The sequence below is a fragment of the Cupressus sempervirens genome, chromosome 1 (assembly GCF_028749045.1).
Source record: "Cupressus sempervirens isolate cs-2001-9-10 chromosome 1, ASM2874904v1, whole genome shotgun sequence".
Classification (NCBI taxonomy): domain Eukaryota; kingdom Viridiplantae; phylum Streptophyta; class Pinopsida; order Cupressales; family Cupressaceae; genus Cupressus; species Cupressus sempervirens.
Window position 1 is genome coordinate 403,576,778 of NC_143118.1, and position 144,179 is coordinate 403,720,956.

At 34.9% G+C, this 144,179-nt stretch overlaps 1 protein-coding gene across 8 annotated transcripts; it reads left to right on the forward strand.

Moving 5' to 3' along the window:
• The first annotated feature begins 40,736 nt into the window (after positions 1-40,736).
• Positions 40,737-95,317, forward strand: LOC149578001 (DNA replication complex GINS protein PSF3-like). Of its 8 annotated transcripts, none has more exons than XM_089827213.1 (8): positions 40,737-41,481; positions 44,406-44,516; positions 44,703-44,854; positions 44,946-45,017; positions 45,099-45,199; positions 93,457-93,549; positions 94,088-94,227; positions 94,984-95,317. In XM_089827213.1, the coding sequence occupies exons 3-8, from the start codon at positions 44,810-44,812 to the stop codon at positions 95,106-95,108; spliced, it is 576 nt and encodes a 191-aa protein (XP_089683339.1). In that variant the 5' UTR covers positions 40,737-41,481; positions 44,406-44,516; positions 44,703-44,809; the 3' UTR covers positions 95,109-95,317. The 8 variants fall into 8 exon arrangements, with proteins under 8 accessions (XP_089683339.1, XP_089683331.1, XP_089683344.1 ...); XM_089827234.1 differs by lacking the exon at positions 40,737-41,481 and adding an exon at positions 41,527-41,821; XM_089827205.1 differs by lacking the exon at positions 44,406-44,516.
• The last annotated feature ends 48,862 nt before the right edge of the window (positions 95,318-144,179 follow it).

Consider the following 144,179-nt stretch of genomic DNA (forward strand, 5'->3'; position numbering starts at 1 on the left):
AGCATCAAGAAATATGTCTTTGATTTCCATAAGTGCTTGCTTCTGCCTATACTCATTTTTGAGTATCTCTTATCTCTTCCTTCTCTCTAGTGCCTCTTGCACTGCATTTATTTGTGCTAAATTCATTGTCCTTGAGTCATAACTGGGTATGACTATTTCTTCATCAAGTGCAAGGTCTCCATAGTGAAGTACCCTTGCAACCTTGGTGGAGCTCGAGCCTGGTGTTGAAATCTACAATGGTATTGCATCAGTGCTCGGCTTCTTAGTAGGAGTCCCCGAGGTAGGCAAGTTTGCCAATGTTTGTATTGCCTCCTGCTCCTTTTCTTTAGGAGTTCTCTCCTCTTCTTTCTCCTCTTCTCTACTACCTTGATCAATAATGATAATTTGAGGAGGTGTACCTTGTCTTTGTGCAATAGGAACATCTTGTCATGTTTGTTCCTTTGTTGGCTCCTTGGCAATTTTTGTTGCTATGATAGTAACTGTATTATCAACCTTAGCAATTTTATCCTATTCTTCTTGCTCTTTAGGTTGATCTATTGTAGCTTTGGGAGGCTATGTAGGTGGTTCTTGTGTGTTCTCCTTCTCCCTTATTATCTCTGCTACAACCTTTTGTAATTCATCCACACTCACCAAAACTAGATAAGTACATAGTTGTGATTGCATTGTAGTTTGATGAAGGATCTTTTTGAGATCCTCTACAGTCGATGGGTTGATGTTCTGAGCTAAAGTTTCAGGAACATCCTTTACAATAACTGTCTCTACAAGTGTTGCATGTGGAGGATTTGGTGGTGGCAGTTGGGTGTCTTGGACACTCTGTTCTGTCTACTGCTCTTTAGTTGTTGCCTCTTCACTATGTGTTTTCTCCACTGTTTCTTCTTCTTTATCTTTCTCTCCTTCTTCCTCTTTCTCATTTTCTTCTTCTTCATCATTTCTCCCTTCAAATGGGTCTTCCTACCCTTCTTTGACTATTGTTAATCCATATATTAGTTTCCAAATTTGTGTGGACTTCTACACAACATCTTTAATCTAATTTTGCAAAATTTTGAAGGCTCTATATTTGGGTGCAAATTTGCTCCCATGTTTCTTGATAGCCTTTGTTATTTGACCTTTAGTAAGGTTTGGCATTACTCAAGCCAAAGTAGACTCTCTTATTTCTTTCTCCATTTTGAGACAGTAATGCCATTTATTTTCAACTAATGAGATTAGCTCTTTAGGCATTGAATTGTCTAGTTCAAGTAGGGTGATCTTGAACTTAGCCATCAGTGTAGATGGACTCTTCCACTATGTTCTATTGTTCCTTTGGCAACTTATTAAAATCTATGGTCTTTAGACCAGTTAGATCTGCATTGCCTCTAATATTATTACAAATGCTTTCCAATTTAGATGTGGTAGAATGTCTTACCAATCTGAATTGCTCTTCATCAGACTTTGTCCTTTCTTCATTTGATTCAAGAGGTGCAACATACTTTCTTCTCTTCTTCTTCTCTACAGGTCCTCCTTTTTCTCTTGCCTTCTACTTCTCTTGTTCCTTAGCCACTTGAGTTGTAGCCCTAGTATCAACCCTTGTCGTTGGCTTGGCTGGACTTGGCTTTGTAGCCTTCTTCTTTCCCTTGGGCTGTGTAGCTAACTTTTTTTGAGCTTTCCTTTTCTTTGTCTTAGTCTTGGGTGCTTCTTTCTTGACACCTTCCTCCTCTTCAGCATCCTCCCCCATACCTTGGGTTAAGGCAAGTGGTCCTTAACCTTTTTCTTCTTCATCATCCTCGGCTTCTTCACCTTCTTCCTCTGCTACATCTGTAGTGCCTTCCCCAAATTTTGCTTTTAATTTCTTAACAAGTTTATCCTTCTTTTTTAGTGTGGAGGTCATCTTCATCTCCATATCCACTTTAAATCTTACCATGTCATAGGTTCCAAAATGTGGTGCATCCTTGTCTATTTCCTCTACTAATAATGTAGTTATTGTTGTTGATGCTTCATCTATGTTTATTTCATATCAAGAGGTCTTAACCATCTCACTCTTGGTGTGATAGCCTGAATTTATGTATAATCTATATCTACAAGAAAACATACATCATTTACATGTTTCTTTACTAAGGAAATTGGAATTCTTAGCCTTTGCTTCATTGACTTCTCGAAGTCTTCAAAATACCTAGTCATTAAGGTCTCAAAATTAGCTCCCATCTGCTCTATGTATTCATTAACTTGAGCTATTATTGACCTATTAGTTTTCCATGCAACTTTGGCAAAGGAAGGAAATTCATTCTGACCATAAAAGAATATACAAATCAAAATAGCACCAAATTTGCATTGTGCTCCCTTGGTTCATCTGATTGCTACTAGATTCTCATTAATTTGTTACAGTTGCAGTTCTGCAAGATCATATGTATGATCCTTCTTCACCAATTTATAACCAACATCCACTGTAATGCAAGGTACATTGTTGAGTCTGCTGGATTGGTAGAACTTGTGTGCAATGACTCTGACAATAAAATCAATAAGAGGGTCTTGAATGGTATCAATTTTCATCCCTCTCTTGTTCTATTTAGAAGCTGTGTTTTTCTCAATTGCCTCCTTAGAATCACTCCTAAAGGTCTTTGGCCAATCTAGGGTTAGATACCCTATCACTTTATGAACAATTCTCTTTGTGATTTTTATTAGGTCATCCTCCAACCATAAGCTTCCATCGTGTATTCAGCTTAGCACTAGTTTGATCCATTTAGTCTTGAAAATGGTGGGGAATTCTAGGGCTCACGTTAAACCCTTCTTCTCAACAATCTAATATTCATCTTTTAACACTCCATTTTCACACAACCTCTCATAGACTTCCTTCATTTCCATGTCACCTATGGCTCCAATCTTGCAATTATAGCATTTCCTAACATCTTGAACCATAACTACCTTAGGGGGTATGATGGATAGGGCTCCAGCTAGGTCATTCTTATATGATATCTTTGGTATTGGGCAAAAATCAGGTTGTTTGACCTCATTGGACACTAGCTGGACTTCAAATGGTTCCTTGTCCTAAATCTTCCTAGAGCTAGAAGCCATTTTTGCAATCTAGGGTTTGTACATGAAGAAAATATTAAACTATGTAACTCGGCACAAACGTAAATACCTCAAGATCAATGAAATCTTGCTGAAATGCTATTGAAATATGCTTAATCACTGGATTCTCTACTTTGAACTCGCTCTGCGCTCTTTCTTGTCTTTGCTCTTTGTTCGTGATGAGGAAAAATGATTGAAAATGTGATCATATACCCTATTTTCATTACATTTAATGCTTAGTGTGGTTACAACTTTCCACTTGGCTTCTAAAGGATATTTGCATTACTCGGCTTCCATTAGCTTTTTAATGCTCAACTTCAACTGAGATTTCTTCTTCACTCGGCTTCCTCTACCAACTCAGCTCCAACTAATCATTCGGTTCCTTTTATTTTGACAATCAACTCGACATGTACTAAATTTTACTCAGCATCTGAGGACAACTCAGTAACACTTGCAAAATTTTGAAATTTTAACTCTATATCTCTAATCATGCTAATCTCTCCTTTTCAGTTCTTGCTTGTCTAGGAACTAATGTATGATAAGACTTTGTAAATCAATTCTTCATGCCTTTTCTTTGCTTAGTTTGATGAAGTTTGACCACTTGACCTATTAGGTGAAGTGATCCCTTCATTTGATGTGCTACACCCATCTTTCTTCTTCCATGTCTTATTCATTTCTCCTTTGATGTGTTCAACATCTACCTTCTCTTTACCTTTGTCATTCTTTGAGTTGGGTGCCTTTGACCTTGTTGGGCAATTCTTGCTAATATGACTAGTCTTTAAGCAACTGAAACATGTGGTTTGGCTCAACCATCTACTATAGTTCCCTCTAAAATGTGTCCTTATGCAATTTTCAGGAATGTGTCCATATTCCTTACAATAATGACAACTATATCTGGTGTTGTAGTCCCAATTATAGTGATGTCCATTGTTACCTTCCCTTGTTGCTTGATTTGGTGTCCACATAGGCTTTGATCTGCACTCAAAAGCTCTATGTCCATACTTCTTGCAATTGTAGCAGTGACCTTCAAATTTTGGTGTTCTGATAGTCCTAGTCCTGCAGTTGTGTGCTTGATGTCCTTGCTTTTTGCACTTATGACAATGACTTGCATTCTTAGGTTTGTCATGCTGATGGGCATTCTTGCTCCTACATACAATGGAGGTATGTCCCTTTTTACCACAAAAATGACAAGTAGGTTTAGTGTTCTTAACTTTGTTACTCCTTTCTTCTACAGTCTTGGATGACTCTCCTTGTTTAGTGCTGGTGTATCCTAGTCCTAAAGTATCATTATTAGCCCTTGGTGATTTTAGTAGCTGCTCAAAGTACTTGATGGCCTCATTAGGTTTGTTGAAGTTTTCTACAATCTCCTTTTCTCTTTTTAGGTCATTTTGCAGTTGTTCATTTTGCATCTTCAATGTAGAGATCTCAATATCCTTGACATTTAGTTCATGATGTGCATTCATCATCTAGCTCAGGGTATTTAGCTGCATATTTAAAATTCTTGCAAACTCAATCAACTTTTCTTCCAGTCTGTTGGCAAGGTTTATCTTGTCCTTTTCTAGCATAGCCTTGTCTTCAATGACTCTTTTCTTCTGTTCAGTCACTTCACAAAGCATCATGGCTTGTGATTCTTGTTCAAGCTTGAGTGTTCTGATTTCTTTTGCATGAGCTCTATTCTTCTCCATCAATTCTATTATTGATGCATCAAACTCTTTGGAATCTCCATTTGAAAATAGGTTTGAGGTGTCAATCTCCTTGTATTGTGTATCATTCTCAGCTATGGCAATCTCTCTTCTTCTCTTTAAGGATTTTCTCAGCTCTTCTCTAGCTTCTTCCAAAGCATGTAAAGCAAGTTGTATATTAATTGCCTAATTCTCTATGATCTTCCCAAGTTTGTAGACTTCCATTTTTAGATCTTTTCTCCAAGTTGTAAGGCTCCTCCTTGTGAGAACTTGGCTCTAATACCAATTGTTGGAATTTACTAGTGGGAAGATTTACTTCTGAGGGGCAGGGGGGCGGGGGGTGGGGGTGAATCAGAAGTAACTAATTTTAACCTTTTCAGATCCTTTTAACTAATATCATCCACATGCATCTAATTCATCTAATAAACATGAAAGTAAAACATGCATGAAAATAGATAACACACAAAATTTGGTAACCTAGAAACCCTCCAAAATGAGAAGGTAAAAATGGGGTGGGATGACACCCACAAAGTATCACTGCAGCAATATGTAACTATTCAAGGTTACAAAGTTTGACCACTTCCAATGGTCTGCCCTATGAAAGGCCTGTCCTGTTAAAGACTTTACACCTTGATAACAGTGACTTGGTTAAAGGATTTAACTACCTTGCTAAAAGTAGGCCTGGTTAAAGGACTTTAGTACATTCACTTGGAATTCCACCCTATCAAAGGATTTACAAATGGCTACTAGCCCAACCTAAGTCCATAGGATTTCCATATCTAATACAATTGCTAGAGAGTATTAGAAAGTCTTGACCTGATGACTTGCAATCCTCAATTGTTGATTCCAGATCCTTGTTCTGCTTTGTCTACTCGATCCTTGCTTGATCTGATATGTCACTCTTCAAAGTTTTTATACTCTGTTATTTATCAATTGGATTCTACAATGTTGCTCTATTCTTCACTAAGTCTATACACCCTTTTGCACTTCACTATAATTCACCCATACACTTCTCTCTCACACATTCTCTCTTACATAATGGGGTATCGTTCTCCTTTTAAAGATTTTGAAGACTTAGGGTTAGGTATGAATCTACCATCAATATTAAATCTTCATTTCCTACTCATTTCTTGCACTTTTCCTATTGGTTGCATGCCTTCTCCATTTTTCTTATTGGTTGCATGTTGATTACATAGATAATGCAAAAGATTCGATTTTATCTTCAAGATCCTTTGAGATTCATCCTATGTTGGCTCCAAAAATGGTTTGCATCTAAGTTTGTGAAGATACAAACTCGTATGCTAATTTTGTGTTACTCGACACTTACTAGTTTTTGATGCTCGACACATATAGGAAAACTAGCTCACTCAACTCCTATAGTAATTATGTTTCACTCAACATCTATACTATGCTCGACACCTATAGTGACATGACATCTATAGTGACTCGGCACTTGAACTCCACTCAGCACCTAAAGATCACTCGGCACCTATTGAATTTTTGGCTTGACACACACTGTAGCTTGACTTCTATATTATACTAGGCATCATCTTGAGAATTGGTTAAGTGTGTTGACACTCAATTGTCAAAACCAATATGAGACTAACATAGGGTGCCTATTTTCTCACTTTCTTTGAAATATTTCACTCCTTTGATTATGATATTAGCCACTTTTCCCTACTTGTCCTGCTCTTATTCTATTTGCATTTTGACTTGTTGTTCAATAATCTCCTTTTTTTACTATTGATCCATTAACCACTTGAGACCAAGATCTTGTTTCTTCACTTTGCACTTTCAGTTGAGACTCTTTAGCTTCTATATCCATCATGGCTACTTGAATTTCCTTGATTTGAGTTATATCTACTACATTCATTAGAATCGACCCCTTATTTCTGACTAATCATGGTCAAGTTCATGTTTTATGGTTTCTAAATTTTGTTTTCCTACCTCCATTTTCATCTGCATGCTTGCAAGTTTCTCCTTTGGAGTTTTGTTTTCCTATCCTATCTTACTTGTGTACTCTATTGCTTCGTAGACTTTTCTCTCTTCTTCCCAATTCTTCTTTTCTACAAACTCAAGCCTCTTGTTCAAGTCCATGAGTTTCTACATGTATAGTTCTAGGTACCATGTTAGAGGTGTAGTAGTTGGGTTGTAGTACATATTATCATCTAGTGATTCCTCTGTGTTGCCCGCTTTAACCATTGTGATTGTTTCAACCTACTATTTAAACAAACTAGTGGGTTCACCTGATATTACCTGATGTTGTAACCTTTCAACTCCCTTCCCCTCCATCATAGTTGCTTCCATGTTGGATTTTTTAATACTGTGTAAAAATCCTTTCATATGTAGTAAAATCATTGCGAGACGCCTCTTAGACAGTTGTTTGATCTTCTTAATATGTCTATGCCTTAAAATACCTTTGTATTGTTTTGTATTAACCAATATCAACCCTTTGTTTGTAATGATTGTCTTCTTTTGGAGAAACTCCTACATGACAGCCTCCCACACATCTGTTAAACCATTTATGTTGTCTATAGGAAATGGAGTTGTGTGCTTGGTTATTTATCCTCTCATAAATTTGTTGCACCCTTCCTGATAAAAGACATTAAAAATTGGGCCTAGCAGATGAGAGTTTTTGTTGAAACTAGTTCCACCTATTGGGTGAAACAAATGTTGACATTAAGGTCAAATTGTCTATTAGTGACTTAATACTTAGTTGGTTTCATTTCTACCAAGCTCTACAGTTGTTACTGAGCTTATCATTCATCTAATAGTGATAACCAAGTGTTTCAGTTGCTACCAAGATAAATAGTCAAATTGCAGTGCTTGTTGAGTTCTACAATGTCTACCAAGCTTCAAAGGCTAAGCATAATGTTACCTAAGTGTAGCAGAGTCTACTGAGCTTTCCAGTAGAAGTGATGAAGATCTTAGTGTTAATTGAGGTCTATAGTGTTAACCAAGTATATCAATGTCTACCAAGCTCACAATGTTAATGAAGAGAATCTAGTGTTTACTGAGTCATGCAATGTCAATTGAATAATTCAGTATCTACCAAATTTCTTAGTGTTCACCGAGTCATATAGTGTTGATCTAGTTCATACTACTCAAAGTGATTAGTACAGACTAAGCTTCAACTTCAACCAAGTGCCAAAGTTTGTCGAGTGTTGATAGTATTTGTCAAGTGTCAAAAAATCACCAAGTTGTAGATGTAGATGTTACTACTATGGTGAGTTTGGGCACATTGGAGCAATTTGTGTTAAACATCACATAAGGAAGAGAGACACCACAAATAGACTTTTTTTATGTACAGAATCTTGACATCTTTCCAAGGACTATATGAACCATTGAAGAGTTGAAGATGAAAAGAAAGCCAAAGCTGACAACATAAAAAAAAAAAAAAAGAGAGCTAGGAATGGGTGTAGAAGTCTCTAGAGAATACAAGCCAAAGCCATGAAGTTGGTGACATCTAAGTCAATGAGTTGGGTGGCACAATCACTTCAACTTAGTTCCCTATTGAGATCACTAGAATTATGATTTAGAAGAAGTCATCTAACATCAGCTCTAACCAACAAGAAAAAAGATCCATCTCAGTATTTAAGGTGCACAAGGATCACCAAGTGATGATGGAAGTTCAAGGTCAGGTCACAAGACCTTACTGAGCAAGGTTGAGTTGCATACCTTTACCTAGTTTTGGATGTATATGCTGAGTTGGTGACCCTACTGAGTACCAAGTTTAGATCAAGCGATGGTAACCTTACTGAGTTCAAGGTTCATATCATGTTGAAGTTTCTACTAAGTTGAAGGTGTCTTCCAAGCAATAAAGATCAAGCTGAGTGGAGGAAAGCCTGTCACTGAGCAAACATTTGTACAAAGCATTAATGGCAATTGTAAAGATAATTTTTTGTTTAAAGGAGAAAATTCATCAAATCATTTCACCATGAACTTCTAGAGATAATTAGTGAAGAGTGATTTCATAGCCCATGAACAATTTGAAGTAGTAATTGCTGAAGGTTATTTTTGTGTTGAAGGATTTACCAAGCAAATGGTGTCTTTAAGCGACAAAGTGAAAAAGGGTTTGAAGATGTTGATTCATGGAATGGATTGCAAGGCTCTTGCATTCAAATTGGCACCAACAATTGTAGAGGTACTTGACCCAATTGGAGTGTAGTCTCAAATCCCTCCAAAGGTACTTCTTATACATGATATCAGGTCATTCTATCATTGTTCAATTCAAGAACTTGGAAACCTAGAAATGAACCAGGCATTCGATGAACTTTGTGTGGATGGTGTTTTGAAACTCGAGCATACACATTTGGAGACAAAGGGTTTAACACACATTATGTATATATCACAAGATTTTCAAGGGAAATAGATCAGATACATTTTAAGCAGAGTTCACAAAATACATTTGTTGTTGGATCACCCTATCCAGATCACAAAGAAGATGATACATAGGACTACCGGGTTGTCGATGTTGAATAAAGCTAAGAGCATGAAAACCCTAGGTCGGGTTGAAATAACAAAGAGAACTCTTGTTGAGTGGGATGGTAGAGAAATGAAGCTTAATGGAGTGATAGACATGGAAATCAAGTTTGGGATACATGTTATTGTTCACAAGTTATATAGCTCAAGTAGATAGAACAATGTTCCCTGTGAAGCAGTTGACCTAGTGCTAAAGTTAGTGAAAAATAACTTATCTTTTGACCTAGTCGGGCTACTGTTGATTCAATTGGTCAAAAATATGGAGAGTATCTAAGTCTCCAAGAACAATCTGTGTAAGTTTGGTTCTCTTTTAACATGTTTATTCTTCTATGTTCAAAAGTTTTTCCTTCTAAAGGAACTATAGTATGGAGGAAAGACACACCTATATTATATGAAATTAATGAGTTCATAGCTAAAATGGGAGAAAACTTTGAAATTATAATGGATGCCTACTTTGAAACATTCAAAGAGAAGTTGTAGAGTAGATATAGGATTCATAAGAAGTTAGTAGAAGACTATGAGCAGGATATCTATTTTCTTTTTTACTATGACAAAGTTTACATCCAAGCAGTTAGGCCAAAAAGTGACATGGGTAAAACCTTTGGATTATGAGGTAAACATTGATGACACCAAAGACATTATTGAGGATCTCCTTAATGAGCCTGTGGATCCCAAGGCTACATACTTTGGAACATATGATGAGGCAAAGGCCAAGATTGAACTTGGGATCAAGCTACCCTAGGCAATAAACAAAGGAAGAAAGAGGATAGAGAAAATCATGAAGAACATCAAGTCATCAAGCTCTCCTCTCATGCTCATTGAAGGTAAAGGAGATGACGTAGATGATGATGAATAAAAAATAGAACCTAAAGAAGAGGAGCCTCCCAAGAAGAAAGGGAAGGTTATAATAACAAAACCTACAAAGTCTTCCCCTGTTGTGTTCACAAGGAGATCCACCAAATCTAAAAGGAAACTAAAGTTGGGTGATGAAGAGGATGAAGTTGAATAGATCATATTTTAGAAGATTTCTCCTGCTTTTGAAGAGAGGCTAAATAGAATAAAAGAAGGAGGAGGTGTGTCATCCTTCAAAACACTTAAGTATGACACCAGGAGTGCAGCAAAGAAGAAACATATTGAAGATGCCTTGGTGGAACAGATGGCAAAATAGAAGTATTCCCTGATGAACTAGTCAAAAAAGTTCTTAAAAACATTATAAAAGTAGTTACACTAGTTTGGGAGAATGAACTCAATGTTGTTGAGGACATTAAAGAATGGACCTTGAGGCAACTTATGCCTAATCTGTTAGATAAGGAATTTAGGGAATCATTGAAGAAAAATGAGAAAAAGCTTACTCTAAAATTCAATGCATTGTTGATCCTATCAAAGGACATAAAATCTGCGGTGAAATCTAATACTATTACATGGAAAAACATCTATGGGCTAAACAAGCCTCTTGTGGCTTCACAACGCATGCCCCATTTCTCCTAGAAATGGGGACCCCCTAGTAATTTTTTTTGTTTTCCTAGACCCCTAGTTAGGGGCCTAAGTCATTTTGGGGACTCTACCCATTTTTTTGGGTCCTGACTAGTCCTCTAACTAAGAAATCTAGTTGCCAAAATTGAGAAATTTGGAGGAAAAGTGTATTTTAAGTGCTTAAGAGCCCACATGCGCACCTATCCAAGGTGCGCAAGTGCACTAGATCTGCATGTCTGCACTATCTCCCTTTAGAGATGTGCACCTGCACAGGTGTGCACCTCCAAAGGGTGTGCATTATCTTAGGTCTATAAATACTTGAGACCCCTCCTCTCCTTCTATCATTATTCTCCTCACTGCTCCTGGGACCATATATAAACATCTCCAAAGGTGTAACACTCTGCCAGCCTGCACACACACACAAACAACACAAGTCATCAAAGGTGCACACATGTGCACCTTCATTTGTTTTGAAAAAACTAAAAAACAAACTTAAACTCAACAAGGAAAGGTGCACACATGTGCACCTTTCTCACACAAGCAAAGAATACCTAAGTAATGGTGTTCAAATGCGCAACTTGTCAAGGTGCATTTCTGTGTACCATTTTCAATTTGAAGCAACCTAAGTGCACATAGGGTGTACACATATGCACCCAACTAAGGTGTCTAGGTGCACACCCTTATCACTTTTAAATCATATGAAAAATCCCCTTATGCACATTACAATGAATGTGCGCAGTAGCGCACATACGCATGTGCACACCCCATCAAGGTGTGCACCTGTGTAGGTGTGTAACTACACACAAAATGACCATGTAAGGGTCATTAAGCACACCTAGTGCACCTATCAAGGTTTGCAAGGTGCACTAAATTGCTTTCCAGAGCTCTTAAGGGGGATTTTAACTGGTTTTACTAGGTTTTGGTGTCCTAGGTATGATCGTTTGGAAATTAGGGTTTAATTTTCACTTCTCCAGACTAATGATTTATTTTTTTGTGTGCAGATAAAATGGCTTCCTCATCATCCTCACTTGCTAAAAAGATCACTAAAAAACCCATTGTCTTAAAGTTTCAAGGTGCACCAAGAAATCACATTTTTAGGATGGACATTTAGAGATCAATGATACTAAGTGGGACACATAGACTAGAAAAAATTCCTTATACTCTATAATAAGCCTAAAGAGAGGTCCCCGATGGTGTTGGTACTTATCATATCAGGTTTGGTGATTTTCGCCTCACGTCCCACATCAGTTCAGTCTTCTTAGCTCATTATGACTTTGGTCAAAAACTATGTGTCTAAAGAAAGAGTTGTTAAAAGTAGCATAAGGGAGATAGTCCCGGACCTTAGATATAGGAATATTGATAAAGTATTCCATCTCCCTAGAACTGATTAGTATGTGAATATAGCTTTTCATCAAGCAAAAGGATGGTATAGGGAGAATGACAAGAAGGCCACAAAGATTATACAATCATCATTTTTTATTAATAGAACACCAATGGGATGCAAATCTAGAAAGGTCGATATGACTAGAGGATATATGAAGGATGACATTGGTTATGCCATTGTACTTTTGAGCAGAATCATGGGTCTACCGACAATAGGACATTTTCATATCTGGATGGTCCATTTCATAGAGACCATCTTAACAACCAAAATGCCAATTGATTGGGCCACAATATTGAGTGAAAACTTAGATGAAAAACTAGTAGGAGTTAAATTTGACCCCAAACTTTACATACCATCATATTTGGTGTACTTATTGGTGGCAAGGACTTGTTAGAAATAGAGAATACTGAGAGGGGGGTGAATCAATATTCTACAAACTTTTGTCACCAACTAGATATTATTAATTACTTTGAACCATGCATAAAAAAGTAAACAAGTAATGTTGAATAGTAATAATAACCATGCATAAAGAGAACTCATAACACCATTTTTTTTAACTGGGGAAACCCTGGTAGGGATGATACCCACTAGATGATATACTAATATATATGTTCCTTGTTAAAGGATGGACCTTGTTAGGAGTCAATGAGAAAATTCAGTATATAGAGTCCCTGTTAGGAGACTTTGAATCCCTATTAGGAGATTCTAACCCTATTAGGAGTTGTAGTACAATGGATGCAAGAAGAGCTCACTACCCAAACATGCACTTCCAATTACAAGAAGAGCTCATTGCTCAACTTGATCCTAAATATCTTCGAAAAGGGGCTCAGGCTAATCAAAGCTTACGAAAGGATTATCATCAATGTTGATTGTGACACTTGTTTGATCAATTTGCATAGTATCACCACTTATTCATACTTCCAAAGTTTTCTCTGTAGTGGTAGGAGCTACCTCTACCTCCATTATCATTTTATTTATAGTTGTAACAACTTCACTTCTTATTACATTCTTATCATCACCCATAAATAGAAAAGGCATCATTTTGTTTCGTAGATAGGGTGCTAGTTTATCTATCAATTTCTTTACTTCTTCATCATCTTCAGTCTTGCACATATTTCTTATCATTGATTTCTGAAGTTCCATATCTTCTTCCCAAACTAGTGCCTTCTTTTCTATAAGTCTGTCATAGACTTTATGATTGAAAAAATCTTTAATATGTTCAAGTTTTGAGTTATTAAGAATCACATATCTCATAGTAGAGATATCAATCTATTCTTTGTCAACATCACTATACAAATCATAAAAATTATTCATCTACACAAAATTTCCTTCGTTAACAATGGTTGTGTTAACCTTCTTTATCTTTGGTTTCTAGGGTTTCCTTGTTTTACCCACTAGTACTTGGAAACAATGACTTTCTCTGCTTGTTTTTCTTCTTGTTCCTCTTCTTCATCTTCATCACTAGAGTATTCAATTGTCAACAATGTCTTCTTTCTTTTCTCTGGTCCAGTAGCTTGTTGTTTAACTCTTTTAGACTGCCTTTTAGATCCACTTGGTTGCTCGAATGATATAATAGTATAAGGGATGCTCTTTTTTGTAGGAGTTTATGCAATAGATACACTAGATTCTTGGCCAACTAATAGAGGTGTCACATACATTACACCTTGTTCACCAATCTTGTTTAGCCCAGAGATTGTCTGTCTAACTGCCTGTGATTCTTCATCTGATATACAAGCCTCAAATAATGCTTTCTTCATTATAGATGCAATATTCTTATGAGATACCTTTTCTAATGATGTTTGGTAGGTTGATTGGGTTATCTCCTCATACGTTCCAAATCTGTATGATGCTTGATCTATTTCAGATTTCAATAATAAATCAATATAACCAATAGCTATATCATCACTCAATTCATAACCTAGGGGCCCAATAAATGTTTCCCAAGGTTCTACTACTTCAATATAGGTTAGGTTAATATCCACCATAAAACATATATCATTCTTAAATCTATCAACAATTGTAGGGGTAATTTTGAATCTTTATTTCATCTCATTTTGAAATGTCCTCACAATCAAATTTTCATTGTCCAAGATTTTCTCTACAGGATGCCTTCTGCACACATCTATTATCTTGTCCATAGTGCATCTTTCACCACTCATAATATCAGTAACTGATAAAAATGGAAATCTCTTAAGTAAATGAAAGAAAACATGATTAATCATAGATTGGAATTTGAATACGCCATTATGAGTTCTCTTAATCTTTTCTAAATTCTCAAGAAGTTGTACTCTCTGAATCTTAGTCAAATTTACTTGTTCCTTTTCAATGCAAATCTTATAATTTGCATAGATAAAACTTGCTGACAACTCATCATTTTTAGAACTTGCACAAATAGAATATGCAATGATTATGCTCAAGAATCTCACATCGTGTTGTCTAATGGTGCTAATCACCATTGATTTACCATTATAAATTGCTTTAGTGTAACTTTCAACCTTTTCCTTAACTATTTTCTCACCAATAGGTACATTGCCTTATTTTCTATGACCAGTGACCTCATGAATAAGGTTGGTAGAGATGTCAACTACATTTTCTCCCATCCAAATCTTTCCATTTTGAATTCTGCTCAATATGATTTGAGTCCACTCTTCAATATCAAGTTCATGATAAAAATGATATCTGACTAAGCCTAGGTCTTTCAAATGCTCATATCCGGGCTTAATAGTCATATCATGATTGAAAACAATTTCCATATCTTTGTTCATAAACTCACTTCCAATGGTTTCAAACTTACTGCACTTCCTACATCTTCCAAGTAAACTACGTTGTCTGGAGTAATTGATAAAGCTGAATTAGGGTTTTCCTCTAGGAGTTTCATAAGAACAACCTTTAATTCGGGTCTCTCAACATTCTGAACAATTCACATATCCATGATTACACTGAATATAAATTTATCAAAGAACTTTTGTACAGAAATTGATAAAATACCTTATTTTCATAGTAGGGCTTTGCTTGAAATCTCTTTTCCAATTTTCTTCTAGGTGCTCTAAGCTTCTAAGATGATCACAATGTAGAAATGATCAAGTTCATACTCTTTTTATTTAGCTAGAACTTGTATTAATTACTTACTTTGCCAAATCAAAAAAGTTGTTAATTTCATTATGAAATCAAATATCTGCTCAAGATCTTCTATCTAATCTTCTAATGCTATCTAACCAGAGCTTCCTTTCATCATGACAATGCTCCACAAAACTTTGCTCCACGATTTTTTTTTTCTGTAGAAACATAAATTTCATCTTCACTTTCTTGTTATGACACTCTTATTTCCTTCGTAACTTGTTTTAATAAGCTCCAAATTGTGAGCGAGCTTAGATACAATCCAAACTCATCAAGATGCATCTTCTCTCAGCCTCGCTACTCATAGATCTATCTCTAAATGAAGTTTCAAATTCTAGTGTTGTGAACAAGCTTAATTCAACTTGGTTGAATCAAACTCGATTACTGACTTCAATTTTCCTGTCTCAACATCATCTAATTTTCCCTTTGAAATATCTAATCCTTTTACAAATACCTCATTAAGTTCTTCTCAAAGGTCACTTACTACATTTGTTTGATTTTCATTATCTTTCTTAGTTCCAGAGTTACTTTCATGATTCCTTCTATCATTTTTGAAGTTTCTTCCATTGTTGCTTCTATTTCCAAAGTTTCTTTCATGATTCCTTCTATCATTTCCAAGGTTTCTTCCATTGTTGATTCTATTTTTGAAGTTCCTTCATGATTCCTTACATCCATTTTGTAGGACTTTGTTGTATGTTCGAAGTTGTTACATAACTGACATACTGGGGTTCTGCTTCTAGGATTTTGTTGATCAATAGGTGCTTGACAATTCTGGGCATCCAAAATTGTTACACTTATAACACACGTTTTGTTTTCTTTCTTCATAAGGTCTACTTTCTCTTAATGCCCTCTCATTAGACATTCTTCTATCTGCAAGGTTAGTGTTTCCAGACATTCTACTATTTCTTTTATTAGTATCATATTTAGGTTTCCTACAGTCAATTGCATTATGACCAATACCATGACAATTATGACAGTAAAATTTTGTAACATGATTAAATGACTTATTTGTACAACCTCTTTTCATATGACCTATTTCATTACATAAAAAAACACTTACCTTGAAATTCATACCTAGTTTCCTTAGGAGATCCCACTTGCTTAGGTTCATTCAATTTCTCAATTTCCTTCTCTTGTCCAACTTCTTTCAATTTATCAGAAGATTGAATAGATTCAACCTTATCATCATTTATCTTTCTCTTTTACATATGTTTTGCTTTTAGGTATCTTTGTAGACATGTTAAATAAATAACCAAGGCTAGCCTTATTATAGGTAGGTCTTTGTATTGACATTGATTCATCAAGCTTTTCTCTGCTAGTATAAAGTTTTTCAAGTTGTTCCTTGCACTGAGTTAGTTCATCTTTCACAATAATGTTGTATTTATGAAGTTCTTCATGATCTTCTTTTAATGTTTCAAACTCAGATTTTTTTTCACTAGACTCGCTCTAAGATCTAAATTTTCAATCTTCAAATCATATTCAACTTTGCTAGGATCATTCTTCAAACTCAACTTCAGATTGGTAATCTTTAATTCATGCTTCAAGATCTTGTACTATGTTTTTAGTTTTTAATATTCATCATCGCCAGTTTAAGATTCAGTAAATTTAGGCTTGGATTTGAGATGTTCAATCTTGTCCTTCAATTGTCCAATGTATATTTTGGAGTCTTCTTATCTATCTTTCATCTTATCTCTTTCTCCAGTAAGGAGATCAATTTGTTCAAGTGCCTCTTCAAGGTTCTTCATCAACTGTTCCATATCCATAGGGATCTTACTCAATTTGTTAAGCCTCTTCTGAGTAACTGTACTCTGATACCAATTGTTAGAAACAGGGAATATTGAAAGGGGGGTGAATCAATATCCTACAATTTTTTTTTGGCAACTAGATATTATTAATTACTTTGAACCATGCATAAGAAAGTAAACAAGTAATGTTGAACAGTAACAATAACCATGCATAATGAGAACTCATAACACCATATTTTGTTAATTGGGGAAACTTTGGCGAAGGGAAAACCCCGGTGGGGATGATACCCACTAGATAATATACTGATATATATGTTCCTTGTTAGAGGATGGACCCTATTAGGAGTCAATGAGAAAAATTAGTAGATAGAGTCCCTATTAGGAGTTGTAGTACAATGGATGCAAGAAGAGCTTAGTACCCAAACATGCACTTCCAACTATAAGAAGAGCTCACTGCCCAAACAAGTAACTAAACTTTAAGTTCCCCAAATTCAGATGTATAGATGTTGTTACTTCTTCTCGACTAATCTCTAACCTCAACTCGATCTCGGATCACAAAATCAAGTTCTCAAAAACTTCACATATATCACTTCACAAAAATTTTGCATATCACTTTTCACATAAAAAAATGCACACTTAATTTTGCAAGATATCCTTTGCATAAATGCCATTCTTTTTCACAAATTATTGATAGGTCAGCTAATATCACAATATACTTTTTCAACTTAGAGAAAACATCTAGAATGTCAGCCCTAATTGGTCAAGTAATTATTTTGTAAAAGAAAAAATTCCTTTACCTTTAATTTCACTATTTTATTTACTGTTAAATCATGAATGTCTCTTTTTCTATACTATTCATACTGATGTCTGAGGTTATACACATAATCATCAACATGTATATTGTCTTCATCTATCCTTGCTAGTCATAATATGATGTGAGAAATATTTTACATATAAAATAATGTACTGTTGTAAACCATTTTCATACTTAGACAATTTTATGAGTACCAAAAGCTAAGTATCTTTATTTTTGAGGTTTTCTACAAGTATGTACATCATGTGTTGCCATCAATGACAATAATCACATCACTACATATAGCCAGTTGTCAACACAACTAACTATCTAGGACTGTACAAGAAGGGAAGTATGCAAGATGCCAATGCTTGGCCCTATGTGATATATTGTCATTTGGTAAAGAAGAAGCTCTTAGATCAGAGCAGGGAGTTATGGATAGTGAATGATGCTTTCATATTTGCAATCATCTAATTCATAGAGGGTGATTATGCTAAGAGGATGTCGGTAGAGGTGGTAGCAAGGATCACAGAGATTGGTACCTATTACATCCAGTTTAAAACATTCACTTACCTAAGGGTAGTTGGTACGATGGTGAATCCAAAGAAACTCTTGAGATATCCATCAGATAGGCTCATCTTATTGGAGATTGCAAGACAACTCACATATACATATGATAGAGTGAGAAAACAACATAAGAAGACATGGGTATGGCCTATTACTATAGGTGCATTTGAGGTAAAGAAGAAGCAAGATATTATGGCTTTTGATTCGGAGTGGGATCAATATCCCTTCAAAGATTACAACTCCCCTCACCCTTATTTTGATAATATTGTAAGAGTTCAACATTTGGCAAGGAAAAAATTTAAACACAAAGATGCCATAAAAAATCACTGGATGAACACAATAGATGACTATGATATTCAGGTAAGGGATTATTATAGGATGATTCTATATATGGTAGGAAGCACCTTAAAGATAAAGGTCTCACTCAAGGCTATTCAACAAGACACTCAAGATGTCTCAGATCCCTTGTATAACTGTAACAAGATATATGATAGGCCAATTATGAGTGCAGAGATTAACAGGGATGATAATGCATAAATAAATCATAGGGCAAGGCACATAATTCAGTTGACAAGGGACTGAATCAAGAAGCCTTTTAACCTCGACCTAGTTCCACACACTATTACCTTTCAAGCCACAACATGTCCAATTAAGGGTAAAGGTGCAAAAGTTATAGTACCAACTTTCCCTGCCCAATCTCTAGTCAAGCTAGAAATGGTCTATCAACATCATAGGGATGTTGGGTACTTTAGAGTAGACAAAGGCAAGAATAAGAGGAAAAGAGATTCCCAAAAGAAAACTGAGCCCAAAATTAAAGAGCCTTAAGATGAATGGGTTGCTCAAGCCTAAGAGATTGCACAAGTGCCCCCACAGGAATAGGAATAGGAACAAAAATTAGAGCAGGAAGCACAAGAGGAAGAGGCCACTCCTTCAGCTACTAAGAAGGCTAAGGTTGGGCTTACTATGAAAAGAACATGAAGGGGGAGATTACAAAAGAAAGCATTCACATTCCTTTAGTTCCTGAAACCATCCTTGAGGCGGAAAATGAAGAAGATGAAGAAGATAATCTCCCCTTGAGTTAGAGGACTTGTTTAGCGAGGGCTAAGAGAGAAGAAGAAGCTCGACCATAACACTGCCATCCATTCCCAAGGAACCTATTCAGGTTATCATTTTTGAAGATGGGCAGTTGCAATGGATTGATGCTTAGGAAGGGCAAGAAACAAATATTTTCAACATTTTTTATTTCAGTTTTATGCCCATGGGAACTGAAATGGTGGGTGACAAGATACAAGATACACCCACAAACCAATCTTTGGGAGAAGATTATAACCAAATGCCACCTCTATCATAAGGGTCTTTGGGTACATCACCACCATCATTTCAAGACTTGTCTTTCTTGGACAAAGTTTTAGTCACTATGCTCCCTCCTATCACTAAAGAACAAGAACAAGTAGTGCATCAAGAAGAGTCAGAATAGAGGCTAGCCAATGAAGTATCAGAGGAGGGACAGTTACCTAAAGAACCTCAGCAATCTTCTCAAGATATAGAGGCAAGGAATTTTGCTACAACAGATACAAGGACTCCTAATATAGATCTCTCTCTAAAGGAGAAGAATCCAGAAAGGAGTGATAAGGGTAAAGGGCCAATAGTGCAAACCTCCTCTTTAGCTAAATATATGTCTCCCATGGGCACTACACCAATATGGTTGAAGAGGGAAGTTATGATTCGATAAAAGAGGCAGATGGATATGACTCTAGAGGAGAGTATGGATGAGTTGATAAAAGTAATCAAGAAGCCTGAGCCACCTACGAGTAATGCACAAAAATTAACCTTCATAATGAAGAATAAAGACTAAGACTTACTTTCCCATATAGCCATCCCTCCTCCCATATACCAAAGATTTGACTCCTAAGGACTATCAATAAAGATGTCCTGTTAGGAAAGCCCATGGTAGACATAGCTAAAGTAATTATTACTACGGGTGTTAAGGAGGTTTTTAGGAAATTAGATGGAAAGGAGTCTAAATTGGTGATGTTGCACAAATAGAATAAGCTTCTAAGAGGCTATCTGCATGAAATTATAGGCCCTTTGGACCAAGATCACCCAGAACTTACTCTTTTTACGACATTGGAGAAAAAGGATAAAGTGAATGTACAAGTTGATTCATTTTTGGAATCATGTCAACAATGGCGTAATAGTTTTGAGTAGAAAGGCCTATAGATAATACAGGGTAATCTGAACCTATTACATTACATTCAGTCTAGTGTGGAGAAGCTGGTATCTATAGTGAACTAGGATTTTGGTTTGATGGATGAAGTGCAGAATTGGGCCAAGGACCTTAAAGTTTTGACACCAATAAAGGGTCAAAGATATTTCATTCTCATGGATGTATATACAATGGAAGAGTTGGATAAACTAAAAAATTGGATTGAGAAGATAGATGCTTGAAATAAGGTTATGGAAGGACTTCATGAAGATATTCAGAAGTTAAAAGACTAGACTCGAGAGACAATTTTGGAAGCAAAGAGATATTATGATGCTATTGCCCTTGAGATTTTTGAAGATAAGTCAAAAATAAAGCTTAAGTCAGTGGAATCAATGGTTGAACAAATATAAAGGATTTTAAGGATACTTCGTCTGATGAAGATATTAGGAAAGCATTTAAGACTGAAGAGGTATTGCTAAAACTGAACACTAGACTTGATGGTTTTGCAAAGACTTGAATGGATGTTAGTAATTATCGACAAATGGTCAAGCATAAATATGAGGCTCTATATTTTTCATATGTTACCCAAGTGATGGAGATTATAGAGAAATTCAAGAGCAAATGTCTAGACATAGCTCTAGCATAAAGGGGAAAAAACCCAGAAGCTAGAATTTCAGTTTTGACACTTGGGAAAATTTTCGATTTTTTGAACTTTCCACCAAGGTGTGCACCTAGGTGTACTATTCTAGAGGTGCACTGACAATTTTGAAGAAGTGACAGTGCGCTGACAGTTAACTGCCAGTTGCTAATTTAGAGCTTTCTTGGACCAGAAACACATGCTAACAGTAATTTTAACTCCTACAAACACTTGGAGAAGGCTGAGCTTCTATTTTTAGAGCTGCCAATGACTCTTAGATCTTCTTATAGCTCACTTCTTCTTATCTACTTCTTCTTTCATTATTTTTAAGTCATGTAAATGATCACACACCCATTAATTGATATAAACAAGGGTGGAGTCCTTCTTGGCACCATTTAGAGAGTCTATTTGTATATAATTAGATTTCTTTTATTAGTTTAGAAGCATATGTTTTCATTAAGGGATCTCTCACTCTCAACACAAATTGAGGAGATCATTTCTTATAGATTCAGGGATGTAACATGTATTTCAAGCCATCATTTTGATGCAATAATATATGTTATTGATTCTCATTCTAAGTGTAGTTATTCTTGTCAGATTGTGTTATTTTTGTGGATTCTTGTTCATGATAATAATGGAGCCAATGATGTTGTGTTGATTTTATTGTGCAATCTTTTAGTTTGGTGTTTATCGTGTGTTGACAAATTTTGCTGACATATCAAATTGGAGAAAAAATCACCCTATTGTTCCTACATAGCTTCTCATCTTGCATGAGCACACTTTCTGTGGCCTTGTGATTTGATAAAAGTGAAACATCTTTCAATTTTTACTAAGTTTCCATTGACGATTACATCAATGGATTTGAGGAAGCATTCCTCTTATCTTCATTGGTTTCCTACCTGATTCTTTTCAGTGATTTAGCTCGCAGACATGTTGTTATCGTGGTTTATGTCTATTAGGAATTTCCCTTTCATTCTATTTTCTTTCATCTCTCATTACCTTATCTTCGTTATTTGATTTGCTAGAACTTAGTTAAATTAGGAATTTATATAGTTGCATTGTTAAATTGCATTCATTATAAAATATAAAATACCAAAAACATATATCTTTTGTGGTTACCTTTTGAAACAGTAAGCAAATTGAACATCTTATCCAAAATTGGTTAGAATCAGCAAAGGCCTCCCTATTAATAAACACATTTATCTTCAACTGAGTGGATTTTAGTAGGTCACAAGATTGCCCAAAACTTTGGAGTTTATCCTAGATTAGCTATTCAAGAGATGAATTTGAAAGGATTCTTGTCATTAAGCATCGTGCAAAATGACAGCTCAACAAAGCCTAGTGAAAATGTTTTGCAAATAGATGATAAGGATGGTGAAGAAGAAGATGTGGCAAAAGATAATGAAGAGGGAGAAATAAAAGATGAGGAAATAAAAAATGTTGATATTGATGATGCTAATGAGGAAGAAGAACAAGAAGCTATAGGAGGAGGTCTTCCAAAAATTCAAAGTACTGAGGATTTTGATGCAGAAAAACAATAGAGATTATGACTTCCCTTCCTCATTCTCCGAGTGAAGCCTTAGTGAAATATAGCTTAGAGAAGGTTTCTACCGAGTTGGTTGAGGTTAAAATTGGATTACCAAGCACCCAATCAATCTCTAGAGTTTCTTTACTGAGTACTTCAATGAGTGAATTGTCTAACATTTCATATGCTGAGAAATAGGCTCATATTTTTTAGCATCGGGACTGACTGAGCCACATCAAGGTATTCCTGTTGTTAGTATTATTTCTATTGTTCCTAAATTTGTTTCTATTTCTACTATTTCCACTATTGTTTCCACCATGGTTAGTGCAGTGATAGTTGATACTCAGTCTCAACTGAGCACTAAAGTTTTGAATAAGGGAAAAGTAATTGATTCATCTATTATTAATAAGGATAAGGGTAAAGATGAAGAAATTGATCTAGATGAGGAAATTGTTATTCCAATTTGGGATACCTCTAACCTCACTCCTGAAGAGATGGATACCCTTGGAGAACTTTGGAAGAAGAGAGCAAGGTAGCAAAATCTCAGAGAGGAAAGGAAAAAGGAAAATCAAGTCCTTGAATATATATAGAGCATATTTGTTGATACTTTGAGCATTGAGGTTGATGAGAAACAACCTATTTTGGATCAATTGGTTGAAATTGTCCATAAATACAATGAAGAGTTGAATGGACAAAAAAAACATTTAAGGAAGGCAGAGAGAAAATTTGACAATTTTTTTTTGGATCAAGTAGCATAGAAGATAGTTATTGATCAAGTAGAATTGTCTACTATTTTTGCAACATATGTCAATAATGTTGTTTCTTTATTTGTCGAGTGACACATCTATCTTTACTAAAGAAATCGAGGATAAATTATCCAAGATAGATGAGGACTTGAAGGCAAGTGCACAACAATTATCACTTGATCCTAGTTGTAGTTCTACTTATTTTATAAAGATCAAGTACTTGACAGATCTCCGGGTAGAATTACTAATGGAAGAAGCCATGATTAGGGCCACACTTGTAGAAATTCAAGGCATGATTATTCCAAACATGGATGCATTGCAAAAGCACATTGCACATGCTAAGACACTCATCCATGATAATAACTTCTCCATAGTTGTTCACATGATGGAAATTTTAGCAAAAGTACAGATAACATTACATGCATCTAAGGTATTGCAACATAATTGGGACAAGACCATGACAATCATTTTGAATGTACATAGTGATTTCTTATCACATTTTGGTATCAACTTGTAAATATTTTGCACCTTTGGCATTTATGTCAAAAAGAGGGATAATATTATTGATAAAGGGGGAGAAGATCACCATACCCCATATATATGTATGGGGAAGTAGTAATATGGAGATATAGGTAAAAATTAGCAGAAAATACGTTAACAAAAACAATTTTGAGGAATAAAAATAAAACGGAGTAAGAGGTACCTGAGCTACAACTAGTAAACAATAGTCAAAACCAAGTTGAGGATCTAGATTGTTGACTAAGGAAGTTTTGACTTATAATTTTGAGAATTTATATTTTTGGTATGATAAGTGTTTTTGTCACTAATGCCAAAGGCGAAAATTGTTGACATTAAGGTCAATTTATTTATTAGTGACTTAACACTTAGTCAGTTGGTTTCATTGTTACCAAGCTCTACAGTTGTTACCGAGCTTATCATTCATCTAGTAGTGATAACCAAGTGTTTCAGTTGTTGCCGAGCTAAACAATCAGATTGTAGTGCTTGCTAAGTTCTACATTGTCTACCAAGCTTCAGAGGCTAAGCATAGTGTTACATGAGCATAGAAGAGTCTACTGAGCTTTTCAGTAGAAGTGATGAAGATCTTAGTGTTAACCGAGCTTTGTAGTATTAACCAAGTGTATAGGGTAAAATATGGTTAATGAATAAGGTTTAGAATAATGCATATGAAAGAGACCTTAAACCCATATTTTACACATACATATAGATTTTTATGATATGAAAGTAACTATAAGAGGCTAATATTGAAATGAAGAAATAAAGGTACTCACCTTCGAAAAAGAATCGACTGAAAACCTTGTCAAACAGTCTAAAAAACTGTTGATTTTCATGATCTTGAACCAAAACTATGAGATCTTCAAAACCCATAAATCATTTTCTTTTCTAAGGGTAGATCGACCTTGACTTAGCTAGCAGGGCATAATTGTACCCTTCGGCACAATTGTGCCCCAAAAAGTTGACCTTGACCTACACTGCTTTGATGAAATTTCTGCTCGCGGATCCTACAAGTTCAACAAAAAGGGTATCCAGATCTGCACTTCAATTCATTGTTCCACACTTGTACCTGCAATAATTTATTTTTTTGGTTAGATGGGGAGTTTTCCTTAGTCAAACTCCAGTTTGGAATTAACCTTGAAATGTAATTGAAATTGAAATAAGAATAAACAAAGTAAATGGAACTATTCACCTTGCTTATGTAGAAATCCTTGTGAAGGATTCAAATCCTTGAATCCACAAGTATAGATGCTCCAAATGAATGTAGAATTGTGTATAGGATATCTCAAATCAATGGCATTAGATCTTCAACAATAATCTTGAACTGATATTGGATTAGGAGGAGGCATGAATGGAAATGGACGAATCTTCAACAAGAGGGCTCCATAGAAAATGAATCCTTCAATGACTACTAATGGATCTCCTTGATAAATTGAATGCTTAAACTCTTGAAGGATTGAATGCTTGAATTCTCGATAATGGATTGTCTGATATAATATGTCCTCAAAGCTTCATAGTGAGTGAATGCATAAGATAATGGTTAGATAAAATGAGAGAGGAAGACTTCCTTATATAGAGATCTAGGGCGCAAACTTCTGGAGAAGGCCGACATAGGAGCATTAAATCCCAATTAACCTTAACCCTTAGAAATGGACCTAGATTAAATGTAATTTAAGAGTTTACCATTTTGGAGACCAAAACAACTAACACGTGGGAAAAAAATCATTTTTGAAACTCGACATTCAAAAATTATGGAACCTTGAAATTTGGACCTGGGTCATGGACAGGGTCAACCCTGCCTTAGGTCAGGGTCGACTAGTCAACCTTGATCCAAAAGGTCATCCTTGACCCTAAGGTTGTCCTTGACCCAAAAGTCAAGAATCTTAGGATTTCAATCCAGAATGCCAGAAAAGTGCAGAAAGAAAGTGGAAAAGGGGGAAAACTAGGGGAAAAAGCCCGATCCAAGTCAAAGACCTGTTGAAGGTGCTAGACATTACCCTAGACCACTTACTCAGAGGGCTAAACACTCTTAACATGGAAGTGCTTCCATTTTAATATGATACACCAAGTATATCAGTGTCTACCAAGCTCGTAGTGTTAATGAAGAGAATCCAGTGTTGACCGAATCATGTAGTGTCAACCAAACAATTCAATATCTACCGAGTGTCTCAGTATTCACTAAGTCATGTAATGTTGACCACGTTCGTGCTACTTGAAGTGATTAGTATGGACCGAGCTTCAACTTCAACCAAGTGCTAGAGTTTTTGAGTGTTGACAGTGTTTGCCGAGTGTCAAAACATCACCAATTTGTCTTCAAAACCTGAGTTACAACAATGGGCCAACTTTGTGAATTATGATGAATTTGGCATTGTAGCCGACTCCAAAAGATAATCAATTGGATTGATAAATATGTAATACATTATATAATATCCAAATGTGGATAAGCAAAATGTATGAGAACAAGTAAGAAGCAAATGAGTGTGAATTGAAGAAGTCTACAAGTAGTATATGGTATAGCATAGACTTATCTATCATAGTAAGGTGATCATTACAATTCAAGGAATCTCACTCACCAAATCAAAGTTGTAGATCAGAGATCAGCCACTGATTCATTCTAACAAGTGCATCAGTCAAATCCTTTAACTAGGTGGACTTAACAGTCTTTTACTAAATCTCCTAATAGGGTGCATACTTCATTGTATGTTTATAAATCCTTTAACAAGGTGGACCTAATAGTCCTTATTGCTCCTAATAGGACAGATCACCAAAAATGGTCAATTGTAAGCCCTAACAGGCCAACTCTATATTGTAGTACTAAAGCTTGTGGGTATCATCCCCACCCCAGTTTTACTTTTGATTTGGAAGGTTTCTAGGTCACCATATCTTATGTCAAAGTGTTATGAATGTTATTGCTTTCATTCTTTCATGCATGCAATTAGATTAGAATAATAATTGGAGGATTAATTGGTGAAGTAAGTTTAAAGTTTTATCAATTCCTAATTTACCCCTCCCCTCTCAGTAACCTAGCCTACCTTATATTTCCAACAACAAAATCTTATTCCTTGTCTCCCAGTGAGAATATGCAGTGTTGGGTTCATGACAAGTCACTGTCATCTTACCCTTTGACTCGTCTTGACTAAGTCCCATGCCAAAGATTGTTAGGTGACAGTTACACTAAAAGAAGTTTTTGCATTTGGTTCAGAGTGTTTTTTGCAACATTGACACATAAATATAATAAATGAAAAGGGATAACATAAGTTGTAGGTTAAAAGAAAAATATGACACAACCATTGGGAAGGTAGATTTGTGCTCCATGCTTTTCCTTTAGGCCTAAAAAATTGTTGAAATGGGTCCCAACTAAGAGGTTATGTGTGCCCTGCTTTCCTTGATAGTCAGAAACCCATGCTAAATCCTAGAAACTGTTGCTTGATTGCCACTGCTTGAAAGGAAAGGAAAGCTTCCTACTTGAACCATTCTATAAATGACTTCCCATATCCCTACTGACAAGCAATGGTGATAAACTAGGTTATTTCAACTATTATAAATGTTTAATCACTTCATTGCAGACAAATCATACATGGGCTTTCACATGGTTTTAGGCTCTCATTTCTTTTCTTTTTTTACCCTCTTCACATTTTTCATGGACTGACATTGTAGGGTTGCATACATTGTAGTTTCTCGATGATTTTCCTTAGACATGACATAGATTTTATTGTTGGTTTCTTCTCACCAATTTTTTTTACATTGGACAATGATGTTTTTATGGTCATTTCTCAAGCTATCAGCTAAAAATATTAAAGATCTTTCATGCATAGGGAAAGAATATTATTTTATCTCTCTGTGGAGTCATTCAATTGTTTGAGAAGATGATGAATTCCCAACAAGGAGATGTAGTAGAATGCCTATAAATTTCTTAAAATACAACTCCCATGGAAAAATCCCCAATTGTAACCCACTATTTTCAACTTGAACATGTCTCCCATATGTTGAGCATTCACTCTCCAATCCCTCCCCTATTCTTCACCTATCACCATCCTCACCACTCCACAAATCTCTTCTCTACAAATTAACCCATCTTACGTTCTTCCCACATAAAACCCCACTCACATCTCTCACAAACAAGGTGAGCATTGATGGCTTGATCCAACATAATCGGCAATGCAATGAAATACAGTCCACATCTCAAGCCCTCTATTACAAAATTTTACCCATAGCGACTCTAAAATGCCCCTATCAAGGATGGGATAAAATCTCCCTCTGTGACATCCATTCCCCTATCACAAACCCTCGTCCTTTAATCTATTCCCTCAATCCCTCTAGAAGAACATCTGTAAGAAGCATTTACAAAAACTAATTTATGCTGTTCTCCAATACTAATGCAATTTCCTTCACCTCACCTGGTGACAGGAAACTTTAACTACTGAAAGCCACATAACTAATTGAGCAAAATTGTATAGTGCCACAAAAATTAGAGAAATTTATTTCCAGCAAGTTCTCTTACATATGACAATGACAAACTCTAGCGATTTTTAATCCACAATAGCCTATTGAATAACGAAGAAATGAGTTTAAGTCTTGTTTTAAATTGGAATTTTTATAAATATATTGAAGCAAGTAAAAGAGAGATCAAATTTGTTGAAAAACAAGAAAACAAATAATTTTTTAGAAAAATTTTATATTTGTTAAATTTTAATTTTTTTTGTAATGATAGTTATAAAGTAATTATAAATATTATTTTAATAGTTACTTCTAAAATGTAAATAGTTTTTAAAAATAATTTAAAATAAATATAAAAACTAAGTTATAATTTATTTTTTGGAAAAAAGAATAAACAACAAAGTTCTCTTGGTCAAGACTCAAAATAATAATATTTGGCATAAAATTTCGTATGCTACCACATTTGGCATACATGTCTACTAGGGTAGTCACCACCACATACGAAAAAACACTTCATGTCCCTTTTGTGCACTTCCACATTTTAACTCTTCATCTTGGAGAATATTAGATTGACTTTTGAACATCCTCAGAAGAAGAATTGAAGTTAAAATCTGATTTCATAGTAAGAAGTAGAGTTAGTTGATAATGATGTCAGAGAATAGAAGCCTCATTCGACAGTGCTAGTTATCCTATATTTTGCCTTTAAAAAAAAATTAAAGTTTGAGTATGATTTCACAATGACTTTGAAGAACACTAGTCATTTTGCAATGACTTTTTCCGAATGAGACTCCTCTTTATTTTCCTCCCTTTCTTATAACGGTTTCTTATTTGCCTCTCTTGCATATTATTTCATGCATCATTTGTCTTATTTTAGACTAGAACAACATATGGTTTTTAACAAAATAAAGGAAATGAATTGACCAAATAGTGAAAACAAAATTGTGCCTGTACAACTAATAATGTACAACTATAATTGTACATTGGTTTCTTAACTATACATGTGATTGAAAGCAAATACAAGTCTTCTATTGAAAATCCAGGGGACCATGGTACTGATCCACTTGGTTTGATGATGACTTTCAATACAGAGGGAAGGGGAAAGGCTCAAAACAAACATGAGCATGACCACATATGAAATAATTGCTAATTACAAGAACTCCAATGTAGCTAGTCAAGAAACCATGACAATCCTCTTGACATGGATGATGCTATTGCTAGGAATGCATCCAAAATGACAAAAGAGAGAACAAAAGGAGGACCTAGAAAAAAATTGGGAAAGATGATTTTCCAACACAAAGATTGTCATGGTTTAAAAATTGTAAGGAAGAAGAATCTAAGTTTTAAAATTTTCTTAAATTCGTTTTTCCAATAGTGGTCCTAAATTATGTCTTTTTACACATGTTTCTACTTGGAGTTTAAACTACACACAAAGTATATTTTGAACAAAATTCAAAGATTATGCAAATATGCCTAGGTTTCATTTTTCTGATTTTTCAATTAGGAATGAATGTCCTTGAGACTTTATCCACCTCTAGTGTTAATGACATGATAGAAAACAAAGCTAATGATGCTTGGAAGGCTCTCAATTGCTAAAAGAACTGAACTTGAGATTCCTATTGTTTAAATCGATCACATCCAAATGTTGTTGGAAAATAGTGTAACCGTCAAAGAATAGAAGTCTAAGAGATCTAGAGTTATGGCATGGTCATTAAGGTGTTCCAATTTCAGTTTCATGGGAAGCCCTACAAAGAAAGAAAGATACAACTAGGTAACGATTTGATATTACTCTTTCTATGAAGGGTACATATTGTCATTTCCCACTAGTAAAATAAATTTATCTAGGTTTGGTGGACACTCAATGTTGCCCCAGTAGAAATGATTGATAGAGCTTTGTGTGCTATACCAACTACCTTTTGCATAAGGGAATGCTTTGATCAAAGTATATATGAGCTTATTAAAAAATAGAGAAAAGAAGCCAGAATTTGAGTCCCCTGGTTCAACTTTCTTTACTTTCACTTTCCATTTAGAAACAACACATTCATATGGAAGCAAAAAGAATATCATAATAACAACATACAATTGGAATTTGTTGCATAGAAAATAAGCTACATTTTCCCCTAAATTATCAAATCCAAAAAGGCAAATGCATCGCTCCCTTTTCTAACCCAATTAATGATGCTTCAATATAAGAATTCTGTGAACATCATCCTTGTCAAATTATTTTCATCAATTTAGTTGGCTTCAAGCTTCAAGCTATAGAAAAAGCATTGAAGACTAATGATTTTATACAACTGGCTAGAGGAGGAAATGACAATCTGTTGCACATCTGGGACTAAAGGTGGAGTATGCCCACTCACTATTTAGATGCCCACCATGCTACAACAATGGCATTGGCCTAGTGCCCATTCTAAGGCGATCTATTGGCATCTAGTGAAAGAACAACATATAGGTATATTAAAAGTTTGTGCCTTAATTTATAAATATTGCCTCTTAAGTGAGGTGTGTGCCCTCTCATTCTATATTAAGCACCACAGAGAGGTGCTTGGTTCTCATGATGGTATTGGAAATCAATTAACATTGTGGAAGTATCCTTTGATGGAAAAAATGGTTTTTCTTACTGCAAAATAAGAAAATAGAACAGTTGTTGTGACAAGCACTTCCACTTATAGATTATTGTGCCTCTTGTTAGGTCCAAAAATTTGATATAATAGAAGACAATAAAAAATTTGTTGCATTTTATTCATTGTGATTCATAACATAAATAAGGCAACTATATAGCAACTCAACTACTATAAAATAACTACCAAAAACTGAACTTTTTAACCCTGATGATTAACAAGATAACATCCCACCTTAATTAGACATGGTTAGCATGAAATTATGGTGTATTTTGAGCTCCTCAAACTTTGAGCTCAACCAAAAATATTTGTTGGTTGATCTAAATCATCTTTTGAAAGGTTGTTACTGTGATATGGATCTAAAATCAATTTGAATTTATAGGGTTCTAACTTTTATACTTCAGCCCATTGCCCATTTCTAGGCTTTACATTTTTATAATGAGCATATTGCTTTGACAAGTCTTAGTTTGAGACTTATTTTATCCCTTTTGAATTATTACACTCTGGGTGCATAATCACTAAAAATAGCACACATTAGGTACAATAAAACAACACACATTGGGTACAATAAAATAACACACATTGGGTGCTGTGAACTTGATCTATCCATATTATAATTTTATCGCACACTACCTGTGCGATGGACTTGTTTTTTCCATTTATTTGAAATGGTATAATTGAACTTGAATGTGAAATTGCCACACATTGAATCTCACATGTCCATTTGTTTGAAAATGGTATAATTGAACTTGAATAAGAAATTGCCATACACTTGAACTTAAAATTGACATATACATAATGTCAATATGATTTCACTTGATGAAGCTAGTGGACAAGAGGCCACATTTTTATTTTCATAACTTTTGGAGCTTTTGTTTAAATTTTTGCTAAAGATGCCACAATAGCAGAATCTATAAAAAAATCCTTCTGACTCCTACTATTTCTCCTATGGTCTTGATATCTATGATCATCATACCCTCTCCTAGAAAGTTGTGGATTGCAACTCTTGTATCTCCTTGAGATAGGAGGCTCTGCAGTACACCTTCCTTAATGAATTACTTATGCATTTGTATATTTAATGCAGAACATCCATGTTCTTTTAATTTGTATATCATCAACCATATTTCTTATTCTCTAACATAAAATTACTGATTAGAGCCCAGTATAGCTTCTAGATATTTCTTGGTCCGTGATACAAACATTATAGAAAAGAAACCATCTTGGTTTTCATTACCCATAAATCTCATTCTTTAACTTTATTTACTTGACATAATTCACTGCTTATATTTAACATCTTCAATTTTCAATTTACCTTGTTCCATGATGTCCATATTTTATTCTTCATACTTGATGGACAAAGACTTCAAACCCATTAAACATTATCAGTTCTGAAATTCTTTGGTTGAAATCAAAGTTATTTAAATAATACTATGACTCATGTTGCACAAAACTCACAAATCGATTTTCCTTGAATTGCTTTAAGACTTTGAATAAAAACACTCTTACAACCATGAAGTTTGATGTCCATCAGCAGAGAAGAATCCGAATAACAAAATGTAGTTAAAAACTTCATTTCACCATTTTTTTTGAATTGGCTTTTTTCTTCAAAACATAACAAAACACTTGATAAAGAGTCAAATCGGCTTAAGACTTCAATATAGTTGATAACACAAGAAACCAATGATATGCAAAATGGGGCATATGATTAATCTTTAACTTGTCACTGCTTAGTTCTTGGAGTTCCAATGATTTTATATTAAATTTAGAAAATAATGAACCGACTCTCGAGTTATTGCTTTCAGGAACAAACCCAAAAGAACTACCGTAGTTTATAAATTGGAATTCAATTTCATAAGTAATTGATTCTTGGGCAGTTTTACGAGCAAACATAAATAAAACAAATAGTATGCATAATTGAATCAAACTTTGTTGACTAATTTTACAAGATCCATAACAAAAAAAAAAAACTTCAAACCTACAACCAATTTTATCTCACTATGAATTCCTTTGTAGCCTTGGCTATGGATAGCCACATGGAAATTTCTCTACATTGTTTAAAATTCCCCCTCTCTATGTATAGTTACCATGGGTATTACATCTTAGAGTGAAATTTAACACACAATGATAATAAAAGACAAATTTGACTCTAATATTACTGTTGGGTCTAAAAATCTAATATAATAGAAGACAATCAAAACTCTGTTGTATTTTATTCATTGCATAAATAAGGCAACCATATAGTAGTTCAAGTTCAATTGCTATAAAATAACTACCCAAAACTAAAATATAAAACTAACTCTTTAACCTTAATGATCAGTAAGTTAACACCTTTTGCATACCTAAAAAAAATCATTAAAAAAATTTGACACATAGGTTGAAAATCTACAATTATCTACATTCACTATCTTAAAGTTCCCTGCTTCAAAAAACAAACATTTAATAATAACTTTGCATCATTATATGGTCTCTCAAAGTAGTGGACAATTGTTTTTCCACTTCTTTGTGATGAACCTCCTTATAGCAATATCGTGAGAATGCTCGAAATAACAGAATACAAAGTGATAGCAGAACTCAGAATGAATCTACTGATCGCAGGCCACTTCGAGGGGGTAACCTCCTTTGAGCAAGCTCAATACAATAAATTCGTCTGTGCCCATCAAGGGCCTCAACCTATTCTTATATACTGAGTACGATCTAGAAAAGTAATACTACCTATGCATGTGGGATAATAAAATATACTCACGGGACAACTTACAAAGCATATGCGTCCAACAACACTACTCTAACAAAATAAACAGAAGGAACACACAGGTTCCTAACATCCCCTCTCCCTTAGAAAAAAGCTTTGTCCTCAAAGCTTAAGGTGTGGAAATTGTTGTTGAATCTGAAGAAGGGGTTCCCAGGTAGCATCCTCTGGTTGCATGCCATGCCACTGAATCAAGACCTCAGAGATGGAGCGAGAGCGAAGCTGGCGAGTGCGCTGGTCAATGATTGCCACCGGCTCCAGGATAATGGATCCTTCCGTATCCATTTCAGGGAGAGTAGTTTGTGCTCTGACAGTGGTACCCAGAACTTTCTTTAGACAAGAAACATGAAAGATTGGATGAATGCGGGAAGAAGGAGGAAGTTCCAGTTTATAAGCAACTGAACCAATCTTCTGCAGAACCTTATAAGGCCCATAAAATTTTGGGGCCAGCTTATGATGCCCTTTCAGCTTTAGGGAGGATTGTTTGTATGGCTGTAGACGAAGAAAAACTATATCCCCAACTTGAAATGAGCGCTCAGAACGGTGTTGATCTGCTTGCTGTTTCATCCGATTACGGGCCATGTGAAGATTATCCTGTAAGGTACGAAGAATCTGATCCCTGCTGCGGAGAACTATGTCAACTGCCTGGACTGGTGAGCTGTTGGGAGTGTAGGGAAGGAGCACTGGAGGTGCCTGACCATAGACTGCTTCATATGGAGTCATTTTAGAGGTAGTGTGGTAAGAGGTATTGTACCACCATTCAGCTAAAGGGAGCCACTTGGCCCACTGATGTTGCTGTTCGGAAGTGAAGCAACGAAGATAAGTTTCCAAGCATTTATTGACAATTTCAGTTTGACCATCAGTTTGTGGGTGATAGCCCGAACTCATCTTCAGTTTGGTGCCAGTTTTCTGAAACAGTTCAGTCCAAAAATGACTGGTAAAAGTTGCATCACGATCAGAGACAATGGAAGAAGGGAGTCCATGAAGACGAAATATCTGGTCCATGAAGATTTGTGCAACAGAGGAGGCAGTATAGGGGTGGCTGAGGGCACAAAAATGACTATATTTCGAGAGACGATCAACCACAACCAAGATCACTGTCTTGCCACCGGATTTAGGAAGCCCTTCAATGAAATCCATAGAAATATCAGTCCAAATCCGTGTAGGGATGGGCAATGGTTCGAGCAAGCCAGGAAGGAGGGTCGTTTCGCCCTTGTGGCGTTGGCAAGTATCACATTCAGCCACCATCTGTTGAATCGTCTGTTTCATCCCTTTCCAAAAGAAGTTTCTCCTTGCTCGCTCATAAGTTTTGAGGAAGCCTGAGTGCCCTGCAGAAGGAGAAGCATGGAGTTCATAAAAAATAGCCTGATGTAGAGCTGGGTTCTGAGGAAGCACTAGCCGACCCTTGTATCGAAGAGAAGCACCATCCCAAGAGTAATGTGGTATAGCAGAAGGATTATTGGCTAGCTGGTGAATGATTTGAGATAAAGAAGAGTCACTGTCATAGCCCTGCTGAACAGACGCTAACCAATTGGGAATGGGCATAGAAATAGCGGAAAGGGAAGCTTGATTATCAAATGTGCGAGAAAGAGCATCTGCCACAATATTCTCCTTACCCTTCTTGTAGGTGATCTCATAATCATACCCCATGAGTTTGCTGACCCATTTCTGTTGTGTAGGAGAGGATACCCGTTGTTCCAGGAAGTATTTCAGACTTTGGTGATCGGTTCTGATGCAAAAATGACTCCCTAAGAGGTATGGCCGCCACTTCTGTACAGCATGCAAAATAGCCATCATTTCTTTTTCATAAGTAGAGAGGGCTAGATTCTTACCAGAGAGGGCTTTGCTAGTGAACGCAATAGGATGGTCATCTTGCAGGAGAACAACACCCAATCCATTGCCGCAAGCATCACTCTCAATAGTGAAGGGTTTGGAAAAATCTGGCATTGCGAGAACAGGTGTACTGCACATAGCCTGTTTCAGTTGTTCAAATGCAGTCTCAGCAACAGGGGTCCAGGAGAAGGCATCCTTTTTTAACAGAGTTGTCAATGGTGCTGCAATTTTCCCGTAATCTTTGACAAACTTGCGGTAGTAGCCAGTCAACCCCAAAAAACCCCGAAGGCTCTTGAGAGTTTTAGGATGCGGCCAAGTTTTCATGGCATCTATTTTTGTAGGATCCACCCGCACTCCATGGTGTGCAACAATATGCCCGAGATACTCCACTTCCTCGTGGCCAAACACACATTTAGATAGTTTTGCACAGAGTTGATGATCAGAGAGAAGTTGCAAGACAAGCTCCAGATGATGGAGATGCTCAGCCCAAGTTTTGCTATAGATGAGGATATCATCAAAGAAGACCAGAATGAATTTCTGAAGGTATGGTCGAAATATGTTATTCATCACTGCCTGAAATGTTGAAGGAGCATTCGTGAGGCCAAAGGGCATGACTAAAAATTCATAGTGACCATCATGTGTGCGGAAGGCAGTTTTAGGTATATCCTCCTCATTAACCCGAATTTGATGATACCCAGAACGAAGATCTAACTTGGAGAAAAAATGAGCCCCATGAAGTTCATCAAGAAGTTCATCAACAACTGGAATGGGAAACTTGTCCTTTATAGTGAGATGATTAAGTGCTCGAAAATCAATGCAGAGTCGCCATGACCCATCTTTTTTGCGAACAAGCAGAACTGGAGAAGAAAAGGAACTGGTACTAGGGCGAATAATACCTTGCTTCAGTAAGTCACGGACAAGTATCTCGATTTCGGTCTTCTGATGAAATGGGTAGCGGTAGGGCCTGATGTTGGGCGGAACACTGCCAGGAAGGAGCTGAATACGGTGGTCCTCTGGACGAGAAGGAGGTAATCCCACAGGTTCAGCAAATACACCAGAATACTTGTCCAAAATGTGTTGGAGATCGGCAGGAGTGCTATAGACTGCTGATGGCTGCATCTGAATGGAATGGAGCTGAGCGATGACACCATGTGAATTCTTCTTAAGAAGTTTTTCCATACGGTGTGAACTAATGATGCTGAGAGACCCTGGTTGTAAGCCTTTCAAAGTGTGTTGGTGCCCCTCGGCTGAAAACTGCATCCAAAGTTCAGCAAAATCCCAGAGAATGGGGCCAAGAGTGCGTAACCATTGGGCACCCAAAACCACATCACAGCCACCTAAGGGTAAGGCAAACATGTCAGAGCGCATGTTATAATCGCCAATAGAGAGACGCACATTGCGACATTTCCCTTTACAAGGTAAAGTGCCCCCATTGGCAATCATGACTGCAAAGCTAGAGCAGGGATGGATAAAGCAATCAGCCTGTTTGGCTATTCGTGGATCAATGAAGTTATGAGTGCTACCAGAATCAATGAGTATAGTAAGAGGGATCTTCTTGAAGAAACCCTGGACCCGCATGGTTTGTGGAGTAGTGACTCCTGCCAAAGCATGGACAGATATCTCTGGTGGAGCTTCTGGTGAAGGAGGTTCAGGCTGGTGAGGCTCAACCTCATCATCCACTGTTTCCTGAGCATCTACATATTCTTCCAGTTCCGGTGGAGAATCCACATCCAAGAGATAGAGCTTTTGCTGAACACATCTATGGCCCCGAGACCATTTCTCATCACAATTATAACAAAGCCCTTTGTCTCGCCTGACGCGCATCTCTGTTTCAGACAAGTGCTTGATCGGAGTAGTTCTGGGAGCTGGTATGACTGGAGGGTTGTGAGAACCTGTATTTCTGAATGGAACAAAATTAGATCTGGAGCGTTGTAGAGCACTAATCTTGTCTTCCGCTAACTTAGCCAACCCAAGGGCTTCCATCATTGTAGTAGGTCGAAACATTTTGACTTCTGAGCGAAGTGCATCCTTCAGACCACTGACAAAACAACTACGGAAGAATTCATCAGACAAGCCCTCTGTGTGATTAGCTAATTTTTCAAACTCTGTCTGGTATTCTCTTACAGTGCCTGTTTGACGCAGTTTAGTGAGTGCTCCTGTGAAATCATCAAAGGAACTAGGGCCAAAGCGCTCCAAAATGAGGGTGCACAATTCTCTCCACGTTGGGCCTACATCAGCCTTGATGTACCAACGGAACCATTGAAGAGCTTCATGTTCCAAATGAAAAGATGCAAGGGGGACTTTGTGGTTATCCAAAGTATTATGCAAGCTGAAATACTGCTCTGCCCTATAGATCCATCCAATCGGATCAGAACCATCGAAGCGTGGAAAATCAAGCTTTGGTCCACGAAAATTGCCAGAAGAGGACCCAGTATCTCCTGAATGGTTTCGGCTCATGGCTGACTGCTGAAAGTTAAGACCCAGAATTTTGTCATCCAGATCTTGAAGTTTGGTTTTGAGGGATGCCATTTCTTCTTCCATGATTTTTGCTCCTGTACGCGTGACAACCATAAAGCAAGGTTTTTTTTTTTTTTTTTTGGAATGGGTAGAAGATGAGAAACAAAAACTTTTTTAGTTACGGCAAACTTGGATTTGGGTAAAACTCAGATAGGAAATGGGTGTTCGACGGGTGGTGGGAGACTATCTGGGGACAAGGGAAACAGAAAAATGAGGGTTTCAAGGGTAGGGAGGCGAAATGAGGCGAATAGTCCAAGAGGGATAAGGGAGCAAAATGAGGAATTGAATCTTGTGGCTCAGTTTGGTGGCGATTGGATGAGAGGTGAAAAAGATAGGGCAAACCCTAAAATTAGATAAATGAGGGATTTAGGGCTTTGATATGTAAAATTTGGGGTTGGGTCGCCAAGGAAGGAAGTATGCGAAATGATATTGCAGACGTTCTGCGGAAGTATGAGCAGAAATAGAAAGCAAACAAGGAAGCTACGACTAAAAAACAGAAAAATTTTTACTCTTTTTTTTTTTTTTTTTTTTTTGAACAGTCGACTTAGAAAAATTCACTCACAGACAGAACAACTGAAAAGAGTTATTGCAATAACAAGAGATATTAGAAGTGAGAGGAACCTGAAGGCCACGACAGAAAAAAAATTTGATGTAATTTCCACCCAGCGAGCCCAAGAGAGTGCTCTGATACCAGATGTGATGAACCTCCTTATAGCAATATCGTGAGAATGCTCGAAATAACAGAATACAAAGTGATAGCAGAACTCAGAATGAATCTACTGATCGCAGGCCACTTCGAGGGGGTAACCTCCTTTGAGCAAGCTCAATACAATAAATTCGTCCGTGCCCATCAAGGGCCTCAACCTATTCTTATATACTGAGTACGATCTAGAAAAGTAATACTACCTATGCATGTGGGATAATAAAATATACTCACGGGACGACTTACAAAGCATATGCGTCCAACAACACTACTCTAACAAAATAAACAGAAGGAACACACAGGTTCCTAACATTCTTGCCTTTTCCCATAAGAACTAATAAGACATCACATAAATAATATTTTTAACTTTAAAAAATATATCTGAAATTTAAACTTTAAGAAATTTTTTGAAGCTCAAAATATTCTTTAACTTTATTAGACAACAAAAAGTTTTCAATAATTTTTTAGTTTTCAATAAAAGGATTTCATTAGTTTTCCTCCCAATGATAGGAACTAATATATAAGAGTTATATTGAGTTTAGATATATTTCTATTTTAATAAATGCAATTTAAGAAATAGTAATGAATTACTTCAAACTCATATAAATAAAAAATATTTCCAATTTAATTCTTATTTTTTAAAAAATATATATTTTAAAAAACTTTTTCTTCAAATTATTCAAAGAATATATATTATTGATATTATTCTATTGAATTTCACTTAGGTAAGAAATAAACACAATATTTAAATTTAAGATAATTTATTTGTTAAACTAAATTTCTTTCTATCTAAAATCACTAATTTGAGGTGTCACTATCTCTTTAATTAATCTACTTTTAACACCATTTCATTTCGTATAAACCTCCTAATTATTTATATTATTTAATGTGAAAAGTAAAACTCTATTTTCATCAAGAAACATTTCATTTTGTATAAACTTCCTAATTATTTATATTATTTAATGTGAAAAATAAAACTCTATTTTCATCAAAACACATAGTCATTGGCATTTAATACACATAGATAAAACAATCATTTATTTCCTATTAAAATAAAATAATTTGACAGTCAAAAACTCAATTTACAAAAATTAGTCCCAAAATCTAAAGTCCAAATGAATTGTAAACATATATATATTCATCGTTCATTTTTTTATTAATATAATTAATATAATTTATCACGATTAACGACATTCATTTTTTTCTAACATATAATAAATCATCATAATTGAGTAATCACATGAATATAAAGTAATGATATACAATCACAAGTAATCATTTATTTCCTATTAAAATAAAATAATTTTCAATTAGGCCGTGTGTGAATTTGACAGTCAAAAACTCAATTTACAAAAATTAGTCCCAAAATCTAAGTCCAAATGAAATGCGCACATATATATTCATCATTCATTTAAAAAAAAAAATAATTAATATAATTAATCATGATTAACAACATTCATTTTTTTCTAACATACAATAAATCATTATAATTGAGTAATCACATGAATATAAAGTAATGATATACAATCATAAGTCTATTATAGCTAATCATAAGGACTTGGAAATATTGGACCAAGTCAAGATAAATCAAACAATGTCACTAACAAAATATAAGATTAGACAAGATAAATTATGACAGACCCTAAACATATTTTATATCAAATAGTATCAAATAATGCATATTTATATTATAGCATAATTTTTTTTAGGCAAAAAGTGGCAAATCACTATAATATTTTATTAATCTTATTCAAGAAGGTCAACTTAGAAAGAATCATTAAAGAAAACCCAACATCGTCCCTTATATATACATAGTTTTTACAATTTTTTTTGAAACTATTGGAAAAAGCATAATTACAATAAGGTGTATCAACTACCACCCAATGATACTATATCAGCTTTCAAAAGCTGATTATCAACACATTTGAAATTCTCGATAATATTTAATCCATCAAAAAGCCAAAAATCAAAATCAAACCAAGAAACCAAGTTCAAATCCCTATTCATTCTTCCATATCATCATAGCCACGAAAACACTTGCCACTCATTTCAGACAAACCCTCCCAAGCAATTTTTTGGTCACACACTGAAGCACCTTCCCCACAAGTTGGATTGACATATGTAGCATTTCAGCCCCAACCACAACCGCTTTTAGGGCCCCAACCAGAGCACACCACCTCTGAAAAGTTAGGAGACCAACCCAAGCCAATATGAGATATCGTGTGTGAAGGGATAACTGATTCAAAAACTGAATTCCAGGAATTCCTTTCTTAAATATGAAGGTTCACATTTCCCAAACTTGGCCCCTAAGAATGAATCAAATTTGAGACCCTATGCAGATTTATGAGGGCATATCCCTGACTCTCTCTTCAAGTTGAAAACCTAAGGCACTAGAGGTGGCTTGTAAAGCATTTTTCATGTGGAAAGAACTGTGACTGTCTATCGACTTCTTAATGGCTTCGAATAAAACAAAACATTTGTGCTTGACCAATAATTGAGAATGAGAAAATAAGCCTCCCACCAAGGCCATAGCACTCCAAAGATCATAGTGTTGCATGGCGACAAACAATTTATTATCAGCAATAAAAATACCCCGAATTACCTTTTGACCCAGCGATTGAAGCAGCACTAGAGATTGCATAAGGTCCATGGCGTTGGACAAGAAAATGGAAATGAGGTGCGACAGATAAAGGAAATGGGGTGCCGTAGAAGCCAGTAATTCTTATAGCATAAAATTTTATAATGTATAAATTTTTAATTTTTTTTGAATATCATATATATATAAAAAGAACATTTCAAACGAATTCACACTATCCAATAAATTTTCAAATTGAAAGTGAAAAAACCCGGCTATTATAGCCATCAAATTGCGGGCATTCTCCTCTTCCCGCCAGTGAGCATAAAATAATTATTCAGATTTCCTTCGATGTCGTGCTTCCTCTCTTATTCTCGCCACTCGAATTTACTTGTGAACACTCTATCGTTCTCCTTTATTCAGAACACTTCTCTGTCTCTGCTGCCTTGCGTATCCGTTCGACGTGTGCCCTTGTAGTCGGTACATTCTTTACCCCTTATGCAATTTAATTTTCATTCACACCGTTGAGCAACTTGTGCATCAGAGAGGAATGTAATGATAGCTGGCGCTTTTAATTTTCTGTTCTGGTCATCTTGTATTTCCGTTTTATTGTGCTCCTATCTCCGTTCTACTCTGGTGTGCCTTTATGATGATAGGGTTTGAATGAAAATTGTATTTGAGTATTTGTTCTTACAGCTTCTTTAATGCCATTCCCTGAAATAGGTGCCACTCTTACGAAAGAATCAATTTCAGGCTCTCTTTTGGGTTATGAACTCTTTATCACCTTATGAAGCTGTTCCATATTGTCTTCTAAATTTTGGACTTTTTAAACCTGCAAGGCTGTTTGGTTTTTGCAGTATACCATTGGCATCTTTTAGATTTTGAGAATCCAGCTGTATACAGGTTTCTTATTGATGTGACTTTCTTGCACTCTGCAACTAAGAAAGTTGCTCCGTATTGAAGCATCAACTGAAACCGGCATACTATTAATAAAGTCATGTCCCTCCTGAAGGCAAACACTATGGCCAATGAGGTCAATAAGGCAGGAATAATGTTATTTTCTTGGGGTAATCCCGTATTCTTTACTCATGATGTGAAAATAGTGGAGTTCTTCATTCACTGCATCAGAATGGCTGCAAGCTGAAATAACATTTTTCTAGATCCCCCACAATTTGACCACATGTCAACAAGGCCCTTCCATACAATCACATCGCCATTTCCACTTTAACAATATCCTGCAACCACGATCCAATAGGCTATTAAGCGGTCCACTTGCAATTAATTGCTGATCTTTGCGAGGCTAATCAATCCTTCGAAACTCGTGTATCTGGCTAAGAATTTTAGGTAACAAGCTGTCATATTACGTATTCATATTCAGCTATAAAACTTTTTTTCCCCTTGCGTTATGCAAAAATCTATACACACTTGTTCGTAGAGGCTGTTCTAAATGTTTTTAAACCCCTAACGTGATTAGGATATGTATTTCACTCTGAAATCACTTATTCTAAGCTCAAAGACAGGAACCCTAACCTACGGAACAAAAATGAAACGGAAACAGAACAAAGCAAACATAAAGTCTAAAAGGCAATGCAATAATTTCAAGAAAGCAGAGAGAACCCTACTTGTTTGAAATCCGTATGAGAAAACATGAAAGACCCACTTGAAAGCGCATGAAAAAGCAACAGCCCCTGGGAACACAACAATTCAAGTCATCAGAGCCTTGTCACAGTCAGAGCTTGCATTTTGCTCTTTATCACATGGTGAGATTAAAATAAGCTCCAAAAGACTCTTTTTTAATGTGTTGGGGTAAGTGTATTAAATGCACTCTGTCGCTAGCTGCTGTCAGATACATTTCATACACCGGATACTGGTATCCCGAAGTCTGAACACTTAGTAGAGTGAAGCGACTCTAAGAGCATTATGAAACCTCAGGGTCTGGGGATCGACTCAAGCACCAAAAGGGGAGCAAAGAAAAACAGAAAATAAACAAAAAGGAAAGGAAGGGAAAGCAAAAATGGGGACCTGACATTTTGCTGAACAAAATGCTGGGATGGGTATGTGAACATAATATGACAGATTAGAGGAATGGTGGAATAGAGATTTTGCAATTTATATGTAGTTTGTAGGTCCTATAAGCTAGGACCTAGTTATTACTAGGTTGTAGTTATTACTGTAGCCATCTATACCCTTGCTGGATGCCCACAGTTAATTCTTTTATTATTTACACGCACATGCACACACACGTGCACACACACGCATGCACACACGCACACCGACACACACCGACACACCGACACACTCACACCTCCACACGCATGCGCATGCACATGCACACGCACACACACACACACATTTTGCTGGAAATCCGTCCATGCGGCTATAACAGGGAACAGTGAAGTACTTGGTGTTTTCTGTGGCTATTAGAAATGCTGTAGCTGAGTCTGGATATACGTGACTGTGCCTTATAGTCTGGGATAGCGCCCAGGGCTTGAGTAGCTCAGATTAATATTCAATATCAGAAGCTGGGACTGTTTATGAAGCGTATATTCTAATTTGAGTGATCAGATTTCTATTTAATGTTTAAGATATCGTTGGATTGAATAAGATAGTTCATTTTGGTTCATGAAATAGTTTGAAGTTGATTACATTTACATTTCAGTCAATAGCTGAAATTACCATTGAATTTATTTCATTGTCAGAAACTCTTGTTAATATCTATAACAATCAATCAATCAAAACAATTCAGTGCAATAATCAAAACAAATCAGTGCAAGTGCACCTATTGCAGACCAGCTTATTGCAGTGTCCTGACACCTCCCTCTCTCGTTATGCTTTCCCACTGATCAGGGATAACGTACCTTGCAAAACTGCTCTATAAATGAATTAATTGGACACATCATATAATTAATATCTGTGACTGGCCATAAACTATTATCTGGTGAAAGGGTCATCAATATATCAAATTACAACATATATATAGATGAAGCACTTGATCATAACATCCTTTTATCCTAGTTAGTGTGTTTTTAGGGTACTAATTGCATATTTGGTTGTGATTTGGAAGCACCGGAAGATTGTTCTTCTTGGCAATCAATTTATCTGCATAATGGCTCTAATGTCTTAAGTAACTGGGAATCTTCTGTGCTCTTTTGTTGCAATTTTTCAGTGAATGTCGGTAAGTATGCTGGTCTCCAAATTGAGGCATATTCATAGCATGTGAAGTTATAGTTTAAGGACTGGATTATGCACTTTTTCAGTGTAGAAATTCCAATGTTGAGAAATACATTTTTAGTTAAACTAAGCTTTAACTTATTTGTCTCTTTTCTTTTGAATTTTTCTAATTTAAACATTATTTTGACAGGAGATATTAAATTAAATGCAAAAACTGAGGGGCATTCTTAATTTAAGAGCGCCACCCAAAACTTCTAATTTAGTTGAAGTGCTGTTGCTTGAGCATTTTCTACAATCATGGCAGGTTATTTTGACATTGACCATATTCTTATGGAGGAGGAGGTGAGAATGGGTCATCTGCATCAATATCATATGGTATGCTTAAGCGTAGAAGTTTGATATCAATATTGGGTTTTCTTGTATAAAAATCTAGGCAGTGTCTGTAGTATTTCGAGTGGGGGCAAATGGAGTTGGTCTCTTGGATCCCGGATCAGAAAACAATAATGTGAGTATATTTTTGCATCAGTCATCCATGCTTCATCTTGTATCTAGAGTAGAATTACAAACAAATTGAAAATGATTACAGGTAGAAGCGGGAGCAAAAGTGGAGTTGCCATTTTGGTTGGCTCAGGATCTAAGCCTTAGACGAGCAGTTGCTATCAACATCCCAACCTTCTTCAACCAAAGGTGTTCTTCCTCTTTCAATAACTGCAACTGCGATTGAAAAAATATACTCATTGAAATTCACACTGCTATTTTAAAAATTCATTAATGCTTGAACATCTAGATTCAAAGTAGATAGTTGCTTTTCTTACTGTTTTCCAGTGGGGTGAATCAGTATTCTGAACTTTTAAACACATGAAACCACATGAAAGGAGAAATAGAATAGAGAGAGTAAACATCAACAAGAGCACCAACTTCACGTAGGGAACCCTTTAAGGTAAAAAGTCCTTTTACATTAATGGCTTTCATTAATGAAATGGGCACCGACCCAATTTACATAAGTGAGCATCAACTTTCCTTGAAGCATCAGATTCATTCAGCTGAAGCACCGACCTCAATTTTTGTATGAACTCAAATCAAAATGCACTAATACTCAGAATAGGAGCTAAAGGTGAATCACAAAAGTCTGAGATGACAAACTGAAAGTGAATGGGCCAGATTTAATCTAAACACAGTTTACAACACTGATGAATTGCCTTGTCACAAGTCTCCTTACTCCCAAAGTACTTGTATGCGAATTTCCAACCTGTTAAATCACATTCAGAACAGTAAATGCCATGCAATAAATTACACAACATTCCTTGAAACAGTCATTGACTTCTTATCACCAGTATGTTGAAAACAACAACTTAATTATATATCATGCCAAAAGTGAGGATCACAAATAAGTTATAACAGAAGAAAGAATGATTTTCAGATAAAGTCGCCTTGGATCCTCATGCTCGACTTAGTCATCATTCTCAAAGCACTAACAGACTCAACTCCCGTCATGCATCTTGGACTTGTTAACATATTCGTCTCAGAAACCCTGATAGACTTAATAACCTCACAGCCAAGAATGGACGACTTTTTGTCATTTTCTTCAGAATAGTTCATTAATGCAGAAATGTTACAAGAATCTGAAGCTGCCACCCAAGACAAAAATAGGAAACATTACAAAACAGCTGTCGTAAGAATCAAGCCGTCACACTGAAAAATGATAGATAAATTAAAAAATTGCTAGGTAGCCGAATCGCTTCCTCCAGCCCATCGTTTCCGAGTACGAGTCGATTTGGAATCAGACATTGAGGGGAATCACCTGTGGGCATGCAATCAATTTTTTCAAGTTGAAACAATTCAGAAATTTTTGTTTCGTTTCTATGTGATTTGTGTGCTGACGTGGTGATACCACGTCGACTCCCGTCAATGGTTTGACTTTGATTGTGGATATAACCCTAAAAAATCTTGTTTTAACTTCACATGGTGTGGGTTTTGCTTTCTTATTTTTACTTCACACGGCCGTGTTTGCATTTCTTTCTCTTATGTGTGTTTGTGTTCGTTGAGTGTGTTTGCATTTGTTTGCCGCTCTACCTGCATTTGCAGCTCATCGGTGTTTATAGCTCTCTTGCATTTGCGACCTGTGTCTATAGCAGACGGCCTTCATCATCTACGAGACCACCATCTACGCGACTACAACTTAGGTTTTTACAATTTCATTGTCGAACATTCAATATTTTTTTTTGAGTTTTTTTACTACCAAAGTTTCAATGTAGATTTGAATATTATTATTTCATTTGTAGAGGATTATTTTAATTAGTTATGTTTATATTAATATATATGGTTGTATATATGCTTATATATTTATCATATTATAAATATGATAAGATTAATGTATTTATAAAATATGTTTACACAATTATATACTAGTTTAAATAAACACATTAAAACAAGGGGTGCATGCGCTGAGGTTCTTGCCTTCATGTTTTTACGGTTTACTGAAGTAGCTTTTGCAATGATCTCTATCTTGTCAATGCCTTTGTGTTTTACTGATGGAAAAATATGGCTCAAGATTAGTTTTTTGTGTTTAGTGAGGAACTAATGGAAAATGTTGAAGTGTCTTTTAAAATGGAAACGTTCATAACATTTTTTTGTATATATACAACTTAGCTAGTGTTGATATCAAGGATGTCTATGCCCCATGAGATATAATGTTATACGAAGAGAGAGCTAAAAGAGAGAAGGATATGTTATTATAAGGACAAGTAAAGGTAGAATAATAGAGAGAGTTGAAGAGGATTTGAATTTTTTTTTTTTAAAATTATTTTAAGAAAGATATAAATAACAATAAAAATTATATTATATTCTACCAATTCAATTATAAGTTGAAATATTAAATTTAAAAAAATTGTTGATTACTTAAATCAAAGTACCAAAATATGTAGTAAGTTTGAGGGGTAGTATTAATAGTATAAAAAAAATTGAGCAAAATTGTAAAATAGTAGAAGATAATAAATGTATTTAAAATAAGAAATATATTTAACTCTATATTTGATTAAAATATCTATATACAAATTACAAAAATAAACATCAATGTAAAATTAGTAATAAATATATTTAAAATAAGAAATATAAAACATTGACGTCTATATTTGAACGGTAAGGAAAATAGATAGGAATAATTAATATTGATTAGACATATTTGTGAGGTGGAAGATAAAAATGATTTTTTTGTTTAAAGTTTATCCACTTGTCACAAATGTGGAAAAGATAAAGTTGCAATTAATGCATTCATTAATAGAGGTGTTAGAAAAATGTTTTTTTTAAAAAGGTTTATCCACTTGTGTGGAAAGGATAAAATTGCAATTAATGCATTCATTAATAGAGGTGCTGGAAAAATATTTCTATTTTTGTTGAAGAAAATTGATTTTTTTCATTGCCTTTTTCTTCATGAGCCAATACAATTTTAATAAAATTGTATTTTTCAATTCCAAAAAAACATGCAAATTCATATAGCTTTTGCAAACATTAGTATATCTTGAAATTTCTAGATTATATAACTAATATGGAACTTCATGATTCCATTAGTTTCCTACCTAATAATCATATATATATTTATAAACATAGATGATATATAAGTATATTATAAAATATTAATATGGTTATGTTTCGGATATTCATATTATTTTTTTATATATACAAATTACTTAGATTTTATATTTATTTTTAATGTAAAGTTTAAAGTTTATTTATTTAGCTATTTTAGTATACTGAATAAGTTTATTAAATATTTTTTATTTCAAATTTTATTGTTTTACTATTGAAATTATTTGCTTTAAAAGTTATTTTTGTATGAATTGCAGGGTGCTAGCAGCTATTCAAATTTAACATGGCAGGCACTATTCCTGCATTTACTGTCGACCCAACTTCACCATTATGGAGGCATGTGAACATATTAGAGCATGTTGTCGATGGAGGGACATGTATTTGGATATGTCTTGGGTGTGATGTGCAGTATACAAGTTTGTACAGCTGAGTGAAAGGGCATTTGTATGCGATTCCTAGAAAGGGAATTAAAGCTTGTTTAGGAAAAGATAAGGTACCTATACCAATTTCTGAAATAGAAGCATATATTAAGGAACAAGAGGAAGCAGATGCAAGGATTGAAAGTAGGTATGGTCATCCATTGCTTAAGACCAAAGGAAGGGGCTCACGAAAGTCACATGCTTCATCATCTCATAGTCATACACCTAGTGTTGCTCCTGATATTGTTGTAAAAAGTCATCCATTTATGAGGAGAAATGAAGATGAGACTAGCAATTCGAAGAGAACAAGAGGACCATTGGAGATGGGCTTGCATTTAATAAGATGCTAGAGATATTACTGATAAAGTAATTGCTAGGTGCCTCTATGCAAACAGTTTATCATTTAATGTTGTTAGGTCACCCTATTGGCAAGACATGATAAGTAAAATAAATGAAGCTCCAAAGGGGTACACAGGCCTAGGTTATGAGAAGGTTCGTACCACTTTATTGACAAAGGAGGTCAAGCATATAGAAACTTCATTAGCTCTTATGAAGGACACATGGAAAGAAACATGGGTGTCCATTATTTCTAATGGGTGGAAGGATGCAAAAAATAGACCCTTTATTAATGTGATTGCAACGTCCCCTAAAGGGGCAATGTTTCTAAAAATTTTTGATTGTGAGGGCCAAGTAAAGGATGCATAATTGGTTACTAACATTCTCATAGAATGCATTAATGAAGTAGGTGCTCAAAAGGTTATCCAAGTTGTAACAAACAATGCAAAGAACTGTAGAGCAGTTGGTATGTTTGTTGAGACACGATTCTCACATATATTTTGGACACCTTGTGCTGTGCATTCGCTCAATCTCATGCTACAGAAGCTGGCTACTAAAATAGCTTGGATTAAACAAGTTTATGATGAAGCTCAAGATATCCAAATGTTCATAATGAACCACCACTTCTCCCAAGCTATTTTTAGACCATTCTTGCGGCTAGAGCTATTGAAGGTAATCCAAAATTCAAATACTACATTTTTATGTTTTACTTTAGTTATTAACTTATTTATTTCAGAAAAATTGTATATTTACATATTCTTTATTTTTAATTACTTGTTTTTAATCTTCAAATAGATTGTTGAGACTAGATTAACATCAAATACAATTGTCTTGAGATGGCTTGTGAATGTTTGAGAGGCACCTTCTAGTATGGTGATCAACCACCAATGGAACATATGGAGGCAATCCAGTAGTGAGAGGGCAACAAATATCAGGAAAAGGATTTTGGATGAAACTTGGTGGAGTTGTGCAGAATACCTTCTTAGTTTCACAGAGCCCATCCTAGGTATGATACATTTTACTGACATGGATAAGCCATGCTTGGGGAAGGTTTATGATGGAATAGACTCAATGATTGAAAATATGAGATCTATCATAAATGCAAAAGAGCAAGACTCTGAATAAACCTTCTTCAAAGAGGTGCAATTAATATGTGTTGAGCGATGGAACAAAATGACCACCCCAGTCCATCTTCTTGCCTTCTCATTGAGTCCCAAATATTATAGTGAAGAGATTCTTGCATTGCCAACAAGGGTGCCACCATATCGTGATGCAGAAGTAGGTGAAGGGTTTAGGAAAGCTATTGCTAAACTCTTCCCTGATATTGAAATGGAGGATGTTGATACAAGTGAATTTGCTGATTTTGTATCATCCACTGGTCATAGTCTTGCTGCTATTCGTGACAAGTATAGGAAGGATGCTCACTCTTGGTGGTACCTCAATGCCCACAAATCGCCAAACCTCCAAATTTTGGCAATCAAAGTTCTATCACAGGTAAGTTTATGAATTTGTATACACTCTAAATTTGATTGTCATTTTGAAATTAACAAACTCATTTGATTTACTTATATTTTAGATACTCCAATGAGATCTTCCTTTGCTTCATTAGGTTGCTAGTTCATCTTGAGCTGAACAGAATTGGAGCACATACTCCTTCATCCATTTTGTGAACCACAATTGGTTGGCATCAATGAAAGCTAAGGATTTAGTCTATGTGCATTCAAACTTGCGCCTTCTTACTCACAATTATGATGAGTACAAGGAAGGGGCAGCAAAATAATGGGATGTAGAATCAAAGTCTATTGACTTAGATCTTCCTATTGGTGCACCAACTTTACCAATGGAGGATTTAAGTAGCCAACATATTTTTAGTGCAAGTACCAGTGGGATTCAATCATCTAATTTCAATGTTGATGACAATCTTGCTATTGATGATGACCCATATGGTTTTGATTAGTGAGCTTAGCAGTGATTTCTAGTACTGTCTCTATTTCAAACAATTACTATATTTCATGACACTAGTTCGATTCATTTTGATATCGAAAATTGAATTTCAAATTAAATTAGTTATATTTCAAAGTCTCAAATTTGTAATGGTTTTGTTTAACTCCTAGCATATGTATAGGTATGTGAATTCTAAATTTAATTTGTTTTTGAACTTGGAATGCTTTTTAGTAGCAGACATACATAAATATTATAAGTATTTTATATACGTGTGTGTGTGTGGATGTATCAGTACCCTACCCAACACCCTAATTTTTTTTTTGTTGTACCAGTGTTTCGTACCCATATACCCGTACCCATTCTCATACCCAATTCGACTACTTAGAAAAATTGGTATCAAGTAAAATGCCTAGCATCAAATTTTGAAGAAGTTGTCACAATATTATAAAAACAACTGTAGCTGCCAATGCCAAAAACCATTGCTCCAAAAAGGAATAAATCATTGTCATAGAGGTTGGTAATTAAGAAAATTGTGCCTAGGACTTATCAACATCATGTCTGAAAAGTTGACCTTATCTTTGGATCAATATTTATTTCATCACTTGAACATGGATCTAAGTTCATAGATTCATTCAAAGCTTGATTTACTGTACCATCATTAAGTCCTTACTTTAGTAATGTGATCATCACTAATGGTGGACATGGAAGAAATACAATTTTGAAATACACAAAGTTCTAGACGAAATGAATGGAAAATATTAAATTCTAGAGTCCCGGGTCTTGGATTTTAACCCATAAATCAAATGATAAACAACAATAAAGAAAAATCAAAATAGATGCAAGAGACAGATAAATATCCTGGGAAAACCCTTCTAGAGTGAATGGAAAAACCTAGCTACGCAGCAAAAGAAATACTTGATTGATCAAAAAATGTTTCGATATACAATGCCTTTTGCTAGATGCAATATATATAACACAAGAGAGACTCTTCACTTTACAATGGAAGGTCTCTTGAAATTACTAACAACATAACTCTTGATTACAAATATAACTATTTGTATTTCCATGCCTTAACGCATGATGAATGACACATTTTTACAATTATCATACACATCTTTTTCAACTGAAGGTGGTTATAACAGAATTAACGCCTAGAGATAAAGATTTCTATCGTAGCTACAAACTCCAACACTCCCTCTTAGCTAGAGAGAAATCTTTAGCTGAACAATCACACAAGGCTGCAACTAAAATGTCAATGATAATATCTAATCATATAGATCTTATAAAATTTCATGGAATCACTCAACATGAAAATCGTGTAGGAAACACAAACAATTTTCATGACACTTAGAGAACAATTTACTCATTAATATTCATGGAATCACTTAGCATGATAGATTTGTAAGAATCCTAGCTAAGCCTCTAATCACGGATTTTCTCCATTTGAATTGTCATGGAATCACTCAACATGACATCCAACTCCATTCTCTTCACGTGATGTCATCATGGATTCTCTCCACATGATGATCACTCCTAGAGAAAAAGACTTATCATAGCTGATTCTTACAATCTCATTTATTCACACTAGAATAAAAATAGGCATAACAAAACAAGACTTAGTTCCATTTAAGTCTCAAATTTTACAAATACCACAAGCATCACAAGCATATATGAGAATAAAGGGGATTCCATAAGCACTCCTTAATTATGAAGCGTCCCTTTGAAGCTAAAATCTCCCTCTAACATCTCCTTCTTAATTAAAGCAACTTGTTGCCTTTCTTGTTGCATCCTACAATGATGAGAGATAAGAGATCAATCGCTATTCATACTGAACATTTATAAATATTGAAAGGTAACCACTATTATTAGGTATAATAGAACTTAAAAAAAACATAAGATACTTATCTTAGCAATTTCATGCAGTACTTATCTTTGTAACTTGTACCCAGACCAGAGTTTATGCAAAGTCTACATATATCATCAAGATAAAGCTTGCTCATTAAGAAGGTGAAGCGATAATCAAGAGCTAAATCATGTGGTCACATATGGCCACCAAAGATGGGATGCACAAAACCTGATGCTGACACAAATAGAAACAAAAATCATACGTATGTGAATATGAAGAGGTTGAGCTTGACAAACAGTTTGAGTATCTGACTCAAATCTTTAGATTATACTTGGCATGCAAAACTCTTCTACAGCCACATGCACAGTATGAAATAAATGAACTCAACAAACCCAACATAGTGCCTTCTGTCAATGAATAAACATATACCAAAACAATGCCTCTCAGCAGAACCCATATAGAAGCTAAACAATCATGGACTGAATAATAATACCACAATAAGCATATGATCATAGATGGCTGTACATGAACACTTGACAAAGAAGACTTGACAACAATGTCTAAAGATGAATGAACAAAGACCAAGGAAAACAATCAAGTCTCTATGCTAAACTGTCGTTACTTGCTCTGATCATATACTGTCTGTCTATGTGAGTTTTAATCATGCATTGTTGCATTTATGCATCCCAGTCATACACCGTTGGAAGGAAATAAGAGAATCGAACATTCTCCCGATGATGCACCATTGGAAGAATTGATCACACCTCCCGATCATGCATAGTTGAAAGAATTGAATGACACGAAGACTTTTCGTTTCCATAATGAAACATTAGCAATGGTGACTTGAAGAGCATGATGTTTCTCGATAATTAGATGAAAGGAATATAAAAGATGCTTACAATAGGGGACTGCTGTTTGCAGCAAGAGGCATGGACAAGGCCTCATTTCCAATGACTCCACTATCCATGCATGGCGGTACTTCCCTATCACACATCTATAAGAAAGTGATCCTGAATTTACATTCATTTGAGATCAAAAGAGTGTATGGACCGCCCAAATCTCTTGATTCCCTCTGTTGACTTCAACCATAGCGATTAGCACCCATAGATTCATTTTGAGTTATGCAGCCTTCGAAGAAAATCGACGCTCATGAAACTGGCATCACAAGTGTTAATATACAAGAATATATAAAAAAAAAATGGCAAGAAAGAAAGAACAAACATAAGAGCACATGATTTCAAGATCTCCTCATTATCATTGTTGTAGAGCACCCTCATATCTATTCGATATATCCTGCAAGGAATAAGAGAATTACTCAGACATTTATGCAGCTCATAAAAAATAGAAATAAAGAGATCACATAGAATAAGCAATAATTAAAGATAATAGATCTTGCAACGGAAACAATTGCTTGGGACTGCCAATCTTGGGTGAATGGCTTGCACAGGCGATGGACCCTCCTTGTCCAAATCAAAGGAATCAATCCTTTGTTCTTGATAGATTTTCTCTCTTTCTGTGTAGGTCTATTATGTGCAATAGAAAGTGCAATGCTCTTTCTTCCTCTAGACAATAGTGCTTCGGAAATTCAACTATGCCTACGAGTCATCTGCACAGGAACAAGAGATCCTCCCTTACCGGTGAAGATGACAAGGGAATGATCAATGTCACTTCACCTCAGACGAGCACTCCTCACTTTTTGCTCATAAGTGTTGCCCACCTTGGGTAACACACTAACATAGGCAAGCAAATACTAGCAATGAATCCTTATGACCACTCAATTGAATCTTGAATTAAAAGCAACTCTAACAACACACAAAAGAACAAAATTTTCACTATTCCTATACTGCTGATAACTAGGCTTTGATATTATGTTGGATTTTAAACCAAAAATTAAATGATAAACAACAACAAAGAACAACCAAAATAGTTGCAAGAGACACAAAAATATCATGGGAAAACTCTTCTAGAATGAAGAGAAAAACCCAACCACACAACAAAAAAATATTTTATTGATAATTTTTTTTTCCAATGTACAATGCCTTTTGCTAGATGCAATATATATAACACAAGAGAGACTCTTCACTTTACAACGAAATGTCTCTTGAATTCTCACCAATATAACTCTTGAATACAAATACAACTCTTCATATTTCCATGCCTTTAAGCATGATGAATGACACATGTATTTATAGTTATCGTACGCGTCCTTTTCAGCTGAAGGTGACTATAATGGAATTAATGCCCTGAGAGAGATTTCTATTGCAGCTACAATCTCGAACACTAGGCTCTGCTAGAAAAAACAATTTGGGAACTGTACATATCCCCTTTTTGAAGGGATATTGAATTCCATTTTGGAGAGATAGATTGATCATAAATGAACATTGGCTATTGTTGACACAAAAGCTACACCCTTGCTTGAGGTATGACCCTCAAACAACCTCGTTTAACATGGAAACAACCTCAAAGTGTGGGACTTGTGCTTTGAAGCTGAATCTTCGGAGAAGGCCAGCTTCCTTACAATCGGTATGTACCTAACTACAACTTTTAGGGAAAGAGGGAGAAGGAGATATTGAAATTAAAATACTGAAAGGGAAAGGTAATGCACTAGATTGAAATATGGTTACTATCTTTGCCTATGAATGCACTACACATCAATGAAACACTAAACTACACAGTTCTAAGCTCAAACCTATCTCCAAAGAACTTGTATGCAAGTTAAAATTGATAAAATGTTGAAAGGAAGAAAATCTTCATAACACAACACTTACAAGCATATTAAAAACAACATGCAAATTAAGAACATAGAAAACAACACCCAACACAAGGCAAAAATTTGCACAAGATAGCGAAATGGAAGAACGGGTAAAACAAGTATTTCATTAATGGAAGGCAAAAGGAAAATAAATACACAGCATAATGTTGCTGTAATGAACCAGAGAAGAACCTAGAAAATATGTACAAAACTACCTTTTAAAGAGATTAGGCATAACGCAGTTACAACAATGAAGTTCAAACTTTGACTACACTAAAGTTAAGTTACAAATTTGCAATCAATAAAATGTTAGATAAAATCTGACTCTGTGTACATTTGATTATGAAATGACTACAAACAACCAGAAATGAAGGAACTCTGTAGAAGAAAAGATAGCCCAAGTAGAATAAATCGGAATAAATCTGATTTCCATGTGTAGCTGATCCATGAAATGATGGAAAATGGGCCAGTAAATGCTCTTGCAGTCAATATAGTCATGCCCATATCCTCTGCATGTAGCAACAAAGAAAGGAAAGCCTTTATGTCGTGTGTAGAACCCAAAAAATGCAGTTCAGCAATAAATATTGAGCTCTTGGGTTGCATCACAATCACCAAAAAAAATTGACGCAGGCATGAAAACACACCACATTTTTGGCCTGTGCACCATGGCCACATGAAACAACTTCCTGCACAAAATCTCGCGATGTTGTGCAAGCATGAAAACATCTTGTAGATTCAACCTGCGCACCATTGCACAAAATCTTTTCCATCTTCTCACAAGCCTTGCGATGTCGCACAGAGCACAAAAACACACGACGCAACATTGTAGCATGAAATTCCTTCTACTTGGCAAGCCCTATGACCATGCAAAAAATGAAAACATCTTGCCGTGCAACATCACAAGGCCGAATGAGCAAAAAGGCGCTCCTACAACACTCGAAAATACTCCACAGCGTAACATCGCAACCTGAAAGCTCCTCTCTTCAATTTGACTTGCAATCATTCACGAGCATGAAAATGCACTATAGTTTCTACCTGTGAATGTCAAATGAGCAAAAAAGTGTTCCTTTGATAAGCCAACTCATTCGATGCACTCCTATGATGCCCACAAATGCACAATGTTTTTGTGTGCCAGAGACTGTCGAAAATAAACAAAACTTAGCCCATAAAGAATGTTTTTGATCAATTATCTGTAGTGGCCTAAAGGGTGACAAAAAATGTCAACATTTCTGGTGAGTCAAGGGGAATGCTTGTCTACTAAGCATATGATCAGTGGCCTTGAAGCAATCCATTGGGCATGGAGTCATTAGCATCAAAAATATGATGCGCATCTCGGTCGCAACAAAAGTCAACAACTCTACGACCTAGCAAAAAAATTAAAAAGTGCTATCTCCAAGAGGGAAACAATTGTGCTTGTGCACTTCTTGGAAAATTGGAAACATCTAATCTACTATGTACAAGATTGAAATTAAACAAAATTATTGATTGGTTAGTATGTACAAGACTGAAATTAAACAAAGCCATTGACTGGCTTGTTAAAATAACTGCCTTTCCTTAGTAGTTGATTTTTTCTTCCATGCACATGGGCAGTCAAACAGATCAGCAAGCATGACAAGCATGTTGCTGCGTGAAAAATCTTCCCAATGCTGGGAGCAAAGAAGCTCTCCAGCACTAGGACATTGTCTCTTTGAGCAAGACATACTTGATCCTCTTTGTGATAGTCTTCCTTATGCTTCGAAATAAGCATGATTGGGGCAACAAGCTGATTTGTTGCAGAGCTAGATGCCTTATGGGGCATCCTCTTGATGGCTTTGGGTTTAGGCAATTGATCTTGACCGTATTGTTGTGCTCCACAACCTTTGTATATTGCTGGTCCATAAGGGAAGGCTCTGATGGTACAGTGGGTAACGCTCTCTCTTCTTGTTGCTGCTGCAACACATGTTCTTCATATGGGGAAGATGACTTGTTGGATAAACATGAGGCCTCAAGCTCATATAAATCAATCTCCCCCATCCATTGTGATATCCCCATGTCACAACAACCCCTATGATGGATTCAACAAAAAAGAAATTCTTCCCGGATTTTTTGTTCAGTTATGACATTGTACATGGGCTGAGGAGCAACCACATTCACATCAATGTGTTCTTCCTTAAAATAAGAATGTCCTTGTGATGTTCTTCCTCCTCAATCTCTTGCTGCAGCACATGTTGTTCGATTGGCGGCTACTCTTGTGTTGTCTCTGATGTAAGCAAAGACATATCCACTTCTTCATCGGTAACAAAGAAGGGGTGATAATCAATTGGGGGCTTACTATCATCAACATGGGGAGGTGTTTGAAGCTTAGGTTGGGGATCAAGGCAGCTTGTAATAGAAATCTGGGGATGATTGCTCTGTTTGAAGCTGGCAAACTTACTCCTTGGAGGCTCTTGTGCTTCAACTTCTTGCAATTGGGCAAGCTTGAGCCTTGCCTCCTCCTTATATTGCCTCTGTTCGATTCCTTCCTCCTGCTGCAACCTAAGGAGGGCTTGGTGAGCATCTTTAAAAATATCGAATACCTTAGACACCATGCTGCAAACACAAGGGTCATTCTCCCACATCTCCTCCTCATCACGTAACCCAAGAAGTCATAAGGAGCATAGCAAAAGAAAAATTCCCACATTCCATATCCTCATAAGGATTATGAACATATTCAAAAATCTTTTCTAAGTTGGAAAATCCAAGGCCCACGCTCCCTATACGGTCATGGAGCTCTCCTAGCTTTGACTTGGGATCATTATAGGGCTCTATGGGAGATTGAGCAAGCTGATTGTTTGGAGCTGCAAGGGAAACTGAACTCAAGGGGAAGTGAACATATAGGCTTGATTTGATCTTCCTCTCTTGTTGCTCTTGGAATTCTTGGGTTGTGATGAACTTGGAGGGGAAAACTTTAACATATTCATGACCATAAATGACATGATGAGTGGAGTAAAATCAGCCTCCTGGTGATTTGGATAATCATGTTGATCACAACCACGCTGTGGCTGAGATAGAGGATAGGAGGGCTAAAGAATAGCCTCTTCATGATATAGGGGAAAGTGGGAGGCATCTCTATGAAGGGAATCCGTGATAAAGCATTTAAGTAAACTTCATAGAAATCTTGAAGAAACATAAAAAACCATATATCATTTATTCATACTAGCACGTGGTCTATTGAAACCAATAGATGCATAGAGTTGCCATGGTGTTAGATGAATGCCTGTAAAGGGCAATTTCACTGAGAAATAAACACCCAATTTCTTAATGAATAGATCTTAAACTGGCTGACCAACGGACTTATAAAGTTGAATTTGCATCCCATTGGGTGTGCCAAAAATTGTTGACACAAAAGTCTGTACCCTTGCTTGAGGTATGACCCTCAAACAATCTCGTGTAACATGGAAACAATCTCAAAGTGTGGGGCTTGTGCTTTGAGGCTGAATCTTTGGAGAAAGTTGGCTTCCTTACAATCAGGATGCACCTAACTACAACTTCGAGGAAAAAGGGAGAAGGAGATGCGAATATTAAAATGTTGAAAGGGAAAGGTGATGCACCAAATTGAAATACGGTTACTATCTTTGCCTATGAATGCATTACACATCAATGGAACACCAAACTACACAGTCCTAAACTCAAATCTATCTCCAAAGAACTTGTATGTAGGTTAGAATTCATAAAACGTTGAAAGGAAGAAAATCTTCACAACACAACACTTACCAACATATTAAACACAACATGCAAATTAAGAACATAGAAAAGAGCACCCAACACAAGGCAAAAATCTGCACAAGATAGCTAAATGGAAGAATAGGTAAAACAAGTATTTCATTAATGGAAGGCAAAAGGAATACAAATACAAAGTATAATGCTGTTGTAATGAACCAGAGAAGAACCTTGAAAATATTTACAAAGTTGCCTTTTAAAGAGATTAGGCATAACTCAGTTACATCAATGTAAGTTCAAACTCCAACTACACTAGAGTTAAGTTACAAATTTGCAATCAATAAAATATCAGATGAAGTTTGATTCTGTGTGTACATTTGATCATGAAATGATAGGAAACAACCAGAAATGAAGGAACTTTGCAGAAGAAAAGACAACCCAAGTAGAATAAACAGAAAACATTTGATTTTCATGTGTATCAAATCCATGAAATGATGGAAAATGGGCCAATAAATGCTCATGCAATCAATAAAATCATGCCCATACCCTCTACAAATGACAACAAAGAAAGGAAAAGCCTTTATGTCATGTGTAGAACCCCAAAAAAATGTAGTTCAACAATAATATTGAGCTCTCAGGTCACATCATAGTCACTAGAAAAAGTTAGTGTAGGCACGAAAACACCATTTTTTTGGCCTCTAGACCATTACCACATAAAACAACTTCTTGCACAAAAGACTCGCAATGTCGCACAAGCACGAAAACATCCTGTAGATTTGGTTTGTGCACCATTGCACAAGATCTTTTCCATCTTCTCACGAGACTTGCAATGTTGCGCAGAGCATGAAAATACACAACTCAACATTGCAACATGAAATTCCTTCTACTTGGCAAGCCTTGCGATCATGCAAGAAACAAAAACATCCTGCAACACAACATCGAAACTTGCAGAACATTGCAACCTACAAGATCGCAATGTTGAATGAGCAAAAGGGCGCTCCTATGACGCCCAAAAATACACCACAACGCAACATTGCAACTTGAAAGCTCCTCTCTTCAATTTAACCTGTGATCATTCGCGGGCATGAAAATACATCACAATTGTGATCTGTGAATGACAAATGAGCAAAAAAGTGTTCCTTCGATAAACCAACTCATTTGATGCACTCCTATGATGCTTGAAAATGCACAATGTTTTCTTACGCCAGAGAATGCCGAAAATACACAACTCTTTGTGGCCGAAAACAAACAAAACTTGGCCCATAAAGAATGTCTGTGATCGGTTATCTACAATGGGCTAAAGGGTGACAAAAAATGTCAATGGCTACCATTCACTTCATCAATCTGCCCTTTTTCATCAAAAATTCTGAAGACAAATTGTCTATGGTTTCTACTTGAACTTGATTAACATCTTTGACACCACAGATATCACTTTCAGTTCCCTAATTAGAGGTCATAAGTGTTTCTCGAGTAAAATTTGGGAGTTTGAAGAACATGAATATAACCTTTTGTGCCACCATTCGCTATTACTTTGAGTAATCCTCCAATTTTCGTATGACCTTGATCATCAATCCTAGACATCAGTAACAATATAATCAACAAGAGTAATTGGTTGTAGAGTATATTTTGGTAAGGCACACATGCAAATTTGAGTGAAGTTGGAGTACACGTTCTTTTGCTTTCTATTGATGTTCTGCATTAATGACTTTATGTGCTATAAAATCATTTCTTCACAATTTACTTGGAGATACAACGTGCATCCAAAATGGACATTACCAATATCTTTTGGCAACTTTTGAAACCTTTTAAGTCAAACCAAATTAAGATTTACCAAAATGTGAACTTTCTATTTTCCTTCATGCTTTTGAAAATCTATTTTATTTATTTCAAGGTTTGTATTAAATTAATTAATTGAAAATAAAGAATATAATTTCATCAATATTTATTCAACATAGTTTTGAATTGTCTTGATGATTTTTTAATGGACTACAACCTTATGATTAGGTCTAGAATGTTAGGATGCTATCAAAACCTGTTTAGGTTATCTCCTACAAGTGCCATTGGCTTGGACTTATCCTCACACACAAACTGTGTAATGTGAAGGCCACCTCTTTGTAGCAAACAATTTATGCAGTGATTGGACCAATGCTTAAAATTCTTTGCCGTGGACAAATTATGCATAAAGAATGTATTTGCACCAATCAATGACAAAACTTGAGCAGCTTAGGGGATCTCTAGGATAAGCATGGTGCATACACAATACACTGTCTACGCTTCAATAATGTGTTTGCAAGAAGAGGGACTCCCTTGATATCAATAACAAACAATTATTAGATGATCACTTGGGCCAGCATGATAGCATTAAGTTAATCAGTGAATATATTATGTCATGTAAATGGATGTTTAATTGTCACAAAAGCTGGTTTTTGATTGGGGGAACAATGAAGTAGTTGAAGGATTATTTACATTATGTTTATAAAGTTATCAAGAAAAAAGTATTTAAGAAAATAGCTAATAAGCAGTCTTGCTCATACAACACAAATTACAATGCATGTAATCATCAGAAGCCCTTGATTCAGTTTGATGAGAATTCATGAAGTTCATAACAATGCAATTGATGAGTCACATGGAGTTGAAGTGTTTGAGAAAGTGAGAAATTTGCAAAAAGGTAGAAAAGAAAAAACAATTTTTGAAGAATCAAAGTCACAGTTGAAGAAAATGCCAAAAATCATAAGCAAAGGGCTGCCATAGAAGAAGAAGATGTAGAAAGTATAATTAGGAAGTGTGGAAGAAGTTAGTGCCTTGTAGAAAGAAGGGTTTAATCTGGAGGGAGAAAGTCATTGGGAAGTGAACATATCACTTCGAGAACCTGAGATAGGAAAAGTTACCAGTCCCTTTAGAGAGGTAGTCCAACCAAGAAGTGAAGAGCCTCCCATCACTAATCTGGGTGCCAAAGAAAGCCTTGATAAAATATTGGGCAATGATTTGGAAAGTCTAGAAAGTCACACTCTTGATGTGAAAGTGCACAAGGAAGAGATGCATGAACAAGAGTAGTCACATCAACATCAGGAGCATTTTCTAGTGCATGAAGAAAGAAGGCAAGAAAAGGAGCAGATACTGACAAATGATTAGCATACAATTGCTCTAGAAAGGCTAAAGAGAAGAATGAGGAAAAAGGCTTAGGAAGAAATTAATCCAGCTGTGGAGTTGGCAGATTTTCCGAGTCAAATAAGAAAGCTAGCAAAGGAGAAAAGAGCAAAGAAATTCTCTAGGATCACCAAAGATGAGTCAAGTTCTCAAAAGTTGTATCTAGAAGTGCTAAGGACTGGCAAGGCTAAGGGTAAAATCACTCCAAATGTATACAATGTGATACATTTGACCTGGGATGTGCAACCAGGGAACAATTAATAGAAGAATTTGATGATTTTGCCTAAGCACTGAAGGAGCACTTAAAAATAGAGGAGACAAGAATTGGAAGCTGAAAAGTGAGAACCAAGCCTTATATAGATACTTGCAGTGCTCAATGCATCTAGCTAGGCAATAAGCCTAGGTATTTGTTCCTCCAACAACTCTTCCAAAAGAAGAAGTATAAGGCTTAGAAAAATGAGAAAAATCATCCAAGATACTAAAGAATGGGTGAGCAATGTCGTCACTGTTGCATGTGAGGTTGGCAGATATCTAGTCTAGAGATATGAAATAACTTTGTCTCATCTTGGCAGAATTTAAACTGTGGATCAAACCATTTCATAACCAAGGAAGCTAATGGCGATTCCCAAGCAAACCTTGATAAAGGATGGGGTTGTAATGGAGAATGAATCATATGACTTCCATCAATGGTTTTGTGCCGTAAGCCAGGGGAATGAGCTATTTGATAAATCAAATGAGGACTCGACTAAGGAGAGCAATTAAGGTTATTTGGGATAGCATCTTTAACACAACCAAGGCTTTGTTTTCAGAAGGGATAATAATTGAAGAGATGTTAATTGAATATTTGAAGGCATGGTGGAAGGATTCTTTTCCACTCTCTTTTTTAGTACAGGCCGAAGAGATTATTTCATTGTTCTCAAGTATAATGGTTAAAGTATGGGAAGTGGTGCTAGAATGGGAAATGAAGTTCGCCAAGTGTGAACGAGGCATAACAATCATGGATTTTAGGCAAGAAGACATGATAAGTTTCTCCACAGACGAAATTGAAAGTCTTGTTTCTATTCAATGCATTTTATGTAGGGAGTCCTTGATTGACTATTTTGGGGGGTGAGAGGGCATTTAATGCATAGTGGGCATTCATTTCACCCCTCTCTCTTGCTGAGTGGATATACATAGTGGACATTTATTACTCACCTTCCTGGGCGTGTGCATTTCTATGGGTCTTCTCATTTATTGCAGTTTCTCTTTTTGTCCTAACCCTAATTAGGGTTAATGGCGAAACTTGGACTATTTATTTTGTTTCAATCTTTGATAGCCATTGTAGCCTGAGACCTATATAAAGGGCATACTTCTCATTTGTAATGGGGTGAATTTTGAGATTATTGCTAAGAGCCACCAAGATAATAAAATTTTCATTGTTCGTTTTATGGTGATTACTTGAAGTGTTTTTGTGCTTGCATGGTTTCATTGTTCCTTCACTTAGAGTAGAATTTTTTTTGAAGTACTTAAATGAATTTGATTGATAGGATTGTTAGTGTGAAATATTTTTGCTCATGCCTTTTGTGTCCTAAGTGCAATGTAATGTTGGTCTTGAGCCCTTATGTGGATGCCTTACTTCTATATTTGATGCACATTGTTCGTCAACAATGTTCATTGGGATGTGGAAGTTGTCTATACAACACTTGAAGATTGCACCAACTTTGTGTAGTCGTTGAATTTGGCAAAGCAAGGTTTGGTAAATTTTATCATTGTAGTATTGATCTTTCAAATTCTTAGGATTAAGATTCTCTCATCCCTATCTCATCTAATTTCTGCATATATCATGAATACCTCAAAATGGTACTTTCACTGCTATATCGTGCAAAAGCTACCAAAACCAGTATTGTTTGAATTTGACTTGAGGAAATAATGCAAGTCCCTTTGTGATACCAGCATATGACATCAACCATTGAGCTTATCTACACATAGAAGGAACCTTGGAAATTACATGTGTGATCTCTTTTGCAATCTTAGCATACTCAATTTTCTTGATGAAGAGAGGATAGGATGCTTTGCTATTTTGTTTTATGTTGGTGTGGTCATAAAACCAACAGTTCCATTGTTTGGTGATTGGTTTTCTTAGCCTGCAATATTATGGTTCGTCACTTGAGAGTCCTATGATATACAACATCTTGGATCAAGTTCGTGTTCTTCCATTGGTTGGCTCTTTTTGAGTAGTGGGATCTTCAAATTTTTATGTGATCATTTCAGAGTTGTTAATTTTTTGTGCAGGTTGGCACTTTGGAAGTGGTGATATTGCCCAAAGTGCCCAAAGTGCCTTGCACTATCTTTTCCCCTCAAATTTGGTAAACTAGTGTCATTGTTGTCTCCTTTGAGCCTCTAAGAAGGCATTTTTATTTTGTTTATAACTTGGGCAAATAGAGGTGAAATTTGGCAAATGAGATATTGACAGAATGTTGGTTTTGTCAACTTATCTGTGGTGCTGATATTTTCTCAGTATTTTTCTGTTTGAGCTTTGTTTTTGTTGGTGGAATTCAGATCATCATTTTTGGCTCTTGAGGCTAGTAACTTTGTGCCATGATGTCCAATTTTCACGATTTTAGTGATGTTGATACAAACACAAATACTGATACAGCGTTGCATACAAATATAACCATTTTTAAGACCCCCCAATATGGATACACCTGATTATAACATTAGTAAAAAGCATACACATATTTAACACAGTTACAATGCCACGAGGGACACATTTCCTAGTATATAGTAGTTGATGTGAAACCCAAAATGCTAGTTATGAAAGATGTATAACAATATAAGATATAAAGATGTAAAACAGTAAAATAGTAAATTTAGAAGTACTAAATACTTTAACATTGCATTGAACATTGAACATTGTACAATAATTTTTTTAATGCTCGAATCAGTAAATGGAAGAGTTCTATTATATAATAGATATCAAAATTATGAGTATCTTATTATAAAGATAACTACATTGAGTAGCATGATATGATATATCAAAACAAGTACAAATTACAAAGTTAAATTGCTAAGGCCTAAAATGTAATGAAGGAGGTCTGTAATTGTCCCTCGAGAGGTCAAAAAACTTGTTATCATCGGAACTATCAGACTCTCCAAGGTCAAGAGTTGTGAAAGGAACACCAACCATCCCTGCATTTGAAGCATCCTCATCCTCATTAATCTATGATGACTCCTCTGGATCTACATCCCCTTGTGCTGCTATGCTCTCCTTGTACACACGTGTCTTGCAATCAGTGGTATGCAAGACACTATGTATAGCTACTAGCTTCTCTGCTCTCTGAGAGGTAAGTCTGTTTCTTGTAAGAGAGTGGATGAAGCTATAGTAGACTAGCTCCTTTCAGAAGTTGAAGAAATAGATACTTGGGATAGCAATCAAATGACAAGTGTGAGAAAGTTGAAAACTCTTAAGTTCCCTTAATAACTTAAGGGAAAAACATTTCATGAATACATAATAAATAGGTTCTAAAGTTGAGGAACTAGATTGTTGAGACAACAAATGAATGACTAGTGTGTTACTCGTTGATTTCAATCCTTGACAAGTCCACCACAAAATTGGATCCTCTTGTACCATTGTTTTTATGTTTGCCTTTGCTGCAACCCCATAACCCCTAAGAGTAGCGAATTTGGTCCACTCAATGCTAACCTTCCCAACAGTCTCAGAGTCAAGCATCCTATCAATACACTTGAATAACCCTTCCTTCGCCTAAAAATTTAAAAAATTAAAATTATTGGCAAATAAAAGATGTTAGTTATGAAAAGATGGATAAGACATAAATATCATTACAATGAGTAGCATGATACGAATCACCTCATCATCTTGAATCCATGAAACTCTACTAGGCTTAGGCATGTACCACTTCAAATTCAATGCATAAGCAGCCATGTGTAGGGGAGTGTTTAGGCTATCCCATCTTTGTTGAATAATAGGCCAAACTTGCTCATTAAAGAATGCTAAAGTGGGGTTCCTCTCGCACAACTACCCTCATTTGAACAAGCATAGACTCAATGCACTCATACACCTGTCCAAGGCTAGGTGCATCCCCATTCACATGATGACCTAGAAAATTGGATTGATGATAAAGGCTGTATTTTGCGTCACTCCAAAATACATCACTCTTCACTATCTCCTTCACCCTCCTCCCTTGCTTTGTTCTAGATCGATCCCACTGATTCCACTCTGTCATGTCCCCAATTTCTGCCCTTCCTTAGTGACAACATTTTTATCAAGGTTGGTCTATTATATGGTTCTCATAGGCCAGCAAAGCATAGAGGGAACCAACCCAGGGGCTTTGAGAGTCATGCATGAGCTTCCCAAGTAGTTTGGAGCAGTAGACAACAGTTTCCTACAATTTAGGAGGGATTCCTAATTTGTAGGGATTGACTAGGAGTGGTCTAGGAGGCATTTGGAGACCTCGGCGAACGTTTTGGAGACTTAGAGTGCATCTCCTATTTTTTAGGAGGAACTCCCAGTTCAGTGAGAGTTCTCTCAGAGGTGCACACAGTAGGGGAGTCATTGGGACTCAATTTTGGTTGATTGGGGCTGTCTCCTACTTTTTAGGAGCATCCCTAGATTTTAGGGATGAATTGCCAGTTGACCCATCTTGTCCAGCATCAGTCACAGACAGGTGACAAGGTCAGATTCATGTTTGATTGGTCATTTTGGGCCTTTTGGGACCATTTGGGAAATATTTTAATATTTCCTAAATTGGTGATTAAATAAATTAAAATAAGGTTAATAATATAACCATTTTGGAGTAATAAGGGGATTTTGGCTTCAGTTGATCAGGTACACCTATGTGTTATAGCTCGTTGGAAAGGTCTCGAATTATTATACATGATTTTTACTATCTGTAGACTCTTTGGTGCCTTCAGCTATGGAATTTTAATAAAGTAATGTTTTTCCTATAGCATGGATGACTTTAATTGGGAAAATGTTATTTTATTATATTTTATTTAAAGGGCAAAGTATAATTTCCCTTTAGGGTTCAATTTGCAATTGGAAGGGGATATAAGGAGATGGAGACCTAATTTCTTATTATCTTTTGCATATTGAAAAACTTGTTTTTGTGAATTGGCTCTGAGAGAGCAATTCTTCATTTGGGACGCAAACCCCAGGTTCTGGATTGGCTGGGACGTAGCCCTCAACAGTTATTGGCATTGGATTCTTCAGACAGTGTGCGTTGCTATCAGGGATAGAGTACACCATTCTTTATTGTGGATTCAAGTTGCAGATTTATGGTTTCAGCGTTACAGATTGATTCGTTCAGCTGGGACGTGATTCATTGCAGTCTTACGACTGCCATTTGTAGCAGTTTGGCATCATTGTTGAATGTAAGCTCCTTGGAACTGCATTGAATTTATTATTTGGCTTTATAAATCAGAAATCTGCTTGGTACGATTTATAACAATTCTGATTTGGCTCTATGTTCTTATTTATTTTCAGTCTCCTCTCATGTTTATTGTTCATTATTCATTACTATTGTGAAAACTATCAAAAAACATAAAACAAAAACAAAACCTTCTGCAACTTCTGTCTATTCTCAAAGACCATCAAAGAAATCACAGGAAAATATAGTTTATTAATTTAAAAACTACAACAGATCAGCAAGGGCATCTATCAAGGATCTTTCACACTCATTCGTCATAACCATGAGTTGCATTGGCACTTGCAACTCAAGCATTTTCTCCAAAAGAGTGAAGCATATATGGTCTCATCTGGTTTCAAGAACTCTTTCCTAGAGCTCTTCAAGAGTGCATGTGAAGTGTGGTTGTTGCAGATATACATCTGCACATCTCTAACATTGCTGACTGTAACGCCCCGCCAAGGGATCCAAAAGAATTAACCTAAAGTTTCACTAAGTTTGCTAAACATTTTTTTTTTTTAAAGTAAGAAAGTATAACATACACATCAAACACATAGTAGCGGAAGCAATAACATGTAATCATCGACAAACATACATTGTAAGTTACATTTCTTAAAGATCCCAAGACGTTGAGTCACGTTTAAATTTAATTAATTCTAAGTTTAACAACTATCACATACATATGAAAGAATAATTAGAAAGTCTCATGTCCATAATATACATTTGTTTCGAATGCCTCTCGGCAAATTAATTCGGAATGCTCAATCATCCACTGTACATGTCACAGGGTATGAAAGGCTTAAAAGAATATACATATGTAAAGATAAAGATACAACATCCTCAAATCCATGATACAAAGTATAGTAAAAACATATGAAACTATTCCCCATACATGATACATCCATACATCCATAATGATAAAACATCTATCATAAAATCTAACCATCCATCATAATAATCCAAGAACATAGTGAAGGTAAATGCCAATCATGAAAACTCCAGCCACGGTGACCACGAAACGGATCTCAATGGTAAGAGTAAAAGCACTACCACCCGACTGCGTGGAACCTAAATGGTCCACTCCCACCGCGCTGAGGAGATAGTCTCAAGTCCCAAATAGGATAACGAAACCTATAATCATAAATACTCTCTAAGTCCAGGAAATCCTATAAGTATGCTAACTCAAGGGTTCTTAAAAAGATCGACATCTAAATCCCAGAGGTACCACAAGACACGTAGGAAACCTAATATGCAAGCGGGAAAGTGTCATCGCAAAAGTCATGTAGAAGTTACCCGAGCAATCCCTTAGGAATCCCGAGTCCCTACTGATCCTTGCGGCCACTAGTATCCTCTCGTATTGACGAGGCATACTATGGAATGCAAGGTCGTAACCAAGCGTTCTCTCTACCCCATCCTAGTCTGTACTAGCACTCAAGGCATGGGAGAGAACATACAATTATCTTGTTAGGTTCATTTTCTCCCATTTAGTGTAAATGTTTTCACTTATTAAATCAACTTACAATGGGTTACTCCAGGCAGTCTCTTAGGGCCCCGATCCCCATTGCAAGCCACTTCCCGACACTACACATAGATAACCTACCCTAGGCTCATGAAATCATAATAAAACCACCTCAGTCCTATACAAGCAACTGAAAAACATCATAAAAGATAAGCCACAAAATTACATCAGTTCTTCATGAGCAACAGATAAGCACCAAATAATAATCATATGACCACGACAGTTCTCTATCAGCAACTGAAGGCATCAATGATAAATCACAAAATCCAATGGTTCTCCAATGAGCAACCAGAAAGTATCCCAATAGTAAATTACAATACTGATCGAAGACTCCAAAATGGTCAAGTCAAAACATGACATTATCAAGAACATAACCACCACTTCAATCCTCTCAAGCGACCGAAAAGCAATCCAAGTATAACTGATCGAGACTCAAAAATGGTTATCAAATATAACTGATCGAGACTCGAAAATGGTTAAGTTAGGTATCTCAAATACATACACCTCAGCTTCACACAAGGAAACTGGAAAGCAATAACAAACAGTAAATACATCCATCATAGAGCATACTATCGCATTACCTTGGTTGGTTTGAAAAGATCGAGAACAAATCATCATAACATCACATTCACAACCCCGAGCCTCTGGGGACAACCTAAACTGGTCAACGCTAAACCAACCCCATAACACTCAAACATAAACAATATATAGAAAACATCGTAGTCTCACAATTGGTTTTGATTTGAAATATACAGTTGAGTTAAACAATAAGGTTTCAGTTTTCAGTGTTTATTTTCAAGTAAAAAGTTTTATAGTTCAATTTGATTGATAATATACTATTGAGTAAATGTGAGGTTTCCATTTCCAGTTGAACGTATGTTTTAAACAGATAGAACTCATAGTTCACCTTTACAAATTAACCCGTTCCTATCTCCAAATGAAAACACCTAATTATCTCTAATTGATTTTAAGTCAAAGTCCTAAAACAATCTAAGGTTATAATTAAATTATTAATAATACTTGTTGAATTAAAATCGGTGTTATAGTATTAAACTTGCTTAAACAAATTTTCGATTTAATTAATCTTAATTAAGTCAAACTTTAAATAAGATTAATTAGTGATACATAAAGAATCATATTATATTTATTAATAATTTATTTATTTATAAAATTATTAATAAATAATAATAAAATTTCAATATAATTTAAAATTTAATAAATTTTAAATTAACTAATAATAATATTAAATAAAATAATTCTATTTAAAACGTTTTTAAAAAAAAAAAAAAACGATTTATAAAAATTTAAATCGATTCACTTTATTTAAATAAAATATGGCATTTTTTTAAAGGCCCGCCGGCCTGCTGTCTACCTGCGGCTGCAGGTGTTACTGCTGCCGCAGGCAGCAGTACTTCGTACTGCTGCTACGTAGTAGTACCACCTGCTGCGGCAACGTGGGAAAGCGTGTGGGGCGTGGGAAGTGGTGGCCTTGCCCCACCCAAAAATATTTAATTATTATTATTATTATTATTTTTTTAATGTTTAAATCTCTAACTTTGTTTTTTAATAAATGTATAAATAAATTAAGTTTATTTTAAATTAGATTTATTTAACAATATATATAAAATAATTAATGTTTATTTTAAAATTAATTTTATTTAATTTTTATTAAGACAATATCCTCCAAGGAATATATATATATATATATTTTTTAAAAAATTAGAACTTTCAATTTTTACATTCAAAACCCTTACTCAAATCTTAATTTCTTAATCTAGAAAACAAGGGTTCTAATAACTCTTCCAGTCTCCATGAATACAGAAATTATTGACGAACAATTAATGAATTCACAATATTGAAAGGTTAAAACTTTCATCACAGAGAAATCCGATTTACAAACCCCAGAAACGAAGAAGACAGGAAAGGATAATTGCATAATAAATCGATAATCAATAACACAAGACCCTACCTGATTCTGATGCTATTATGCAATCTCCAGGAACTGTAAGAGAATTCGCTCCTCTCAATAACCTTCTTCTGGAAAACTTTCTTGGTATCAGCCTTCTGAAATTTGCTTCCAAAAGTAGTCTCCCAAGAATTCCCGTCCAAATACGTGTCCCCCTAGAATGAACCCCCAAAGTTGTGATAAGCAATTTTCTCCTCAAATCGGGGCACTAATTGTGCGTTCACCCGAGAAGACTCTTTGCACAACTGAGTTAACTCCAAATTAACCTTTCTTATCTTTTCTTTTAATTTGCATTCATCTTTTATGCACATTAAGTTGATTTATTAAATAACTTTATTTAATATTCCACTTGACTTCTATTTTAAATTAATTTATTACTTTAATCTCATGTGCACTTTATGAAATTAAAATAACGTTATTAATTTCTATTATTTAATCTTTTAATTTAATTCTCAAATTTAAACTCATGCTTAGATCATGCGATCTAGAATTCTTAATAATTTTATATCTTTCAACTTTTTAAAATAATTTTAGAAACTTAATTGATAACATATTTAATTAATTTAATTAACAATAATATTTAGCATTTATTTAAAAATGAACTCTAAATATATTATTATTAAATTAAATAAATATTATTCTGTTCTAAATTTATCTTTGAACTTTAATTTCCAAATTTAATTCTTTTATTTAATTAATTTCTCAATTAATTAAATATTAAAGACATCATATTAATTCTCCATTAAATTAAATCATTAATTAATCTTTTTAATTAGACTTAATTAATAGAAAACACATCAAGGACTCATATAACAACATACGAAAACCCTACATAGAAAAGCATATACTAAAACAAAACAAAAAGGGTATAATCCCGAAATTACATCATTTGATGCATTCGGAGGGTACTTAACTCAGATACTTGTCCTAATTATCAATTAGGACAATTGGCTAAAGGGTTTAGGATTTGGACTTAAGAGTTTATCTCCCCTCTCTTACCATTGAGACAATGCGATAGGGTACGCTCATCCTGGCAATTCAGGGGAGTCGATACCCAGTACCTGCAACCTGCATAAAATCCACGCATGTACAAACACAATATTCTAAGCTAAACAAACAATGGCAGGAAGTGGTGCATCGTGTAGATCTCGACTAGCAGGTGACTACGACTCCCTTCCTTAACCATATCAGAAACACCATACATAAATAAAACAAACACGCACACCATACACATGCAGTATGGGGTAAGTATCCATAAGAAGGCACATGTGATAATAAACCATCTAACTAATCGTCATCGATAATTGAAAATATTGAATAATCATCATACATGCATGAAATATAGAGTACCAAGTAATCTCATCATATAATAAACTGAGTGTAAAACAACATCTGATAATCTCTAAAATAATAATACTAATCATCAAACATAAATTGGCCTGAAAGAGTTTGGCAATGATAACAGAAATGCGACTTAGGGGCAGGCACTACACTGACCACACCGTTAATTCAGTCAATCTTCCCCATGTCCTCGAGTGCATTGTTCATGGCATGCACACAACAGGGAGTCCACAAAATATGTCTATATGCTGTCTTAATAAGACTCCTTGCAACTCTAAACACAAGAGTTGTATTTGCCACTACTTGGACCACATTTTTTGGCCCAATCTCCTCAATAGCTGTGTGAAGGATGTCAAATTGAAAATCAACATCCTTTCGGTGCCTTAAACAATCAATTGCCTTGAGAAAGAATGAACCATTTGAGCATCTAACTATGATATTGAGGAGTGGATGGTTTCTAATGTTCGTCCACCCATCCACGATAATGTTGCATCTAGATTCCTCCCAACATGCTCTCATGGTCTCCATTATTGCATTGATCTTGGCATACTCTTTATTTCAGATTGTGGTCCTCAATTTGTGCTCACTTGGTGGCACAAATGATGGCCCCCCCTCCCCCCTCGCAACCATCGGCATAATCTCCTTGTAATAAGGAGATCGAGCTACATGAAGTGGTATGCCATTAGAAAAAAAGAATTTGCCAATGGATTTCATTATCTCCTTTTTCAACTGCCCATTAAACAAATCTGCTATGGGGTTACTTTCAATTGTCACCTTCAATTTCCCTTTGCTCAGTTGTGCTTCAACCAAGCACTATAGGTAGAAGAAGGTCGCGAGGCTGCCCCTGCCAATGATGTTGCTCTCTGCTGCAATCTAGGAGTAGACATAAGTGGTTGCCCTTGTATTTGCTGCTAATGCAACTACTGAATACTTTGAATATGTTGCCTACCAAATAAGCAGGTATTTCAATTTCCAAGTCATTTGGAATGCCCCAAAGCTTGTTGAACTCAATCCTATAATGTAGAATTTTGGTCTTAAAAAATTCACACACTCCCACACCTTTTTCTAACAAAAAGAGACAGTGTACATTCACCCTAGAGATGCTACCAAATCATTCTATACCACAAATGTTGCATTTCCACTTCCTTGTGCCACCACTTGATTGTGTTGGGGCTGTTATCCTCGTTGCAAACTATTTATGAGGAGATTTAGAATCATAAGCACCCTTAGCCCACTTCATCAAAAATGTGAAGGGGCAATTAGTAAATGGTGGACTAGGTAGCCAACTATTTATTGATTCAGTTTGCTCATACTCATCCTCCTCATTGGTGTCATCATCATGCTCAGGTTTGTAATTTGATTGGCTACCATTGTCACTATAAGAATGAGTTTCTAATTCCATCTCATCATAACTTGTTTCATGACCATGGGAGCTCATTTTGACACTTCATTTTACCAAATGGAAAAAAATAATAAAATATGGTTTCAACCTATACCCTAAATTTTTTAATATTTTAAATTAAACAAGAATTTAGAAAATGAAACAGTAAGAATGTACTTCAATCTAGAAATGAATTAACTATAACAAAATGAAACAATAAGAAATGTAAAACTAAAAACAGTGAACATTCATTTGAAAATTAGAAAATAAATAAAAAATTAGTTAGAAACCCTAGGTTTTGCTTGAAAAATCTCTTCAGCAAGTTGAACAATCTTCCTCTTCTTCTTGCTCTTTGTCACTCTTCTTTGACTTTCAATAACTCTTTTCACTCTTACAATTGCCCTTTTCTCAGCTCTTCATTCTTCTTCTCGCTCTTGTTGCAAACACTTAGAAATAAAAAAATGAATACAAATGAAGCTTGATAGTGTTTTGAAGCAATATAACACAAGAGATGGGCTCCACATACCCCTAGGGTTAGAATAGAATGCATTAAACAAATAAAAAATCTTTTTTTCTTTCTAAATTGCAGTTTATCATGTGTTGTGACAGAGGAGGCTTAGGCATCCCTTGAGGGGTTGAGGGACATGGTTCACTTTATTATCTAAATCTTCATCTTCTTCTTTATCAAAGGCATTAGTTGATTCACAAACAATGCAAATGCCAATAGGATTATTTGCACTTATAACTTTCTCTCTTTCGAAGTCCTCAAATGCTTACTACTTTTTCATTGTACAAAGAGCTTGTTTGTTTGTAATTAACATCTTGCTTGAAAAATGTGAAAAGCACAGCTTGCAACTCCTTTCACCTATTGATGATATTGTTTAATGTTTGAAATCTAATTTATCACTATAGGGAGCTTGCTATTAATCGGACATGGGTCATTATTGGCAATTGGATATGGAAATTTCACTGGAGGAAATCTTGAGGGCTAGTTTAATTTTATGTAATATATATCCAAACTCCAACAAATTTTGTGTTGTAATGTTAAAGATCTTATTCAAATTCTGTAATAATTGTATCTCACACTAAATTATAGAATGTTTCTCAACATAAATGTACTTGGTTCACGGTTGGCTTGCTTGGGTCTACCTTGGTTTGACCTGGGTTCAACTTAGAGGTGTTGGAAATGAAGAGAGAACTAAGAGGGGAGGGGTGAATTAGTTACCACAAAAACAATTCTCTGTCCCTCGATGTCAAATCAACTTTTCACTTTCTGCAACTAAGTTACTAATTTCTTACTGTAACTCGGTTAACAAAACAATCTTATGAATATTAATCTGTTTAAACCTTTAGTCACTTAGTTGCAGAAATATAAAGCATAAAGCAAATAATATGAACACAGATGACACCGAGATTTAATGTGGAAAACCAATTTGGGAAAACCACCATGCAACTAGTTACAATATTTTTCACTCTTCTGAAGTGAGCCCTGTTAGGAGCCAACCCTGTTAAAGGTTACAAAACATATTGTTAAGTATGACCTTGTTAGAGGATTTAGGTCACCTTGATAGGAGTGGCCTAGTTAGAGGCCTTCAAACACTTCAATCTTGAAATGTCACTTTGTTAGAGGATTTACAGTATGACTGTTAAGTCAACTCTGTTAAGAGATTTGTTCACTACTACAATGATTAGAAGGTAACAACAATTTGACCTGATTTATAAAGCAACTTCTTTTGTAGATTCAGATCTCCGTTCAGGCTTGACCTTTGGATGCTTACTGATTAGAATATTCTTTGCAACTTATCTTCCGCACTTTCCTGCTTTGCCTTTTCTTTCGATCATATATCCATCTTATTCCATGCAGTCTTTTTGTTCATCTTATCCTCACTACTTGACCTTTCTTATATATCATAAGCTTTGATAAATTGGCTTGAATACCCTTTCAAATAATTATTAAACATCCAAATAGTCGGCCTCAAACAACTAATTGTTATAAAATTATATTCTGCTATCAATTGGTCAATACTGGGATTGAACGCTTGGTTTACACTGGGAGTCCTTTGATGCCCAACCACTTGGTTAACATTGCAAGCAGGATATTCTTCATTATCAGTTAACATTGAATGTTCTTCATTACCTGATTGCTCGGTCGATATTGAATATGCTTGGTTAATACTGCAAGTCCTTCATTACTTGGTTAATATTGACATTTTTGTAACATCAATGGCAACATACAATTTGAAGCATTGTTTCCAACAAACTCCCTCTTTGGCATTGATAGCAACACAACATGTCAACATAGAATGATAAGAGTATGAGCAATTTAATAATACCTTTAGTTGCATTCTTATTTTGATTCTCTTAATAGAGAATGTTTTTCATTACCAGACTGCTCGGTCGATATTGAATATGCTTGGTTAATATTGCAAGTCCTTCATTACTCTGTTAATATTGACATTTTTGTAACATCAATGGCAACATACAATTTGAAGCATTGTTTCCAACAAACTCCCTCTTTGGCATTGATAGCGGCACAACATGTCAACATAGAATGATAAGAGTATGAGCAATTTAATAATACCTTTAGTTTCATTTTGATTCTCTTCTATACCAACTCCCTTCGAGATTCTACCTGGATTTGTCTCAGCTGCTTTCACATGAATTCTCCCTCTTACATTTGTCAACACTCTATTGTGTACTTTTTTCATTTTCTCCCTCTTCGCTGTTGATTCCATCATCTAAATACTCTCCTTCTGAGATACAAAAGTTTCCCTTTTCCTCTTTGACATCAACTCTCCCTTGTTGACACTAAACTCTCCCTCTTTGACATCCAGTGCCAAAGGATACAAACTTTGAAGTCACTATCTACCTTTTTTACCGATTCATATGCAATATGTTCTACATTTCACACTTGAAGTGTGACAATTTGTATCAACTTGATACATCTTCAATGGAACTTGGTTGATGCATCACTATCTTGTGCTTTAGTGAGCATTAGATAGGGGAATAACTCCTAGTTTACCTCTTAGATACATAAATGCATCCTTAGGTAAAGCCTTAGTAAATATATCTGCTATCTGCTTCTTGGTGTTCACAGTTTACAATCTCACCTCTTTGTCTTGAATCAATTCCCCTAGGAAATGATACTTGATTGCAATGTGTTTTGTCTTTGTGTGCATCACATGGTTTTTGGATATATTGATGGCACTTGTGTTATCAAAGTAGAAAACCACTGGTTCCTTGATTTCCTCCTTCATTCTTGATAGTAATTGTTTGATCCATATTATGTTAGAACAATTGACTGCTGCACCAACATACTCTGCCTTGGTTGTTGATTGAGAAATACAACTCTTCTTTTTGCTTGTCCAAGATACTAATCCACTAGTGCTTTTTCTATCATCAATGCTTCATGCCCAATCTGCATTAGTAAAGGTTCTTAACTCAAGATTTTCTCTTTTCTTATATCATAAACCATATTCTTCACTTCCTTTTAGGTACCTTAAAATTCTTTTTACTGCCATCATGTGATTTTCTTTAGGATTAGCAGAACACTTTGCAACTATGCCAACTGCCAATGCAATATTAGGTTTGGTGTGTACCACATACTAAAGTTTCCCAATCATTGATCTGTAGGTAGTTTGATTTACCTCCTTTGAATCATCATTCTTTGAGAGTTTATGTCCAGTAGACATAGGTGTTCCAACTAGTTTGGAATCTTCCGTTCCAAATGCTTTCAATGTTTCTTGGTATACTTTGATTGAGTGATGTTTATGCTATTCATCATTTGATGAACTCGTAGACCAACAAAGAATTTAATCTCTCCAAACATAGACATTTCAAATTCTTTCCTCATTTCATTCAACAAATGACTTGCATAACATCTCATGTCCTCCAAATATGATATCATCTACAAATATTTCTACAAGCAATATCTTGTCTTGTGGTCCTTTCTTTATATACAAGTTACTATTGTCATTTGTCTTTTCAAAACCAATTCTTACCAGATATCCATGCAACCTTTCATACCATGCTTTAGGAGCTTGCTTCAGTCCATATAAAGCTTTGTGAAGTTTACATACCATGTCTCCTTTGCTTGGATCAATGAAACCTCTAGGGTGTTCAATGTAGACTTATTCTTCCAGGATTCCATTTAAGAAAGCTGATTTTACATCCATCTGATATTCTTTGAATCCCTTTTGTGCAGCATATTCTAGAAGTATTTTGACTCCTTCAAGTTGTGCAATAGGAGCAAATGCTTTTCCATAGTCAATACTTTCTTCTTGAGCATAACCTTTGCATACTAGCTTTGCCTTGTTCCTTGTCAGTATGCCATCTGTTTCTCCTCCAATTATTTGTTCAGGTGCATGATGTCTTCTGACATGTTTTGCAAGTCTTGGATCTTTCTTTCTTCATTTTGAACTTTGTTCACTTGGTTCTCCATGATCTTTTGCCTTTTGCTTGGGCTCCTTTGGCTGATTTGATTGTAACTTGGATGCCTCTGTTTGTGACTCGTGTTGTGCTGTCTGTGATTTGCTAGGTTCACTTCGCTACTGCTTAGCTTCAATTGTTTGTGGTAAAGTCTCAGGTTTCTCCTCATAGTAAACAAATTTTCTGTAGTCTTTAGGCTTCTTGCTGCTCTGTTCTTCACTTCTTTTTGCAAAATCATCAATCTTCATATGTGCACTTTTTATGACTGTGAGTAGCAAGATTCAAACATTTGTATGCCTTACTTTTATTGGAGTAACCTAAGAATATACCTTCATCACTTTTTGCATCAAGCTTTCTTTTCCTTACATCTGTCAAGATATAGCATTTGCTTCCAAATACTTTGAGATAACAAACATTAGGTTTGTACCCATACCATAATTCATAAGGTGTTTTGTTTGTACCCTTCTTCAGTTGAACTCAGTTAAGTGTATGAATTGCTGTGCTGATTGCTTATCTCTAGTATTTGGGTGCAACATTTTTCTCAGTCATTAGTGTTCTTGTACACTCCATGATGGATATGTTCCTTCTTTCTGCTATACTATTTTGTTCTAGTGTTCTAGGTGTTGATACCTATTTTTTTGATTCTTGTTTCATTGCAGAATTCATGGAATTCATTCAAGATGAATTCTCCTCCTTTATCTGATCTCAGGGATTTTAGATTCTTCCCTTTTTCTTTGCTCAATTCTAGCCAAAAACCATTTGAACTTCAAAAGCATCATATTTATCTTTTGAGAACATTAAAATAATCATCCTAGAATAGTCATCAACAAATAAAATGAAGTATATGTCTCCACAGTAGCTTTCTATACCTATTGGTCCACAAAGATCTATATGAACTAGTTCCAGAACTTCTTTAGAATTAAAAGACTTACTTCTGAAACTTCTTTTACTCGTCTTTCCAATTTGACATTGTTTACACATGCCCATCTCAGGTTTCGTCAGATTTGGTATGCCTCTTACTCTTTTGTTCTTGCTTATGGTAACCATGTTATCAAAGTTAACATGACACATCCTTTTATGCCATAGTCAACTTTCTTCTATTTGAGCTAATAAACATGTACTTTCAATGAGATCTAGGTAAAACAAGTTACCTTTTGTCTGATTGCAAGTCCCAACCAGGTTTCCTTTTCATCCAATAGTTTAGCTTTGCCATTCATGAATTTTACCTTATATCCTATATTGTTCAGCTGTGCCACGCTCAATAGATTATGTCTTAATCCTTCAACCCAATAGGCATTTTCACATTTGATTGCTTTAGTTAATGCTATGATTCCTTTTCCTTTTACATAACATGGTTTATGGTTTCCAAATCTAACACTTCCACCATCATAGTGTTCTAAATGTTCAAACTTAGTTTTGTCACCAGTCATGTAATGAGAACAACCTCTATCCATGATCCATGTATCATTTTTGCTAACATGAGAAATAAGTGCCATATTTTCATTTTCCTCATTATCAGATTCATCCTTAACAACAATGTAAACTACTACTTCATTATCATCACTATCAAAATTTGTAGTAACATGACAAGATTTCTTACCTTTGTCTTTGTAGTCCTTGTTGTTATTGAAGTCTTTCTTGCCCTTGAACCTATTATTTCTTTTCTCATCTTTATCTTCTTTGTTCGGACATCTTGTAGCAATATCACCAACCTCTTCACATGAGAAACAAATCAATGGACCTCTGAATTTTTCTCCCTTTTGATACTCTTTTAGCTAGCAAGTCTTCAATGACTTCAAGGTCTTCCTCTAATTCATCTTCTTCTTCACTATCAATCTTTGATAGGATTAGGAGCATAGTTATCAAAGTTATCATAGTTCTCACCTTCTTTCATTTTCATTCGATCAAACTTGCCTCTTAAACTTTTTGCCTTGGCTCTTTGCATATTTTTATCACCTCCATAGACTCTTTGTAGTTTTTCCCACATTTCAAATGCAGTAGGACAGTCTTTAACCTCATCAAATTTAGAATAGTTGAGAGAGTAAGCTATAGCAATCATCATTATATTGTGATCCTTTGCTTTTTCATTTGTTCCACAGTCATAGGTTTAGGTGGTGGCACATATTTGTTTTCCAAGTAGAACATGCCAATATCACTAATGCTTGATAGGTGTAGCTTCATCAATTCCTGCCATGCTGAAAAGTTTTCTCTGTTAAGTTTGGGAATCTCCCTTCTGTATGACATCTTGATCTTTAGCTTAGGTCCTGAAAACCTTTCTTGCAAGTACCAAACGCTCTGATACCAGTTGTTGGAAATAAAGAGAGTAAATGAGAGGGGAGGGGTGAATCAATTACCACAAAAGCAATTCCTTGTCCCTAGATGTCAAATCAACTTTTCACTGATAATGCAATGCTGTCCAGCTCGGTTAAAACTAATCTCTTATTGTAACTCGGTTAACAAAGAGTCTTATGAATATTAATCTGTTTAACCTTTAGTAACTTAGTTGCAAAAATATAAAGCATATAGCAAATAACATGAACACAAATGACACCAAGATTTAACGTGGAAACCCAATTTGGGAAAACCACACTGCAACTTGTTACAATATTTTTCACTCTTTTGAAGTGAGCCCTATTAGGAGCCAAGCCTGTTAAAGGTTACAAAACATATTGTTCAGTACAATTAGAGGAATTAGATCATCTTGTTAGGAGTGGCTTGGTTAGAGGTTTTCAAACACTTCAATCTTGAAATGTCACTTTGTTAGAGGATTTACAATATGACTGTTAAGCCAAATATGTTAAGAGATTTGTTCACTGCTGCAATGATTAGAAGGTATCAACAATTTGACTTGATTTATGAAGCAACTTCCTTTGTAGATTTAGATCTCTGTTCAGGCTTGACTTCTGGATCCTCATTGATCAGAATATTCTTTGCAGCTTATTTTCCACACTTTCCTGCTCTGCCTTTTCTTTTGATTATATATTCATCTTATTCCATGTATTCTACTTGTACATCTTATCCTCATTACTTGACCTTTCTTGTACATCATAAGCTCTGATAAATTTGCTTGAATACCCTTTTAAATAATCTTTAAACATCCAAATAGTCGGCCTCAAACAACTAATTATTAGACAATTGTATTCTATTGTCACTCGGTCAATACTGGGGTTGAACGCTCGGTTTACACTAGGAGTCCTTTGATGCCCGCCCACTCGGTTAACACTGTAAACATGATATTCTTCATTAACCAACTAACACTGAATGTTCTTCATTACCTGATTGCTCGATCAATACTAAATATGCTTGGTTAATACTGCAAGTCCTTCATTGCTTGGTTAGTACTGACATTTGTGTAACATCGATAGCAACATACAATTTGAAGAATTGTTTCCAACAAGAGGAACTAGCCTGCCTAGGTTTGAACCTTTTTCCAAACACATAGGTGAATCGGACTTGAACTAGTAACCAATTCGAACCTTGTTCGAACTAGGAACCTAGGAAAGTGAACTAGACTTGCATAGATAATTATAATGTAATACAAAAATGAACAATATGCAAAAACAATAGAGTTGCATTGGCAAATTACCCAAAAAAATGGGCTGCTGAAATAAAAAAACATTTCATTTCTCTTTCTCAATTGTTGCAGGTTTTGCTTACCAAAAAATGTAAAAAACATTGCATGAATGAAGTCTCTTCAAAATATAAGTCACATTTAAAAAAATCAAATTAAATATTATACAACACAGTTGGTAAATCAAGTTTCTTTTCAGGGTAGATGTGTACAATATTTGATGTGTATCCATACTGTATCAGATATGTATTGAAAGCTGGATGGACAATATTCCCTTTGATGGTGATACCTTAGAGGTGTTTAAATATGATGTAACATTTGAGAGTTACAATGATCCAAAGACTCCACCTACAACTCCTACTTCTCTATTTGAGATCACTTGTTTATCTTTTTTTGGTGATTCCAGTGAGTCATTGCAAGAGTTGTCTATTTGTCTTCCTATTTGACAGATATTGGTTCATTGTTTGTAGTCTTACATCTCAGATTTGGGAGACACATTTGTGATGATTTCTCTTCTCTTGGATGACAGTTTCCTCACTGTTGGAGATTCTTCTACATTTTCTATGGGGACTGGCATTCACGAGTCTTTTTTGGGGATTGTAATCCACGAGTCTCCATCTTCACTTTTGTCACATTGCTTGGTTCAATATGATCATGCTTATGTGATGACTTCTTTGATCTTGGAGACTCCTATTTAGTTGTTGCAGGGATCTCTTCTTTTTGATGATTTTCGTGACACCAATGTTGTCACTTCATTTTTATCTTTGGATCTTGTTCCAAATCAGTTTCCATTGATTCCTTGCTTGTCACTTACTATTTGTGATTGGGCATGTTCTTGATTGGTTCATGAAATCTTCATTATCCAAGGCTTGATGACATATGAGAAGATTTCAGGGACATCATCATCCTCCATTTTGATTCCACTTCCTAATTCCCATCTAGAATGGGCAGCTCGCTGGCATTTGTACTTGGTTTATGTTCTCCCCAAGGGGGGAAATGTTGTTTGTAGGCTTTGGACAATATTTTTCCTTCAAACACTCTATTTTTCAGGACATTGTTCATTATGGGGGGGCTATGTAGTCTCCTTTCCATCCTATGGGGGGATACTTGATTATATAGACATGATGTATGTAGTCCTTGGGGGCCCTTGAGTCATTCATGCATCATGATTTGTTTGTTTCTTTTCTTTCTTTTAGAGAGGATTTTTTTCCCATGTGGTTTTCTCCTTTTCTTTGCTTATGAGAGATTGCATTTACATTGTATGTGGGTACCTAACATGGACTCGTAGTGGGGACCCATATTTCATAGTTGCATAATAAGTGTACTCCCTAAGTGACACTTAAGGGTTTTTTTGTTGTAATTAAGGTGTTGTACCTAGTGATAACCTCTCCTAGGTTCTAATTACACTTTATCTCTTGAGTTTAGTTAGTGATCACTCTACACTTTAGGTGGTTATATCTTGTTATCACTTTTCCACCTTAAATAGATCTTCCACCTTTAGTGGACTTAATCACTTATCCACCTTAAGGGGGTGATAGGTTGTGTATTGCATGTTATTGTGACAACCTCCTGTCTATTCACTTTGCCCATATATGCAAAGTTCATTTTGGGCATTGAGATGTCCATAAACAATGTCATCAAGCTTGCAATCTTTCTTACCATTCTCTTTTGGAAATTGTTCTGGTCTTTAATCGATCCTAAGGGTGTTGTAGAGTCACCTAAAGGCTAATACTCACGCTTTTTTGGTGATACTCTTGTAAGAAGCTTGCTTTGCAAGCATATTGTAATTTGTTATTGATTTCTGAAAAACATGTATTTTGATGGCTTCCGGAGTGGAGTATTTATCCCATAAATATTTTTCCCAGTTAAATCAGTATGTTGCAGATGCATCTTATTTCTGTTTATTTCTGTTGAGTTTCTGTAACTGCTGTAAAGTTCTCAAATTTTGCGTAAGTCTCCTCTCAAGATTAGTGTAGGAAGTATTTCTGCTACCTTAGCTTCCTTACAAGTTCAATGCAACTGTTGCTAAGACATGGCTGCTAAATACAAAATGTAAGTGTTTTAGGTTGACCAATGCAGTTGCTATATTTATGGCAACTTTCAAAAAATTAATTTGGAATTGGTATACGATTACAGCCAGAGTTCGACAAAAAGAGATTTAAGATTTGAATTGTGCAATCTTGCAATTTTAAAAATTCATTAGAATGATTTTATTGTCCCTGCATCCCAAAACTGTCTAAAATAGACAATGAGTTATCTGCCCCATTTGTAACTGTCTCTGTATCTATAGTTACTGGTACAACTGTGACAACTTTGGTGAGCTTAGTGTGTCAATGCCACTAAATAGCTTGTTTTAATCAACTTTAAGAATTGGTACTTGCCATGTGTCATGAATTCAATTAGGTTTTAAATGGCATGTTTGCACTTTGTAACTCAGTTCATTTTTAATTGTGTACTTTTTAAGCACTACTTTGCATGTGATGGCAAATGTAAAAATGCTTGTAGCACATTACACTTTTTGTAAATATATGAAAGGGGTTATTTTGTCTCTAGAAATTTCTATATATCAGCTGAATCCATGCTTATTCCCAAAAAATGTTTTTGCATTTTCATTTATCTCATCTCATTTGCATATGCATTTGCATTGTTTTATTATTAGTCTACAGAATGTCCTAGGGACGGTCATGTCTTCAATGCTGAAACTGCAGGGCAAGTAAACAAAGAAAATGCCAGTAATTAAGATGCTAAAGCTTCTTGAGGGTAGAAATTGTTGTTCTTAAGGCATAAATCACGATCAAAAGCCTAGAAAAAAATTAAAATATTTGTGAGAGGATTGGTTCACTGAGACCAGTGAAATAAAAACGATGCCGAGAGGGTCCAGAATTAACCATCAAGAGGTAGAAAGCCTGTTCCATAAACCTTGGAAATCTTGAACCACAATTACCTGGACGTGTGGGAGCATGGGTGCTGATGGCAACTCTATTGAAATGAAGTATAAGATACATGAGTAGACGAATATTTGTATGGATAGATAGCATATAACTAGTTGCCAGGAATTGTGTATGTGGATGTGATCCTTGTTTGTATACTGGAGTTCACTGGTAACTGGGCTATGAACTGTGGGGAAGATAGAAAGCCAAGAGCACTTCTAAACCATAGGAAAAAAACTGAATCAGAAAAGGTAGGGAACCTGTCACAAACTGAGGAAATGCCTCATATAAAAGTAAGTACTAGGAAGAAAGGGCATGGATATTTTAGTGTTCCATCACTTGTTTTGGACCGGGGGACAAAGCACCTAAGTTTGGGGTGGACAGTGGAAGGTGTAACATACCATTTTTACTAAGCCGAAAGTAAATAACTATAACAAATATCATAACAGAATGACATGGAGTAATTTAGAAACAATACATCATACAAAAATGAAACTATTTCTGAATTTATTATACAAGCTATAAAATCAAATTTAAGTAACAACTATATCCATTTCATATGAAGGACAACTAAATTAACCTCCATAACTGACTTCTATGATTACGTTTTGAAAGAAACAAACCAAATTAACCATATTTACAAGTATACATTTCAAATTAATATAAAAGTACGTACAAGTAAAAAGATTTAGAATTTCATACATGAATTGAAATAACTGATGATGTGTTGTGCAAGCCTTGGCATCTGGTGAAGAGGAGAAGCATTGACATAGACTTAACCTCCCAATTGCGGACCTTAACATATCCCCACACAATCTCTTACGAGAAAGGCCCTCCCTACCCTGGGTTAGGCTTGGGACACCATAGTCCTGCCATCTTGAGCATACCGGTGTTGTGTCGGCTAAGTAACAAACAAGGTTGAGGAATTCCTTCATCAACCTTCCCTCTATCAGCTAGCACTTTTGACCTCTAGTGATTATTTGTGGCAAGCATGCTTCTAATCTACCTTGGCCAAGGATATAGGTGGGCATTCAACAACCCGATCACTACCGCTCGACTTGACAATCGAATATATTTTGGAAAATCATGAGTTCACTTGGACTAAGCAATTTCTTTCTTTAAATGTTCATATAATTAAGACACTAATTAGTAGTTTATCTTTCTTGTAGGAATACCTCTCCTCTTCACCCATTTACGCTTGGCTTTGCTAGCCTTGGGTGCATCATAGGAGATTGCTAGTAATTATGAGATTCTTATCAATCAGATTTGTTTGTGGGTACCATTTTGATTATAACCACAACTGGTATATAGCAAATACCAAAGTAAATCGGAAAATACTTCAAGCCAAAGTTTTAGCAGACCTTATACAATATAAAAATATTATGCATTAAACAATTGTTGAGCATTCATTTTCAAGGGAACTATAATAGTTCAGTCCCTACGGGTACGCACCTCATATGCATAGATAAGATCTTGTCATAAATAAAGAAAGAGCAGGGCTGATGCTCCTCGGAAATTCTCACTACGTTTTGAACCTTGGTTAGACAACCGAGCTTATTATCATGATACTACTTCATTTGGCAGTGATATATAAAAAGAGAAGTTTGCATTGAAAAGGCATGGCATGAAACAAGAATAACTCGCGAAATGTTTCATGATCTGAGAAAAGAAACAATTCAATTGCTAACACGATTCTTTGGGCAACAACTCCACGCGCTATGGCTTCCACCGAGGCGGCTCAATACTGTAGATTAAGTGTGGTATTACGAACCAGAATATAGGCGGAAAGGTGAGAGGATACATTGGTTCAAAGAGTAATTGCATACAAGAAGGAAGTGAAAAATGAGAATGATCCTTCAGCCGTGGAGAAGGGAGATAAAGCCTCCCGTGCTTTTGGTTACAAGAAGGAGCTCGATATTGGTTACAAGAAATCCATAAATTCAAATTCAAAAGTTGATGATGATAGGGTGGCAACGCTCATTGATTTGGAGTCATAATAAAACATAAAGATAATATTTTTTTCATGGTTTAAAACAAACATATATATATATATATATATATATATATATATATATATATATATATATATATATATATATATATATATATATATATATTAGCATACCTAAAATTTTAATTAAATTTTTTTGTAAATTAAGCTGAGAGATATCTAATTTAAAATATTTAAAGTTTAGAAATATAAATAGTTCATCATAAAAATATTATAGAATTAATTTATTTTAAATAATATAAATAATAGAAAAACCATAACAAATAGATAGAAATAAGAAATATAACTTTATACGAAAAGTTTTAATTTATTTTAAATAATTAAATAATAGAAACATCATAGAATTAACAATTTAATATAATCATAACAAATAGATAGAAATAAAAAAATTAAAAGAAATAATCAAAATTGATGGATAAGATTTTTGTAATTAGGTTTGTTCGCTTTCTAGCATTTAAAAAAAATCTTTATGACATCTAAAATACTATTATATCTATTAGATTTCACAATTTACTATTTACCCAAAATCCAAGTTAGTTTTTTATATTTAACAAATCAAAGATATTCATTCTATTCTAGTAAAAAACATATTTTCATACTAAAAGTTTTAAGTTATTTTAAATAATAAAATAATAGAAACAACATAGAATTATTAATTGACTATATAGATAACAAATAGATAAACAATAGAATTTAGTTACTTATTGATAAATTATAAACGCAATAATAGTTGACAAGGATGATAAAATTGGCTAGTTCTTGTTTTAGTTACAAAATTAATTAAATCGAATCATGTTAATGTTCAATATTATCAATATGATTTATTTGCTATTTTAATATACATGACACTAAAATGATTGCCAATTTTTTTTAAATGCTAGAAAGTTTACATTGATGAATGCTTCCACTGTAGAAAGCCTCTCGGCTTAATAAATGTTATGTAATCATGCTATTGAGTTTTACTTATAATTGTACCTACATATACATATATCTATACACGTGTGTAATTTTGAGAGCACGCATAATTATTTTTTATCATTATATTCCCTTTAGGTACACACGCATATATGTATATATACATGTAAGTGCAATTTATAGATATTATCAGAGTATCATGGTGGCATCATATATAAATATATGTAAAGTTTATAATGTTGATCACTTTCATAGTCTCAAAATAAGGGAGAGGTGATAGTTCTTTTCATGATGTTAAATGTTTACTACTCTTGTTATAAAAAATGGTGAAGTAGCTCATGACTATCCAAAGTATACTCCGTTGCCTAGCTGTTAAATCCTTCATCAAGGTACAATGCTCCCCCAACCCCCCCGCGTTTGTTCCTGCAAGCAAAAATGCATAGTCCACAGTAATATGTTCCTCCATTTAAATTAAAATATCAAGGAAAACACAATAATTGATAATTGTCACAACGGCTAACCACCATTAACATTTATCTTAAATATAAGCATTTGAAATAATAATAATCAATTAACAAGTCATTTACACATGAACCAATTCAGTTATTGATAACTTCCATTTCACAAGATCATGATAGCCAAGAGTTTCTAACTAACCATTACAATGGCTATAATATTGTTTTAAAAGATAAAAACTTTGGGATGTAACATACCCTCCCCCTTGTGTTTCATCGTCTCCGATGAACTTAACAAAAGGAAAAACAAAATTCTACTTAACTAGCAAAACATAATCTTTTTTTTTGACAAATGGTCACAAAATTTTTTATTCTCTGGATTTGGAGAAAAGATGAGGATATTTTTGGAAGATGTCATCATAATCTTTCCAAGTGGCATTTTTCACAGTATATTGGTTCCGCTGGACCTTGCACTGAGTTATGTCTCGATTTCTGAAGCGAAGCCTATGCATCTTGAGTATTTTGAGCTGCTCTATTTCCACCACCCTTGGGTCTCATACTTGCAAAAGATTCCAATCAATTACATGCTCATGATGGGTGATATATTTCTTAAGATATGATACATGGAAATCTTCACTTGAAATCATAACAACCAACTATCTTACCATTTTGCTAGATTATATCAAATTAAATTGCCAACTGACTTTATGCGGACCTCAACGGCTATATTTCAAGCTAGGTCAAAAATTGGGATGTAACATTTTGTGAGTATATGAGAATGTCATCGATAAACACTAACACAAATTAATCCAAACAATCTTGAAAGATGCTATTCATAAGATTCATGAAAGCTACCAGAGCATTGGTTAATCCGGATGGTAGTACAGTAAATTCGTAAGGTCCATATCTAGTTTTGAAGGTAGTCTTGTGAATGTCTTCGTCTTTAATGTGGAGATGATGATATCTGGACCTCAAGTCGGTCATAGAAAATACAGTTGCACCTCTCATTTGATCAGATAAGTCATCAATTCTAGGAAGCGGATACCTATTCTCAATGGTAACCTTGTTAAGCATCCTATAGTTTATGCACAATCTCATGGTCCCATCCTTCTTCCTGACAAACAACATTGGAGCTCCCCAAGGCGAGAGACTCAGTCGGATGAGTTTCTTATCCAATAAATCTTGTAGCTGTACTTGTAGCTCCATTAACTCAGTAATGGTGATTCGATAAGGTGCTCTGGATATAGGTTTTGCCCTAGGTACCAAGTCTATGGTGAAATCAAATATTTTATACGAAGGTAATCTAGGGAGTTCTCCTGGGAACACATCTTGAAACTTCTTGAGGTATGGATACTTCTCCTCGAAGGACTCCCTCAATTTTTCTCAAATTTCTCCATCTTTGAAGATGTAATCATCCCCATAAGTAGTATCTATAGGTTCTCTCAAATCGTCAACTTTTACCGCAAATATTTCACATCCCTTGCTACTACATCTTTTAAGTTGCATGGCCGACATTTGGCGTGATTTGATCTTATGTATAATCCCCTTGATGGTTATAGGATTGCGTTGGTCATCTAAACATTCTACTATCTTGGCAAGGCAATCAACCTTAGCCTTATGTTCACTAAGCCAATTTATACCTAGGATGATGTCATAGGACCCAAGAGGTGCTACATATAGATTCACTTTGTTGAAAGATTTGGAAAGTCAACTTGGGCTTCAAACAAGCATTGCTCTACCTTAGCCCTTGATTGGTTTGCATACTCAACAGTCCATGGGTTTGCCATAAAACTAGTGCTTCTGGGGAATCTACTCTAACTTTGGGGATATAAAACATTTTGTCGCCCCTGTATCAATTAATATGGAGATAAGGTTTTCGTAGATCTTACCTAGAGTTTCTATTGGGCTCAGTTGTTGTTCTGCTGCCGATAGTCTAGTGCTTGCATGAATCCTCTGCTGGTAGACAGTTTGCTGCGGTGGTAATGGGGGTCGAGGTGGCTGATTGTTATTTGATCTGTTAGGGCACTTGTTGACATAATGATCCCCACCACAAGTGTAACATCGTGATGGCGGTCCCTTATTTTCATTCCCTTTATTGCCTCTGTTTGAGTTGGAGTTACCCTTGAATTCTTTACCACGATTTCCTCTAGAGTTTGGTTTATTGGGCTTCAAATTTTTAAAATCCCTTTTATGGGATCTTGAATCTAATCCTTCTGTGTTCCAGTTAGTTTTCCTCTTGTTATCCTAGATAGAGTCATCCCTTTTCACTTTGTGTTCTTGACGAACAACTCTCTCGAGGGCTTCCTCCATAGTTCGGGGAGCGAGAACATCCACTGCTCCCTTGGTCCTATTGCTCAATCCCATAATGAACTTCCCAATTTTTAGGTTCTTGTCTTGCTATACATACTTCAACAACCGAGTGAACTTCTCCCAGTAGTTGTGTACAGACATATCCCCTTGTTTAAGGTTATGAAAGTCTAACAGTTTTTGGTCGTAGAAAGTCTGGGGTAACCATTGGTTCTTAAAGATGGTTACGAACTTGTCTCATGTAACCTCGATCGTCTTAACGTTGAGTTCTACCTTGGTGTTTCCTCACCAAGTAGCTGTTTCACTTGAAAGTTGGTATATTCTCCATACTGCCTTTGAAGTTTCGGGAAAATTTTTGATTTTAAAGTATTGTTCCATCTCAGTTAACCAGGCTTCTGCATCCTCTCTAGATTTAGAGCCAAACAACCTAGGTTGTTTGATCTTTTTAATATCAAAGGACAAGTCACTAACTATTTCAAGTTTCTTTTGATTCTCAATTTGTGTGGATGAGACTTGAGCACTCTTTTCGCCGTGGTCAGAATTTTCATGTTCAGTGCTAGATGGAGGTGAGGATTGCATCTCTTGACCTCGCCCTATCTAGGCTGCCAAATCTTTCATTTTCTTTTCCATGTTTTCCAGCTTTGTTTGTGTGTCTTGCAAAACTTGAAGCAAAATCTGTGCATTGACTTCATTGGTTACTTCATTATCGTCAATGTTCTCGTTGCTATTCATGTTCCCTATTTTAAAAGCCCCTGAAATATAAATAAATTTCTTAAATCAATTTCATGTTCATACTTTTGAATGTATATATGTTTGTTCAAAAGAAAGTGCAAGAACAGTAAAATATTACTAATTGTTTATTTTATTGAATTTGCCAATTTCCTAGTTACATCTGTAACAAATTTTATTTACAAAATCTCCTCTTCCAAGGATACTACGAAGGAAACACTAATTTGAATGTTTAGATATTCTATTCTTGGGTGTTTTGTTCAGTTTCAATTTTGTGCTTATCCCGCACTATCCAAGTTTTACTAAAAATCACGAGGGGATTAGTTTGTCGGGCATTCCATGCCTTGATAAGTTTGTCCCTTAGTATTGCCCACTTGGCAGGAGTCCATCTGACCCTTTCCTTCTTCATTCATTGCGTGGCTTGAGCTAGTTTTCATCATCCCAGGGTATGGAGCAATAGGAATAATCATGCTTCGGCATGTTCTTTATCAAATTAAAGCATATGGGATGCCGGGTTTTCTTGCGGGGAGTCTTCCGGATATATGTCCTGCTACATTTAAATCTTTATTTTCAGTTTTCTTAATTTTGTTAAATGATGAGCCCAAGGTTCAAAGTTGAACCAATGCTTTGATGCCATATGTAACATACCTTTTTAACTAAGCTGAAAGTAAATAACATATTCTAAGATTATAACTGAATATCATAGTTGGTGCCATTACCTAATATTTCTGTAAGATGTATTGTTTCTAAATTATTTCTTGTCATTCCGTTATGATATTCGGTTATAATCTTAGAACATTAGGTAATGACACCAGCCATTTGAAATAACAATAATTGACTAACAAGTCATTTACACATGAATCAATTCAGTTATTCATAACTTCCATTTCACAAGATCATGATATCTGAGAGTTTCTTACTAACCATCACAACTGCTATAATATTGTTTTAAAAGATCAAAAATTTGGGATGTAACAGAGGGGTAGTGCTGATATATGTATAACACGAGAAAAAGTACTTATGATAAGATGTATACGAATTACATTTCAAATGAAACTTTGACAAATTAGTAAAATAGCAAAATTGCATATACTAAATACTAATATACGAATTGTATCTGTCAAAATATGACTGCTGATTATGACTGTTATTTATGGACAGTGAGAATGTCATTCATCACTGCTTATATGAAACCCTTATACATTGAAATTTACCATATATGAAATGGAATTGGATAATGAATTGTTCGATAAATATGACAGTAGCACCATCTGAATTGCAAACATGGAAACACCAACACAGAAAATCCCAGTTCTGATTTTTATTTAGTACCAGTAGCCAGCATAATCAGCAAAAATGTATCCAATAGCGGCTACAAACCCTTACAAATTTCCCACATTAGATTTGAAAATGATCTGAAAATGTCCTTCAATCAGCCAAAAATATCTGTATACATCTGATTTGCTTGCGAATGTAAAAAACAAATTAAAAGAAACAAAACGTTTTTTTAAAAGTCTAGGGAAAGGAGGCTTCTAGAAGTCCCTGATATACTCCTTGGTGTCCCCGTGGCAGTGGTGGGACAATGGCAGGATGCCCCGTCCTGGAAATGCGCAACTCCCTTGGGTAGGGGGAAGGCATCCCCGTCTTTCACAGGGATAATGTTGTTATAAAGGAGGAAGATTTTTAATCAGGTTAAAAAAGTGGTTGCTCTCCTTTTGACACATCCTATGGACTTTGAGAGGGTGCAGGGTATAAAAATGATACTGGGAGGATGTAGCTGTTTCTAGTAAATCCTATCAGTGTCATCCTTAGCTCCACCTTCTTAAAGCTGCATTTAGCCTCTGATAAATTTTTTTTTTTCAGTTGTTTTATACTAACTATATTCTAACAAAACCAAGAATATGCAACATGTTGAGATTTTTAAATGAATCTGGGAAAGATAAATATTTGGGGAAAACTAATAATTGTCATCATGAAGTATTGGAAGCTAAATAATTTTTAGATTTTTTTTTGGTGAAGAAATCAATTTGGTTAGTCTGTGTGTAATGTATGTAACCAAATTTTACGAGAACATTAAGCTTGATCTGATTTGTTAAGATTTGCAGTTCATTTATGTAATCTAAGATGGATACCTTCTAATATCCGAGAATGATAATGTGATCAAAACACCAGTAATTTATTTAAACCTTTTCTGTTGATCTAATTCATGCCTATATGTCATACATTTAATTGTGTTACCTTTGGAAACTCATTTCCTAATATGTATTTGTGCTGTGGAGCAGGATTAAGAAGGAAATAAAAGCTGATCCTGCTTGTGTCAATTTGAGAAGTCGATGCCCCTACTTTTATGAGTTAGGGTGCAAAATTGCACCTTTGTAAGTTCTTTGACACTATAATTTCTATTTCTTGGTTAATAATTGTATTGACCTCTTTTCTCATCATAGTCAGAGAATTTCAATTTATAATTATGTCTGGGATGTCATTGTTGTTTTTGTGCTAGTAATTGTGTAATTATTGGTTCACATGTTTTCATTTCTTTTTCAAAATCACTGAAAGGGAAGTAAAAAAGCCTTTTTTTCTAGAGAATGATGACAATTCCCAATGTTCAGAAGAATTCAATGAACAACAGCTTTTTTCCTTCATTGGGACAGAGGTCCTTTTTAATTGAGATTTTCAAATTGAGCAATAGTAATCTTCCTGCTAAACTGGATTTTGACATTGTGAAAACTGCATTGGGCAATTATCATAAATCAACCCAAGGGCTAGAAAATCATCAACTCATTTTCTATTTTTAGGTTGCTTAATTTGTTATGTGATATTTGTTTTAATTGATGTTTTTTCTTGTTATTGGCTGCTGCACTTAAATATGCTCTTATCTCCTCCAATCTTATTTCAGTGCTTTTTAATTTGTAGAGTTTCAGACAGAGGTGTTGGGCCCTTCCTTCTTGACACATTTCGAGGGCGTTACCAAGATATTCTTTGCAAAGCTCATAGAGAAGCCTTCTCATTGACATCAAAGTCCCAGAAGCTTCTCACAAGGGAGGAAAGCGAATGTAAGTAAAGCAAAGATGTACAATATTTTGCTTTCGGTGAAAATTGTAACCTATATAATATTAGTAATCAATCTAAAATCATTGGAAAGCACAAAATTTGAGAGTGCATTAGTTTTTAAATAAATCTATTTAATCTAGAATTTGTTCGAAATTTAGCTCTAAATGGTTTTAACTTACAGGGTAAAAGGATCAAAGGTTGGCTTCTATTTCCATTTTCAAAGAAATATGATATATCCAATTGGATAGTAGCCCATTTTTCCAAATTAATTAGAATTGTCAGTTGCAGTGGCCCAGAGTGTCTTCTGATGGACACCAGCTACAAAAATCTAATATTAGTTAATGTGGTTTTTTAGCTCTCTTGCACACTCGGGTCATCACTCATCTTGATGACTGATAATGGCCTCTGATGAATACCAGCTAGTCATCACTCGTTTTAATGACCAAGAATGTCCTGTGATGAATACCAGCTATAAACATATAATATTTGTTATTAAATTGCACTTGAGTTATCACTCATTTAATAAATTAGAAGATAGCATATCTCAGAAACAACTTAAAAACTATGGAAGAATGTGCTATGAATTTGGCTAAGCAGATATTTATTTCTAACTTATGTTGACCTTCTTTGGTGATTATGTTCTCTTTATTACTATTTATGGCAGGATATTTGTAAATGATATGTGTTATGACACTTGGAGGTATTAGTATTGTTATTGGATCAGTTGTACCTTTTAATATTTTTGTTTTCTTGAGCAGTGTTCGAAGCAGCTCGTGATTCAATGAAAGCTTTTAAGAAGTGGCGACTTCAGGGCCCAAGATTGGAGAAGGCGTCTGTTTTGGGTCGTAAAAGAAAACAAAATGATTCTTTGCATGCTACTTGATATAACATCCTTAAGTTATCAATTTATTTGAATTTGGTCCCTCTTGCCAGAGAAAAGAAGAGTCTCCAGTGCAAGAAGGATGCTCTTGTAAATAGACATTGTGCAAACTGCATATATCTTAGGTAAACTGAGTATGAAGTTGAATATTGTGCTGAGGAAAGCAGGTGGCTTATGTTTGTGGGTATTTAAGAAGAAACTCTTTCGATTAACTTTTTTCCCACACAACTTGAAATGTGCTTATTGTTTTACTTAATTCACTTTAAAGAAATAAATGGACTACACTACACCAATAAATTAAAGAGTGTTGCTCTTGTTGGTTCACACATTTTCGAGCAAGGATAGTTCGTAGAATGCATTCTTGGGCTGGCCATGTTGTCATGTACAAACAATGATTTTGTACTCTTTCAACCACCCTGTCTGTGATTGTTTACTTTTTACTATAAATTATTAAATGCAAGTATGCGGTTTTGGGACAAAAATTTCACACATAGAAACCCATCCCTCTATTTAGGTTCTTTATTCTCCAGCTTACAACATCCATTACAATGTGCTGTGTTACACAACAAGTCTGACAGAAAATAGGTAATGGGACTGTGCTTCCTCTGAAGTAGGTACACGCACTGCATTTCAATGAGCTCCTTTCTATCCATAATTGGGTGAGCATCGAGGGCTCTTCCTATGGCTTTTACACTGTGTTTATGGAAGTTTTTTTTTTTTTTTTTGATTTTTTTATAACTGGTCATATACTGCTGTTTTGATCTGAAAAGTAGGATATCGATAAGTAGGAGATAATTTCTACAGCCAGTCAAATTGTGATATTGCTATCAGGATTGAATTGCGTGATTATTTTGAGTCAAACTCATTGACCCATGTTTCATGAGTTGTGATTCAACATGAATCCATCTCTCATGAGAATAAATGGAACACTTAGCACTCATTGGATCTAGGTGATGCTCACCCTTGTGCTTCACCCTTGTGAGCATCACCTAGATCCAATGAGTGCTAAGTGTTCCATTTATTCTCATGAGAGATGGATTCATGTTGAATCACTACTCATGAAACATGGGTCAATGAGTTTGACTCAAAAAATCACACAGTTTAATCTTGATAGCAATATCACAATTTGATTGGCTGTGGAAATTATCTCCTACTTATCAATTGATGAGCTTAAGGGGCTTTCTAATAAATGGTTCATAAGGCACAACACTTGGTGAAGGTTTTGCAAATGGGGTTGCAAGCTTTGGGTTTAACCATGGAGGAAACTCCGTTGTTAAGCGCACTCAGGCTGGAGTAGCATTGGGATGGGTGACCTCCCGGGAAGTCTCGGTGCTTCACTCCTGTGAGCATCACCTAGATCCAATGAGTGCTAAGTGTTCCATTTATTCTCATGAGAGATGGGTTCATGTTGAATCACTACTCATGAAACATGAGTCAATGAGTCTGACTCAAAAAATCACAGTTTAATCTTGATAGCAATATCACAAGTAGGATATCTTAAAGATCATTAAAATTCTAGTTGGCAATACTTACCTTTAGGTTAGTTTTATGCATAGGAAAGGGAAAGGGGCTTTTATGGTCCATGACACCAGCCATAGGTGTATGGGTTAACATATGGTGACAGTGTATGAGACTACCTCGTACTCCTTGCGGGAGGTACCTAATTGCACTACAAATGAGGCATACTATCCTACCCCCTAGTGGGATTTGAACTTGTGACCTCTCTTTCGGGATCACAATGAATCGCCACTAGGCCAAATCAGGGATTAGCTTTACAATGTCATTTTTGTGGATTTTGTGAGGCATGTGATAATCAATGACGCTTCTGGGTTGAATGGTATATCTTTATTCTTTGATATAAAATTGTCAGTCTTTAGCTCACTTGAAAAACCATTTTTGGTTTGTGTCATTTGTAACTAAGATATCTGTTTACCCAAATAAATATATATTTGCTTGCTAGCCAATTACTTAGTTATATGGATGCCTCGAGAAGAAATGAATGGTTCATTTGCAAAGAAGAAATGTTTTTTTTTGATATTATATGAAATAGATCCAAGGTGGTGCCCTTTACATAACAACTCAAAGAGCGTAGAGTAAGCAAGATAAATAGTAGCAGCACATTAATAACACATTAACAACGAACTATTAATGTACACATATCCAGTGAGTATCTAATCTAAAATAAGTTTTATGAAAAGTCCACTTAGGGTCAATAGTATTATTGATAGACAATTTGCTTAAAGTTTCAAAACCTTAAATTGTAGCTACTTCAAAAGTCTTGACATAATGCCAACTATGGCCACATACGACTAAAACATAAGGGACCCCATGCTTAGTGAGTTCCTCTGAATTTGCAACCTACTTGGTGCAACACAGTATGATTAGACCAATCTTGAGTAAGGATCTTTAATAGTTTCTTGTAGTTGCCATTATTGCTTAATCCATGCTTAGTATCTTCTTTTGTTGAAGGCACAAAGAGGTGGCCAAGTTATTCATTACTTGTTAGTTGAACTTGGCGATGTTTGCAATTTTTCTCACAAGTTCTGCCACTAGCTTTAGTCTTTTCCAGCTCCATTGCCATTGTGTTGCACTTGGAACAAGTAAATCTTTGTATGACATTAGAGGTCCAAGAAGTCCTTAATTTGCTTGGTTCCTTGTCTTCAAGCTTTATGTCATTGGCAAAGTCAATGGGTCTAGTTTTATTACTTTTAGAAACATGGGTAGAGTTGTTAGCAAATAGTAGAGCTTTTGTTATCCAAGTTCATGTCCCCCTCTTTTTCATGTTTGACATCTTTGTTTATTTTTAATTCTCCTCACTCCCTCTATTGTCCTTTGTTAGCGAGGGACACTATTGCATATGCTTTGTACTTGTAATTAATGGTAACTACATTCTATTCTCTTGGCCATTATAGTTTTCGGAGCTACCAAAGTATGCATGATGAAATCAGCTAAGTATGGAGTATACAAGACTATATTTGATCAATTTTTGGATTGATATGGGCAAATGCTGAAGTATTTTCTATTGCACACATAGAGGATGACTATAGAGTTCATGATACATATATTCCTATGATTGCAAGTGATAATATTGTATTGTGGATGTTATGAAGATCTAAGTATTTGGTTGATAAAGAAGTACTATGTGGAGTAATAGAAACTTGTTGGATTGGTCAATGATCTTATTAGATTGATGATCCAATCATTTTGGTAATTGATTTTGGTTGAGTTGACCTTGTCATATTACATATACTTTTGGTTGAGGTTAGCATAGAGATTTGAATAGTGAATTATCCAATGTTCTACACATTACCTAATTTTGTTGTTAAAGCTGACTTGGTAAAGTCTTGTTTTTGTGATCAGGTATATGATATTGAGTTTTTGAGTGATTTGAGACGTGTTGGACGTAGTGAACTTGATGATGGGTTCTTGACTTGCTAATGTTGAAATTCTTTAGAATAACTGAGAGGGGGGTGAGTTAGTTATCCAATGTCCAAATGTATAAATAAAACTTTTCACAGCTTAGTGAACCCATATCCATAAAATATATTCATCATGTATGCATCCATTAGATCATACAATCACTTAAACTTGTAGATTACTGTCAAATCAACTTTGCAAAAATGTAAGTATGAAACATAACAGAGTCAATAACATATTTGATTCAATGATTTTATGTGGAAACCCAATTTGGAAAAAACCACCAGTAACATGCTACTCATTCCCACTCTTCTAAAGTGATGCCCTGTGAAAGGCCAACCCTGTTAAAGGTTATATGCACACTGTTAAATGTGACCTGATTAGAGGATATCAATCACATTGTTAGGAGTGAGTCTTGTTAGAGGACTTTTGATCATTCACTTGGAATGTCACCCAGTTAAAGGATTTACAAATGACTGTCAAGTCAAACTAATCCAAAGGATTTACCCTAAATTGGTACAATGATTAGAGATAACAATAAGATTTGATCTAATAATAATTTACAACACATTTGCAAATTATAGATCTTTATATCAGTCATCCATTCTGTTTGGCTTTCACACACTTTAGCTTTAATAGCTTGCTCACCCTTCGAGCATCCATACCCTTAAGCCTTCTTGCTTTGCTTGCCAATAACAGTCTCTTCTCCTTAGTCACTAAATGAAACAATACCTTAGACTCCTTGTCTTCCTTAGGTTCTCGTACATGATAACCTTTGCTTCTGACCATCCATATCTATAAATAGAAAATTAAGATCTTTTGATGTTCATCCTCTATCGTCTATTTTAGGGTTAGGTAGAATTAGGTAGAATTCAATGAATCTACCCATATTTCCATTTTATTACCTCCTACAAACTTCTCCTTCAATCTTCTTTGAATTCGCCTCAAAATGGTTCATCTTGGCTTTTGTGCCTCCAATTCATTAAGTTTATCTTCCACATGGTTCACACAATCCAAGAAATCAAACTTGTCGGCTCAGATTCATCGAATTCACGATCTTTCTCATAATGCTGTCACTCGACATTTACTTGATTCTGATGCTCGGTACAAATTGCGTTGCTTAGCATCCACTATCAAATCACTCGACACAAACTAAAGTTTGCTGGTGCTCGACATCAACTAAACTTTACTTCGCTTACACTGTATCACTTGGCATACACTGAAATTTGATTTTGCTCGGCTCCAATTGATTTTTTGCTCAGCATAAACTAACATTGCTCGACACCTACTGTGTAGATTGTTAAGCTTGACAGACTCAATTCGTTTTACTTGTTCTTCTGAACCTAATCCGTGTATCCATCCTTTGCAACCTCAAGTAGATAATCAATGCACTATAACATCACTGTCTTAACTGATCCTTGTACTCATTTTCCATATCATAACTCAACCTTTCCTCTAGGTGCTATTGCTACCTCATTTGATCAAATCCTCTTCATTAATCAAACAAATGATAGTACTCAAATCAACTAAGTAGATGTCTTACTAGCAAGTAGCAGGTTTGACATTAGTGACAAAACAATGATTAAAAAACATTCTCATACTTGTATCAATCTATTTTCAATAGCTAAGTATGTGAAAAGGCAGAATATTGAGGTCACCTTGATCATATTGCACTTACAGGGAACAATTCTTGATATGTGATATTACTCTTTAGTTTAATTTTTGGATTATAGTCCGTTTTGGGGTTGTAGCACTTGTATTCTAATCAGTTGGATTGTAGCCCACTTCTTTTGTATTTGAGCAGTGTGCTCTAGGTTCTAATCTTGAATGCTCATGTATTCGTCCCTATTGCAACTAAACCTTTAATAGGGTTATTACTTCTGAAGAATAATTATTGTGGTTTCATCTTTAATGTGCTTTTTCCCCTAATAAGGTTTTCACACAAAAATCATGATGACACGAGTTTATGGATGTTTACCTTATCTTGTTGCAATTTACTTTTCATTGCTATTTTTTAATGGTTATATAGTTAGCTAAGTTAATTCAAAAGTTTCAAACACTGATTTATCCCTCCTCTCATTGTTCCTCAAACCTAACAATTAGTATCAGAGCCTTGAACCTCAGAGGATGTCCAACCGCTTTAGAAGGTTAGTGATGGGTGATCTAGGTTGTAGTTTTCAAAAGCAACCTTTGATTGCACTAGAGGGTGTTGACAAGTCCAACTTTGAGAACATGGAATTGAAAGATGAGCTTAAAGAAGAAAAACATTTTATTCAAACTCTCAAAGATGAGTTGAATAAATCTAGGTCCAAGAGAGAACAACTTATTGATCAAATGCAAATGAAAGGAAGCATCGATGACTTGTCAAAGGAGAACTCTGATCAATATGAGTAACCTATGAAGGAAAGAGATAGTTTGAAGCATGAAATAGAGATCATGGTTTTAAGGCTATCAAAATAAATCGAGTCCTTGAAATCAAAATTTGATGAATACCATAACCTAAACTTTCAAATATGTGAGATGCGACTTGATTCAGATTAGACCAAGCATAATGAGCAAGAACTTGGAAGAGCGAATGAGATATTGACAAATGAGCTTTCTGCAGCTAATGAACTTAAAGAAAGATTCAAATATAGTTCAACAAAGCTTGATGAGTAGTTGGAAAGACAGACCAATTGGAGATACACAAGGACTGGGTTATGAAAAGGAGGATGTTCCAAATTTGCTGAGGTGAATGAGAATCAACATAAACAACCTAAGGAGATACTTAAAAGACAACCTAACAAGCAAAGATTCACATGAAGATTCTTTACTTGCATTGAGGTTGGTCACAAAGCAAATCAATGTAGAAGCAATTCTACTACAAAATTATTTTCTTATTATTGCTTTACTCGTTGGAATTATGGGCACAAATGAAGTGAATGTTGAGTTAAGATGGGAAAACCTATGACCAAAGAAAACACTACATGTTTCAAATGCAACAACTTTGGCCATATAACAAAGGAATGCAGATTGAGGTCAAACCAAGCTAATCAAAGGTATAGAAATTCAAACATTGTATGTTACAAATGCTATAATTCTGGTCACATGGTTAGATTGCAGATATAACAATGTTGGAGTAAGAAGGAACAATTTGGTGGAAAGAAACAATGTGAGAAATGACAGTAAGGGAAAAATAATTAATGCTGAAGTAGTTAGAAAGGAACTAATCAAAACATGGGTAAGAAAACAGATCACACCAGGTTTTGGTGTGAAAATTTCTTCATCGAACTGATTAGGTCATGAACCTAAGGGAAATTTTTCAAAGATAAATCTTACCCCCCTGAATTTGTAAGATCGATGAAATCAATCAATATCATAGGAGACGATTTGAATAAGGAATTTATCTTATCATTTTTATTGAATTGCATGATACTTTTGAGGATCATAGACAAAATTTACATCATTGGTGAAGCAACTTTTGGTGCTAGGGTTCAATAACATCAATTGTGAACTAAAATTTTGAAGCAATTTTAGGAACAAAAGGGCTTTCTATGTCATCATTTGGCACCTTTCTACTTTGTGGATGATCTTGCAAAGGAATTGAAGGACATTTAAGTAGATATTGCGTGCATTGCAAAATCTTTTCTTGCAAACCCTAACTATTGTCAGGGTTGTATGCTATGAATTTAGTATGCAAGGAATACAATGACAAGTTAAGATCATTCACAAACTAAACTATACCAACATATGATGATAAGACAAAAGAGAACAATAAGAGAGTGTAAATCAAGTATAAGCACCCACAAGTTCCCTTGATCTATAGATGTGTTTTCAAAGTAGTGCTTAAGGTTCAATGGATGGAGGATTTGATTCAACCAAGGATGGGTGGACGATTTCAAGCTATGGAAGTGTGAAAGAAATTTGGCATTATGGTGACGCTTTGGCCATTTCTTGGAGACAAAATGACATGATAATTATGCAATGGATCATGGATGATTTGTGAAGGGAGAAAGGTTCAATTTATAGGTAAAGGGAGGATGAATGGATGGTCAAGATGCAAACTTGGAGAGATCTTAAGAGTGGCAAAGATGAAAGGAAAGGGGAGTACACAGATTGTACTTTCTCAAATACATAGCCTTGTGACAAGTGTCACAAGGAGAGAGGGTTGATATTTTGGAGGGAATGTGACCATTTTGGGGGATGTGATGGATGAAGTGTGTAAGAGAGGTATAAGAGCATTTAAGGAATCCTTTAATGCATCTTGGTTGGAGAGAAAGGATTTGACAAGAGTTGACTTAGGTTTGGGCTAGGATTTCTTAATCCTCATGTTTAAAGTTGTGTAAATGATTAGGGTGAGATTAGGTTTGGATCAAAGAGTGATTAGTGTGCAAGTTGTATTTCTAGAAGAAAGCAAGTGGACACATTAATTAATTAGGTTTAATAAATTAATTAAGTGGACTTATTATGGGTGAATGAGTTGGGTTGAGTCTGAACCTAGAGGCTAGGATTGGGTTAAGGGTTTGGCTAGGGTTATGATTGATTAAAGGGGAATTATTTAATTAAAAGGAGGATTTTGGGAATTAAATTAAATAGGCTTGTGTGATTATTTAATTGAATAGAGGAAGGGGGATTTAATTAATAGTTAGACTATGGGTTGTCATATTGATAATTAATTGGACTACAATTGATTAATTAATTAGGAGGATGATATAAATTAATTAAATATTTAATCAATAATTCCTAGAAGAGAATTAAATATGATTACTTAATTTGTAATTAGATTTAGGTATCTCCATTTTGCCCCTCTTTGCCATATTATTGAGATAACATTATTTCAAAGGCATTTAAAAATATTAGTTGATAGAAAGAATTTAAAACATAGTAAAATTTCCCAAGACTAAGAAAAGAAGGTTAGTTAGATTAGAGGATGCCTCCTCAAGAATGTGTTTGGGAGAAAAGAGGGGCTTAGGAAACATCTCAAAAATAAATCTACCCTAGCTAGAAAGAAGATATTGTTGAGAAATTTTGGATTTGATATTATGAATGCTAGGATGTTGGATTTGAATTGATTTTTATTTTTGATTGAATTTTGATGGGGTAGGGTATTTAAAGCCCGAGCGAAGGGTACTCCAAAATGGAGCACCTCCATGTAGTTGTGAACTTATTTTGATATAGCAATACCCAAGACCTGCCAAGATTGCTAAGAACATCAAGGCCTTGTCACCAACATTGGATGAGATTGACTCAAAACAAACATGCAAGGATTTTCCCAACATCACACGTGAGTCTAGAAGGATACAAAGTGGAACTGATACCGGGGAACCCATAGTCAAGCAATATTTCCCAAGTGCACCATGCAACCACAAGTGATCAAATGTTTAGTTATGCAAGGGTCACATCTAGCTAAATCACAAGCAAAAATAAGAAAAAAGATCAAGACCTCACTCTTGGATTACCCCATTCACAATGCACCATGGTATAAAGGATCATAGTGACCCCGAGGAGGAATCCAACCAAATATCTCAGAAAAGATAATCAAGAACCAAAATTAAAATCCAATATCAAAACAATAATCCACAAAAACACCTTTTTCCAAAGAGATTAGTAGGACTTGATACTGATTAGATTAGGTCAAACATGAGGAAGGATGCATCCTGCAAGATCCTATTGGTGGGATGTGATTCATAATTTTGATGGCTTGGAAAAAAGAGGATCTAAGATAATCATTATGACAAATAATCTCACTTAAGGACTTTCTGAAGCATATAGCTAGAAGGGAAAAGGATCTTGATGATACAAGGATTGACTAACACAAAGGACGGGACCTAAAGAGACATATTTACAAATGATCCTAGGTGGAGACACGACTGAAACTATGTACAAGACACTAGTTACAAGGGCTTGGGGTGGTTTATGATTGTGCCCTAGTCAAGTTGAAAAGCCAAGGCAAATTGATGGTGGATAGGGTGATGTGGATCACAGGATGATATATCTTGAAAGAATATAAGGGTTGGGAAGGATGCGTCTCAATGATGATTGGCTTGTGATCAAGGCTTGTAACAAGGTTGGGAACAAGACTAAGGATGTGATTGGATAGGTTGGCCAATGTGCATAGTTAGAGGGAAGGATGGGATGTTGCATGTGATGGTAGATTACTAGGAGCATTGGGATATGAATATATTGCATAGGGATATCATGGGGTTAGATACCAATGACGACTAGATACCAATGACAAGGGATGTAGGAGGGATGGAGAGATGAAGGAGATGATGAGGGATATAAGTATGAAAGCATTAATAGTTAATGAGTTATGAATGGAAGGATTTTGGTAAAGGAATGGGTAAGGTAAGGATTGGGAGATGAGTGGATTGGGGATGATGAGATGGAAATGGAACAAGGATGGGGAGATGGAAAGATGGATGCAATAGGGTCACCAAGGAATATGTGACCAAGGAATAAGATGACCTCACTTAGAATATGTCATGCATGAGCAGGTTTTAAGACAGGTATGATAGGAAAAAATTATAGGAAAACAAAAGGATGAGAGAGGTGGTTGGAAGTTAGGATGAAAGGTGAATGAGGGAGGTTGTAGATAAATGATATGTGGATACAAATTGCGATGGGGAAATGGATGTCAAAAGGTGACAAAAAGCATGTATATATGGTGGTGGCCTTTAATATGTTTTTATCAAGATCCAAAGGAGGATGAAGGAGGCTAAATGACTAAGATGTGATATATATGGTAGGAAGATGAGATGGGTATGATGGGTAGAAGAACTTTCCCCCAAGTAAGTAGAGCATTGGGATGCAAGGATTACACATAATGCTTGTTTTCCATGTTTTCATCATGGTACTTGTGCAAGGTGCTTATTTTCCATGTTTTCACCATTGACAAATATTTTTCTTTTTTTAAACTCTTTTGACTTTTTAAACTTTTTTTTTAATGACTTATTTACTTTTTTGAGAGTTTTTGGATGAATTTTATGGACTCAAGTGTCGATTTTAATATTGAGGTGATATGAGCCCATTTGGAGTTATCACTATTGGTGTAACCTTATTTGGGATGGGGGGATTATACAAAGGCTTGGTGTAGTGCCTACCCCTAGTTAAATTTTCTAATTTTATTGCTGAACTCTTTTAGGCCAGTTTATGTTTATGCTTGATGATTAGTAGCATTATTTTCTAGATTATTGGATGTTTTCATACTTAGTTGATTTTATGATGAGACTACTTTGGTACTAGTTACTTCATGTATGCATGATTATACCTTGATGATGATTATTTATAGTGATTTCAGTTATTTGACGATGTTGGTTAGATGGATTATTCATACATGTTTGCTTATGGATACATACCCCATACTGCATGTGTATGGTGTGTGCATATGTTGTCTTTATTTATGACCTTTTTGATTTGGTTAAGGAAGGGAGTCATAGTCACCTACTAGTTAGGATCTACATGATGCACCACTTCCTGCCATTGCCTATTTAGTTTAGAATATATGTGTGTGTATATGCATGGACTTTATGTAGATTGCAGATACCAGGTATCGACTTCTCTGAATTGCCATGATGAGCGTACCCTATCGCAATATCTTAATGGTAAGAGAGGGGAGATAAATTCTTGAGTCCAAATCCTAACCTTTAAAACCAATTGTCCTAGAAAATTAGGACAAGTATCTGAGACGATTACCCTTCCGAACTCATTGTATGACATAAATTCATGATTATAATGCTTGAGTTTGATCTTGTATGTGGTATTTTATAATGAGTTTCATATTTTTTCGTGTAGGTCCTTGGTGATTTTTCTGTTAATTAAGTCAAATTAAAAGATTGATTAGTGATTTAATTTAATGAAAAATTATTAATATAATTTTAATATTCAATTATATTTAATTAATTAGAAATTAGTTAAATAAAAATAATTAAATTTAAAGAGCAAATTATATTTCTAATTTGAGAGCATAATAATATTAATTTAATTTAATAATAATATATTTAGGAGATCATCTTTAAATAAATGCCAAATATTATTATTACTTAATAAATTTTTTATCAAAAAAAGACGTTTTGAAAATTAATAAGAGAGAGTAGGAAATTATTTAATAAAGTTTATTTTAATTAAATTGCATAAAGGTTATGCATGAAATTACAATATAATAAATTAATTAAAAAAGAGAAAGCAAATAAATTTAATAAATATATTTTATATTGCAAAAAGCGTGCATGAAAACGTAAAAGATAAGTAAATAAAGAGTTAAAAGATTATGATCAATGAGTTCCCTCATGTGATTGCACAATCGGTGCCCCAAATTCAGGGGAGAACTCCTTATCAGCAATTTAAAGTTCATTTTCCATTTACGGAGGTTTTGGGAGGAGCAATTTCGAGGAAGGAAGTTCTCAGAGAAAGGGTTTTGTTTGCGGGCTTCATGTGGTTGTCCTCTTAGCATTAGATCCAGGTAGGATCTTGTGATTTATTTGTACTGTGGTTTTCATTCTTCAATCTTCTGTCTTCTCCGTGTCTGTTGTGTTTCTTAGTTTTAAGAATTCTTCGAGGATTGAAACCCTTGTATGTGAGTTTATTGTTCTTGATTGAGAAATATTTGGTTATGCTTTAAGAATTAGAAAACCCTCATTTATGTTTTTATCGCTCTTTGTTTCATGAGGATTCTGGGAATGGATTTAATTTGAAATCTGTTTAATTGATTAAAAAAGAAAAAATGAAATACGGGTTTTGAAAGGAAGGCAAGGTTGTCTTATCAATTTCGACTGTGTGATCTGGGTTTGTATATCAAGTTTATATTGGAAAAAAAAAAAAAAAAAAAAAAAAAAAAAAAAAAATATATATATATATATATATATATATATATATAATAATGAAATTACATAGTAATTTATAATTATCGTGTAATCACATAATTAAATATTTATAAATGGAAATTTGGTGATTTAATTGGTGGGGGACTTGTTCTGTTTTTAAAACAAAATAAAAATAAAAAATAAAATTTAATCATTGTTTGGTGGGCGGGGGCCACCAACTCCCCCCCACCCCCACCCTCCTATCTTCCTCCCACCTCAACTACCAAGGTAGTTGCTAGTCGACTGTCGCTTTTAAGGGACATGCGATTTGAAATTGCATTCAAATTTTGTTATATGAATTGTTTTAAAAAAAATTATTTATTAATTTTATTTTTAAAATTTAATTATAAGTTATTAATAATTTTATTAGTAAACTTTGTTAATCATTAATTAATTAATGATTAATATATTATTAATATAATTTTTAAAAATAATTATTAATTAATTAAATTAAATTTAGTTTAGTTAAGTTTAATTAATAATAAATATTATTTAATAAAGTTTTAAATTTATTTATTTTATTATTACTAATGATTTTGATTTTTAATAAAATGGTAATTATTTTATTAGATAATCAATAATTATTATTTTAATAATTGTCTTTAAATTATTTTAGGATATTTAATTATAATCCTTGTAATCTCATAAGGTAAGGGCAATTGTGCTTTATGTTCAAATATGGGAAATGGGTTAAGTTGTCAGAGTTAAAATGTAAATCTTATGTACTCGAAAACTTACATTGAAATGAAAACTTAAACCTAACTGTTAACTTAGACTGTGTGTCTTCAAAATCAAACCAAAGTATGAAACTCCATTGTTAATTGTATGTTGTCTTATGTTTTGGGTTTGGGTTGACTAGAGTATTGGCCAGTCTTAGGATGGTTACCAGAGGTTTGGGAGTTCTGTGTTTGTGATGTCATGATGATGATTTGATCTTGATATTTTAAACTGAACCATGGTAATGTGTATGGTATGCTCTAAGATGAATTTGAATTTATTGTTCGTTATTACTTTTTAGTGTTCTTGTGCAAAAGTGAGATGAATGGTATGACCTATTTGACTTAACCTTTTAGTCTTCGATTAGTTATTTTTGGGATGCTTTCCAGTTGCTTGTAAAGGACTGAGGTGTTATTGTGAATTATCTTTTGATGCTTTTTAGTCACTTTTATAAGGTTGAGGTGAAAATTGTGATTCTTTGATTTGTACTTTATGAGCCTAGGGTAGGTAATTTGTATGTTAAGTTGGGAAGTGGCTTGCAATGGAGGTTGCGGCCCTAAAGAGGTTGACGGGTAATCCATTGTAAGTAGTTAATAAGTGAAAACACTAAACTAAATGAGAGTAAAATGAACCTAATAAGAGTCTTGTCTTTCCTCGTCATGCCTTGAGTGATAGTACAAAGTATGATGAGAGTAGAGAGGATGCTTGGTTGTGACCATGCATCGTTAGTATGCCTTGTTAGTACGAAAAGATACTATTGCCACATAGAGTCACTGGGGGGCGAGAGGATTAAAAGACTAGCCAAGTAACCGTAGAGTTGGTTCGTGTGATGACACTTGCCCACTAGTAGTATAAATTTCCTATGTGTCTTTGTTTGCCTCTGGGTTTAGATGTCAATTTATCTTGGAACCTTTGAGTTAGATTGCTTTTAGGTTTTTCCTTGACCTAGTTATTACTTTGATTTTTGGAATTTATATCTTGTTTGGGACTTGAGACTATCTCCTCAGCGTGGTGGGAGTGAACCTTTTTGAGTTACCACGAGGTCAAGTGGTAGTGCTTTTTACTTTTACCATTGAGATCCATTTGTTGATGCTGTGGCTGGAATTCCTTGTTCTGCATTTCCTTTCATTATATCTTTGTGTATTATGATGGATGGTTGTATCTATTTGATGGATGATTTTACTTATTGTATTGTACTTTTTTTCATGGATAAAAAACAGATGATGTAATCTATTTTATAAATGTATATTCTTTCAGCCTTTCATACCTTGTGACATGTATAGTGGATGATTGTGCATTCTGAATTATTGCCAAGTGGCATTCAGAAAAAATGTATATTATTTAAATGGATTGGACTTGTAGTTATTCTTTTATGTGGATGTGTTATTTATTATACTTAGTATTATTTAAATTTAAATGTGATTCAACGTCTTGGGATCCTTAAGGATTGTAATATGTTATGTTTTCTTATGTATGATTGTATGTTATTACTTTCGCTGCTTTATGATTGTCGTACATTTTATTCTAAAAAAAAAGTGTTTGGCAAACTTAGTAAAACTTTAGGTTAGTTCTTTTGGATCCCTTGGCAGGGCATTACACTTGGATCATATGGTTTTGATGTAGGGGTGAACATGGGATAAGGGATATGGTGGTAGGGAGTGTTTGGATGAATGATTGATATTGAGTGTGAGAGGGGGATGTTGTCAGGACCAACATTGTCACATGCTGTGAGGGGTTTGAAAAGAGTGTATGAGAAGTTGATGGTAAATGTGGGTACAATGGAGGAGTTATGAAAGTGATTTTAGGGATATAAGGACCGAAAATGTGTTTAGGAGTCAGAGGAGAGGAATTACTAGTTGGTGGATTAACAACTTTGGATGCCATTGTGCATTTTTTAAAAAATGCATTTCATTTTTTTCGTTTGGGATTTACATAGTTTTCCCCTTTTTTTTGGTGGGCCTTTATGGCATTTAAATTTTACCATATTTTTTAATTGGATTTTTCTTTGTTGAGTATGTCTTTTAGAGTGGACAAAACAACAATTAGGCTATTGTGGATACTTAGCTCTATGCATTTTTAATTTGGCATCCAAATTAATATGAGAAGCAATGTAAAGATCATAAGAAGTTTTATGAGATGGAGGGGATATGGAATAACTTATAGTGGGAGGATGTGTGATGGTATGCATGGGTATGTGCCTTTGTTGATCTTGACTGGGAATGTAAAGGGTGGGATATTTAAGATGGATGATAGGAGTATGGACTTTGTGGGTGAAGGATTGAGTATGATAACATGGGAGATGATATTTTGGGATGTAAGGCCCCAAAGTGGATTTAGTATGTGGAGGATTTGCAATGGTAGATTTTGGGATATATGGATAAAAAATGGATTTAGAGGATGAAGGAGGAACTATATGGGTTGTTTAGGGTTGTAATGATGGAGGAGGAGTGATAACATTAAATGTCATCAAGGACTGATGAGAATATGAAATAACAGGGGTTGAAGTGTTGGAGCTACAATTGTTGAGAACTTAATTGGAAAAATTATTATATTGTCATTGATGTCAAACCTATTGGTAAGACAAGTGTCAAACCTACTGAAGAGACATTCACTAAAAATGTAGAGTGACATATCATTTGATTGATGAAGATGATTTGTGATGCAAGTATGGAGGTGTTCTACTTGTTCTTATTACAAAATTCTATCACTAGGCTTCTTCCAAGCCTACCAAACATATTACCATTAGTCCCTTAGGAATCTTCCAAGGCTAGAGACCAGGTGGTTGGAATTTTCCTCATGTCACACTCACCTCTACCAAGTGTCTCTACCTATAACTTCACAAACCCAAACAACTATCTCTCATACTACACACCACCTCCACTACATTGCTTAAAACAATAATTTGGTCAACAAGACCTTAATTGAACACTTAACAACATGAATTGAAATAACCAATCCTCTAATATAAAATGACTCACAAGCATACTAATTATGACTCAAAGTTCCATGGGTATGGTCAGGGTGCTCCTACACTATACTCCTCTTGTTGAAAAAAAATCAAGTCCCTTGAGTTTTTTGCTGGAAATTTGTCTGGTGTTTATGCTACCTCCTTGTTTAGGTGCTTGAAACTTTGCCCATCCATTGCCCCTTGTCTTCTACATCTTCACATTGTTCTAAATGATTCTACTTTAAGTGATTTTAATTGGAGGTTGAACTGAAATCCATTCTGCATCTGCTGCCACAGTTTGTTCTTCAATTGGTAAACATGTGCCAATGGTTAGTGGCATCTTAGTCTCAAATACATTGTCTCCACTTGAACCAATTGGCTTCATTTTGACACAAGGTTTACTTTTTCTTGGTGCCAAGAATACAACATATTGTTTACTCATCATCCCAATTGTCAACAGTGGTGGCTTCTCCCAATTTATCAGTGGTTTCTTCTTGTTTTCCTGCACTTTGGTTACTTTCCATAAATAATTTATTGTTTCTTCAAAAGAAGAGTCTATTTATGCACTACTTGAGGTCTTACTCTGATCTATCAACATCTTCATGCTATTCTAAATCATGAAAGTTAGCTCTGTAACTTCATCCTTTTGATTGCCTCCTGTCTCTTTCATCGATCCAATCTTCAACTTTCCTTTCTCTTTACTATTGTCATCAACATTTTCAGTGATAGTGCTAACTGTTTGCCCCATTTTTCCTTTATGCTATAGGAACTTATCTCCACATCATGTTCCCGCTCTTCTTGTATTTCCTCATCACTCTTGCTGTTCTTTATTTTAGCAATTAGTTCTCCCCTTGGCTCTATGATTTGGTAAAATCTAGTGACCATTTATTTTCCATCTTCCTGATCCTATGTCTTAATAGGTTCCTCCACCATATGTTTAACCTTTGTACTATCACATTTTTGCTCATCTTCATCCTTTTCTTTTTTCCTTAGTAATATCTTTAATTTCCTTCCTCTTTCTTCATTCCTTGCTAGTGCCTCCTTCAAACTTCTAATCTCTTCTAACATTCTTTTCTCCTCTTCTCTCTTTTTTCTCTTTCTCTTTTCATCTTCCCTTTGTATTTTCAAGGAATCTTTGTAACATACCCATGCGTTCCATACTTCTTCCAATGGTGTCATTCTTATCAAAAGCAACTACAAAACTCTCTCAAACTGTCACAAATTACCAACCCATTCAAAGAAACATAGACTATCTTTTCTCTTGTTCTAATCAGAATCTTGCCCACAACAATCAAACTTCTATTACTAGCACAATAGTGCTCTCCAAAATGGTGTAATCTAGCTCTGATACCAAATATGATGCAAGTAGGGATGTGGTGAAACTTGTTTCTTAATACCAAATACTCTTAATCTAGGCTTCCAAGCCTACTAAACATATTACCATCAGTCGCTCAAAACTCTTCCAAGGCTAGAGACCAGGTGGTTGGCCTTTTCCTCTTGCCACACTCACCTCTACCAAGTATCTCTACCTATACCTTCACAAACTCAGAAAACTATCTCTCACACTACACAACACCTCCACTACCTTACACCTTTCACAATACCATACCCTAAATTGATTCCAAAGGCTTAACTCATTACCAATAAAGAGATTTCAAATATTCATAAGGTTCTATAGACCTTGGTGGGCTTCAAACACCAATTTTCACAAACATACCTAATGAGGGTTCTTCCTTGTAGCCCTAGCTTAGGACTTAGGTAAGAAACCAAAATATTTCAAAAATTTACCAATATTAAAGGCAGATTCAGACACCTTTCCTGAATTCTATTAGATTCTAAAATCTTAGGTTCTTACTTGCTCATTAAGACACTCAATTTGCAGGCCCTAATCTAGGCTAATAGGCCTAAAGAACATAATCACACTATAACTCTCAACCCTCTCAAATAAATTGAACAAAAAAACATTCAATATACCATTAGCTTATAAATTTTTTTTGAATTGCTTATTTTCTAGCTCATAGTTGTTGAGTAGATGGCAAATCCACCAAACCCTTGCCATTATGAGGGTTTCCTGCTGCATATGAAAACTGCCTCACTAACTCCAATATCTCATCGATTCCACTCTTCAAAATAATTCTTCAACTTCCTAAGAATGTAGACAACCTTCCTAACATTCATGCAGATCATACACCAACTTCTGCCACATTCCTAATTTGCTAACTCACTGTGTTTTCATTGCAACAACATGTAATTTTTGATTCTCGGGTATCTCTATTACAAGAAGTAAAGATGGTGTGTCAACTTAATAATATGGAAACTAAAACACCCAAGGGAACCTTTAAGTCTTTCTCAACCTTTATACAATGACAATACGTAGTTACTGTGATCAATTAACCTGAGAGTGCATGTTGATTATTGTTCAAACTGTGGTTACAAAGGATTATTCCCATAACCCATGATGTTAGGAAAACATGCAAAATTAGTATTGATACTCAAATTCATTATCATATATAAGGAAGATTCAAAATCATCACAACCATGAATTCAAGGACAAGATGTTAGGGCAATATTCAAATACCAAAATATGTGCAGATTTTCACCAAAAAACTGATTTATTATACAAAAACCATACACATGCTTTTCACCTTTCTTCACCACATATCCTCTCTATCCTTTATATATCTCCACATGAGATTACATTGTTTTATATCATAACAAGACTGTTCACCTCCTCTAAGAGGTTGTCCTATCCATCTTCCACAAAACTTGTTGACAACTTTTTAAATAAACTTTTACACTTTTTCCACATTTTGCATTCTATGTTTTCAAAAGCTTTCTAGACACCCTAAATAGGTCCAACATCTCAACATGATATTTTAACACTTTATTACACTCCATTTATGGCCTTGTATGACATTTTTCCACTTTTGGACTTACCTTGACCCACATTGCTTAAAACAAGAAACTGGTCAACATGACCTTAATTGAACACTTCACAACATGAATTGAAATAACTAATCCTCTAATATAACATGACTCAAAAAAATACAAGCTATGAATCAAAGTTTCATGGTTATGGTCAGGGTGCTCTTGCACCAATTTGAAAAGAAGAGATGATGAGATGACATAGTGAAAGGTTGAGTAGAGATGTGTAAGTGAGATAGAATTTATATGAACACTTGATAAGTTAGTATTTGATAAGATAATGTGTTTTAGATTATGATAAAAATAGGTTTTGAAGGGACCCTAAAACCCTTTCACATCCTCAAAAAAGGAAAAAACAAGCCATCCATCAGGAAAGAGTCCTTATACCTACTAGAAGCAGAACCAAAATCAGGTTTTACAGGGACCTGAAAAAACTAACAAAGTCCAAGTAAAGAACCCAAGTTTTACAAGGACTCAGAATGTGTTGCTCATTCATTTAGAAGAAAATTGGATAAAACTAAGAGTTGAAACAAGTCATAATGATAATCATGGCTGAGTATCAGTGTTGCAAGGTAAATCAAGGGGCTGAAGCAGAAGATTAAGAAACTCAAGCATTGTCAAGTAGAACAATTTTGACTAAGTGATAATGATTGCAAAGTGACAGAGATTGCCAAGTGACAGTAACAACTGAGTTGTATTGTGGTGACCAAGTGAGAGAGTGTAGCAATGATGATGTGATCTAGTAAAGACCAAGTAGAAAGGCATAATGATGATTGAGTGACAACAAAAGAATAGTTTGAGAAAGAATAAAGAATTGTAGCCAACATAGTTAAAATATTCGAATAAAAATAAATGTGTTGACGATAAGGATTGATGAGTTGTATTATTTAATGCAAGGGAAGGATTAGTTGAGAGATCAAAGCCTAAGATTTGAGAAGATGTTTATAGAAGTATTGAGAAGAGAATAACAAGATGGTGGGAAGATTCAATGAATATTTTGGATTTGATTGTAAACCCTAAGATCTATGATTGTGATTAAGCAGAAAAAGATCAATACTACCTATTTAAGGAGGTATTTGATATGTTTTAGAGGGTTGTTAGAATAGAAACTTGCAAAGACAAGTGGTGAATAGACTTGCAAGGAGTTGTGCAAAGTTTGTGAGGTGAAGGGATGCTTGAAGAGTTGTTGAGTAGATTTGAGATGATGAGAATTATGGAGTCCAATCAATGGGCTAGAGTTGAGATGAATAGAGGTCTAAATTTGCAAAGTGATTTGTATATTATCAGATCAAAGTTTCACTATTAGTTTCTAACCATTGTGGCAGTTTTAAATCATTTTGATAAGGTTGACCTAATAGTCATTTGTAAATCCTTAGATCAAGGTGACATTCTAATGGAATTTTCTTAAGCCCTCTAACAAGGCAACTCCTAACAGGGTGATTAAATCCTTTAATAGGGTCACACCTAGCAGTGTTGGCCCCTAACAGAGTTCACTTTATAAGAGTGAAAAAGTGGTAGCATATTAGTGGTAGTTTTTCCTAGATTTGGTTTCCACGTTAAATCCTAGTGACAAACATTGTGTGGATGTTTGTTGTGTGTTTGTGCTACTTATTATTTTTAAGTTCAAGTTTATTGTTGGCTTTGATAAGTTTCAACAATTCGACACATGTAGAACATAGAGCTATAATGGAATGAATAACTTGGATTATACTGAATAGTTTTAATTAGTGAGTTATTGGGTTAATTTTTTTGAAGTTTTAATTTTTTCTTTTATACATCTAGACTTGGGGATAATTGATTCATCCCCCCTCTCAGTTATTCTAAATATTCCAACAAGAAGTGCACTTAGATTTTGGATGTGGTGTACCAATTTTTTTGGATGAAGAGTCTTTGGATTTGTAACCAAGACCATAAGACCATGGATGGTCTTTGACATGTATACTTTTACCTTGATAATTCCATTTCTTGAGAATTCAAACCAAGCTAGGATACTTCTTAATTAGAGAACAAGATGTGATCCCATTATTAGGTGTAGCACAAACGGTGGATATGGAATTCATTTATTCTTCTACAAGTGGATATAAAGGATCATGAGCTAGAGGAGATGGGAGTCTAGGATCTTGATTTGGAGTTGGGGAGGGAAATATACCTTGAGATGGAGTAGGTATAATGGTAGGATCTTGATATGAAGTGAGTGGTAATAATGGATCATGTAGGGGAAGAAGTGGGAGGATAATATCTTGAGAGTGCATGAAATGGTAGTTTTTTAAAAAAAAATGTCAATGGATATTTCAATATACTTTTGAAAAATATCTTGGGGGTATTGGATGTGTATGGATGGTATAATGGGAAATGTATGGATGGAATCTTTAGATGGGATAGATGGATGGATGGGAGGCTCTTCAATGGAGATGGATAAATGGAGGATGGACTCATGAGGTTCATTAGGTGAGGTTTAGATAATGCTAGGGGAAGGATAAGTGGACAAGAATTGAATGGATGAGAGGCTTTCAATAATGGTAGGAGATGGAAAGGGATCAATAAGTGAGGTGGATGGAAGAGGGAAGAAAGGTATGGTAGATGGAAGAGGAATGATGGGTGTGGGAGATGAAAAATATTCATCAGTGCTGACTTCACATGATGAAATAAGATGACATGAATTATTGAATTTAGGAGATGGATTTTCTACTAGCTTCCTTGTAAAACTCATTGGAGACTTGCATGTTAGAGGTTGAGATGGAGGATTGACAGAAGTAGACGGTGGAAAGCTAAGATAGTCCACATATAAAGGTGTGGTGGTACATTGTAGGTTTGGATAAATAAGTGATGGTCTAGAAATATGTGTATGAGATGACATGGTAGTTCACATATAAGGACATGGAGGTGACTTGTGAACTAGATTAACTATTTGATTGAGGAAGAGTGACATATTGGGGTGTGAAATATGAAGGGAATTAAGAGATGTAGGTGGATTGTGGAAGTTTTTTCTTTAATAATGTAGGAGGGAATGAAAGATGATAGACTAAGACAATATGGAGGAGATATTTAGGGCACAATGGACATAATTAGATTGGAAAGAGTAGGGGGATTAGGGTGGTGCATTGCATAACTAGGATTGATTGGAGGACTTTGCAAATGGGTTGGAGGATATTGAGATGATGGGTTTGGACTAGAGATGTAGCTATTAGTATTGTTGTGGAAAGATGGAGATTGAGACATGACTATGGAGGAAGATGAAGACATGAATGATGTATGATGGGGATATGTGGGTGTGACATAGGAAGGTGGTGTGGATGAATGCAATAATAAAATTCCCTTGTCAAAGGTGTAATAAGGAGTACCAGTGGGTATTCATGGAGGAATTATTAGGTTTTGAAGGATGTTTGGAGAAACATTTATGAGGTTTTAAATATATTCATCATGGCCAACAAGACTCTCATCATCATTGGAATATGATTAAGTGGGTGAAAAGGTGGTATGAAAAATATCATCATACTAGAGTTTTGACATGATGATTTGGTAATGATTTGATAATGATTTGGATGGGGATGAAGGATGAAGATATATGAACACCAAAAGCTCAGATTAGGATAAATAAATAAGCTCAAATTTGGATTTGGATTAAGATCAGATTACAAGGAGGGGTTGGATCTAAAGAAGATGGAAAAGGGATGAGGAATGACCAAGATAACTCTGATGACCTAAGATATGGAGAGAATATGAGGACTTTATGGAAGACTATAATAATGGTGCCACAAGAAAATGATGTAGGATGATAGAAATGATGTGATTGTTGAACTAGGATGACAACATTTTGGAACCTATGATGATTCTCTTATGTGGTAGTGACTATGTTGAGTATGCCCTAATTTGACTTTGAGACATTAGTTTTGGATCAAGTGAGCAAGTAATCCCTCAAAGGACAAATAAACCTTAAGGGAATAAGACAATGTGGATCTCTTGGCAAAAGACTTTAGAAATAAATTGATTGTATATGTTGAGAAAGTACTTTCGTAAAGTCATGTGACAAGAATACACTTGACACACACTTTAGCTTAATGTCATTTTTTTTCAATATGTTATTAATAGCCCCATAGGGAGGAACCATATCTTGGTGTACCTAATTCTCATGTGTTGTGTCCCTCTCAATCTAAGCGGTAAGTTGATTTGGAGATGAATGACATGAATTAAATGTGATAAATGATTCAATGTCATGGAAAATAGAACCCCCCTTTATGGGGATTGGAAACACTTAGAGATCAAGCCCAAGTAGCCTTATTCCTACAACTAGAGGTAACACAAATGGAGAATAAATTCAAAGGACAACGTAATCCTCTTTCACTATGAATAACATAACAAGGAAGAAAGGGTGGATACTAAGTTGGTTTATAGTAAGATCCGTGACATCTTCCTAATTCGTTGTAATGTATGCGTGACTCATTTAAGAGCCTAGTTGACCATGTTAAAATCATTGGGATATTCACCTACTTTAAACTACCATCAACACACATCACATGCACTTGGGAAGATGGGCGAGAGTTCACTCAAGACCTTTTTGTATACTGATTGTGGGGGTGGGGGGGGGGGGGGGGTGGGGTGTACTAGCTTGAGGTCATCCTCTAATGGAGAAGCACACTCACTAGACAAGACCCTCTACAAGTGAACTAGATTGCTTAACCTTTCTCATCACCCAAATTCCAAATAGGAAAGGGGAGAGGATACAAATATTAAAAACCTATTTTATGTTACTTTTAATGGAAGATATTTGAAAAAAAAAGTGTATCTTAGGGTAGTGCTAATAAATATTCCTTCAAACACACTAAAGATTTATTATTATCAAATTGAAGTTATTTAAACTAATTATTTTCTATCTAAGAAAAAAAAGACTAATTTTCAGCATGTACATTTCTCTTCTTAGAAATAAATTTGTGCATGCTTGAAAAGGGAAAGTTCATTTGAAAAATGAAATACGTTACTCCCTTAGTATTCAAGATCGGATTAGTTCAGTTTAAGCCCAAATAAAAGATTTGATGGTTCAATCTTAACCTTGTAAAGTTTTATGCCCAAACAAAGTATGAGGTGAAATATTCTTTGTAGCTTGTTAACTTTTAAGCCTAAATAAAAAACATGAGGTTTTTTTTTTTTTCACATACAAGGTTAACTTTAATCCTCAAAAAATGGTAATTTTTTAAAGATTTGGAAAATATTAACACTCTATTAGATATAGGATTCTCGCAAGCCTATAGAAAATTCCTATAGGCCTATAAAGTTTTCCTATAGAGTATTCCTACAAGCCTATAGAGCATTCCTATAGGCCTAGAGATTATTCATATAGGCTTACCAAGTGTTCATAGAGGCCTACCTAGTGTTCCTTCTTATCCTACAAGCGTTCTCATAGGTTTAACCTACATTTTTGTGAGGTAAAAAAATGATTTTTTTATATAAGGACCTATGAGATTACTACAAGGATGGGAGAGATAACATTCTCATTGACTATTAGAAAGAAGTAAGAAAAAACATATAAATGTTTGTAAGGCCAAGAGGCTTTTAGCTATAGGACTATGATCCTATAGGTCATACTTTCATTCCCATCGGTCTAGAAAGCAATCCTACCAAGCATTATTTTTGAGGTTGTGTGAAATCCACCAACAAGAATAATGTCACTCAAGACTATTGTTTAGTCTTCTAGCCTAAAATCACACAAAAAAAATTGCAAAATACTTCAAACAAATAAAACCCTTAATAGTTTGTTAGTTTTGCAAAATAAAACAATGAAATAGATGAGAAAATGACCCTTATTGTGGGTCCCACCAAGCATGCTAAATTGTATGTTGTGAATTTAGTGTGCAAGGAATATATTGAAAAGTTAAAATCATTCACAAACTAAACTATACCAACATATAATGATAAGACAAAAGAGAATAATAAGAGGGTACAAACTAAGTATAGGTAGCCAAAAAATCCCTTGATTTGTAGATGTGTCCAAAGGATGGAATTTGTGCTCAAAGTAGTACTCATGCTTCAATGGATGGAGTTTGGTATCAAAGCATGTAGGTTCGTAACACTTGGGCAACAATGGGTCCATTTTAAGTCTAGAAGTTTAAATATTACTAAATGAATTAGGGTTTTTTCATTGTATAATTTTAATAAGCAGATGCATTTTTCTTAAATTATGACACTAATGAGTAAACCTAAGAAAAACTTGAAATTGGTATTAACAATTATAAATGGTCAATCATATTAGATAACCCAATCGTAATGGCATGAAACAAATGATTAAATGCAAGAATATTATATTTGTATTAAGGTAGATTATGATCTCATAAAGTATTCAAAAATTATATTGAACACAATCACCTTGGGGAAAACTAAGTTAAGAATCCTAAACATGTTTTTCAATCATGTGGCTAGAAAGGTGTAAATAATTTTACAATCAAAGAGAAAGTGTTTAGCGTCATCTTTACAAGAAATTAGAGTATGCTTGACCATATCACTCATGAAAGCATTGTAGTTCATATCAAATATAGAAGTGATGAAGTAGACTAGTATTGATTTAAACATTAGAGCATAAATATATGGAAACCTATGATCTTCATTAATTAATTTTGTTACTTAGGATTAAAATATTGTATAGATAAAATAAATGGTGAGTGAATAGGAAGGTAACACTGTAAAAGTATACAATGTTATCAAGCTATTGGGATACCCTTGACCTTTTACGGGTTGAAGTGTTTTGTTTTGGTAAATTTTGGAAAGCAAACAAGAGCTCAATTTAAATATGCAAGTAACATTTGGAAACCTGAAACAATAGGATTATAAATGCAAAAAGCTAATTCAACAAGTGAGTTAGTTAGGAACACACAAAGAATAGAAGTATCTCAGTCTAATATGAGGGATAGAACCCTAATCGAGGAATAAATCTATCTAAATATGGTGGTAATAATGTAATTAAATGGTGAAAATTATGTAACATATAGTATTGAATTGGTAAGATAGAAAATGCAAACTTCTAAGTTAAGGTTATGTGATTCTAATTATGTTATTAGGCTTATTGTATAAGCATGCGTGATATTAAATTATAACTATCAAGTGTATACTCTTAGACCTTAGTATTGGAAATTATTGGATCAATTATAACCCTATAATATATAGAGAAAGTAAATTTTTGACAAGGTTATCAACCTAATATGAAATAAAGGTTCAAGTTTTAGAGTTAAGTGATAGAAAGATTTGGAGCCACAAGGAATGATATAAATAGTGATGATGACCTATACCTTGGTGAGGAGATAGTTGTAAGAATAGATAAGTAATCTTTGACAACATCTTTCTAATGATTTTATACCTACCTAGTTGTAAACCTACAAACTAAGGATAAGTTCATAAGTCATTTATGACTAGCACACGTGAAATATGAACTATTGATAAGAGCAACAAAATTTAGTGCATTTTTTGATGATAATTAGAATTTGTGAAAATAATGAAGAAATACTAGACAAGGATATGTATATATGTATATGTATATGTATGTATAGGATCATACCAAATTTGGTGAGATTGATAGCACAACTTCAACTAGTGTATTATGGTGAATTTGACCTAAGAAAGATTGTGGGTAGATGCCCTAGTATGTAATTATTGTGAATTGAGGATAAGAGATTTGGTATTGTAACTACAACTCAGAGTACAAATCTACTAACACTGATATCCCCACATGTTTAGGTTCTTTGAAAGGAGACCCCTATAACAACAAGGGGATGTAAGGAAACTAATTTTTATTACCCTCACACTTGAATACTATGATGGGGTTGTAGTCTAGACACACCCCTTAGTACATTAAACCTTAACCATAGGGAATGTTAATAAAGAGAGCTATGTAGTTAGTATGTGAGATCAATCATAACTTGAGAAATATGGTTTTTAAACCACTATTTAATTTCAATGCAAGATCCATGCAATGTATTTGGAAGACTTAAGATTCCCCCTTTCCCTTGATGACCTTGTTATGGCTGCATTATGTCAGTAATGTAAATTTTGTAAGCAATTGGATTTATTTTCTTATTTGGTTGATTTCAAATTTTGTTTTATATATTCTTTCGTACTTTCCAAAGATGTGATGTTGGGTGGCTTAGCCAAATTTATTATCAATGATTCTATTTTGCCTCTAGGACATGATTTTATTTCTTGATAAAAGATTACTATTGTGGCCACTCTTGATTTCTTTTGTTTCATACCTTTGCGTTGAATATTTCATCTTTGATTTTTGAATTTAAATTTGGAGGCAACTTCTTGTAAATTATGTTGGCAAAGTGACATATGACAAGCCTACCAAAGGGATTCCTAACAATCAAGTTGATGTATAACATTAGGGTATAGGGTTATTAGTGAAATTATTTGTGCCTCATCCTCTCCTAGGATTTCTAGAATAGGAATAGTGGATATCTATTGACTTTTATGAGTAATGGATTGTACCCCAACATAAAACTACTTAAGCTTATGAGTTAACCTAATGGAAATTTAGATGCAAAAGGTGCATGTGTAGCGATGGATTTATTTGGTGTCCTACCAAAGATGTAGTACATAATGGAACTCTAGAATAAAAGTGATTAACCATTGATAACGATACAAGTTGTATTTTAAAGAAACCCTATTTGAGGAAGTCTCATACAATTGTTACCCCGTTGAGTGAGTATAGGGAAATTCAAAATAGCTTATGGTATTTTTTTTATATGCAAGACTCTATATGTATATTTATACCAATTTAGAATGTTATATATATATGTGACCTATATGTTTTAGGAAGTGTTTGACCCTGGAAAGTGTACCAATGTTAGAGTTATGGGTTGAAATTCACTTTTAGTAAGGACAATTAGGTCAATATGTTATCATATTAGAGTGTATATGTGAATAATAAATCATTATTTTTGTATTGAACTAAATTTTATGAATAAAGCGTAGACAAGGTTTGTCTTGGGATGAATGTCTTAGTTGTGTGACTTCCAGGAGGAAGTCAAATAGTAGTAGGGCAGGATGTAAGACCCATCCTCATATGTACTTATTTAAATATGAATTTCTCTATTAAATCCTTTATAGGAGATTTGAATGGATATTTGAGTAGAACAAGGAAATGGTATGGGGTAATGTTGTTCCTGCCTCAGAACCATGTAGAGGACATTAGGATGATTAAGGCTATCTTACATATAATGATTTGATGATTTTTACAATAATATAACATAATACATACCTTCTTATGAATCATTTGAAACTCAAAGACAAATATTATCAACTATCTAGAAGTTCCCTTAAGTAGCTTAAATTTGAAATATTATAAGTAAATTGTGATGTGTTACAACTGTTAGGGTATCGTGTACAAGAGGTTATACTTTTGTATTGGGATGAGTCATTCAGTTACACAAAATTATGGTTTAAATCATAAAAATTATGTACTTTTTCTAGGATTCATCTGCATAACTAGGTGATAGAATGTTATGGACTTATATGATTATGATGATGGATATGAATTCAGGTTTTATGGTTTAGGTATCATAATAGGAATTGAGATTAGTTGATACGTTTATGTTTTGATACCCTATGATTCGAGACTAACTACATTGTTTGAATGTTTAAACATTGATTTGTACTAATGATGTTATGAGGTATTTCACCTTATGATGATGATTTTTATTTATGGTACCTTAATGATTAGGTTATATGCATTCAGATAGTTCAATGTGCTATATTGATGATGTGTATGATGTTTAGGTATATGTACGCATTATGATGATTATTTTAGCATTTTAGTTCAAACTAATGAATGTTTTATGACAATTTAATTATGAGATTAGTGATGTTAATCTATTTGCATAAATGGGAAAAGTTTATTTAAATGAAGTTATAATGTACGATCAATTTGATTATGTAAGTTTGGTTCAAATATATGAATTTGATGTAATCAAACTACTGATATTTGAATTGAGTGTGTAGGATAATTAACCATGGAATTAATCAGAGAACTAGTAATTGACCCTATGTGAAAACTACAAGACTAAGCTTGAGTCCAATAAAGTGTTTCAAACCTCATTGTCTAGTGTTGAATTTGTTACCATAATCTGAATGTATGTGTATCATTATGTATTTCATGATGTGTAGAATATTATGTGAAAGTAAATCTTGTGATGTCACTTGACAATCACTATATGCATATGTGTGCAGACATATCAATTTAGGGTTAACAGAGTAACTTGTTAATCTAAGAATGATTAGTTAGTAACCTAAATTAGTTCCCTTTAATTAGGGTTTAGTGGAAAGGTTACATCCTTAGGATTTTTGAAGATCAAATATTTCAAACCACTTGTCTAGGTCATAAATTGATCCTATAGGCCAAAATTAATGTAATTCAAGTTCCCAAGTGGTATGTGTATGAGTTAGGAACCTTTTTCACCCTTCTAGAACTTTCTAGCAATATTTATGACCCCTAAATTATCCCAATTTCCCTTTGTTGCGAACATGGATCATATCCATGAGGTTACCCAAGGTTACAATCATTCTAAGAGGTTTCCTGTATAATAGGGGAAAGTAGGAAGACCATAGGAGGCTTAAAGTCAAGATTATAGTTAATGCTATTTTGGGTAGATAAGTTTAGAGGCTATTTAGGGTCCGTCGGAAGAGTTGGAAGTTGTTCATCCATTCTCTACATTTAGAGAATTCAAGTTTGGAATTAGAAGGAAGGAGAGGATTTAGCCCATCACAAAATTCATTTCCATAACCTTTGTGAAGGTGGGTTCTCCATTTCCATGGTTATGTCTTTTTGTTCATTGCTTGTATATGTAACATTCATGCATATTGTAGTATGTGTGTGTTTGTATCATGTGAGGGATGGGTATTATGGGATTTACTTTCTTTCTTTTCATGCTTCTTTCCTTGGATTTTTTTAGGGAAATTGTGAAGGCAATATTGGCATTACTCACCCTCAGATAGGGAAGAAGTGGCCATGTTGAGAAGGGCTTTAGTTGGACTCCAGGTTAGTGTAGAGTATCTTCTCATGTTGAGAAGAGGGAGAAAGGAAGGTGTTATGGGCCCTTTCTTGTCAATAAATAACTGAGTTTTTTTTGGGAAAATAAGGAGAGAAATAAATTAAAGTTTATGTGATTTAGTAGCCTTGGAAGAGGCATATGATTTGTGTTCTTCATTGACATCTCCTACTTAGAAAAATCCACCTTCTCCCTAGTCATAGGTTCATTATGAAACCTATTGTGCATACCTTGGATGGGAATTATATCTTGGGTTATGCCATTTTGTTTAGTTTTTGAATGTCACCTGTTTGGTTACCGGTTCTCCTAGCTCGGTGGGTGTCTTTTCGGCACCTAGGACAGGAGGTGAGCTCTCCATAGTTGTTTTTTTGGTATATTTGTAGATTTCTTGGATAGTTCCTTGTGATGGAGCATCCTGGGAATTGGAGCCTTGGTAGTGTTCCTTTAGTCTAGTTGGAGACTTCTCCTTGTGATAATTTTCAGTGTATCTTATTACCTTTGTATAAAAGTGAAATTTGTATCTCCATTTAGACCTATTGGGTTTAAATTCCATGATGTAGTTGTTATTTTAATATGAAGAATCATGATCCTTATGTATAAATAGGATAGTATAAAAGAGAAGATGACTAATATATTTCATTTAAAATCTCTTGTAATTGGTTCGAACATTATGAATATAGAACTCTAGTTATTTCACAATTCAACTTTTGGTAAGCTTGGATTTCAATTCTGAATGCAGGATGATTGATTTATTATAAGGTATGTTGATGCATGAATAGATACAAATTATATTATGGATAGATTTCCCTAAGTTATAAAAAAACAAATTGATGTCCAAGTGATATAGTTCTATAGTTGCATTCTCAAATTTGTTAAATAAGCTAAATGGAATAATCAATAATTATTCAAAAATAGAATGTGCACATGATATCACCCACTAACATACTCCTAGTCACCTTACAAATTTCACTAATATCACTTTAGAAAGTTAGAACAAATTCCCATTAAGCCATTTTTCTAAAGTCCAAAGAAAAAGCATTACAAAAAAATGGATAAGAGAAGCAGCCATATAATGATGTCTTTTATATGGAACAAAAAATTTAAATCTCAAAAAGTAACATAGCATATTATCCAAATATACCCACTTAATTCCTTATGGAATTCAATTCCAAAAAGAAGTAAAAAAAAACAAAAACAAAATTATATAAATAACAAACCCAAGTCTTATCCCAACTACTGACTCACCTCTCAAACATATTCCACCCCTCTCTCCTCTTAACCATAAGTGAACTTGAGGGTACACACTAGTTGTACATAGGGTACAACATTTTTTTCATGACAGGGACATGTGGGCTGAGTGCACCACAAGGTGAGGATGATGTTTTATTAAAAGTGGATAGGGGAGGGGGGAATTTTTATAAGATTTTAACAATCCTTTTTGCCCTTCCCCACTCATAAATGCGTGCCTACCCTAAGAGAAGACCTTAGGTTTTGTATATCAGACATGGGATAGTGTGCCAAGCATGGGACAACATTCCCTCTTGGCCCACATGAGCTTGAGAAGGTGCGGAGATGGAGTAAGGGGTAAGGTTAGGTGTAGGGTATTAGGGGTTAGATGTTAGGTTAGTTAGTTAGTTAGTTTAGTAGTTAGCATTGTGTGTTAGAGTTAAGTAATATTATTTAGGTGTAAATACTTATATTTATACAAAGGTATAGGTTTATACGAGGATATTTTTAATTAAGTTTAGTTTCTTAGTAATAAAGTTCATAAAGGTAGGGGTTAGTGAGGGATTAGTTTAGGTTCAAGTAAGGTTAGTTAGATTATAATTAGTGGTTAGAGATATATTAGGAAATATTCGATGAAAATTTAGTTAGTAGAAAGTAATTAGATTTATCATCTAATAATTTAGTTCAATGTGTAATTAGTAGTTTTCTTAAAAAGGTTTATAAAGGTAAGGTTAAAAGGGTTATCTTAGGTGTTAGATTTACTTGCATATGTTAGAACATTAGCTGTGTCATATTATTACAAAAATTATATTATGTTAATTAGGTAATTAATTTTAGTATATTATTTTTATTTAATATTTTATTATGGTTTTATTATCTCAAATTGCTAAGATCTTATGAATCATAGGCAAATGGAGAGGTTTTAGGTAGGTGACCCAATAGTAAAATAGGAAAGTGTTGTAGAGATGAAATAATTATCGAATGTAATTACATGATGAACGTTCAAAGGTATTAAATAATTTTTATCATTACATTATGATTATTTGGGAACCAATACTAAGCTTCCTTATAAGAATTTTCCTTAGGTCAAAATCACCCAAGATCAAGGAACTCAAGCAAAAGCACATAATAGACCAACAGATTATGATCAGAATAACAATATGATATTCAATTGATGTACAAGTACACTAGGAGTGCCTATTTATAAAGGCCTCTGGAATGCTTCTATAATGTCTAGGAGTCAGCATGTTGATAAGTCTTACAACCAGACACATGTCCACCAGGAGTGGATTATCCTCCATTAAGCACAAGAGTAAGTGTGATGATGAGAGGACAAGCCTACAAAGGTGTAGCACAGAAAATAATGTTGTAGACACCATGTGCTTAATTAAGAGTGCAAATAATTGTGCTGTCTACATGACAACTTAGTTAATTATGAAAACTCTAGTGTTGTAGACACCATGTGCTAAATTAGAGTTGCTTACTTCTGTGTTGTCAACATGACAACTCATAAAAGCATGCAAACTCCTAAGTGTCAACCTAATAAATGATAAAATAATGCATTGACCTAAGTAAACTTAAGTAAAGTGTAAATAGTGAATACTTATTTACACCAACACCCCCCCTTAAGTACAACTTAGGGGAATGCACTTAAGCTCACAAGTGCATGATGGGTCCCAACTACAAGGCCATGTTTGGTATCCATGTAGAAAATCAATGCTTTACATACAATGTGATGCAATAAAATCTCTCATAAAGCAAAGAAAGAGGGAAAACCTCATAGAAAAATCCCTCATCCAAAAAGAGAGATAAGTACAATAAAGAAGATGAGAGAGAAGAAGACCTCAAATGAGGAAAATATCCCTCCTAGAAGAAAGAAGAGAGAAGTCAAGGGAATCCCCTTTCTATAACATCTTGCACCCCCAAGAGATCTCACAAATGAATATACTTGACCTCAGTGAAGGGTTTGGTGAAGATATCTATGAGTTGCTCTACTATAGGAAAATACTATAATGCAATGATCTACTCATGGATCATCTCTCTAATGTAGTGCATATGAACCTCAATGTGTTTAGTCCACTGATGCTGAACTAGATATTTAGAGATCTTAATAAGACTTTGATTGTCACAATGTATGACTATAGGTTTAGGTAGATCAAATCCAAACTCCTTCAGGATATGCTATAACCAAAGAGCCTCTGTAGCTACATTGATAGCTCCTCGATACTCAGCCTCAGTTGAAGAAAGAGCAATATTATTTTGCTTCTTACTCTGCCAAAAAATAGGGCCAAAACCAAGGTGAAACATGTAACCTAAATTAGACTTGTGAGAATCAAGATACCTTGCATAGTCTAAGTCTGTATAGCCAACCAACTAAAGTCCTGTACCTACTACATAGTGTATCCCATGTGCATGTGTACCCTGTCTGTAGTGCAAAATGCGCTTGGTAGCCTTCCAATGAAGCTCATGTGGCTCTTGCATGAAGCAAGAAACCATGCCAACTACAAAAGCTATATCAGGGCATGTATGTGTCAAGTAGATGAGACTCCCAATTAATTGTCTATACAATGTAGCATCAACAAGTGGAGTGGTACATTTGGCCTCTAACTTGACACTTGAAAGAAAGGGAGTAGGAGCATGCTTGCAGTCACTCATGTGAAATTGAGAAAGCAAGTCAAGAGAATACTTGGGTTGAGAAAGTGTGATCCCTAATGAAGACTGTGTGATCTCAATATCAATGAAATAATATAGTAAACCCAAGTTTGTCATAGAAAATCAATCCTGCAAAGAGGTCTTGACACTAGCAATGATGGATGAAGTACTTCTTGTAATGATCAAGTCATCTACATAAAGCATGAGTATCAAGTGTTGGATATTTGATTGAAAAAGAGTACTAGAGGGAGATTGTTGCAAAGAAGAAAGATTGTTGATAGAGAATGTTTTCAATCATCATTTTGTCACTGATGTCAAACCTGCTATTTGCTGGAATAAAAATTGCTTATAAGATCCAAGTACTATCACTTAGTTGATTGATGAAGAGGATTTAATCAACAAGATGTAACAAAAGTACTTAAGGGAAAGGTTGAGTTATGGTTTTGTAATGAAGTGCAAGGATCAATTAAGACAATGGTAAAATGATGTATTGACAATATACTTGAAGATACAAATGATGGCCACACTTAGAAATACTAGAAGAATAAGTTGTAATAAGGCTATTTGCAAAGCTTAACTAAGTTCATTAGTGAGTGTCGAGCAAGCTAGTTCATGCCGAGTAGATTTTTAGTTAGTGCTGAGAAAATGCAAAATCTAGTGTGTGCTAATGATAGAGAAGCAACCAAGCATGTTCAAGTGTCGAGCAAACTTTAGTTATCGAGCATTAGAAAAACTTAGTGGATGCTGAGTAAATCCACAATAGGTGTCGAGCATCAGTAAAATGTAGTTGGTATCGAGTAACACAGTACGTGTCGAGCACCAAAATTTCAATAGTGTCGAGCTACTGCATTATTAGAAAAGTCAAAGATTCACCAAATCTAAGCCAACAAGATTGTTACCTTGAATTTCGTGAACCAGATGGAGGATAAGGATGATGAGCTGGAGGCACAAAATTTTAGATAAAATTTTTTTAGGCAAATTCAGGAGAATTCTTCATGATGTTTCCAGAAGAAACAAGATATGGGCTAGATTCAATGAATCCTACCTAATCCATTCAAACTGAAATTAAAGGAGGGAAGAATCGAGTGGGAAAAGAAATTCTAGAATTTTATTTAAAGAGTCACATGCCAAGAAGCTAGAGTTTCTAGTGTGCCAAATTGCAAAGTGGTTGAAAGGTGTCAAGGAGAAGGCATCAAGGAGAAGAAAGAATAGAGCACAATGAATTTGCTTTGATAAGTGGTCATATAGGAGATTGCATTGGTATATTGAGCATGGAGACTCAAGGAGACAAAGCTTGAAAGGAGGACAAGCTATCATAGTTGTAGAGACTGAAAGCCAGACAATGTTATGAGCTGAACAAAGATTTGAAATCTGCAAGTTAAGTTGTAAGCTGTATCAGGTCAAAAGCCTTTGTTGTTACTCTCTAACAATTGTATCGATTAGGGTAAAATCCTATGGACTTAGGTTGGTTTAATAGTTATTTGTAAATCCTTTAACAGGGTGGCATTCCAAGTGAATGTTCTAAAGTCCTCTAACCACGCCCACTTCTAACACGGTGGCTAAATCCTTTAACTAGGTCACATTTAACAATGTGTTGTAGCCTTTAACAAGGCATACCTTTCACAGGGCATCACTTTAGAAGAGTGAGAATTGAGTAGCATGTTATTAGTGGTTTTTCCCAAATTGGTTTTCCACGTAAATCACTGTGTTATGTGTTGATTCTTCATGTGTTATTCTTGCATGTTGATTTATAGTAGCTTGATAAGTAGGAATAGTCTAAGCTTTGGATGAATGAACGGTTTAATGGGCTCACTTTTCTTGATAAAAGGTTTTATTAGGACATTTGGACCTTGAATAACTAATTCAACCCCCCTCTCAATTATTATGAAGCATTTATAACATCAAGTGTGAGTCACCTCCCTGAAGAATTTAGACATTCAAATTAGAATGACACTTGGTGAATCCTGCTAAGAGTAAGAAGGAATCCATCTTGGCATACCAAGCCTGAGGAGCCTACTTAAGACCATAGATAGACTTCTTCAATCTACAAACCATAGTAAAATCCTATATGAACCCCTATGGCTACTCCATATAAATCTCCATGTGAAGATCACCATTCAAAAAGGAACTCTTTACATCCATCTGATGTACAACCCAATCATGATCGGCAACAATAGCTACTGTCAAGCTAATGGAGTTCATCTTGGCAACTGGTGCAAAAGTCTCTGTATAGCCAATACTTGAACTTGTGAGAAACCTTTGGAAACTAGTCTGGCGTTATGCTTATCCAAACTTCCATCCACTAAAAATTTGGTTCGATAGATCCATTTACATTGAACCAATTTTCTTCTCTTAGGATGGGGAACTAAGCCCCAAATGTTGTTTTTCATCAAAGAGTTATATTCTACTTCCATAGCCTTGTCCCATTCTAGAATCCCTGATGCTTCCTTAAATGACTATGGATCTAAAGAAATGGAAATATAAGCATGTGGAAATGATTTGTGCTGTGACCTTGTTCTCCAAGTGTCTGAAGGATTCCTCACCAATGAACCTATTGAATAAAGGGTTTTTTGTGCCCAACAAGGTTTAGTGGAAGAAGAAGGAATGTCCTCAACTGTTTGTGGACCTTGTAACTGTGAGTCAAAGTTGAAGGAATGTCATCTTCTAAGTCACTATCATCACTATTATCACTTTCCATGAAGGAGAAAGAAGGAGGAGTTGAAGAAGCCAAACTTGGACAAGTTTCTTCAAAGTGAACACTCCTCTCAAAAAATATTTCATGTGTCTCTGGATCCATGAGTTTGTATACCTTAAGATGGTTAGGATATCCAACATATATACAAGGTTTTCTTTGAGGTTCTAATGCATTTCACTTTTGTTGAGGTATCCTTGCCCATGCTGGACAACCAAAAACTTTAAAGTGCTTTACACTTGGTTTTCTGCCACACCAAGCCTCAAAAGGTGTAATTCCATCTAAGGCCTTATGGGGACTTTTGTTTTGGATGTAATTGGCACAACACATGGCTTCTACCCAAAACACTTGATCTAGAGACTTATGTTGAATCATACAAATGGTCATCTCCTTAAGGGTTCTATTCTTCCTTTCAGTGACATCATTTTGGTGTGGTGTGTAGGCAATTGAATGTTGAAGATAAATACCTTCATGAGTGCAAAAGTCTATAAACTTGGAGTTGACATATTCCTTGCCATTGTCTGTTTGTAGAATCTTGATGGCTTTCCACTATTTTTTTCTCAACTTGAGCTCTGAAGGTGATAAACTTATCAAATACTTCACTCTTATGAGCAAGAAAGAAGACCAAAGTGTAGTGTGAAAAGTCATCAATAAAGGTGAGAACATAGTGAGCCTTACCAAAAGATGGTACTGGAAATGGGCCATCTACATCACTATGAAAAAATTCAAGAACAATAGTAGCCTTCCAAGACTTCCCCTTGTCATATTTCTCTTTGAGATGCTTGCTTACTTCACAACCTGGACATTGAATACTTGACTTGAGGTAGACCAATGACCATATCCTTGCTACTAAGTTGTTGAAGCTAGTGATAATTGAGATGTCCAAATCTCTCATGCCATAGTTTACTTTATGAATTTGAATGAGTCAATAAGGCAAGGGAAGTGGAATTAGGCACAAAATGAGAAAAAGAATAAAGTCTTGTCTCATGATTAGCCTTTCCAATCACCACCATAGAATCATCCTTGAGATTTTTCACCACAACGATATCAGGAAGGAACTTTACTTTGTTGCCACATCCATAGTGAGTTATATGGTAGATGGAAAGAAAGTTGGTGCTAAGGTTAGGAACATGTAGAACATCATTGAAGATTCCATTGTCCAACTCAACATTCCCTTTCCCTTCAACTTCCACTTGTGTGTCATTGCCCACATATAGATGGTTTCAAAGAAGAAAAATGCTCCCTTAAAGCATCAATGTGATGTGTAGCTCCTGAATCAAGAACCCATTCCTCAACATTGTTTGTACTTGCTACCAAAGATTTTCCCTTACCCTTTGAAGTGGTTGGAGATCCCTTATCCTTATAGGCATTTGGTACATCAATTTTGTGTTTCCTCATTAGGTTTAGAAATTCATCAATCTACTTATCCTTACACTCATGTTCTTCATGACCATTCTTCTTATAATAGGCACAAGTTTTCTTCTCCCTTTTGTTGGAGTTATTTCCCTTTTGATTATTTTTGGAAAAAGACTTGGCTTGTTGTGAGGAAGATTTTTTAGTGGAAGAAGATTGATGAGAGGAAGATTTTTATTTAGAGGAGGATTGTTTTGTGTCATCTTGTGACTTAGCCTTCAACTACTTCTGCTTCTTGTTGAAGTTTTTACCACTTAAATTCCCTTCATTAGCTACCAAGGCTCTGGTTATGGAAGACTATAGGATTCCCATACTCACTAAATTGTCATGTTCTAAGACCAACATCTCTAAAAATTTCTCAAATGAAGGCTTAGTGTAGGCACTACCCATCATTATTGTGAGTATTATAGCTGGAAACAAAAGGAGCATATTCAGGTGGAAGATGGTCATTAAATGTTTGATCATCTTTCCATCCTTGATGGATTCACCACAATCCTTAAGTTGTGCCCTATACATGTCTACTTGGGTAAGATAATCTTTGATGGTGTCAAAATTCCTAGGATCCAACTTGAGAATTTTGTCCTCAATGGAGTAAGCCATATCTTCATCTATGGTCCCATACAATGATTCAAGTTTAGCCTAGACCTCTATTAGATTGATAAGTTTCCTAACGTGATATTTGATAGAATCTAAGATATTCTTGAGAAAGGTTACTAGGGCCACTTATTGTTTGGATTTCCAATCTTCTTTTCAATCTTCATCAACATCAACCAGAGGTTTCTTTGCTGCACTAGTTACATAACACAATAAACCTTTTTCAACCAATGGTTCCTTTATGTTTTCTTTCCAAGTAGCATAATTATGTGGAGTTAACTTTGAAAAGGAACCCATAATGCAAGAGTACAATATCAAGGAGACACAAAACATAATACACACTCCCCCTTTTCACTCAATCAAACCCCACCCCCCCCAAATGAAAGATTTTGACACTTTATATGTAGTGCATTTACTATAGGCCACTTGTCAAAATGGAAAAAGTGGGCTTCTAATTTTACTATTTACAACCTCCTTATGGAGTACAAATCTGAAACTTTACAATGTAGCTGAGAAATACAACAATTGTGAAGCAATATAATGCAAAATAGGACCTATTTCTAAAAGTGGTATGTTTGTCCATAGAAGCCTATAATTTGATTGTAGATCTAGAAAGTAGACAAAAAAATATGCACTTTAAAAAAAAGTAGAACCTGAAAAGGAGTCCAGATAAGCCCATATGAGGTGTTTGAAGTTGCAAAATGTAGGATTGGATAGGTATAGTCACCAAAAAATGCTCTTTCTAAAAAATTCATCTAGAAAAACTAGAAAAGAATAGTACCACTACAAAGTTCAGGAAATTCTACCCAAAATGAAAAAAATTGTACCTAATTTGGAGTCCAGATGATTGAGTTATGGCCTCTCAAAGTTGGACTGTCAAATCAAAATTGAATCTTGAGAGGGGTATGGAGAGGAAAACACGAGGTTAAATTTGATAGTCAAACATCCATTATAGTAGTTCTATTTTGCCTAGAAATAATGGTTAGACAACCATCAATTTTAACATAGAAAACTGTTGACGTTAGAAAAAAATTGCCTTCTTGGGATGATGTGGCAGCTGATTGGCTATATGGATGTACGAATTGTATGAAAAAAATATGTTGCCTGTACGACCATTGAATTAATAGAACACTACATGGTGGATGAGGTGGTGGTCTAGCTAGTGGAGATGGCTCCGTTGACAAAGCACCACATGGCACTGAGTTGTCCCTTTGACTATTGCTGTCATTGAAACAGAGGAGGGTGTAGGGTCGGCTAAAAGGGTGCTGCATGGCAGAATACCGGTAGGAGGAATTTGATGCCTACAGAGTATATTTTGGGAGTGGGAGAATATGTCATGTCTATAAGAGCTAACGTCTAATGGGAGTTTTAAACACCAGTATTGATTCTAGTTGCCGCTAGGGAAGGCTTAACGCTAAGTGTGTGGGACGAGAGGTTGTCAGATCTCTATTGCAGTCCAGTGCCAGAGGGTATTTTGCAAGAGATGGAGAATGAATGCCAGCATTCAAAGTGTTATTAGGTTGCTATAAATTTGGTATTAGTCCTACATGTAGTGGGCATTCAACCTTCAATGTGAATAAAAATAAGAGCCTATTGCAATTCAAACAAAGTTGAGGCACTCGTCGGTTGAGTGTCTACTGGTGATGTGGGGTGCTCATCGGTTGTGGGTTATGGTCACTGGATTTGATATAAATGCTAGAGATGATGCTGAATCATGCAGGGTGTAGGTTGGATTATATTATGGATAAATAGAATATTTTGTCGAATATTCTTTGTGGGGTCCAAGGTTTCACTACCCAGTTCTTGCAAATTTTTTTCTTTGCAAGCCCTTAAGGCTGAAAATATTTTTCAAAAATAAGAATTAAAAAATGTAGAGAAAAATATAGATTTGGAAAATAAATTAATAGACCTAATAAATGACCATACCAAATTTGCAAATTGGGCCTTCAGCTGTCGGTTTGCAATTTTTTTTTTGCCTCAAATTTGACTGTCACCTAGGATAGGCATATTTATAGTCAAATTTCACTGAATCAACACTCCAGATGAAACAATGAGGTCTCCTTTGGCTCTAGACACTCCCAATGACTACAGATGCTCCAGATCTAAATCGGGTCCCTTCAAGAGATGAAGCAACAAGGTCTCCAATGGCTATGTGAAGATAATCTCCCTCAGCTTTGATACCATGTAAGAATTTGCCTTAGGGAAAAATCACCCAAGATCAAGGAACTCAAGCACAAGCATAGAATAGACCAAAAAAGTATGATCAGAATAAGAATATGATATTCAATTGATGTACAAGTACACTAGGAGTGCCTATTTATAAAGGCCTCTGGAATGCTTCTAGAATGTCTAAGAGTTAGCACACTAATAAGTCTTACAACCAAACACATGTCCACCAGGAGTGGATTATCCTCCATTAAGGACATGAGTAAGTGTGATGATGAGAGGATAAGCCTACAAAGGTGTAGCACAAAAAATAATATTGTAGACACCATGTGCTTAATTAAGAGTGCAAATAATTGTGTTGTCTACATGACAACTTAGTTAATTATGCAAACTCCAGTGTTGTAGACAACATGTGGTAAATTAGAGTTGCTTACTTCTCAGTTGTTAACATGACAACTCATAAAAGTATGCAAACTCCTAAGTGTCAACCTAATAAATAATAAAATAATGCATTGACCTAAGTAAACTTAAGTAAAGTGTAAATAGTGAATACTTATTTACACCAACATTCTTGATCATTTTCTAAGAGATACAAAATTAGTTCACCTAGGGAAATTTTAGTCATAAAAAAATGAATATATGGAATCATGATAAACCTAATGTGTCTTATGTAATTAGTCAAACATATTAATTAAACTTTAACCTAAGAGAAATATGGAACCTTAATGTCCCCTCAAATTTGATGTCACATCTTAAACATTGTTTAGTCAACCAAGTTGTGTAACCCAATTTAGGTGTTCCTGTAGCACTAAAACCTAAGGTTCCGTCATGGTGCTATAGAGTTGAGATCTCAACTTTGAATCATTTTGAATTACAACCAAAAAATCACTTCAATCCCATTTTAACTCTCTGTAATGTATTCAATTTAGTATGTGCTAAACATGTGTTTATTAACTTTAAAAAAATTGTTGTTATGCTTTTGCCCCGATTTTTGGGCATGACAAACACTTTCCAAATTTTCTCCTAACCTCTCAATGTATTCATTTATCTGACAAATAATATGTCTTTTCATATCCTAATTTACATTACCAATCATAGGGAAGTAGTTTTGTAAATAGAAGAATGTACATACAAACAATGAACCAATTTTATAGGTGTTTCTCATTGCTACTTGAACGGTCCTCATGTTTTTGTCAATTATTTAAGTTATATCTTGGCAAGGTCTAGTTTCTATCCTTTCTTCACTATCTTGTTGGCTAAATCCATAGAACCACAAGGTACACTATTTGGTCAGTTGGGTGGTAAATCTTGTATGCAATGACATATGTGTCAAACCACATATTTGGATAAGTTATCATGGCCACTTTTAAATGTCTTCAATCCCATTCAACACCAATATTGTCTTCCATTTCCTTCCTGAATGAGGCCCTAATTACTTTGGCATTCTCTATAATGGGATACTCGGTCACTATATGAATAACATCTCTAGTAATTTTGATTGGCTCATCTAGCCACATTATGATGTTGTGTACATGACTCAACATGATCCTTATCCATTCCATTTTAAACACCTTGGAAAAATACAGGATGTGGGTCAAATCATAAATTTCCAAATGTTTATGTTCTTCTTTTAGTTGCACATCAACATATAGTTGGTCATATGTTTGTTGCAATTATAGTCCCCAACTTTACCTATTTTGTAGTGAAAAATGCATAGATATCATGAATAATAATAACCGTTAGGGGTATATAAGAGAATGCTCTAGTCTTATCACTTGGGTAGAAAATTTAGAATATGGCTTGTATTTTTGTTCTTCATAGTCTTCATTTTGAATTAACTTAATCTTACTAACCTTTCTTGTCTTCACAGATATAGATCTTGACGCCATTGCTATAACTAGGGTTTTGGTGAATGCCTTTGAAATTGGTTCAATTTGTTCTCTTTCACACCAAATTCACTTCCACATTGAAAATATCTGTCAAATTCACTCTATCAAGCTTTAGAGTTAACTGCACACACAATTAGATCAATTTCACATGAATAGCTTTGTAAACTCATAAGTGTAGGGTGAAAACATAACTATTTCAAACCCTAATTTATAGAAATAGTCAATTTCAATTTTAGGAAGGGTATAGTGTATTATACCATGACCTCATTTTTACTCTAAAATTTACAAACTCATCTTGGTTTCTATGCAACACTTCAACCACCATCACAGTTAACATAGTAAACATGCCAACAACTTCACATACTTGGTTAACTCTCTATTGAATGCTCTACTCGATGCGGCTCACTAACTTTTAACTTTCCATGATTTTTCCTATTATATCTTACATTATTATTATATGGAACTCACTTTATTAATTCAAGGAACTTGTTATCCCCTCCTAAGAGTTGTTTCTTTTTCAATGTTTAAATTTGAAAATCTGTTAGCAATGGTTTCATTTTGAAATATTTTTAGGGTGGGAAATTATTTTTAGAAACCCTAGTCAATAAATGAATAGATTTATCCTCATTATCCTTTGAACCTTTCAATTTAGGTTTTTCTTTGATAAAAGGTAATCTTATAAAAAAATAGTATATCCTAAGTTTTTCATGCTTTATGTCCCAAATTATGGTAGGCCATTCAATTTTTAATTTCTCATTATGTTTGCCTATGATGGACCCTTGATGCGGACTATTTTTACAACCATTTGATCAAAAGATCATTGAAGGTCATCAATTTTTTGCGATTCGAAGGTGCAAGGTTTTTAAGTTTTGTGACAAAGTGAGAACATGATATATGTCCAATGGGACCATAGAAATATAACAACTAAATGTTGAATGAAAGCCATCATATTAGATTAGATGGAGAGCTATTGTATTTTTGCTAAAGGAATATGTGCTAAGTTTAACCAATGCAACATAATGATAGAAGAACACATGGATACAATGGGGCCAGAGAACTTTCAAATCCTCAAAGGGATGGCATCATTAGAGGTTAAGAGGTATCACATTTTGATTTGATTATGACTGAGGGTAAGAGGGATTTTAAGATTCATTTCAACCATTGATCAAGTTAAGGATCAATGAATGTTGCATCATCTCTATAAGGAAATGCTCAGTTTTTTAACCAATGCGACAAAGTACGGTTATGACATGCATCATGGTGGTCCTTACCCTATAGTGAAGGTTCTATAATTTACACTTTTGATCCTGCCTAGATCGACGATTTTCGTAATGTCACAATCAAAAGATGCATGAAATTTAAACAATGTGAGAAAATGACATGGTGACACGTGTCCCTATGGTTCATATAAAGAAAGACAAACACATTTTATCTCAATCATCCAATGTGATGCAAGGGCATCGACACAAGCAAAGGTCCTCATGGAAGATGAAAGGTGGATTAAAGGTAAACAAGAATATGAACCAATAAAGTGGCATGTTCTAGGGCCTATTATGGCCTTAGGAGGTTTTGAAAATGCCAAAGATGGAATGAATCCTAAAGGGACTGTTAATGACCTTAGGATCTCAAATGGTGATTTAAGGGTAGAAAGGACACATGGATTTAAATTGAGTCTGTAGGAGTCCTAGGTTTTTAAATTTGTTCTAGAGGATCTAATAGGAAATTTGGAAAGGTTAATTATTTATTTTAATAATAAAATGTGAGTTGGAAACTGAAATCTTTGAATTCCAGTGGTTAGTTCTCTTTTGGAGGAAAAGTTGTTTTAGGAAGTTTTATGCATAACCAAGCTTGGACAATGATTTAAATTGGTTGGAGTAGTTTCTAGGAAGGTTTTATGATTCTTTGAAGGTAGTGTATGAAGGAAAATAATTGGAGAGCATCCATTTGTAAAAATTATGCAAAAAAATCAATGAAAAACTCTATTTTGTGAATGAAATATTGATGTTTTACACTTAGTTTTGTATTCAAAAGGGACATGACCCTAGAATAAATTGTATATTGTATAAGGATCAATTTCATATTCTTTGAAGTTGTTTATTGATCTCTGGTTTTGCATTTGAGTGCACATAACATTAGGAATAGTGCTCTTTATTGGTGATTTTCACAAAAAGTTGATGTTTGGATAGTAATTTCATAAATGATTTGCTGATTATCATGGAATGACTCATACCTAACTTTTAAAATGATGTAATAACCTTTACATATGCATATGAGAGCTTGTTGATGGTGATCACCCAAGATGGAAGAGTGAATGGTGAATGAGAACATAGGTATGAAGTAGTAGCAAGAGCTTTAGCCATTGGAGGCTATTTTTTAATGATGTAAAGTGATTGAGTATGCTAAGGAAAAGGTTAATCCACCCTTTTTTGATCCCAAAAGTGTGGGGAACACATTGAATTAGAAAGGCCTAGTTTTGAGGTTTTGAGGGAAGCACTTTGGGGCTTTTGGTGTTGCAGACACTTTGAGTCTAATTCCTCTTGGATTTATGACATTAAAAACCTAAGAATAGAATTTATAAAGTGAGGAGAGTGTGAGGTGAAGATAACTCATAGTTCCTTTGTTAATTTGCTCACTTTTTATGCATTTTAGAGCCATCATATAGAGACAATCAGGTTTGGTCCAAAGTAATCCTAGATAACCTTTGGATATGTTGAAGAATGGCCAAATGGGTATCCAAAAAGCCATAGAGTTGAGTTATTTATTTGGTAAATTTGGGAGAAAATTAAACATTTTTATTGCTGGAGGCCTAATTAGGGCAACTAGGCCTAAAAGGCAAGTTGAAGAGTTTAGAAGGTTTGGAGAGTTGATAACTATTTGAAACCTCAAGTATCCTTAAATAAAAGTTATAACCATTAAATTATATCAATCCTAGCATTTGAAACCTTTATGAGTAGGTCTTGTTAGGTTTTAAAGGTATTTGAGTACTTAAGGCCTTAGGAAACACTAGGTAACTTTAACAAATTTATAAACTTGTAGTTGGGTGATCCAATCACCATCCTTACCTTTTAATCAAATGACATCAAAGCATCAATAATAATCCTTTGGAAGTTGGTAGAGTGGTCTTAAGAACTTTGATAGTTTCGATCCTTAGTTAGCCCTTAAAGTTGAAGTATCCTTTGAGGAGAAGCACTTGAGTTGACCCATCTTGTCAAAGAGATTAGGAACCATGTATGAGGGAGAAGTAGATTTGACCAAAATGATGAAAAATTTAGAATTGGAAAGGATAATCAAAGAACAATTGGCTGATAACAAGAAGTTAAAGGTAGCACTACAACAAAGAGAGAAAGAAAGTCATGAGAAGGATAAGACACTGGAGATTATGATGGAAAGAATCTTGGAATTAGAGAAAAGAGATAAAGGAAGAAGACAAGATGAGGAATTAGAAGTTGAAGAAAAAGAGGAAGAAGCACCCCAAGAGGAGGAAGAACTAGGACCTGAAGACATAAGGATGGCTAGGTTTGAAAAAGTCATAAATGTCAAAAATTTGTTCAGGGCTCCCCTCGAGATTTGTGACAAGGGCTTAACTGCCTCCTATGTACTATAAATTGAGTGATTGTATTAGGCATTGATAGATCAATATTTGGTGTAATGGAAACCCCACTTTAACAAGTGGTATCAGAGCTTGGTCACAAGTTTGAATCCTCAGACCCTCAAGTAATGTTGAGGGGGAAATTGTTAGACATTTTTTTAGTGCTCCCCTCAAGATTTGTGACAAGGGCTTAACTCTCTCTCGTGTACTATAAGTTGAGTGGTTGTATCAGAAATTAATAGATCAATCTTTTGGTGCAATGACAACCCCACTCTAATAATAAAGAGTGGAGATACAAGGGCAAGAGCATATTTTCCTATGTATGGAGGGAAGATCGATGATGAAGAGTTGATAGATTGGTTTAGTTCCATGGAAAATTTATTTGAATGTGAGGATATTGAAAAGGGACAAAAGTTGAAGATAGAAAAGTCAAAGTTGAGGGGACATACTCTACTATGGTGGGATTGTGTTCAAGTAGTGAGATGGAGGAATAGGTAGCCAAAAATCACATGTTGGTAAATAGTGATGGATAAGACTAAGGAAAAATTTCTACCAAATAATTATAGGGTACAATTATTTCTAGAGAACTTCTGTGAGAACTTCCTACCAAAGGAATGATAGCAATAGAGAGCAGATGAATTTCACAACCTGAGACAGTACACTATGACTGTAGTAGAGTATGAGTGGAAATTCTATGAGCTTATACCTTATGTGGGGTCACCACTATTGGCACAATATTTATTCAGGGCCTTAATAACCATCTCATTGAGGATGTTAAGATATTTTAGCCAAAAACCCTCAAGGAAGAGGTACATCAAGCTATACTTGTAGAGAAGAGTATCACCTTAGGACATGGTGGATTTGTGGGAGCACCTGTAACATTAGGATCCAAAGGTAATTAGGGAGTGGGTAGTAGTAGGAAGCCTCCTTCTTTTGGAGATAATAAGAAATAGGGAGGATCTTATCCTCCAACTTAGAGTGGTGGTGGTGGATTACAGTCTAGGAATTCTTAGTACTCTCAATGCAATAAGAGAAACTAGTATGACTAGCCATCACAAAGTACTTATTCTTTTTGCTAGTGGGGGTAGTGTTCAATAGTCTGGCACACCTAAAATGTAGAGGAGTTTTGATGGAGAGTGTTTCTGATACAAACAATGCATATACAAGTCATCTCATTGTCCTCAATGGAAATCAAAGTTCTTGGATTAGAGACCTACAACTTCAGAACCTACAGTTGGAGATATGGGTAGGTTGCAAAGGGTGTTTTCACTAGAGTCTTATCCTCCTACAGGGGAAAGGGTCCAATGAAACCCGCATACTAAGTGCTTTAGTTTTATCTTTCTTGTAGGCTTCCAGGAGTAAGCTTAAGTCTAGGGGGAGTGGATGTAATGCCTGTCCCTTGTTGTATTTTTTTTTTTTTTATTGCCAAATTCTTTTAGGCCACTTTGATGGTTATGTTTTATGATTAGTGGTACTTGGTTACCAAATTTGATTAAATATATTTCATACTCAGTTGATTTATGTGATGAGTTATTTAGTTATTTAAGTTATTTTAGGATTATTTTGATGATGATATATATGTTCATTTAGTAACTTTTAGTTAGTTCATGATGTTAGTTAGATGAATGATTTATATGCACTTTATATAGTTACTTACCCCATACTTGCATGTGTATGGTGTACCTATATGTTTCACTTTATGTATGATGTTTCTAATATGGTTGAGGGAGGGATTTGTAGTCACCTACTAGTTAGGATCTATATGATGTACCACTTCCCACCATTTCCTATTTAGTTTAGAATATATCAATATGTACATGTATGAATTTTATGTAGATTGCAGGTACTAGGTATCGACTTCCTTGAATTACCAGGATGAGTGTACCCTATTGTAGTATTTCAATGGTATAAGTGGGAAGATAATTCTTGAGTCCAAATCTTAACCTAATCCAATTGTCCTAGAAAGTAGGACAAGTATTTGAGTTGTTTACCTATCTGAATTCATCAAGTGATGTGAATTCGTGATTTTGACCCTAGAGTTTGATTATGTTCTTTGTCTTCAATTGAGTTGTCGTATTTTGGTCTTATGGGTCTGTTGTGATTTTCAGTTATAATTAAATCAAATTAAAAGACAATTTAATGAAAACTTTATAAAGGAAATCCAATATATAATTATATTTAATTAATAAAAAAAAATTAACTAAAAGAATTAAATCTAAAAGATTTTATTAAAGTTCTAATTTTGGCGTATATATATATATTTAATTTAATAATAATCTATTTAGGAGTTTCATTTTAATAATAAACTCTAAATAATATTATTAGGTAAATTAATAAATATTATATTAAAAGCGTCTCATGATTTAATAAGAGCTAGAAAGCATTAATTTATTAAAGTTTATTCTAATTAAATTGCAAATAGCTTATGCATAAAAATTAAAATATAATAAAAAAATAAAGGAAAAGGGTTTTTGCATGATTTCTCAATTGAAGCCCTGATTTTGGGAAAAACTCTTTAGTAGGAAATTAGAGTTCATTTTTCCATAGACAAGTTTGGAGAAGTTGATTTTCGAGAAGAGGGTTTTCAAAAGAGAAGGAAAATTCTTGCATGTTTTGTGCGTTTGTTGTTTTAGCATCAAATCCAAGTAGGATCTTGCAAGATTTTGGAGTAGATGCTCATTCTTTGATTTCTCTGTCTTCTCTGTGTTTGTAAATCTATTTTCAGAAGTCAATTGGGCTGAAACCTCTGTATATGAATTGAGAATTTGAAACCCTTGTTTGTATTCTTATTGTTCTCTATTTTCAAAGACATCTATAAATGAATCAAAAACTTTGAAACCCTTGTTTTGTAAATTTAGAGATTGGTATTTTATTTTGGGTAGGGTTTGGAAAGAAGTTAATATTTGAAATGTGCTTTTTTTTGGCTATTTGTATTTTTTCCTATTAGATCTAGATTGGAAAATTGTCAATTTAAAAAAA

Coding starts and splice junctions, on each gene's coding strand:
- LOC149578001 (XM_089827213.1), top strand. CDS start 44,810: ATGGCAGGTTATTTTGACATTGACCATATTCTTATGGAGGAGGAG. Junction 44,855..44,945: donor ATATTCTTATGGAGGAGGAG/GTGAGAATGGGT, acceptor ATAAAAATCTAG/GCAGTGTCTGTAGTATTTCG. Junction 94,228..94,983: donor CACAAGGGAGGAAAGCGAAT/GTAAGTAAAGCA, acceptor TTTCTTGAGCAG/TGTTCGAAGCAGCTCGTGAT.